The sequence below is a fragment of the Saccostrea cucullata genome, unplaced genomic scaffold, assembly GCF_032062105.1.
Source record: "Saccostrea cucullata isolate Sc308-1 unplaced genomic scaffold, CSIRO_AGI_Scuc_v1 ctg221, whole genome shotgun sequence".
In the NCBI taxonomy this organism is placed as follows: domain Eukaryota; kingdom Metazoa; phylum Mollusca; class Bivalvia; order Ostreida; family Ostreidae; genus Saccostrea; species Saccostrea cuccullata.
The window spans coordinates 346,183-490,361 of NW_026931943.1; the positions used below are offsets into that span (position 1 = coordinate 346,183).

The 144,179-nt window shown below is 33.0% G+C and overlaps 8 protein-coding genes and 1 long non-coding RNA gene across 13 annotated transcripts; 4 read left to right on the forward strand and 5 right to left on the reverse strand.

The window, feature by feature from the left end:
* Window positions 1-4,372: 4,372 nt before the first annotated feature.
* Window positions 4,373-18,615, forward strand: LOC134234076 (NFX1-type zinc finger-containing protein 1-like). The gene is made up of 6 exons (XM_062716142.1): window positions 4,373-4,421; window positions 9,923-12,190; window positions 12,750-12,754; window positions 13,381-17,344; window positions 17,447-17,812; window positions 18,148-18,615. Exons 2-6 carry the CDS (start codon window positions 9,988-9,990, stop codon window positions 18,237-18,239), a joined length of 6,630 nt encoding a protein of 2,209 aa, XP_062572126.1. The 5' UTR covers window positions 4,373-4,421; window positions 9,923-9,987; the 3' UTR covers window positions 18,240-18,615.
* A 3,367-nt stretch (window positions 18,616-21,982) lies between these two features.
* On the forward strand, window positions 21,983-33,270 carry LOC134234068 (uncharacterized). 3 transcript variants are annotated; one of them, XM_062716133.1, is made up of 9 exons: window positions 21,994-22,205; window positions 22,707-22,940; window positions 23,085-23,360; window positions 23,623-23,970; window positions 24,259-24,369; window positions 24,447-24,468; window positions 24,566-24,642; window positions 32,559-32,613; window positions 32,722-33,270. In XM_062716133.1, the coding sequence occupies exons 1-9, from the start codon at window positions 22,136-22,138 to the stop codon at window positions 32,756-32,758; spliced, it is 1,230 nt and encodes a 409-aa protein (XP_062572117.1). In that variant the 5' UTR covers window positions 21,994-22,135; the 3' UTR covers window positions 32,759-33,270. The 3 variants fall into 3 exon arrangements, with proteins under 3 accessions (XP_062572119.1, XP_062572118.1, XP_062572117.1); XM_062716134.1 differs by lacking the exon at window positions 24,447-24,468 and having other exon boundaries at window positions 21,990-22,205; window positions 24,259-24,391; XM_062716135.1 differs by lacking the exons at window positions 24,447-24,468; window positions 24,566-24,642; window positions 32,559-32,613; window positions 32,722-33,270 and having other exon boundaries at window positions 21,983-22,205; window positions 23,623-23,983.
* Window positions 33,005-64,594, reverse strand: LOC134234067 (amyloid-beta precursor-like protein). The gene is made up of 11 exons (XM_062716132.1): window positions 64,437-64,594; window positions 57,652-57,819; window positions 54,554-54,671; window positions 53,503-53,715; window positions 38,360-38,556; window positions 37,969-38,064; window positions 37,412-37,570; window positions 36,535-36,763; window positions 35,422-35,517; window positions 34,969-35,159; window positions 33,005-34,646 (listed from the first exon to the last, which is right to left on the reverse strand). Exons 1-11 carry the CDS (start codon window positions 64,488-64,490, stop codon window positions 34,386-34,388), a joined length of 1,782 nt encoding a protein of 593 aa, XP_062572116.1. The 5' UTR covers window positions 64,491-64,594; the 3' UTR covers window positions 33,005-34,385.
* Window positions 45,092-50,143, reverse strand: LOC134234069 (uncharacterized). Of its 3 annotated transcripts, none has more exons than XR_009985112.1 (4): window positions 49,794-50,039; window positions 46,435-46,626; window positions 46,085-46,301; window positions 45,092-45,853 (listed from the first exon to the last, which is right to left on the reverse strand). It is a non-coding gene; the product is annotated as an uncharacterized LOC134234069 (long non-coding RNA). The 3 variants fall into 3 exon arrangements; XR_009985111.1 differs by lacking the exon at window positions 45,092-45,853 and adding an exon at window positions 50,127-50,143 and having other exon boundaries at window positions 45,877-46,301; window positions 49,794-49,922; XR_009985110.1 differs by lacking the exon at window positions 45,092-45,853 and having other exon boundaries at window positions 45,877-46,301.
* Window positions 64,595-64,775: 181 nt separating the features above from the next.
* On the forward strand, window positions 64,776-88,914 carry LOC134234070 (sialin-like). Its single transcript, XM_062716136.1, has 13 exons — window positions 64,776-64,954; window positions 66,592-66,767; window positions 67,620-67,705; window positions 67,998-68,091; window positions 68,309-68,454; window positions 68,751-68,838; window positions 68,946-69,035; window positions 69,824-69,957; window positions 72,372-72,521; window positions 77,994-78,126; window positions 79,326-79,471; window positions 79,869-79,961; window positions 87,766-88,914. Exons 1-13 carry the CDS (start codon window positions 64,833-64,835, stop codon window positions 87,928-87,930), a joined length of 1,623 nt encoding a protein of 540 aa, XP_062572120.1. The 5' UTR covers window positions 64,776-64,832; the 3' UTR covers window positions 87,931-88,914.
* A 5,477-nt stretch (window positions 88,915-94,391) lies between these two features.
* On the reverse strand, window positions 94,392-97,525 carry LOC134234071 (uncharacterized). The gene is made up of 2 exons (XM_062716137.1): window positions 97,414-97,525; window positions 94,392-95,249 (listed from the first exon to the last, which is right to left on the reverse strand). Exons 1-2 carry the CDS (start codon window positions 97,427-97,429, stop codon window positions 94,525-94,527), a joined length of 741 nt encoding a protein of 246 aa, XP_062572121.1. The 5' UTR covers window positions 97,430-97,525; the 3' UTR covers window positions 94,392-94,524.
* A 5,753-nt stretch (window positions 97,526-103,278) lies between these two features.
* LOC134234084 (uncharacterized) lies at window positions 103,279-115,523 on the reverse strand. Its single transcript, XM_062716148.1, has 8 exons — window positions 115,409-115,523; window positions 112,370-112,403; window positions 111,147-111,234; window positions 110,818-110,978; window positions 106,979-107,069; window positions 106,441-106,609; window positions 106,247-106,340; window positions 103,279-103,725 (listed from the first exon to the last, which is right to left on the reverse strand). Exons 1-8 carry the CDS (start codon window positions 115,418-115,420, stop codon window positions 103,637-103,639), a joined length of 738 nt encoding a protein of 245 aa, XP_062572132.1. The 5' UTR covers window positions 115,421-115,523; the 3' UTR covers window positions 103,279-103,636.
* A 536-nt stretch (window positions 115,524-116,059) lies between these two features.
* Window positions 116,060-119,731, forward strand: LOC134234085 (uncharacterized). The gene is made up of 2 exons (XM_062716149.1): window positions 116,060-117,558; window positions 119,289-119,731. Exon 1 carries the CDS (start codon window positions 116,378-116,380, stop codon window positions 117,545-117,547), a length of 1,170 nt encoding a protein of 389 aa, XP_062572133.1. The 5' UTR covers window positions 116,060-116,377; the 3' UTR covers window positions 117,548-117,558; window positions 119,289-119,731.
* Window positions 119,732-135,233: 15,502 nt separating this feature from the next.
* On the reverse strand, window positions 135,234-142,751 carry LOC134234073 (uncharacterized). The gene is made up of 8 exons (XM_062716138.1): window positions 142,712-142,751; window positions 142,599-142,617; window positions 140,656-140,729; window positions 140,529-140,544; window positions 139,833-139,906; window positions 139,705-139,720; window positions 139,515-139,582; window positions 135,234-136,653 (listed from the first exon to the last, which is right to left on the reverse strand). The coding sequence occupies exons 1-8, from the start codon at window positions 142,743-142,745 to the stop codon at window positions 136,571-136,573; spliced, it is 384 nt and encodes a 127-aa protein (XP_062572122.1). The 5' UTR covers window positions 142,746-142,751; the 3' UTR covers window positions 135,234-136,570.
* Window positions 142,752-144,179: the final 1,428 nt, after the last annotated feature.

A 144,179-nucleotide genomic window follows, 5' to 3' on the forward strand; every position in this document is an offset into this window, starting at 1 on the left:
AGTTTCTAATTCATTTTGTTAATATTTAAATGAGAAGTAAAAAAGGGCTTTTTCGATCTTTTAGTCGAACTTGCTATTTATTTTCTTAACGAATAGAATTTTTATAATTTAAAAATACTTGTTATTCCCCCCCCTCCCTGAAAACAGGAGGATTTGTTGATGCGGATTTCCGTCGGTCCATACGTGACGCTTTGGGAGACCCATCTCTTATCCTCAACTCCTCTTATACCACTGAATGAAATTTAATGAGACTTTCAATGATTCTTTTTTGCCTATTGCCATTGTTGCCTCCTATTTTAGTTTTTTTTATATGACACATATTTTGGGTTTCCTTTAGCAAAACACAGAAATTGTTCTTCATTCTATTATATTGAAGGGTAGCAATATTTAATCCACCCACAATTTCTCCTATACTACTAAATAAATTCAATGATACGTTTGCAAATTCTTTATTACATAGACCAATATACCATTTCAATCTGAACTTTATTTCTGATCTGTCATAGCAAAACATGGACTGCAAATGTCATTATACGACTCGTAATCACATTGGGGGGTCATTTTGTGAGCTCATTGCTTACAGTACATCCAGAATCCTTGAAAAAATGGGCAACATCTGCAGCAAGTTTAAGTTTTACTAACATGTATTTCAAACCAATAGTTATCTTTCTTTCTTCATGTTTTAATGGGATATATACGTATATGGAAAAAGCTCCAATTGGCAGACATACAAGAGTTATTTTATCTTCGAATTCAAAATAATTTCAACCTGTTAAACTGGTTTTCATTTCAATATTTTACTTTCTAATAGTAAGTAAAATATCTATATATTTTTGATTTATAGTTATGAAGCTCTGCCGGATTTATATTGTATGTTGAGCTATTTTGGAAAAAAGATACGTGATATCTGTAGTGTATTTGTAGTTTGCTTTTAATTTTAGTCTTTTGGATTTGTTCAGTAATAATTCTAAAAAAATAATCAGTAGATTACGGCGTAAATCAAGATATGTTTATAAGAGCTGTACATACACTTAGTTTCTTCCTTTATTCGAACGCAAATGTATAGCAAATGCTAAGAACTACATTGTATTTAAGGTCAAGATCTCGAAAATGAAAATTACCTAGAGCTATTTCAAAATTTGAGACACAAATTCTTTTGATAATTTGTTTCAATTAACTTACTGAATTAAGCCTTAATTTTTTTAGATATTTCTACGTTATACACTTTAATATTAATATCGTCGCCCACGTGGCGCAGTGCTTAGAGCATCTGCTCTAGAGTTAGGAAGTAAGGGGTTGACCTTTACGTCGCGGGTTCGAATCCCATTGTAAGACGGGACCTTCGAATGAGACGTTTAAACCATCTCATATCGCTTTAGCTGTCACTATAAAGATCCTTGATTGCTCAATGACCATTAATGCCCAGTATTTGAAAGTGACGATAAACATTACAAACAAATCGATAATCGCAGATATAGAAAAGCATGGCAAATGTAAATATTGCATTCAGTATATTGTATTGATTAAATCGAATTCTTTCAATTTTTTATGATCATAAACCTCAACATTTTAGATTTTTATCATGAAATGCTTAACTTTTTTCTTTTTTGCACACCGCATAGCGTTAAATCGATATAATGTCTGTTTGTTCTGCATCGGTAATCCTTCGTTTTCATGTATAGTATGTTGGGATTATTGAGTCTGCAGATTTTATTTTTTAGCTGTTTTTTCCGTAATTTAGTATCTTTTTGCAAAATTAATTTTTCATCAACATCTAATTAACCGTTTTCCATAGCGATCCTACGAAAGCCCAGAAGGCTCATTCGAGATTCGAGTTTCCAAATACGAGATTCGAAATTCGAGATTCAAAATTCGAAATTCGAGATTCAAAATTCGAGTTTCGAGATTCAAGATCCAAACGAACCAATCAAAAGCGGGTTCAACATTTGATTATTTCCCTTTATTATGTTTTTACTATCAAGAAATAGTTCAATATAATTATATCAAATGGGCCATTTGATTAAATTACAATGCAAGAAAAAGTGTTATATATATTAGAGGGAAATTTAAATAATTAATGGAATTTTGATCAGCAAAAAATATTTTTATTTATATTATAGATTCTTAAATATTAAATAGATTTCATATATCAGGAGTATATATATTTTTGAATTGTCTACTAATCTTAAATTTTATGCATTTCCTGTGTTAGGAAAACCACAGGTACTCGTGAAAGGTACCACCCCCCCCCCCCCCCTCGATATTCAACCCTAGGGCTTATTGGAAATTTTTTTCACAAGTTTTATTTATTAAACTTATTCATCATGTATACAATAACAAAAAATTGTAAAATCAGCAGAATAATCGCTCAACACCCCCCCCCCAAACTCCAGTCTGTTTACGTTGTACCCCCACTGGTGTTAAATGCATTTATTTTGTTTTAACTTTATATGTCGATTCACTGTTTCTACATATACAATGTATTTCCAGGGGCGGATCCAGGAATTGAAGTTAGGGGGGCGCCAGATTCAGGCAGGGGGTCTGGGGGCCGCCTTGAGGCCCCCAGTGGGTCCAGGGCAAAGCCCTGGTGGGGGCCAAGGGGGCGAAGGTTCCGGAAGCTCTTGGATTCTAGAGGTTTTGTAGGGTAAAAATGAGGTCTTCCGAGTAGACATTTAAAACATTTTCTCGACAAACTATGTTTTATGCTAACTTGGACAATTTTAAGGGGGCGCCCCCCCCCCTTATATCTGCCACTGATTTCTGTCTTAGTCCATGCTATCGGACTGACTCTGCATCACGTAATAATCCCATATTTTTTCCGTAAACAGCTTTCTTTCTTGTAAAGTGGGGTAATAAATAGTGTTTTTTTGTTTTGTTTTTTTGGTTGAGCGATTATTCTGGGGGTTTTACGCCAGCGATTTTTTTCGTATTGTAAGGCTACACATAACAGAGAAATAAGCCCCGGAGTTCAATATCAAGGGGGGGGGGGGTCTTGTCCACACGTACCTGTGTTTTTCTAAAAATTAAGACAAGAAACATGTATTGACGTAAGCGTCAAAAATCGGCCGCGAACCAATTAATGTTCCTTCTATGAAGCAACTAAAGACTATGGTGGTCTGTTTTTAAAATATCTTATATTTATCTTTTAATATATATCCTCGTGATATTAAAAGCTTGTGCTCTACATTGCATGATTTTCTTAATTATATAATGCATGTTCAGTATTAACCCCTGGTACTCTGCGTCAACAACTTTTGAACTGTGGGCCTGTATGGCATTTACATTAAAAGTTTAAAACTAAAATTAAATGTAATCTACAAGTAGATATGCAGTGTAGTTTAATTTAATAAAAATGCAGCAAATATGTTGGTATCCTTGCTCTCTCTTAGAGGAAAAAACTAAACTCCCTCTAGATCCGCCACTTCATTTCTTCTCTATGAGTTGTAGCGGGAAAATTCTTGGCACATTGTAAAACGTGCATTATCCTCGTCTGCTAAGGGCCAAATCTTGTAATATTTTGTAGCCTGCTAAGTCTTTTAATGAATTTACATTTAACCATATTTTTCAAAATGTTTATATGTGTACATATGTACACGTCATTTTAAAATAAATACGTACAACAAATCCCGTTTGAATAGAGAAAGTAAAATTGTGTAATATACATAACGCGGTTTTGATTTAGACTACGCCCAGCACATGTCTTAATTTTCTCCGCACTTCAAACATATCTAAATTTCTAAGTCAGTATTGGATGAATTATTTACCTCATTCTTCATAAGAATTTTTAATTTTATGTTTATTGTGCGTTTTTCTTTAACCTTAAGACCGTCTTTTTAATATACTATTATATTAATGTTAAATAATTTTTATTTAAATTGTTTTAACTCCGCAGAAACGCACAGCGACTTCGAACTTTCATATCATATATCCGACCATCTCCTGGCGGCCGGTAATTTGTCATCAATACAAAAATATAATTATATACTCCTGATATATGTAATCTATTTAATATTTAAGAATCTATAATATAAATTGAAATATTCATTGCGGATCAAAAATCCATTAATTATTTAAATTTCCCTTAAATATATATAACACTTTTTCTTGCATTGAAATTTAATGAAATGACCCATTTGATATAATTATATTGAATTATTTCTTGATAGTAAAAACATAATAAAGGGAAATAATCAAATGTTGAACCCGCTTTTGATTGGTTCGTTTGGATCTTTCTCGAAACTCGAATTTTGAATCTCGAATTTCGAATCTCGTATTTGGAAACTCGAATCTCGAATGAGCCTTCTGGGCTTTCGTACGATCCCTATCTTCAGTGACTCTAAAAAACGACACTGCGCAGGTGTCTAGTGCGCAGGTAGGAACTCAGGAAGGTAGATCGATTAGGAAGATCATCATAATAACTTGTGAGCATATATTTCTATAATGTTATACTAAAAATAATTTGTTGATATTAATGGTATTTCGATAAAAGTGGACTATTTAAATTTATCTCTTATGAAAATGGCTTTTGCAGAAACACTAGAAAGGTTCAATATATTCATTAAATTCCTCTCTATCTCTTTTCTTCGAATCAATATTGAAAGTTATTTCTTTCATTTTTGATTTCTTATTAGAAATATAAAAGCATTTCAAAAGATTTTTTCATTGATAATAAGTCTTTTTATAGCAGTGTTTTATTTTAGTAAACAACAATAGACTGTATTTTAAGTGTATGAATTTATTTTAAATTAAATATGATATGTAAAAAAAGCTTTGTCTGGCATGTTGCCAGATTAACAAAAGACATTTGATAGCATACCAATATCAATGTACAAAAACGGTAGGCTTTTGAAATGGTCTCTCTCAAGGTCGCTCAAAAGATAAAATTACACAAAAGAAAAGTTAGTGATAAATTACTAGTAAATAAATTAGCGTTTGGAAATTTCATTGATGCATCTGTAAGAATAATTATTCAAATAAAGAATTTATATTAAAATTAAGACCTCGACTCAAGCTTCATAACGGGATCTTTTTTAGCACATTTTAAAGCGTACCGACCCTCTGATAAGAGAGATAATTAACTTTTAAAGTACAATTGAATATATTAAAAATACCATGAAGAACCTTAAAAACAAGTTTTGGATTGATGTCTTTGAGGCTTGGATTGAATTAAACAATAAACACTATAATGTATGTAAGGTTGCAGGAGACATACCAATTTTTTATAATCCTAAAATTGTCATTGGTGGGAAAGTCATTTATAACAAACATATGTATGACTTGAATATTAGGTTTATTAATGATCTTATAGATGAAAATGGTTCCTGTTATAGTTATAAAGAATTTTGTGGCATATATCCAAATGTAAGGCTTGAATTTGCAGGTATAATACATGCTGTAAAGGCATGAATGAAAGCAACATACACTAATGATATAATTGCAAAATTACCTAACCCATTAATTTTGTCAAACACTCATATTCTTTCAAAGTGTAAAAAAGCAAAACAGTTTTATGAAATAATTAATGTAAATGATATTGAACCCACTGGAAAAACAAGATGGAATGATATCTTTAATTTAGGAGAAAGTGAATGGAAAAGGTTTTTTAAACTTCCATTTAAAATTACAAAAAATAGTAAACTTCAATGGTTTCAATACAGAATTTTAAATAAAATATCAGGTACAAACTCATATCTATGTAAAATTAGGAAAAGAGATGATAAATTATGTTCTTTCTGTAATATGGAAGAAGAAACTACATATTTTATGGGAGTGTGACAATGTACAGACCTTCCTCAATAGTTTTGAAAGACATTGTGAACAAAGGACAGGGTTGTAACTTTCATTTACAAAGCAAAGATTTATTTTGGGATTTCTAGTAAAAAAAAAAGATATTCATAACTTGCTGGCCCTATGGATAAAATATTATATACATACAATGAGGTGTTTAGAAAAAAAATTAGATGTCAGACTTGCGACTTAACATATTAAACATTTTTATGAATCTCAAAAATATTTAGCATATAAGAATGGTGACAGAGAGATGTTTGACACCAACTGGAATATGTGGAATCAAATGTTTTCATAAAATGTTATTAAATGGAAAAGTCTTATTTATGTAAAGGAATTTTTAAACATGCCAACGCTCCTTCCCTCCCTCTCTCTCTCTCTCTCTATAAAAAAAACAATCTGTAATATATTAAATTTTGTATTATAGATTGTGAAACAGATTGTGTAAAATAAATAAATAATTAAAAAAAACTTTCAAAGTACAAAGTATATATCTTTGTTTTCGTGATCAGAGTTTCCTAATTAAGACCTCATAAATGAAACATATGATGGAAACATTATTTTCTATTTCTATTGCGATTTTTTCCCAAGTTGTTTTATTATATTAAAAAAAATAATTAAAAACAATATTTAAACCCAATCTCATATAAGCCTTATTAATTGAACTAGTTTCATGTACCAAAAACATAATTTTTATTAGAACAAACTTTTTTTTCAAATGGAGAAAAAATTAGAAGAAAGATAATTCCTCCTCAAATATGTAGTTTTATAACGTATATCATTCCGATTTTCTGATTTATCAAGCAGAGCTTTTTGATATTTTCTTACATGATTTTAATGGGTATGATGGATATGATTCTAAGTATTATGTTCATCTACACCTGCTATTTTCAATTTATTGTTGTGATGATAAATTATTATTCTTTTTTTCTTTGTATTAAAATATCTTCATATCATGATCTGACATAAAAATCATTTCTGATAAGATACTTCAGACTTTTTTATGTGGTTCTAATGTTATTGTTATTCATGAAAATCAATGTTAGGAATTTAGAAAATTTTCTCAGTGAAATTTGTAGCAGAGGTTCGGGACCCATTTATTAATTTGCTTAACCTTTGTCGTTGTCTCTGTCATCGTATCAATCGTCTTCTCCAGAACCACTTGACCAATTTCATCTGAAAAAAAAAACAGTCAAGTTCTCTTTCAAATGAATGACAAATTACTCCTCCAAGAAGAGATAAAAAAGTGACAATTAGTAGGGGTTCGCAAGTGAGTTAAGGCTATATATGGAGGTTTCTATGCAAAATATCTAATAAAATTCCATAATTGTTCTACCTACCGCACAGAAAATGTTAAAACTTGTTTTCTAATACATTCTCGGTACCCACGACATGCGATATCCAGTAAACATTATGACGTCATATTATGACGTCATCGACCAATACTACACAAGTTTATAAGAAACATTAACAAAGTTGCTTTGGCGCAAGGGCATACCTCAATTTGTTATACAGATACAGGGTATTAAAAGACGCAGGATATTCCAAGGATTTAAGATATTGCTGCACAAATGTCGGCACTGCAAGTGTTTAGTTACCATTCGTGCAGTTCTAAGTTTAAACAGGGTAAAAATTCACAGTCCAGTGTAAATTTCCTAAATTTTTTTCGATTGAGAAAGTGCATAGGATTTTTGCAGCAATTTTATTATTTTTAAGAATATTCTCCTTAAATATTATACATTGTTTTTTTTTTTTTAAATTAGATAGGATATGCCCTTACGCCGACGTGATTTTGTTGATGTGATTATTTACCTTGAATGAGAGAGAACAATGAAGTCATAATATGACGTCATAAGGTGCACTTGCATTAATAAACTGTGGGTACTAAGTATGTATAAGAAAATCAAGTTGAACTTTCTCTGTACATAAAATATACAACTTATGAATTGTTATTAGCTCATTTGCATAGAAATATCCATATTTAGCCTTAACTCACTTGCGTTATTTAAGGACGTTCGATCCTGAGATTTTGAGCATATTTTGGTAAGGTCTTTTATTTATAAAATTCTGCATCATTTTTAAGTTCTAACATTAAATCTGAATTCTACTATGCAAATTTAAGTATATTCAATGAAAAAACAGCGATTAAATTCCCTTCAAGTAGAATTAAGCCAGGGACTATATTTTGTGGCGGAAGGTTTTTTAGACGAAAATGATCAGTTTTTCCATTTTGAACTAAAACAGTACTGTTAATTTTAGATTCCTATTTTCCCATCCTGGTTGCACACAAAGCTGTTTTTTTTGCAGTGAAATGTGTTATACTAGTTCTGAAATATCTGTTAAGTTATTTCTTATGAATTCTATCAACAAAGTGTGACAAATATAGTAAATATATGCTGAAAATCCGGGGGAAAATTGAGCCAATTTTAACGTAAAATTGACACTTTTTTAGTAATATCTAAAAATTTACAATCATATACCCCAACGTTTGATGTTCTTTTCTAAATATTCAAGATAAATTTGACCTATTTACCTAAAATCAGAAAAAGTTTCAGACTTTAAAATAATTTTCTTGCTTATAAAATTTTCAATACCAGAAAAAATCACATTTTATTAGTGCAGAAAGGTCAAATAATTAATTGTGCGAAGCAATTTGAAACTTTTTCTTAGTCACAATTTTTAAGTGTCTTTTTTAAAACAAACTTAGAGTTCATTTTGTTTCATGCTTTAAATGGATAAAAATATTGGAGGGAAAACGTCAAAAAAGTAATTTTTATTTAAGACACAAATTTCAGTGCAAAAAGGTCATATTAAATGTATTGTAGCACCAAAAGAAGCGTATTGACCCCCAATTTTTGATTTGCATTTTAATTAAGCTATGTATGCAGAAACTAAAAATATACTTGACAAAAAAAGTTTAAGACTTTAAATATCAGGATCGAACGTCGTTAAACATCTTCTTAGTCATCAATGGGCCTGAACAGATAACACTAATATGAAGACTTACTAACATAAGTAATTAAGTATAGATTCATTTTTTTAAATCATGAACCGTTGGGAATAGGGTTAGGCACCTAAGCACGATTAGAGTTTAACAGAATATAAAAAAATCTCCAAAAAATCTTTCTAGAACAACAATGTAATGTTCATTCATATTGATGTGGAAACATGCTCAGGGAGTGTAGATTTATGTTTGTTGAGTTCCAGACCCCGACTGAGCCTTAACACACCCCCCCCCAACAAAAAATAAAAAAAAAATTCAAAATTTAGACAAAAAGATCATTTTATAAAAAAAATCTACTGGATCCATGATGGTGTAGCGTGAAATTTGTTTTAATAAATTTTCAGGTGGGTTAGGACTATGTTTATAGTGTAACTTTGTAATACTAATCAAAAATTTTATTGCCTCCTGTTTACAAACTGATATGACGACTAATCTTTCGGGTTTTTTTTTCGATCAACGTTTTTCTCTACCCTTTTTCTGTTTTTTATTTTGCGGGCACAATCAGGTTTCGACGGACGAAATCTAAAAAAATCAAAAATGGCTTTAAAATTATATAATGAAAGTGGGCTAAAAATTTGCCTTCCTTAGAATGCGTGCGATTTAAACACCAATACTGACACAAAACCAAAATAAAAGATTGTTGGAAGACATTGAAGTCAATAAAGTCTCCCACCAGACTCTATGGATATAAAAGGCTTTTATACAATGTAAATATATTTCAATGTTTTGAAAGGGGTTGTCATGGATGATTAATGCATGCATTATACATGGCAAGTTGTTTCTTTTAGATGTTAACGGGTACGCAGAAAGGCATAGTTAAGAAAAAAAACTAAAAGACGTTATAATTAATCTTACATGTTTTGAATGTATAGAGGCAGGTTTTTGACAATAAGCACATTATATTAATACAATTTTATACAAATTATATCACATGGCAAAAATATAAACTTAATTGTTAGTAACAACTCAAATGGTAACAACTTATATTTATTTCCATTTTTAATCATGCTACAAAAAAATTACGCAAGACACAACGAATCTTGTTACTGAAAAAATTCGTCGTTGATTTCAGTTAAGGATCTATAGGAAAACACTATTAATTCAAATCTTTTGTAATTGATATTCTTTCAGAATGTGAAAAGACAACAATGTACTACACATGCATGGAACTGTGATGAAAGTTTAAAAAGATAGTTATGGCTGCAAAGTATGTTGCAAGCAACGATAGCGACGTGGAAGAATTAGACATTGGTCAGCAAAATGAAAAGTCAGAGGAGAAAGAAAGATACCCCTTGCATATTTACTCTGAGGAGGATTTTGTAGATTCATCACAATTTATGGAATCTGGTGTACCGAGCAAAATCTCGGATGAAGAATATAATTATGTTCATAGTCATCGAGGTTACAGATGTACAGAATCAAGGGGACGGCCAGGTATGCACAGGTCATCAAGAAGAGGTTATAAATCAGTAGGTCATGCACAATCAACTCACGGTCGATATGAGAAAGAACTTCATAACCACCGTGGACTTAATGATCGGGGTCGAGGGCGTTCTCAGGGGCGGAGAAATTTCAGGAGATTCCCATTTTACAATCAAGACGAAGAGAAATGGACAGACAACGAAAATGCTGATGAAAATTTAAATGAGGGAAAGACGCACAATCAAGTACAAATCCGTAGAATGGGCTACAAAAGACTGAAAGACTTAGACAGTTCATCAAGGAATGCTGACGAAATTCTTGTAGCTTTAGTTACAAAGAGAAATGGATTTAGTTCTCTTTTAAGTCAGAAATTAAAACCAGATTGGATGATATTGGTAATTTCACTTCTTGTGAAATCGTTCCGATCCGAAAAACATCAAACAAAGCTGGAACTTGTGGCTCTATTAGATACATCGAATTTCATAATGGTTAATCTTCTCCTTTTCCTTGGAGAGATAGAACTTGAGCAAATAAAGTTACAAGACATTGAATTTTCTTCTTTAATGGAAAACGTCTGTTCGTTGACCCAAACATTAATTCAACGAATGCAAAGCCATGTATCTCAGTGGAGCATTTTAATAGAATATTTAGATAGAGTAGTGGACAAAAATTCTGACAGAATCCTTCATTACAAACCCGAGGTCATTACAAATATGAAAGAATTTAAAGCTGTAAAAGATGGGATTCAAAAAGGCGATTATAAAAAGACGATAACAATACCAGATGATGATAGTGAATCACTAAAACCACCTGAAGACTTCAGAGAACTCTCCGTCCTTCCCGAAATGAAAGATTTTGATTTCAATGAAAAGCCCTTTCTAAGGGCTAACAAAATAAAAGGTGGATATGAAAATTTGGACCATTACTTGGATATTCAGTTTAGATTGCTTCGAGAAGATTTTTTACGGCCATTGCGAGATGGAATAAAGGAATACAAAAAGCAATCAGTGTCCAAAAATCTTCGCAAAAAAGTTGGAGATGTGAGAATTTATACTAACGTTCAGATAGTGCGCCCAGTGTGTAGAGATGAGGGCATCGCACATTTGATACGTTTAGATATGACAAAGCTTAGAAATGTACGGTGGGAATCTTCAAGAAGATTAATGTATGGGGCACTACTGTGTTTGTCTCAAGATGGTTTCCAAAATATTCTTTTTGCAAGTGTTACAGATCGTAATGAGAGAATGTTGGAAAATGGCGAAATAGAAGTCAAGTTTCAAGAAAAAGATCTAAGCAATGTTGAAAAAGCAACAGCAAATAACTTGTTTGTTGTGGCTGAAACCACTGCATACTTCGAAGCTTACAGACATGTACTGGAGGGCATGAAAGAAATAACACAAGAAATGCCATTTCAAAAGTATATTGTACATTGTCAAGCAAACGCAAAGCCTCCCAAATATCTTTTGTCTTCAGGCGTTTTGCTTTATGACTTTTCAACTCTCCTTCAAAGAGAAGACGCTGATAAGATACCTGTAGACATTTCTTGTTCCGAAATTAAAAGCAGAGATCGATTTGAGATTCCAATACTCAGTACATCAAAATGGCCTTCCGCAGAGACATTACATTTGGATCATTCGCAACATAAAGCTCTTCAGTTAGCTTTAACTAAAGAAATCGCATTGATCCAAGGTCCCCCAGGGACCGGAAAGACTTTCCTTGGAATGAAAATTGCACAAATGTTATTATTTAATAGAGATATTTGGGCTGAAAAGGAAAAACAAGAGCCAATTTTGGTAGTTTGTTATACTAATCATGCACTAGACCAGTTTCTTCTTGGCATAAAAAAATATACCAAAAAGCTTGTTCGAATTGGTTCTCGATCAAAAGTTCCGGAACTTGAAGAGTACACTTTAACTTCGTACAGAAAAAAGGCAAAATATGCGCGAATTTTATCACAGGCCGTCTATGACAGAAAAAGTACGTAAGGGTTGCCCGCAACCCTGTGTCTCGCCTGCTGTCGCTGTGGTTAGTAAGAAATGATTGTCTGATAAACTGAAGCATTTATTGACATTTCAGAAGGAATAACTCAAAAATACAATAATAAAGAAATGGAACAGCTGACTTAATATCTAATCCCTTGGCGATTATATTGGCATTTATATATATATACATATACCCTGTAAATTCACAAATTATTGTGATGTTTTTATTATTGCGAATATTGCAACGTGTTATGAGTCGCAATAATTTGAACTTGCATTTTGAAATCAAATCCACTGTATATGTATCAAGTCATTCATGCAGAAAATGTAGGTGAAGATTACCTAATTATGGTACTGATATTGTTGGTTACCCCATGATGTGTAGACTGACAAATTATCATGCCACTATAAGTTATAGTTGCTGAGATATGGACCTCCACCATAAATTTATGCAAAGTCACTCATGCGGAAAAATGTAGGTCAAGATGACCTAATTCTGGTACAGGCGTTTGTGGTTTGATGTATCCACTGACAAATTATCATGCCACTATAAGTTATAGTTTGAGATTGGACCTCCACCATAAATTTATGCAAAGTCACTCAGAAAAAAGGTCAAGATGACCTAATTCTGGTACAGGCGTTTGTGGTTACCCATGATGTATCCACTGACTAACTATCATGCCACTATAAGTTATAGTTGCTGAAATATGAACCTCCATTATCAATTTAACCAAAGTCATTCATGCAGAAAAATGTAGGTCAAAATGACCTAATTCTGGTACTGATGTTGTTGGTTACTTATTAGCTGTACAATGACAAATCATCATGCCATTATAAGTTATAGATGCTGAGATATGGACCTCCACCAAAAATTTAACCAAAGTCACTCATGCAGAAAAATGTAGGTCAAGATGACCTAATTCTGGTACTGACGTTTGTGGTTACCCATGATGTATCCACTGACTAATTATCATATCCCTATAACTTATAGTTGCTGGAATATAGGTCTTCACCATAAATTATCATGAAAAAACTAAGTCCAACTTAAGGAAAAAATACGGAAAAATTTGAATTTTTTTTTTCAAAATCATACTTGGGATATAAATTTTTATCCATACTGAATATTGTGTCCAAATTTCAAGAAGACTGAATAAAATTTGAGAAAGTTATTGCAGTTTATAAAACTTTGACATTTGGGTTAACCAAAAGTTGGACGCCGACGACGACGACGACGACGGAATCTATGGTCGCTATGTCTCGCTTCGCGACATTCGTCGCAGGCGAGACAAAAACGACTGTTATCACGATATGGAAGACCACCGGAAAGCCATTGAAAGTGTAAGCAGAAAAATCAAAAGTGTAAAACTAGGCATTCTTTCCATCGAAGAATTGGAAGCTGTTGTTTCCAAAAAACATTTTGCAGAATTAAAAAAAGAAAACGGCACTTCCATTGATGAATGGTTAGAAATTGATAGAGAGATGTCCCTCCTCAAGAGCTTTGGTAAAGGAACTGAAGAAGAAAAAGCTCTGAGGAAGAAATATGACATACTGATACAGTGGGAACAGGAACTAATCAGAGGCAAGAAAATCAACCCCATACCATTGAAACTACTCAACCGTTATCAAAATCCTTGGCGATTAAATTTAAGACAAAGGGGGAGTCTTTTCAAAGCTTTATTATCAGAATTTAGGGCGGGGGTGAAAAGGCATTTGGACATAATTCTCAAACAATACAACAATGCACTTAATCATCATCGCATGCCGTTTGCACAAGTTGAAATGACCAGGTGTGTTCAAGAAATCAATTATTCAATAGCCATTTTACACGCGAGTGAAAAAGAAATTATAGACGAAGAAGTCATGAAATCATTTGTCCATCCTTTTCTGGGTAAACTGATTACGGAGATACAGAGGTATGCACAGTCTTCAAAGGCTTTCTTTTTGTGGCTATGTTTTGATGGATCAACAGAGAGCTGCAATCGTATCGCTGAAATATTTGAGGGGAAAATAATTGAAGACAGTGAAAGCGATGACGAGGATTTTGATGACCGCATTATTGATGAAGACAACCCACACAGAAGTAACACTGACTGGAGGACAAATGAAATTGAATCTCCAATGACGACTATTCTTTCAAAAGCATCTGTAGAAATTCTCTCAGATAATTTAAACCTTTCTGAAAGGTCTACATGGATGGAACATATTTTCAAACAACATATTCGAATAAAACTCAAAAAGGTTTTGACCTGCAGTGATGCGATGACAAAAAACGAAAGTGAAGACATTGAAGACGTTTGGGATCTATCTTTAGACGACAGAAGAAGATTATATAGATATTGGGTTGATCAGTACATAATTGCAAAGAAACAATCAATAAAAGAAACTGAACAAGAGTACAACGAAAAATGTAAAGCTTACAAAGAAGCTCTAGATTTGGAAAGTGTTGAAATAATGGCAGGAGCCGACGTTCTTGGTTTGACAACAACCGGGGCCGCGAAATTTCGGAGTATTCTGCAGTCCATTAAACCCAAAATCATTATTGTTGAAGAGGCAGCAGAAGTGCTGGAGTCACATATTGTTACCACTATCAACTCTGAATGTCAACACATGATTCTTATTGGGGACCACAAACAACTGAGACCTACACCTACTGTTTATAAATTAGCAAAACAATACAACCTTGAAATATCATTATTTGAAAGAATGGTTACTAATGAGTTGAATTTTGTCACTCTGAATTTACAACACAGAATGCGCCCAGAAATTTCTGTTCTTATGAAACACATATATCCAGAATTAAAGGATCATCCGTGTGTTCTTAATTATGATAGAGTACGTGGAATTACATCAAATTTGTTTTTTATTGACCATGATGAACCCGAGGAGAAAAACCTCGAAACAAAAAGTCGGTCAAACTTGCATGAAGCTAAATTTGCGAAAAGATTATGCAGATATTTACTAGATCAAGATTATCAACCAGAGGATATTGTTATTCTCACACCATATACAGGTCAGGTGTTAGTTTTGAAGCAAGAAATACCTAAACATGAATCTGGAGGGGTAAAAATTACATCAGTGGACAATTTTCAAGGAGAAGAAAGTGATATCATCATTCTATCTTTGGTGAGAAGCAATGAAGAACATAAAGCTGGATTCTTAAAGATAGACAACAGGATATGCGTTGCTCTCTCAAGGGCTCGAAAAGGCTTATTTGTCATTGGCAATTTTAGTGTTTTTGAAGAAGAAAGTGAATTGTGGCAGAAAATTATTGGTATGGTCAAAAGTGAAGATAAGTTTGGAAAAGCATTGAAGCTGAGATGTGAAAATCATTCGGATTTCATCTGCTGTGTTCAAAGTGATACAGATTTTGACAAAATGCCTTTAGGTGGCTGTGGAAAGCCTTGCAATATATACCTACAATGTGGCCACCAGTGCTTGCAAAATTGTCACAATAAAGATCCAGAACATAAGACGTATAAATGCACACAGCCATGTAATAAAACAATTTGCCAGCTGGGGCATATATGCAAAAAACAATGTTTTAAGGACTGTGGAAAATGCATGGAACTTACCAGGAAACCAATGAAAACTTGTCAGCACGAAAATATAATGCCTTGTTCCGAAGATGTTTCTGATTTCAAATGTATGCAACTTTGTAATCAAATGCTTCCCTGTCAGCATACTTGTCAAGGAAAATGTGGGGAATGCAATCAAATGAAAGAACATCGTCCATGTGAAGAAATATGCAGAACAGTACTTATTTGTGGACATACCATGGAAGGTCCGTGTTTCCAAATCAGAGCTCGCCCATTGTGCACAGAGAAATGCAATGTGATTCTTTTGTGTGGCCATGCTTGTTCGGGGGCGTGTGGGGAGTGCATGGAAGGTCGGCTACACATACAATGCCAACAAACCTGTGGAAAAACACTTATATGTGGACACATTTGCAAGCAAAAGTGTGTGGAAGGATGTCCATCATGCAAGAAAAAATGCGAGTTTTCATGCCGCCATACAAATTGCACCAAAATTTGTGGGGATATTTGCGATCCATGTGAAAGACGATGTGCAAGGGGATGCAAGCATGCCAAATGCATTAAGCATTGCAACGAAAAATGCAGTATCCTTCCATGTACATTTCCTTGTGTAAAGGTCAGAGAATGTGGTCATCAATGCCCTGGACTTTGTGGAGAAAAATGTCCCCCTTACTGTAAAATTTGCGACAACGTATGCGTCATGCAATCGACAGGACAACAATGTTGCCTTGAAGAACACGAACAAATAATTACGTTAGACAGTTGTGGGCATACGTTTGAAGCACAAACTTTAGATAACTACATATTCAATAAAGAAAAGAGGCCATATAGCATTCTTGATGTTAAAACATGCCCTTCATGTGAAAAACCGGTAAATGGAACAGACAGGTATAAAAGTGTTTACGAGGAGAGTAGGAAAAATATTGTAGAAATAACCAAATATTTAAATGAAAAACTTGCTTACAGTAATTTCAAAGGTGAACATCAGAGAGTACTGAAAATGTCCAAGTCCTTAGGAGAAACTGACGAAACTGTTAAAAGAATTATTTTACCATTAGTAAAAGAAAAAACATATGTCCCAGGGTCTCACCAAATACAGCTTGCCTTGATACAAATTGAAATTTTATCAGCTGTACATAAAATTCTTCAGCTCATGTCTGGTTCTGTCATTGAAGGAACCAAAGAAGAGAAACACGTGGCAACAAAACTTTATGTTATTCGGGATTGGCTGTTGAAAAGCGTAGAAACACGATATGAAAAAGGACAGAAACATCACATTGTTGTTGACAGATCTTGCTTTACCAAACAAGAAATACAAAATGTCTCCTCTATTCTAAAAGAACTTGTCTATTTGGTAGAGTTTTTATTGTTATCAAATTCCGAATCCTTGTCTGGAGAAAACATTTACATGATTACATATGGATCAAAAATACGTCCATTTCTGGCTGGAAAGTCGCCATTAGATGACGAGTTAAAAAAGATTTTAAATCTTATAGCTATAAAGAGTGGAAACGAAATTGTGTGGGGTGAAACCATAACAAAGAATATAGAGAGCAGCTTCGCCAATTCTTTTAAAGCTACATGGGAAAAGGGTGTTTGGTTCAAATGTAAATATGGTAAGTGCTTATGTTTGCTAATATTTAGTAATTTCAGAATTAAATGTTATTCATTCAGTTATGATGAAGTATAAACATGTATTTTTCTCAACTTTATTTTAGGACACATTTCGCATTTACCAAACGGCAAAGGTAAGTGTGGTTCCTGCAATATAAAAATTACTACGGTTGTAAGTCTTAAAGGACCCAATACTGTGCCGACCTTGTCTATCGCTGGAGAAATTGGAAAAATCTGGAAACCTTCAGCGCAGAGTTACAGGGATGATCAAAACCGTAAGGATAAAAAAGGATTCAAAGGACAATCAAAACAAATGAACAGAGACTCCCACAGAGGTGTTCAAGACAGGCAACAAGCAAAGCGATTAAATTACAGGGAAGCAAAGGAAAGTGATGCGACCCAAGATACGCTGAAAGAAAAAAATATTGAACTGAAAATGGACCCAGCTATCATTAAAAGATGTGATAAAGGTATGTTATCGGCGTACACTTTTGCAGATAGAACTAAATTTTCTACATGCAAATGAAATAGTATCCTTGTAGCTTGTAGAATGCTAGTAATTAAAAAAACGTTTTTCTTGTTCAGTGAATTGAACTGCCATGCAAATTCTTTTCTTTATTCTCATTTTCTTTATTAGGCAGTAACTTTTTCCCTATTTTTTTTTTTTTTTTTTTTTTTACATTTTTTACTCTATTGTCTTCAGTGAATTTAACTGCCATGCAAATTATTTTCTGTATTCTAAATTTCTTTATTAGGCATTAACTATTTCACTATTTTTTTAAAAAAAAAACTGTTTTTGATATAGGTCATATTATGCGGACAGATGAATCAACCTGCACATACTGCAACCCTCAAAGATCCAAAGCATGGGCAGAACAATACAAGTCTTGGAGTTGAATTAACAGTTAAATTAACGGTATAGAATGAAAAAGATAGTGACTTTGATGACGAACTGTTGTTGACAATAAGCAAAATATTTAATATATTGTTTTTAGTTTTAAATCTTCAATGATTATTGATTTTAAAAGAACCTTTAGCATTTTGTATAAGTAATTTTGAGCTTGAATACTGTTCGATATCTCCATGCCATATTTAGTTTTTACTCTAGAATTGCGGCACAAAAGTTCCTCCTTACGACGCGATTTCCAATCTACCATGCGACGTAGAGACTGAAAGACTTTAGTTATGATTTTTGAAAATATGTTATAAAAGCACTTACAATTGTTTAAAAAGTTTTGTGATTGCTTTGATTTATTTATACTCTGATATCTGAAATTTTCACTTCTTGGGTGGAAAAAGGTTTTAGAGTACTGAAAAACATTGTGAGATTATATATATATTTTAATGCTGTTAAAATTATAGTTGGTACTTATAATTTTTTGAAATATTTTAATTTTGTATTGGGAGGATCATAAAGAGTCAAAAGTCAATAACATAAAATTTCCAGCATAAAATTATAAAAAAAATTTGGCACCGTAGTCCAAAAAAAGATGCTTAGAACTTTCATTGTACAACTAAATTGTAAAGTAGATGGACAATGTTGATTTATTAGAATATATATTATTATATTCGATTCGCATTTCTATACATAATTTTTTATTTTGGGATAGGTATGGCACGCCAAATCCACAAAAATGAGATAATCATAGTTTCATAATCGATAAACTAGGTTTATCGGTTGTAAACTATAGTTTACGGACTGTAAACTATAGTTAACAACGTTAATCTATATTTCACATCTGTAAACTATAGTAAACGCGATAATCTATGTTTCACAACCGTAAACTATACTTAACACCGAAAACAATCTTTGCGATTGCAAAACATAGATTATCTGATAAATATAGTTTCACGATTTGTGAACTATAGTTTACAAACAGTTAACTATAGTTAACGATCTGATAAATATAGTTTCACGATTTGTGAAACTATGATTAACAACTCTTAACTATAGTTTACGATTGTAAACTATAGTTTACAAACGTGAATCTATGTTTATCAACAAAATCTATTGTAAACGCTTTATTCAGACAGATAAACTTAGATTATCATTCGTAAACTATAGTTAACAACCGTTAAATATAGTTTTACAGATGAAAACTATACTTAACGAATCGTTAACTATAGTTTACGGTTTGTAAACTATAGTTTACAGTCGATAAAACTAGTTTATCAATTGTGAAACTAGGTTTCTCTCATTTTTGTGAATTTGGCGTGCCATAGATAGGTTCACAATATGTTTTTGTTTGTGTGATGATGTGTATGTAAATACGTGCTTTTTGATCTTATGTTTGCAAATATAAAAAAAAAACGTTTTTTTTTCAAAAATAAAAAAGAGAAAAAAACTACATTATGTAATTTGTATTCATCATTTTCACGATATTTTAAAAAGACGTCAGTACGCTAATGAAAATGAACAACTACTGTAGAGAACTAAATTTTTGCTTCACCAAATATTCGCAAGACAGTTATTCAATAATTATGAGCCATACAAAAGACGGTTTTACTTAAGAAATAAGGTATCATTTTTTTAGTATTATTGGGATGTGAAACGGGTTGGCACATGATCAAATCTTCCATAAATCCCTTTGGGATTTGATCACGTGACCAACCCGTTTTACATCCCAATAAAACTCAAAAAATGGTACCTTATTACTTATATTTACATTTGTGACTTTTTCATAATTTAAATTTGCCTGATTGTGACTTTTAACGTGTGAAATGCATTATTTTTAAACCCAACGGCATGTATGTAATTATTTAACTTTGCAACGTCATCTGACGTCACAAACGGCTCTTACGTCTATTAACCACGTCAGTTTTAAAGGGCGCTAAATTCCATAAAACATTAACGAAATCAGTAATTATGAAGCAGGAAAATTAGAGAATGTAAATATAAGCATTGAATTCATATTTTTGGCATTTATAATTTACATTAACTTAAGTGCACATGCAAAGTTTGGGGAAAATCTACCGCCCAGGTATTTTTAAGGGACCTTCTCAAAATACAGGTACATTTACTATAGGATTATATAGGAAAGTGCCAATTTTTCGCACTTTAAAGCAATTTATACAAATACTACAATAGGCTTTTTGCTCAAACTATAATATATGATGGGTAATACTATATTGTACTTTATATGTAAGAACCATAAAATTCTACCGCCCTGTTTCCTGAGGGGGTGTCTCAAAATGCCAAAAAAATAACGAATTTCCTTGTTTTTATAGAGTACTGTAAAATATGACCCTTGCAAGGGATTTATTAAAAAAAATTATAAATATGACGGAGAGATTAACGAATTCCTATGTTTTAAAATTCAAGAACATATGTTTATTACTTTTTCTTTTATAACATTTTATTATTCGAGTTCTGACCAGCTGATGGTCTTGCGTTATTGCATAAAAATATGGCTACTGCGAATCAAAAGGAGTAACATTTTATTTATTTAATAATTACATTCTTGGCATACTTTGTACTTGTAAGACTTTAAACACTCTAAACAACTATTCGCCGCGATAAATTAAAGTCCATTTTATATATAAAACAAACAAACTCATAATAGATAGAATTCTTATTGTACATACATGTATATATAGTCTGTAGTTGATATTAAAAGCATGCTTAAATTCCTATTTTACAACATCTTTGTAGTTTTTTGGAATCAAGACTTTCAGCAATCCTTCGGAATTACGATGGGCACACACTGCGCCCAGATATAAGAGGGCATATATTAGTACATGTAGTTCATATGAAACAATATTCACTCAAACTTTTCTACATAAACTTCTACATTGTTATGGCTTCAAATCAACATTTTGACAAATGGTTATTGTTGTAATGTTTTAATGTTTTATCTATTGAAAATATTCATTTTCTACATTGATTCGATTTCCCCCTTGAACTCGAAATAAAAGAAACCACGCAGAATTTGTTGCATCTCAGTGTTTTACATTTGGATATTTAACTAGAAAAAGGCGGTAAGGGTTACGTAACGACAAAACTTTATGATAGTGGTAAACTAATGATTTCAACCTCTCTATCGTCTACTACCTTTATCTATATACATACCATAATCACTTGCCTATGGCGTTTTGTCTCCCAGTTGATATGATATACATACTCTATGTACGAACAATTTCTTAAACAAGGCAAGCTAATGCCCAACAACTCATATAAACAAAGATATCAACAGTTTCCTTAAAAGACAACATTTTGCAATTCTTATGAATGATGCAATTGTCTTATCAGCAATTGCAATATATTATAGATCGAATGTTAAACTGAATTTTTTCATACAAATTGTTAGGCCATTACTCTCACACGGACTTATCTACGGATTTTCCTGTTAATCCAATAATGACAAGGACCACACGCGGTGTTACAGTTGACAGGGGGATGCTTACTTTTTCGTGACATCTGATCGCTCATCTCTGATGTTTTGAGAGGTCCTAGTTTGTTCTGCTACCTAAGCTTAATTTTTGTTATCTATATATTTGATATATTTAGGTGCATCTACTCAGATTGAAATAATTATCATTTCAAATATACTTAGTAGTATTAAGCCTGCTAGCTTTTAAAACAATCCAACGTCCCTGTTTGATTCCTTCAAAAATTACGTATGTACATATTATAATAATAATGGTATGTTATACTTAGCCATATAGTTTTATTTACACTATCTTGCAAAAGGAACTAGTACCTCGCAGTGTGATTTATTTCCCGGTCATGACAAACAGATGTATATCCTTCCTTTTATGTACGTGCAATTAATTTGAAAATACCAAAATTAAAAATGTATTTTTTTCTGCTGATGTATATACTTTGTATCACACGGATTTCAGCGTTCAGTGCACCATTCACAGGTAAACCCCACATTCTCAATATTTGTCTTTTCACTTTGTTGTCTTTTATTGAGATTTTTCGACGGTGGATCTAGGTTTTTGCAAATTGTAGATGTAATGAGTGCCAAATGTACATTCTGCGCATCCGCTTACAACAAAATCATGACAATACATTTACAAATATTTCGATTATAATGAAAATATTTTTATGGTGTTAAACTAAGTTTGTACTGAAACTATAGTTAAATTTTCAAGAGCTGTCTCCGTCTCCGGAATACTCAGTATAATATAGATGTTAATATTCATCAACAATAACAGTTAGTTTTCAGCAATGTAAATGACTATATCAGACATTCATGTTATACACATTGAATTCATTTTCGCTTGTAACCTACTGATAAAATCGAAGAATACTTTCTCTTATCCTTTCCTTAAATCTGTTCTATTTTTACTAACTCAAAATAAAGCTGTGCAATATTTTGACTAAATGTATTTGAATTTCTAACTTTTAACTATGTGAAGCCTACATTGAGAGCTGTGTATTGCACGTGACCTGGTCGTCCTCTGTTGTCACGTGTTCTACAACCATCTACAAAGAGAACAACGAGTCCCTAGCATTAACAGTCTCCTTGAACAACACTCGAGTCAATTTTTCTCTGGATTCTGACAGTACCTTTAAGGCAGAGAGTGGCGATTGTAATGGAGACCAAATTATGCCCGATGACATGGCAATAAGAAATATATCTACAGTGCCAGGTTTAATGTTTTTTTTTAAATTTCGAATTCAAATCAGCATTTGAATCTGTTGCATGCATATTTACAAATCATATGATTTGCCTCACCATAGAAATAGATACAACTTTTATTGTTCAAATTCCAAAAGAGACTCGTACTTGATAGAATTGGACGAATGGCCTAACGTTACTGTCGTGAACATATCGGGCAGTACTGAACTAAACTGCACAGCAAGAGGAGCCATGAAGGACGTCCACACAAGCTGGCAGATACGTGGTTCTGAAAAAACTCTCAGCAACACAACTACTCTCCTCCTTAAAAGCGTCTCCTATGCGGACACAGGAAGTTATGTTTGTACCATCCACTATCAGTCGTGTGGTACTAATACGACCCAGAACGGAAGGAAGAATCTGACAAGGACAGTTTATGTAGACGTCCAAGGTGAGATCAACACACAAGTCTGTATTTGTGATTCAATCTAAAAATTAATCTAAAAAATATTGATTGATGCGACTGATATATGTTTTATTTTTAATTTTATTTATATAGAACGTTGTTGTATGTAAACAGTAAAGTATAATTGCATTACTAGTATATGATTATATGGTATACATATATATTATATTTCCATAATGTTTTGCCCAGTGCTTTACAACTAATATGTCAACAAGAACAACGATTTTTTTTTAAATTCAAACTGCAGGTGCGCCAATTTTAATTTTACCTGATAAAAGGAAATCATTCCATGTCGCCAAAAGACAACCAATTCTGTTCAGTATTACAGTAGCTAGTTCTCCTCCTCCCAGTCTAAATCTTACCATCGTGAAGACTAACGACGGAAGCCTACTTCAAACTGGCGTTGATTTCAACAGGACAGATAAGTCGTTTTCTAAGGATATAGGCATCTCTAGAGAAACTCCTGTGTACACAGCAAACATACGTCTCGACAACATAACGTCTAATTGGACAGGAGAATATATTCTGTACATTAACAACTCTCATGGATACACTTCCTACATGTTCTCCATAAAAGTCTTTAGGGCCGAGAAAGGTACTTTCTTTCGGTAAATATTCACTCGTATTTCTTGCAAAGACCTTTTTAATAGATCAACTAATGCATATGATGTAAATACCTAGTGCCACTTTTATAACTTACTTTATCATGCTTAAATCCTCACATTTCAAATTTAAGCAGATCTCGATGGGTTAAATCCAATTTAAAGACAAAGAATACCAAATTTCATATAAGTTCTACATGTATATAGTTTCAATAAGGTAGACATCTTTTTGGATATAAATAAAGGCAGAGAACACAAATTCACACATACTTTGTATGTAGTTCCAGTGTGGCAGTCCATACTATTGGAGATTGTAATAGGTGGTATAGGAGGGCTCATACTTCTGGCAATAGTAGTGGGGATCATCTTCATGTGCAGAACCAGATTTAAGCGTATGTATTCACTAATAGTAAGGTCTGTTTTAGCCGTATTCGAAGGAAATAGGCATTTATCTTAATTTTAATTTCAGAAAAAGCCCTACAAGAAAAAATGTAAGTAGCTTTATCACATCAACACATTAAATTGAAGAACATTTTGTTGTTGTTACATTAAATTAAATTAAAAACTCGATTTGGTGTAATCATACAGGATGGAATTAGTTGAAGCTGAGAAGAAAGGAAGCATGGAAAGTTTGGAAGTTTTGGGTCTTGGTAAAACAACTAATGGTAATTATATTTAGCTCTCTGAAATCATCGTTTCACTATGTCAATCCTCTTGATCTTGTCCCAGTATCTTGTTACCATAAAAGATAATCCGATACTTTTTAATATATACATACAAGTATATATCCGTTTAGCATGATTTTTGACGGTTTCTGTATTCATCGGATTTGAAACTACGAGGTATACCATTCAGTTTTGGCGAATATAATTTTGGTTATCCTTTTCCGTCTGTTCATGTTGTTTGAAAACTTTTTTATTCACGCTTGCACGAACAGTTGTATAGCTGAAAGTATTTCAATTTAGCGAATTATTATTTTGGTGAATTTAGAATATGATATTTATGACTTCATCGGTATTCTTAATAATACGTTTCTGTACGTATCTTGTGTGTAGTTCTCTTTTTGCTCAAGATCAATAAATTATCTAATAAAATGAATTTCGTTTTTCTCTGTTTCTTTTAGGCAGATTATATTAAAAAGTTACTTCTTTCCTTTTTCTTGGATTTTCAGACAAAGTTGTTTTTTCCAGGTTAAATGTTTTGTTGCAAAGTAATAGTTTTGTTTTTCCTTTTTGCTTCCTCTATGAAACTTTGCTACCAGTACAAAACTACCGCATGCCTAGCTTCAAATCTAAGTTTCAATGGCACCTGATCCCTCCTCCAATGTTTTGGAGGTCCATGTTTGCTCTGCTCCTTTTTTATTGTTTACTGGACTTTTGATCTTGAATACTGTTCGTTATCTCCACATGTTTCATCTAGAACTGTTAACAGACTAACTGTTTCTTTGTTTAATCTTCATAATACTAGCAAAGCTTTGTCCAAAAGCGAACGATGTTCCACAAAATCTAGGTTGACTATATTCCATCCAAACTGATATATATGCTCATCTTTCATTCTTTATTATTACTAGTAATATTTTTTTATCAAGTTGTTGATTTTACTGTATTCTCTAGTAATGTTTTTGCATACTTTTGTTGTCTCTTCTATATAACTCTAATTGTTTTCAAGTCAGTTTTCTTATACCTAAGATATTCAATTTCATGTCACATTCTTGTAGTCATAAATATTAATCAAATAAAAGTTGTACTGGTGGATGAAACATCATTCATGCCGTGTATATGTAGACCTCTTCCTGTCCAATCATAAGCTGTCATTCTGACAATTTGAATTTTATTAGTAAAGGATATGGAGATAACGAACAGTATTCAATACCAAAGTCCATAAAATAATACAAAATAGGAGCAGAGCAAACACGGATCAGGTGCCATGGGGGAGTGAGCATCCCCTGCCGATCAGTCACACCCGCCGTGTGCTCCTTGTCATGATCGGGAAATAACGAAAAATCCGTCGTCAAATCAGTGTTTAAATAATGGACTAACAATTAGCATGAAAAACGTAAGTCAGCATTTGAATCGATGATAAATTGTATTTACTGACAAGGTCATTTTATCGACCATAGAACTTTCGAACTGATGACTTTAAATGAGACTGCTGATTTTCTTGATTCGTTAACTTGTTTGTCAATAATTTACCTTGTTTTAGGAATTGTTCATACGTAGAGCATGCTCATGCGTCACAGGCACTTGTTTTTGTAATTTTTGACCCATAGTAGTGTTATTATTATACTATGGGTTAAAAAATTATTTCCGAAACAAGTGCCCGTGTCTTATAAACTCCGTATGCAGGTGATGAAGGTATATTGCTGCATAAGTAAGGGAAGCTGACGATAGAAAAGTTAAAGTCATCACGTTTATCATAGAACTTGGTTGTTAGATTACCATAACCGTCTTTTTCAAGTAATACATCCCAGCAGACTCTGTGGTATCTTTTATCTCAAGCTCACCAGGATATATCGTATCGACATAGAAATGGAAATTACCATTGTTAATTGACAATACGTCATCGATATATGTAAATGAGGAGTTGAAAGCCACGGCAAGTGTTTTCTTCTTTTCGCACATAAGATTATGCATAAATTACATGGGAATTCCAATAGATTGTAGGAAGACCTGGTCTCCAAAAACTACATAGATATTGTCAATCAGAAACTCAAGCATCTTTTTTATGTCAACTTCAGAGTACTTGTGTGTGCAATCAGAATGCTTTTTAAAGTCCAGGCTTTTCGATGTAATTGACAGTTGCTTTTTCAATACAAATGGAACTCGTAAGTTTACTTAACAAAATGATTTTGCAAATGACAAGGTAGGTAAACTTACAAGTTCCATTTGTATTGAAAAAGCACCTGTCAATGATATCGAAAAGACTGGACTTTATGTTATCATGGGGAATGATTGTGTGTGATGTTGAAAAATCGTAAGTTTTTAAGCTGTTGAATTTGGTAAAATCTTGTGATTTCAAATTGTCCAAAAGTACCTTGGAATTTTAAAGTATCCACATCTGATTTACACCACTTCTTGAATATTTTGTTGCACAGTACTCTTGAAGTTTCTCCTTCACTATTGTTACTCTGTTAATACTTAGTGAGGAGTAAACAAAGAGGCTTGGTTGAACATTTACTGGAATCGCTATACATCTTTGTTTATAAGGATCCTTATGAAGTTTCGGAACCCAATATAAATATATGGCAGTTCAAAATCATTTTGGTTCCTTTGGATATGAAAAATATTCAAAACTAACATATGATTTTGAAGAATTTCCTCCATAGAATGGGAACTATGGGCATAAGTTGGATTACCAATTGTAGAATTAAATCCAAGTTCTTCTAAAATACAATTTATATAATGATCAATATAACAAACAAAGACAATGTTGTCAGCAGGGAGCAGTGTTGCAACCACTATTGAAATAACGACCACTATTGAAATAATTATATCAATAGTGGTTAAGGGTGCATTTCAATAGCAAACATAGTCAGTAACCACTATTGAAATACGACCACTATTGAAATAATTATATCAATAGTGGTTAAGGGTGCATTTCAGTAGCAAACATAGTCATTAACCACTATTGAAATACGACCACTATTGAAATAATTATTCTATATAATAATCAAAGGTTCCAACCATTATTGAAATACGAGCACTAGTGAAATAATTATTCAGTAGTGGGTGAGAGTGCATTTCTATATAATAACCATAGGTTTCAACCACTGTTGAAATACGAGCACTACTGAAATAATTATTTAATACATGTAGTTGGTGAGAGTGCATTTTCACTATAGTAACCATAGGTTTCAACCACTATTGAAATGCTACCAGTATAGAAAGAAAAGTTTCAATATATAATATTTGCATGTCCACTGCTCTCTTCCACTATGAACATGTAGTCATCAACTGCGTTCATAGCACTCCCGTAACCTCGAGTTATCGTTCTTAGCACGAGTTATCTGTTCCTTATAGCAAGTATCACAAAACTTCCGGTTTAAAAGCAAATGTCGCGGATAACGAAATCAGTGTGAAATGTTAAAATTTTTAGAGAATTAAAGTTAAACTAGCAAGTCTGAAGTTCGTCTCTGGATAAATGTATGATCTGATACAATATGTTCAGTATTAAATTTTAAGATTTGACCGAGACACACAATTAAAAATTACAATCTAGATGCATATACCATATATTGGCCAAGTTTTGACCCCGCAAAATGACGATATTGAAAACAAAATGCGAGACGAAGATGTTGGAATGTCTCTGCGAATTATGTCAAATAATTAAGGCATCTAAGTTCCACAATATTCTTCACATAAAAGATTAGTCTTCGCTGAATATGGAAGAAATTGTCAATTTTAAAAGTTAACATCCCTGCAATTAAATGGGCTGATACAGGTTCCTTATGATGTTGCAAAAAGAAAATATCAATATATATTCAAATGAACTACATCCATATTTGACCGGAAATAGTTTTATTGAAATTTTTGTTTAATATATAATGGATGCATTATAGAGAGACACGAATTACGTACCCCCCTTTTTCTCGGAATAAGTTTAAATTAGTACTGTTAATTTAGTATGAAAATACTCATTTAAATGCCTACATGCTTTTTTGTTGCAGTCTGATGATTCTCTAATGTTCATATATCCGAATAGTTCTCTATTGGAAGCAAACCCGGCCCAAACCGCCCCTCCGCACGAAATAGGCACATTAACAAATAATTACATGTAACTAAGGACGTTAATCATAAGCTAGAGCCAGTTCAGTTTATTCACATTAAAACATGGTTCAAGACTGAAGTACAATTACATATATACAATTACTGGTATATAATATTTGATCAAGCAAGGAGGGATTAGATATAGCTGAAGAGAAAATAGACCAGACTAATTCTTTTGAGAAAATGACATCACAAAGTTCATAGGCGTAGTCACAGGGGGGACAGCGGGGGCACTAGCCCCCCCCCCCCACTTTCAGATCTGCGGGGGCAAGAGTATGTCTGTGCCCCCCACTTTTTTCATGAAGAACAAAATCACAGCTAAAAATTGAAATTGAAAGTAACTTGCCTTTGAAAAAAGTTAACCCCCCCCCCCCCCCCCACGAAATAGGATTTTCGTGTTTGAACTTTTTTTTTTTTTTTTTTTTTTTTTTTTTTTTTTGCTTATCAAAGAATTTCTGGACTTGAGCCCCCCCCCACTTTTAAGTTTGTGACTACGAAGTTTCATGGTTGTTTTATAGAAGTAGACCCAAGAATTTTTCCAGCAAATTACATTAAAAAATATTAATTCTAAAATAAAGTCATGTTATTTCTTGTTTGAGTGTAAAAAATTATTTACCGGTATGTTAATTACTTAAGATGATCCTGTTCATTCAAGTTTGACTACGAAATGAAAATTACTGACATTCCGAAAACATGGTTCCCCGTACTTTATTCTCATATCATACATTACTGTGCACGTCAATCAGGAATATTGTTTAAAAATAAAAAAGAAATTCCCCACACTAATGCATATTATTGAGAAGCCATATATATCTTTATCGTTTTTATATCCAGTTTGCAATTCCATAGTATCCCCCATCCCCCCCCCCCCGAATAACAGGGCATTTGCTGCTTATTAGGTATCGAAGTTCACATTCATAGACAGGTTTGCAGGTCCTCCTTTCCCTCTGCACTATTGTTGGAGTATGGTATTGTACTAGATTTTCTTTTTACGGTTTTATGGAAAACGAGTGAGAACAGAGGACCCCCCCCCCCCGCTCACGAAATATGTTCTTTTTGTAATTGTATTTTGTTTTCCCTAAACTATTTTTAAAAATCATTTTAATTTTTTATTTGCTTGTCATTTTTTAATTTGCCTTTTCAATTTTATTTCGTCACCTTTTCTTTGAAGAGCGATGCTTCGACTACATGCCTGCTATGTAGAATATCTTGAAAATGTGATAGCGCGCATCATGGAATATGCCAGCAGAGCAATTGCTATTCATAACGCCATGTTCACTGAATAACGTTGTTTATTTCTTAATTGGATTCATTGTTCAAAGCACTATTGAAATCAATAATTTTATCCATATTGAAATCTTTATTTCAAAAGTGAACATTATTTCAATAGTGGTTGCCCTATGTTTGTTTGAAATTTACCCACCTTTAATTAAATAAGTGATTTCAATAGTGGTAACTATCTATGTTTGTTATTAAATGCATCTCACACTAATGAAATAATTATTTCAATGTCATATTTCAATAGTGGTTACTATATGTTTGTTATTGAAATGCAAGAACTATTGATATAATTATTTCAATAGTGGTTACTAACTATGTTTGCTATTGAAATGCACTCTCAACCACTATTGATATAATTATTTCAATAGTGGTCGTTATTTCAATAGTGGTTGCAACAGAGCAGTAATACTGATCATGTAATCTATCTAGTTCTTTTTTTTTTCTTCTGGATTATTGAATGCAGAAGGATAGATGATTTTCATATTGCCCCTTGATCTTTTGATATGTGATTTTATTATGGATCGGATATATTTTCAATTCCATTCAGAGAAAGTTTCAACGTCTTCTTTTTCATATCTGGCACATCGTCTGGCGTAATCTTCAACGGAATCCATAATATTTATGAAATTCTGACGCCAGTGGAAGGATCGGGGTTCCCGTTATTTAGGACCTTTAAAAATAAGTGATCTAAGGTCCTCATTATTTTAAACTATATTTATCTCACCTGTAATAACGTGTCCAACGGGACCATAGTTATAGAGTGAAGAAGAACATGAACACTATGGAGGATTATGTTTCAGAAACTATGTATCCAGGTCATGTAAAGTTTTTTTTGTAATTAATTTTTTTTGAAGCAATGGTCTATATATACAAAAGTACTTGAAATGTAATATATATACTTGTAACTCGTATAAGCTTTTGACTATCTGTGTAAGCTTTTGACTATCTGAACTTTTCTCACCTTTGTGGACGTGTCTTACATAGCCACTGTTACTCTGCCGCAATGAAGTCATCAAATTTATCACCTGTATCACAAAGAGAAATAGTAAATTCAATGGCATAAGTCAATGCATTACAAACAAATGCAAATGCGCAAAACTGTGTAATAAAATGCAATCACTAAAACAACTTACACAAGAAATATAAGACAAGTCGTTATATATATACATTGTATATTTATTTCCATTTCTTTTTATTTTCTCTTTGATAACTCGTTGAAAGTTAGTAGAGTTGATTTATTGATAATTCTACAGGAATGTAAATTAGGCAAATCGAAAGGTCAGGAGCTAAGGAGGCCTATTGCGCATGTAAATCTCGTACGCGTTTGTCTGTATGCTAAGGAGGCCAAATATGCATAAATTTGTCAATTGGTGGTGTCACAGATGTGTGTAGGCATATTTCATGAAGCGCGCTAGTACTATTGAAAAATATGCCTAAATGAAGGTCTTTTTAAAAATAAACTTAAAAACATTCCTTATATTTACTAACATTTTGGAAGCAATTAAAATATCTCAATATTTGAATTTCTCGCTGTCCTATATCGCTGCAATTTTATAACGTTCACAACGTCACGAACGCACGTTTCTCCGTGTAGAAATACGAAAATGTCAAATCAATTTCACAGTTGGCTTAGTAGAAAAACACAGCGAATGTAAATATATATGCATAAATCTCGTACGGCTGTCCATGTGTGTTGACGTCAGTGGGCGAGAACTTTTGAAATTGAAATGAGAGGTCTTTAAATCAATTAGTCTACATTTTATTAAAAATCTATATCTACAGTTTTATTTCACAATGAAATAGAAATATAAGGTATCACTATCTAGTTAGTATAGTATGCCACAAACATTAACAATAGTGGGAAACGTCGGATAATTGATTATGCAAATTATTCCATGTTCCCCTCTATCGTTGATGCCCTGGCATACTATACTAACTATAGACAATGATTCCTGAAATAAGATTTCAACTACAAGAATATATTCATCACTATAAATGCAACTTTTGCTTATATGTTGTTCTTTGTAATGTGTACGATTGTGTTCTTACAAGAGTTTTTCTCTCACTCTGAGTTAATAATTGGAATTTAAAGTAGGACCCCTCTATCTGAGGGAAAATCACACTGTAATATTTTTTCTGATGTGGAGACGGGGACTATTTGCACCGTGTTTCTCCTCTATGTTCCTTTTGATAGGAAAGAACTGGGTGTCTCAATCTTCTTCAAATTTACTACACCCAGAACTCAACATAAATACCTACCACTGATGCTTTTATTCTAATCTTACCCTAACTAAATTTATTTTACTATTCTTTTCTCTCTTTTTCTGATTTAGCAGTCGGCTTCTTCAGCCAATTTCTGGATACTTGACTTTCCCAAAGCCTTGCTTTATATACCCTTGGACTAGTCTATGCCAAGGGTAGTCAGGTCATTCCATTATTAGAGGTCTTCTGTGCGTTTATAAAAAATGCCCCTTAACCATTACAGTTCTTGTATAGAGAAATCATTTAATTTTTTTCTCTCCTTTTCTTCACAGGATTTGAAAACTTGACCAATAAGGAGGAACCAGACCACTACCGCCAGCTCCAAAGGTTCAACTTCTTGAAAACTTTCATTATAGTTACATGTATTGACTGAAAATCATTTCGTTTTTAAATCCAAATTATATATTCTTTTACTTAAGACCTTCTTCATTATAGTTTGAATACATTCAACAATCCAGAAGATGCAAACTGATAATGGGATTTTTCCAGTACATCTTTTTGTGCCATCAGATCCTTCCTAAAGGACATTATACAGTATGTACTATTGTTGAAGATAGTCCTGAAAGCATTGAAGTGATTTCAAAGATTGATTACCGGTGCCTAGAAACTTTGCAGATTAAAGTTCATCTGAAACAAGCACTTGTCTGTAAAACTGTCAGGCTAGCTGTTAGATCACGTGTCAACAATATATAACAAAATAAAAAGACTTAATAAGAAATGAGTGTACATTTTTATTTATAAAATGATAAGAGGTCACAGTATTAAACATTACATGAAGTCACAATACAACTCAAGCTACTGGCCAGGAAGTTTTCAAAAACAGATTTTTTGTAGGAGGAGAGAAGTTCAGACTGGTATACAGGAAGGAAAAGACAGAAAAGATGAATTTATTTGATAAAGAAAGCTTGTACACTCATACAAAATCTAGTGATGATTATAATCTCTTCCACACAGTACAGAGATAATTTCTAGAAAAGAAAACAATCTGAATTTTCTCTACAAACTACCTCGATGAGATCACACTATTGTAGAGTGATCAGAGCAGCAGTTTATACTAAAAGAAAGAGACTATAACATCAGTGATAGTTTTTATAGAAATTTGTTTAACTAGTGAATGCCAAAGCAAGCTCGTTTTTATATGGCGAATACATTGTATACTAGGTATGTGACTTGAAGCTACGTCTTTGGTTTTGAATACTAATTCTTTAAAGGAAATTTTTATTTTTCCCTTTACATAATTAAGAAAGTAAAAAAAAAAAATTCATTTGATTAATTTTGGATTCCTTAATTATGCAATGATAAATAAAAAAGAATCTTTTTCTAAAAAATAATCAATGCCTGTTATCAAAGTGTCAAAAAAAAAAAAATTAAAAATTGTAAATATAACAAAAAAAGCATTTCACAACAACTGCACATAAAAATGTTAGACATGTATTATGAAATTCACATCATTTTATGAAGACATTTTTAAAAATATAAAACAATAAAACACCATCAGCTAAAAAGCAGTCTATACACAGTTCCAATACAAACAAGGTTATGAATCAGTGTGCATTCTTAATCCCAACCCTACAATTCTAATTGATGATCACTAGCCTAATTCTTCCTTCCCCACAATTGTTGTTGTCAATTATTGCTTTAGGGGATTTTTGTGAGAATCTCCACATCTTGGTATGGAATGACTTCCGTGTCAGGACAACACAAATGAATACATGGTAAAGTTACAGATACTTACATGGTTTATAAGTAGTGGTACAGTGGCTAGAGTACAGAATCATTCAAATGTTACAAAAAGTTCCATTTACAATGACATTCTACATTATCAATGATTAGGGACACATATAATGCTAAAGTGGTGTTATATACACTGTATAATAAATATTTCTGCACAGTCACTAGCTGTCTCTTTACTTTGTAGATTACAATCTGTTATTTATTTTATGAGTATGTTATCCAAATTTCCTACAATCACAAGCTTATCAATAAAATCACAGTTTTTGTTCACAACAGTTAAGGCTTCACCCTGCAAATAAGAGTTACACTCAGTGGAATGAATTTGTTTATAAATTTGTAAGTTTTTGGAACAGTTTTTGAGGTTTTTATTTCTTGACATTGGTATTCAGTTCAAAGTATTTGTAGGTAGGATTTTCGTAACCATTCATCTGCATTTTAGCCACATGACGTTCTTCTGGGGAGGCTGCAGGATCCATTTCAGCAAATCCATGAGTGACTGCAAGTCTATGGGAGCGCTTCCGCAACATGACAATGGCAACAATAATAATGACAAATACCGCTACACTTCCAATGGCAATTCCGAAAACACTACTTGTGGAGGTTGCGACTTTTGAAGAGTAACTTCCCTAAAAAAAAAAAAAAAAAATACTGGTTACAATGTATTGGCTAAAAATTGAGAGTAATAAGAGGAGGGACTCGCATTTAAATACTCAAAGTAAATTAAGCTAGGAAAATTCGCTTTTGGTAAATACCTGCCTGAGAGACTGAAGCTGACTTCATTGTTTACAAAAGATACCCATTTATATATGTGACAGAAGCCAGCTTGTTTATTTAGAAGACATCTTTCTCAAACAAACCTGGATATTTAAGAGATTTCCACATCCCATAGATGTTCACTTACTTATTAACACTTGCTTAGTTGTTCACAGGAAACAACAATATACTAACCCTGCTGAAACTGGCTTGGTCATTTTCACGATGAGAGATAAAGACTTTGTTTTCCTTGTGCTGGTCAAGCTCAATTCGGGGACTAAGTCCATCATCCTCCACAATGGGGGTCTTCTTGACCTCCTCCAAGTGATCAGCCAGGTCACCATCATCATTCTCATCATCCAAGGTCAACTTGTCACCCCAGGTCACTAATACAGGATAGGAAAATTATATGATACAATGTTTCATTGTCATAGAAAAACAAAATACTGAACAATGTATTTAACATTAATAAGAGACTATACAAGCATGACTTTCCCAACAATATTGTTTCAAGGTTGACATTGGCTATTATAATCACTTATTATCATTATTTATTAAATCAGAGAAATTAAATATTATAATATACTTTAGTTTTCCCCTATTTTGCTCAGAACATTTCATGCTGTACGTGTTCCTTATGAGTCTCACCTTTATTGGTCTCTTTCTTCTCCTGCACAGTAATGGGTCTCATCACAATGTTCTTGGCACTCTCTGCTAAACCACTGTAGTGCTTCATGAATTTATCTAAAATACAAGTTCTTCATATAGAACATAGACTAAAAACTCTGCCATGTCTTTTGTATGAGCTAATGAAGTAAACACTTCATGTACTTCCTTTCATATTAATGACAGTAATCAATCAATGCCATATCAAAACAAGAGATGTTTGTAAAACACTTATGCCCCCCTCCCCCCAAATTGGAATTTTTTTGTAAGTCCAAGGGGCATAACTCTGTCAAAAATGGCATGATTGTACCCAAAACAGAACTTGACCTAGATATTCATCTGATAAATCTGTATATTAAATTTCATCTCAGTATGTGCAACGGGTGCAAAGAAAATGAACAGAAACTGCAAATAATTGGAATTTTTTCAAACTCCAACGGGCATAACTCTGTCAAAAATGGTGCGACTGTACCCAAAACAAAACTTGGCCTAGATATTAATGTGATATATCTGTATACCAAATTTAATTTCAGTATGTGCAACGGTTGCAAAGAAAATGAGCAAAAATTGCAAATAATTGAAATTTTTATAAGTCCAAGGGGCATAACTCTGTCAAAAATGGTGCGATCGTACTCAAAACAGAACTTGGCCTAGATATTAATGTGAAATATCTGTATACCGAATTTGATTTCAGTATGTGCAATGGTTGCAAAGAAAATGAGCGGAAAATGCAAATAATTGAAATTTTTCTAAGTCCAAGGGGCATAACTCTGTCAAAAATGGTGCGATCATATCCAGAACAGAACTTGACCTAGATATTCACTTGATAAAACTGTATACCAAATTTCATTTCAGTATGTGCAAAGGTTGCGAAGAAAATAAACGGAAACTAAGTGGACTGACAGACCGACCGACGGACCGACAGACAGCAGCAAAGCAATATGCCCTCCCTTCTTCGAAGGGGGGCATAAAAAAAGAAACGACAAAAAAACAAAAACCTCTTGCATCAAAACCAAATCACACAAATCAACCAAGATTTTACTTAGTAGACTTCTTTACAAGCTTTTCCTCAGAACACAGTCTTCTTTCTCTTACCTATTTGTGGCTTCAGTTTGCTCTCCACCCTGGGGAAGTGATGAAGCATGTCCAGACTCTGCTTGATGCGCTCATCAATGACCTTCATGTGTTCAATGACCTGTGACTGGATAAGCTTGGCTTCCTCAGGGTTTGTCTTTTTAACATGAGTGAAATGATTCAGTGAGTGTAGACGGTCCTTCTCTTCCACACGGATATAGTGTTCTAAATGCTTCATTACAGCTCCAGACTAAGGAATTATAGAAAGTTAACCATTAAGACAATCATACAATAAAATCTATGAAATTTTTAAGTTGAATCTTAATCAAAGGCTCTCCCATTTTTGTCCCCTGCTGAAAGTGGGGGATATTAATTTTGGTCTATCTGCCTGTCTGTAGTTCTGTCTGTCTGTAACACTTTCATTTCTGCGATATCCCGAGAAGCCTTTGAGCTTTTGCAGTAAAATTTTACACAAATCCCTAAGGTCTAAGAATACTCCTATTGATTTTGAGGTCATAGGTCAAGATTGTTACTTCATTTATATTTCATTTGTCAAGGTCGTAAAATTCGTACATTCTGTATGTGTGTAAAACTTTCACTTTTACTTAAGCAGGAGACACAGGTTCTCTGAATTAGCTTATTACTATTCTGTCCCTATTCATAAGACTAATAGGTCAACTTGATTCAAATTGTGTTTCCGATTGTAAAAACAAATCACAGAAAGTATATTCGCCATAAGGATAGGGATGATTTGCTGTTCAGAGTATTTGCAGTGAATGCAAAACACATTTTTAAAGCAATAATGGATATTTGAAAATAGAATTATGATATTGGTTGGGGTGTAAGGTCATGTATTGGAATTTATATCTAAATCATCATCTGTCTTCAATCACCCTACCTTGACATGGCTTTTCTGGAGTTCCCCCATGTAGGCCTCTAACTCCTTCCTCTTTTTACTGTTGAGTTCTCCCTGTCTGTGTTGGAGATGGAGAGCCACTAACTGCTTCTTCTCTGCAGCGTCTGACTGCTGGTAACTGTTGTACAACTTCTGGAATCGCTGACAACAAAGACAACAACAAAAATATAACAACATTGTATATAACAAATGTTATCCTATGAATGAAATCACAAGAATTTATGTTTGCTTCTCCAGAATTATCTCGGCACAGTTTTCATATTTGTTTTTGAGAGATACTTCTGATTCATTTTAACATACTGTTTCAGCTTTGTTTAAACATCTGCTAAACTCATGGAATTTAATGTGTTGTAAAAGATACCCATACAATGGTATGAACAAATCTAATATAAAACAAACACTTTAGAAAGACATATGTATAAACATAACTACAATGTATTTTATTTCTGCTAAATATTGACTACACTTCAATGTCTCATTTTCCCCTTTGCTACATAACACACAAGGAGTGAAGAATACAAAGATAACCCTCTAGAGACCTGTAGGATGTTCTTGTTCAGTTTGTCAGCAGCCTTGGGATTTGTCTTCTTCATGTTGTTGACATGTTTCCTGGCTGTCTGCCATTCTTTCATCATCTAGAATTCAAATCAATAACTAATTACTGTTAAGAGAACCTTGGAATAATTTTACTTCACAGGCCTTTCTCAGTCAAATCTATTAATGGCATGGTAACATGTCTGGAAAATTAATCTGCCAAGGTAACCTTCCATGACCTGCCTATGTTAATAGGTTTTTGAATAATAAGAGCTTTAAGCTTTTATGTTCTCAAATCAATAAATGTTTACAAGATATTCATTTATGCTATACTCTTCAAGACAGCACATGCCGAAAAAAAGTAAAGCTAATGAAAATTAAGTGAAAATAAATCACCTTGGTAATTCTTCCATGGTGACGCATGTTCATAGCCTTCATAGCAGCTAAAAACTTGCTGTGTTCATTGCCGAACTTCTTGAGATATTTCTCATCACCTCTGAGATATGCAATATACGCATCATATGTGTCATCTATTGTAATGTGCTCTGTTTGTTCTTTTACTGGTTTTAATGTGACTGCCTCATCAATGGCTTCAAAAAAAATTCAATAATGATGCATAAACATAACACAAAATTAGTGCAACTTATAACATAATCAGCTGAAACTCATTAAATCTTCAGTGTATCTGTGATTATGTCTTAGATTTTATGTCTTAGGTATCAATTTGTGTTTGTAAGGTGAATTCCTTTCATTAAATTCCCTTTGATTAAGAAAGAATACAATTTAGCTGACTTGATTCAAGTGATTGTTAAAACATCCTTCTCTTAGGTTTCAATCATGCCAGCTTTTGAATCTTACAACTTTATCTTCAGTCAAATTTCTTATCAAAGGTATTATGTAAATTATGGATAAAAAATCACAAGAAATGTTCCAAGGAACAATTGCATTAAGATAAAGGCCATTATCTATTTCCTTTTTAGACGGAGGCTTAGCCTCCGCTCTATTGGTACCGCTCATCTGAGGCGGAAGGGAATTTGCGATCGCCATCCAGCGGCAAATCACGTTAACTTTGATTAGCCTGGTCCCCAGGCTCATACTTTCCAAGGCAGGAGTACACGAAGCAAAACAGGGACAGGGAACCAGGCTAAATTTTGATAAACTGGCTTGCCTGTCTGATATCAGATATGCGCTGTATACAGACAGGTGATCAGTGATGTACAGAGTCTGCTGCTGACACGCTCATTGGCTGATAAAAACTCTCGCTGACACAGAATTTAAATTGTCGGGGAAACCAAAACAGATCACCGAGTGCAGTTCTCTGCATCTGATTTTGATGCAATTAATCTAATTCGGTCACAATATTTTCCAAAAACAATACATAATTCTTTTTTTTTCCTCATGAACCTATAATTATCTGACCTCGCCTGAGGGCTTTTAAATTAGTTTGCGAAGGTCCTATCACATTAATACCCTACATTACCTAGGTAAAAGAAATCTGCATCATTGTTTAATTGAAACTGACATATTTTAAATGTTCACTCACTGACTCAGCAGAGAGCTGCGTCTTATCTGTTTATAGCACAGGTACAGAATCTCTGCTGCATCTATTTTTAGAATTCCTTATCACATATTTCAGAAGATTTTGCAAACTATTTAGATGGGACAAACTGACCCACATGTTTCTATGTTTACTTGACCAAAACAGTGGCTTGAATCTTACTTTGTGGTGTAAATTAATTAAGTAATATTATGGCTAATCTGTGCAAAAAAAGGATGTATTAAAACACTGTTGTCATGGAATCTGCAATAGTGACTCAAAGTATGCCCACAAAAAATATATGCAAGGAGTTAAATTTGTTAGGTTTCCCAAACCTTGGAGAGATGTTGAAAAAGTGTCAAAGATGGGTGAATGCTTGTAAGCGGTTCATTGGTGGATCCAAAAGAGGGTAGGTTCCGGGGTTGGAAGCCCCCTTTATTTTTTGTCAAGTGGAGAGAGAGAGAGAGAAAGAGAGAGAAAAAACATTTTCCGAGAATAAATTAAAATACATGTATTTGTACGTCTAACTTATGTATTAAATAGATAGATTCTCACACATTAAGTTTCTTCCACTCACTATTCCCTTTTATATGAAAGAATACAGAGTATACAGTACAACCCTGGAACTCCCCTTTCAAAAATGGCTGGATCCACCTCTGAAACGGGAAGGATTTTCCACGAAATTGGGTATTATCCGTAAAATCACATATAATACTGGATATAAGGGTATCGTTGAATCCATGAGATCTAGTATTAAGGCGTTGTAATCACTTTATTAAACTTAAACAATGGGATGGCACATTTTGCGGTACGTGTCAACTTTCACCTGGATGCAAATATTTCTTAAGGTATCACCTGTCAAGTACCCGGTATAAGAATTTGGAAGTCAGGATTAATGCACACTGGAAAATAAAAGCTATAGAGCTTGGTACATTTCATGATCTGCACCAAACAGGCGTTTGTTCTGCTTAATATTTTTCATAATGTTTGAAATATTTGCATCCTCCTCATGTTCATTACCCAACACAACAGAATTGTTAATCAAAAGTTGAATGTGCATGTTTAGATCTATGCATTGATATATCTGAATGCTTGTATCTCAGCTCCTTTTAGTCCTGAAGAGTTAGATATACTAAAGTACTTTTGGTTTTCTCACATTCAGGAAGCTCTAACCATGAGTCACTAAAGAATTCAAATTAATATAGTTTATTGCAATTAGAGTAGTTTGTCCTTTTGATGAAAAATGGGAATTCAGTAAATTACATAATTAAACATTAGACCACGATAAATAAATGAAGAAGATGTATTTGTGAAACACTCTGGCCCCCCGTGTGGCAATATAGCGAAGATGCAAATTTAATATATTGGTACCAAAAGTATGGTATTCTTACTGGAAATACAATTGTGAAATATGAAAGTAGGCTAAGGCTAAAGTTAATCCATAAGTACGGAAATCTCCAAGTAAAGGTCAAAAGGTCATGATTGTTGGTATGCTATGAAAGGTCTTCCCACAAAGAATACATATGTGAAGTATGAAGCCCTAACCCTTCAAAAGTTATGAAAAATATTTTTTTTTAAAGTAGGCCAAACTCCAAAGTCAAATGTCTTGCTATAAAATGAAAGGTCTTGTCATAAGGATTAAATATATAAAGTATGAAAGCACTAACCCAAAACCTTTTCAAGTTATGGTCATGATTTGCTTTATAAAAGTAGGTCAAACTCCAAGGTCAAAAGGTCAAAGTTCTGGGTCTTCTTACAAGGATTACATATGTACGTATAAAAAGCACTATTTATCCCTTACCATTCAAAACTTATGGCCAAGGTTAAAGTTGTTTTTTCATAAGTATGGAATCTCGTAGGTCAAGGTCAAAAGGTCAAGCTTGTTAATATCTAATGAAAGGTCTTTCCACAAAAATACAAATATGAAGTATAAATGTCCTGGTATCTAATGTTCAAAAGATATGGCCAACTACCTTTAGGCAAATGTTGGGGTCAGAATATGAATAAACCAGAAGTCTCTGTCGAGACTGTAGCTCTACTGGTATGTACTTATCAAAAACCATTGCACTATTTTATGTATCTTTGTGTAGTCTACTTGTGTGCCAACTTATTTTGAAATCAAACTAGAACTGTAGAAGGAGTAGCGTTTTAAAGGAATTTCACAGAAAATTCTATTTTTAGTAACCATGGCAACACCGTTCATCGAAATTAGAAACCGATGCACTATTCTATGTATCTTAGGGTAGTCTACTTGTGTGCCAAGTTATACTGAAATCAGACCAAAACTGTAGAAGGAATAGCGTTTTTAAAGAATTTCACAGAAAATTCTATTTTTAGTAACCATGGCAACATCCTTCATCGAAATTAGAAACCGATGCACTATTCTATGTATCTTAGTATAGTCTACTTGTGTGCCAAGTTATATTGAAATCAGACCAAAACTGTAGAAGAAGTAGCGTTTTTAAGGAATTTCACAGAAAATTCTATTTTTAGTAACCATGGCAACATCCTTCATCGAAATTAAAAACCGATGCACTATTCTATGTATCTTAGTGTAGTCTACTTGTGTGCCAAGTTATATTGAAATCAAACTAGAACTGTAGAAGGAGTAGCGTTTTTAAGGAATTTCACAGAAAATTCTATTTATAGTAACCATGGCAACACCGTTCATCGAAATTAAAAACCGATGCACTATTCTATGTATCTAAGTGTAGCCTACTTGTGTGCCAAGTTATATTGAAATCAGACCAAAACTGTAGAAGGAGTAGCGTTTTAAAGGAATTTCACAGAAAATTCTATTTTTAGTAACCATGGCAACACCGTTCATCGAAATCAAAAACCGATGCACTATTTTATGTATCTTAGTGTAGTCTACTTGTGTGCCAAGTTATATTGAAATCAGACCAAAACTGTGGAAGGAGTAGCGTTTTAAAGGAATTTCACAAAAAATTCTATTTTTAGTAACCATGGCAACACCGTTCATCAAAATTAAAAACCCATGCACTATTCTATGTATCTTAGTGTAGTCTACTTGTGTGCCAAGTTATATTGAAATCAGACTAAAATTGTAGGAGGAGTAGCGTTTTGAAAAATTGTTTACAGACAGACGGACAGACAGACGGACAGCTATACAGTTGAGAGGTACATTGTGCATTTTACGGAAGGTGCGGGGTTATAATTTTGCTTTGTGGGGTTATTAATAGTACAGTGGTGACTTGAGAGGTATCATTAGGAATTCAAACAAATGGTATATTGTGGGGTTAAAGGTCTATATTTGTGGGGTTAAAGGTCTATATTTGTGGGGTTAAAGCTCTATATTTGTGGGGTTAAAAATAAATTATTTAATATCAAGTCAACTTTACGGGCAACTAATTATAAGTACTTAAAATTGTTACTGTTTATCTGAAGAACTTAGAACGGATATTGCAATAACTTTTTTTCAACTACTGCCTAGCAGTAACAATGCAAAAAAATGTTTTTATTTGAGGATAACTGTTGCATCAAAGTAAATTAACCCATCATGTTTTCACATAAAGATGATAGACAAGAATATTCCAGAGAGTGTTAAACAAACAACCCCACTATGCTATATAGAAATAACAGACAACACTAACCCCATAAATTATAAGACAAACAACCCCAGTGTGTACTCTTATAAAGATAATAGACAACACTAACCCCATTAAGTGTTTGGACAACAACCCCACTATGTATTCTTATAAAGATAATAGACAACACTAACCCCATAAAGTGTTTGGACAGCAACCCCACTGTGTACTCTCATAAAGATAATAGACAACACTAACCCCATAAAGTGTTTGGACAGCAACCCCACTATGTACTATCATAAAGATAATAGACAACACTAACCCCATAAAGAGTTCGGACAACCACCCCACTATGTACTCGCATAAAGATAATAGACAACACTAACCCCATAAAGTGTTTGGACAGCAACCCACTATGTTCTTATAAAGATAATAGACAACACTAACCCCATAAAGTGTTTGGACAGCAACCCCACTATGTACACTCATAAAGATAATAGACAACACTAACCCCATAAAGTGTTTGGACAACAACCCCACTATGTACTCTCATAAAGATAATAGACAACACTAACCCCATAAAGTGTTTGGACAGCAACCCCACTATGTACTCTCATAAAGATAATAGACAACACTAACCCCATAAAGTGTTTGAACAGCAACCCCACTATGTACTCTCATAAAGATAATAGACAACACTAACCCCATAAAGTGTTTGGACAGCAACCCCACTATGTACTCTCATAAAGATAATACACAACACTAACCCCATAAAGTGTTTGGACAGCAACCCCACTATGTACTTTCATAAAGATAATTGACAACACTAACCCCATAAAGTGTTTGGACAGCAACCCCACTATGTATTTTTATAAAGATAATAGACAACACTAACCCCATAAAGTGTTTGGACAGCAACCCCACTATGTACTTTCATAAAGATAATAGACAACATAAACCCCAAAAAGTGTTTGGACAGCAACCCCACTATGTACTTTCATAAAGATAATAGACAACACTAACCCCATAAAGTGTTTGGTCAGCAATCCCACTATGTACTGTTATTAAGATAAAAGACAACACTAACCCCATAAAGTGTTTGGACAGCAACCCCACTATGTACTCTCATAAAGATAATAGACAACACTAACCCCATAAAGTGTAACAACCCCATTATGTTCTTATATAAATAAAAGATAACATTAACCCCACAAAGTGTTAGACAAGAACCACAATATGTTCTGATAGAAAATATTAGACATCTTAGTAACCTCAGAGTGTTAAACAAACAACCCCGCTGTATTCTCATGTAACAGATACCAGTAACCATATGAATTTAAGTGTTTGAAAACCCCAGTATGTTCTAATATCAAAAAACTCTACCAGGGACTGGTAATAAAAGAACAAGAACCCCCACTATGTTCAATCGCATCTTCTCGAGCCTTTCTGACTAGCTGACAAATGACCTCGAATGTATTAGTTAGACGCCATGGCAACAACCCCCCCTTTTCATGATCTTCGAAATAAATGCATGAAGACCTTTTATCTGTGGAATATGGAGTTTAATTTTATTCAATGCTATGATATTACATAAAACTTACTATAAAAGGGACTTCTTACTTCCTCTATCCTATATTTGAAAAAAAAACAAAAAAAGCATAACCTTTAACATCAGGTGATGTTAATACATTCGAGGTTGTTTTTCCGAACTCTGACGTAAAGACCCTGAGTGAGATGATGCAATTGCCAGTACGTCATATCCTCTTTTTTTTTACTATTAAAAATACCAAACTATATTCATAATACTTTTTCCTATTTTGATAACATACTTGAAAATTTGTTTTAAACATTTTTCAAACTATTTTTAATTGGATAATCTCTTTATCTTAACTGCTTATTTCTAATGAGAATTTTTCCTTTGAATCTGCTGGTGCATGAATTTGAAGTGTACATTATGCATCAAAAGCATACATAATTTCATTGTAAATTAATAATAATAAATAAAAGAGATGATCCTGATTTTTTAAAAAAAATTTAATCAAACTTTTCATTTACTCGACAAGATGAACACAGATAAGAAACATGTCAATAAATGTAGAACACAGAAAAAAACCCTCAAAATTTGAGACAATCTTCATAAATGTAAAAAAAAAAAAACAAGTATATAGTGAGTTGTCAAATAACTCTAAAACTTGCATGGTGTTGCTACTTATTTTAAACAAAATATATTAATTTAAATGAAGTTTTAAGAAAAAATGTGTAGTCTAATATCTCATCATTTTGCATTTTAAAATTGATATTTAAACAAAAATAACGATGTACATCCTTTTGGAAAATATACTCAAACTTACAGCTGCACCCCCACTCCTATCCCCTAAAATAAAATGAAAAAAAAAAAACAACAACATGCAATTGATTTACAATTTTCAAAAAAATAAAAATCAAACAACATAAATGTACATTTCAGTTTAATAATTATTTCTCACATTTAAAATGAGATCGCTAATTAAAAAAGACGAAAACTATGACTGTTACTTAATGTATAGAAATTCACCATGACGAATGCAATGTTCATAAAAGATCCTTTTGTCTTAAAGCTGAACACTACTCATAAACATAAGTAATCAGAGATTACATAGCTCAATTCAAAAAATGATTACTTCAAGTAAGAAACGGTCTCACATTTAACTAATAATCAAGAAGTTAATTTAAGGTTTGCAGTAACTTGAGAATAGACATCCAAATACTTGAAACTAGTTGCCCATCAAGAAAATCACTCTCTACCATCGGCTCATACATTCACCTCTGTCGTTGGTTCGCGTATACACAGTTTTAAACACGAGAAATAGTGCGTTTGTTTTAATTCATTACAATTCAATTTCTATGTTTATGTCTGAATTTTTAGATAGATATTTACTAAATCAATCCAGAACTATTGATTTGAATTGAAACAATTCTTCAAATATCAAGTTTTATACGTTATGTCAAAAATCTTGACGTGAGCCCATTGCAGAGGTGTCTGAGAGAGGAACGAACGACAACTCTGCATGGGAGATTGCAAGAAAATGTCATTCAATCCACGACCCCTGAAAATGTTATCTTTTTAAGATCAACTATCAAAAATCGATTCATCTTCTTTTTCTGAAAAGTAAGTCAGGTCCTAAATGTCACCGTCTGGAGAAGACAATGGCAAGAATGAATCGGGATTGTGCTTGTTCTTCTGAAAAGTCTTTCATTCATACTTCATGTATACCTGTCAAAAAAAAATACAGTAAAATATATTTATAAATGATAATGTTCAATTTTTTTTTAACAGGTTATGTTTTAATTTATTGTAAAATAATATTGTTGTCTTGATTTTATGGGCACTTATAACATGTACTAACCATCAATCTGGATGTCTTTGATAGTTGCTTTCCTTAAATTTGTGAACTATATTCAGATCACAAATTGTGTGTTCAAGTCATAGGTTTGTTCTTTCAACTTTATGAATGTCCGACGCATGATGGTGTTGCTGCAAAAATAGAGCGGCCTAGATCATCAAAGTTCCACTGATGTTCACTTTCAGTATCTGAACTCTACAAAGGAATACAGAAGCAAATGTTTATTTATATCACATACAAAAATTCCGAGTTACTAATTAAAATTCATCGAAATTTATTTAAAGCATAGTTGTCATGTACTGTGAACTACTTTCTTATATTGGTTAAAGGTGAAAAAGTACAGTCAAACTTGTTTTAAGCTTTGGGAAGTCCAGAAACTAGCCACTTAAGACAGGTGGCCTCTTATTCCAGTTTGCCCAAGAAGTAGCCAGTCAGTCAATAAATAAACAGCAATAACCACTACAGTTGATTTATCTAAACATGTCAATTTCACAAAACCTTTGTATGTGTGTATATATATATTAATCCATGCCTATTTAAAAAATATGAAATTAAAGAATTCCAAATTAAATTTTTAAGGTTTTGTTCATAAGTGTTCAGAGTTCCAGAAACGCACCGGTCCACCGGGGATCCCCGGTGAACTTTGAATGGGACCGGTAAAATCTTAATTTTATTGGTCAAAATGTCCGATGGTTTTGTTTTTTTTACAGACTGTATAACCTTTACATATAATCTTAACAAAATCATTTAATTCAATTGTCCTGACAATAAACAAATGCAAAACTAAAGGAATGAAAAAAAAAAACGTCAGGGCATCGCCAGATCTTGTTTAAATAAAATGTAGACGTTGATTGTCTACTATAAAAAGCTACATATTAAAATAATAATTTCCATAAGTCTGGGAGGAAAAACAGTTTTAAAAACCCTGTCAACAAATATTTTCCATGATAAATATATGCACTCTGTAGTTCTGACAGTAAAAAAAAAATGTGACAATCTACTTTCGTTTTGAAGGACGAATTTGCAGGGTTGCAAGAGTGCCTGCTATTTCTGCTTGATTACAGACAATTTGTTACCATTTATTATTTTCTCTATAATTTAATCTATTAGCATGATAATATTACACCAACTTCTGGATTTTTTCTAATGTATTTGATAGCATTTAAAATACAAGCGCGTTTTCCCCCTTTTCTAAAAATAGCGGATTGACTTGAATGTAGTAAAACGACAACAAATTCACTTAAAATCATCATTTTCATGATAAATTTGCATATCTTTATATCATTAGTACATATTTTTAACTGTATGGAGGTTGTATAATAAATTTTAACTAGTCAGAAATATCGGACGTTTTACCAGGCTTTTTAAAACGAGTTTGATATTTTACGTAATATTTTTCCTGGCACATAAAATACAAAAATCCAAAAGAAAAAAGCCTGGAAAACAACATATTTTCCAAACAATCAACCAAGAGTTGTCATGTTGCAGATTTTATTTTTAAAAACATTTTAAAAATCTGTCAGAAAGGACATAATAAATTTATACATGAATTAAGCGTTGGTCATCACACGCCTTCGGCAACGTCAAATCCTGCATACAAAGGCCATATACAAAATATTTCAATAATTTTTTTTTTTAATCTGCCATCTTTTTATTTACACATATCATTTATTATATCGTTACAATTTCCAATCCTATAATATGTTAAATTTACATACAAAAAATTAATGTCCGGTAAATTTTACAACTGTCCGGTGAATTTTGAATATTTACAAGACAATTGTCCGACATATTTTTGACTAGTTTCGGGAACTCTTAGTGTTCTTTTGTAACATTCAAATCATTCAAGAAGAAATACATGTGCCTTACTACTATCTATTTTTTAATAAGAAAAAATATAAAAGCTTTAATTAAAAGACAGTTTAATGGTGAATTAAATAAAGTATAAAAATTTATTTCAGTAAGTGTCAATAAAATTCATTTAAAAACTTCACTATAATATGTTCAGGTAATGATCAGCAGTGTAACACCCCCCCCCCCCTTTCAATTAATCTTCGATCAACTACTTTGCTGAAGTTTTTAAAGTCTGGTAAATTTTTAATATTATTTTTATAAAGCTGTCAGAATTTCTATCTAACATACAGACACACACAAAAAATTATTCAATTGACCAAAGATTTGTATTAACGCAGTTTAAAATCATTCTACTACAACACAGGTGTCAAGTGCACCAGAGCGTAACTAATCCCTATCGATCGTCTCCTGATGGTGAAATTCACGAGATAATCATGCTATACAAATAATTTGTTTTGACAAGAGTTGCAATTAGAGCTTCTACACGGAATCAAAATCTAACAGGTGTGAAAATACTGATAGACCTGTATTAGCTAAGTTACATACTCTCACTGTAAATATTCAAAGTAATGATGAATTAATATTGTAAATTACAAAATGAAGCTTTAAGCTTGAATTTCTTTAAGTTTAGCTATAGAAAAACTATTAATTGTGATTTAATTCTTTTAAATTTTCAATGGTCGATCTTGAAAAATAAGTACAAATTGATCTTACAGGACAATTATATTTTTTCCATTAACACAAAGACAGTTATATATACGTATCTAAAGGTAATTTGTTTAATTTCTTTAATAGGTGAATTTTTTTATCCGGCACATAATTACACAAGCGACTGTGTAAGCAATGTAACATATTGGGTATTTTAACAACTGATTAAAATGTCCTACACTCATTTATAAACATTGATTGTCATTTATCAAATTGATATACCACTAAATTTTACAACCTAATTATACAACCCCATGTTGATTCCTACTTGCTGCGAAAATTTATTGCAGTGACATTAATTCCATTTTTCCATTCTGATTTTTTCTCTATAGATTAAGGTACGATGACAAGTACATGTAAACAAATGTGTGAAGAGTAGATAAACAATTGGTACGTATCTAGAATGACTGGAGAGAGAGAGAGAGAGAGAGAGAGAGAGAGCAATTATACTACGAAACAGGATAAAATTAAAGCCAAAAATATTCAATTTGAAAAAAATTTAAACACGGATGATTTAAAAATTAATCGGAAGGGGCGGAAGAGGCGTGAAAAATCCAGAGATTTTGTCTCCCATCGGAAGAATCACATGTATTTATGTTATGAGATATCTGCATGTAATTACCATAGATATAGAGAAAATTCGAATTAAGAAAAAAACACGATCGTTTTTTGAAGTAAATAAGCCAAGTAGTACTCCAACACGGATTAAATTATGGAGATTTATTGACAGTTGGAGCATGTTATATGGAAAATTTAAATGGTTTGGATTTTTGTTGCAAAAAACGAGTGAAAATACGTACCAGGTGTGCTTTGCATGTATTGCACGTGTATAAATAATATTATCTTTTTTTACTGGCCAACGGGGCGACCCTCTTGCAGAAAACCACTAGCCCGACCCCCGGGTATCGGTCGATTTTCATTGCAGACCTCTGATTAAAAAAAGAACTATCAGTGCATTCATTATAATTTTTTTCACAAAAGCCCGTTTTCAATCGGTATGTGTTTATGTGGACTACAAGTGTCCTTTCCTTGACTTTAAATAAATTCTACAACTGCATAATGTACATATGAATCATATCAAACAACTTACAAAGCTTTTTTTCAATGTGGTGCAACAAAATAGTAAGACTTACTGCATTTGCTTTTTGTGTTCCGAATTTCCTCACTGCTAATACAAAATGTCCAAACACAGCTACTTCCGTATTCTGCGCATGCGCAGTTAGTTTTAAATATATGCGCATGCTCAGGTATTCGGAACTCCTCGATTCAATTACCGAACTCCTCTAAACAGCAGATTTCTGAATGTCTGAGCGTTTTGGGCTAAGGACATGTCCAAAATTTGGACAAAGTCTTTGTGAGGTTAAATCTAATTTTAGGTTTTTCGACCTCGTAGAGTAATTTTGAACGTAATTAGACCTCTTCATTATGGGGTTAACCCCACAGTACCCAAAAAACCCCACACTGCTGGAAAATACGTTAATTTTACCCCACAATGTACCTCTCGTAAGAACAGACAGACAGACAGACAGACAGACGGACGGACGCCGGACGCATTACTATCGCATAAGCTCTTCTGGTCTCTGACCAGTAGAGCTAAAAATTCCCAAAGAGACAACAAATCATGTTCATTCCAAGCCTCCGTCTATCAGTACTTTCAGTACTTTGATTCCAATTAATGTGACTTACACTGTCTGCTAGATAGATTTTGTACATTAAATGCCTACAGGAAACTGATCTCCCTACTTCTTATACTTTTCTTAGGATCCTGGGGCCTGTTTTACAAAAGAATGTACGCCTTAATTGCTAGTATTGAAATATCTTGTTTAACGATTGTAACAATTTCAAACTAATGTAAAATAAAAAGTTATGATCAAAATATTTTTTTTGTCTCAGTTGTCTTTGTAAAACAGGCCCCTGAGTCTTAAATCTACATTGTATTTTAAGCTGTGCTATTTCTAGAGAATGGTATTAACAAAAAGCCGGGTGTTTCTACTGATAAGAAACAAAAGAATAGAGAGTATTAGACCCTGCCTTGTGTTAATCAGACTGATGTAAATATCTGGTCATGAGATGACATTGGGCAGACCATGGGCTTACCCTAGAATTAGTGTTCATTATACATACAGTTGCCTTCATTAATACTCATATCTATTGATTTAAATGCAGCAAGGTTCTTTTTGACATAAGAACATGACAGAAAACTAATGGAAATATAACCATAAAAAGACCTGTCTGCTTGACATACTACAGTTAATTCCCCATTACAAGAATTTGCCTCATTTTGTATTCAATTTGCATAACTTATATCCTCTGCACTGCATATTGATCCTTTCCTTTGGTAAAGTAATTGCTGGAAACAGAATGTCTATTAGAGACAATGCTCTGTTCTGGAATTGCTGCATAATCCATCCTTTTTTTCCTACTGGAGCTGGGATGAATCAATACACACACACACAGCTCTGGGTTTATTCACTATTTATTAACAGAGGAACAATGCTAAATTAAATCAATTGTTTTTTGGGTATTAACAAAAGTAACATGAAAAGAAGTACTGAATGTTCATCGATCTCGTCTTGAAGTCTGCTATTCTGTTCATTCATCCCAGTCCATTTGATGATGTTGGACTAACATTATAGGGTAGAATCATTGGATGAGTAATACTCCCGATGATTCATTTCTCTACAGACCATGTAGACTATTACTTGCTGCAGTAACAGTGATTCAGCACACAGGCCAATAGTCTGACCCTATCTACGGTACATGTACTGGTACTTCATCTTTGCACACTAAACACAATTGCAATGGTAAGTATACTGCTCTAACTTACAACAGGTACAAAGGATGACCTTGAAAAATGTATGAATCTTTAATTTGAAAGTCTAAGATATTGAGTTGGGCTTAAAAAGCTTTTGTATAAATACAACACAATCATACTAATTCCGACACCTTCATCTTCCTGGGCTAACATTTTTACACAATACACCAAATTGTTTTAGTATCTGACATCTCTGCCCCTTTTCACTCAAGAAATGGGAATGCTCTCTGACCGACTGATAACCAAGAAACAATTTTCAGAGTGCTAAATAAATCAGATATTCACACAAGTTCTAAAGCACTAGCTTTCTGGTGAATTTGCTTTGTGGAATAATTTTTTGATGCTTAATTTTCCGGCTGTTATAAAATCAATATTTTTATAACTCTACATAGAGACAGCATCAAAGAGGGCTGGCTACATGCCAAGGCATCAACTGTTTCACACAGTCTGTTTCAGACAGAATTCTTGTAGGCTATCATTTATTTACCTATCTCTGATACAATTTCCATAATGACTTTTATCAGCAAGAAAAATCAAGAAATAAAAAACAAATTATCATGCAAGATTATTTACGTATGGATATTACCCTAGTACCGTACTTTCTGCAATCACATATATTGATATAAAGCTACAGAAAATGTAAAAATATAATTAAGCTATTATAAATTCAATAATTTTAATCAATTCGTAATGAGTTAAACTGTAATCAATACTCTAGGGGGCTCAAAACAATAGTCAGGAGTTTAGTTTCCACCCATACTTCAAGAGACAATAGAAATAATTCTGACTATTTGTACTCAGCATGTACAAGCATCACATTATCCATTGATTTTTTTTACCAATCTGAGGGTTCTGAAGCTCTACAAATTATCGACTGACTGCTATAATGGTGAATTCTGAGTAAATAGAAACTCTCATCCATAAAGATAAAGAATCCATTAATGAACCTTAGTTGATCAAAAATGACTTGCAGATTAACATTTCTGTTTACCGCAAAAAGACTGCTAAAAGGTTAAAACATCAAGAAGAAGGTCTATATATAAAACTTAATATTCAGTATAAGAAACCATATAGAAGGGATGTCAGTACCATGATTATCTATTTTCTGAATTTTGTATTTATTTATAAATCGTTATTGTCAAAACATCCTAAACAGCTGCTTTTCCACAATTATATCCAACATAGTTGAGTTTTTAAATGACTTCCTCTCCGACCTACACTCTGCTGATTCCCTAGGCTAATTACGTACGCATGAAAAATCATTATCAACATGAATTGTCAAACATTACAAGGAAACGGATTCAACAAATCTGGTAATTATTGAAGTAAGCCTCACATGTAGAGTTTTGAAAATTACTGAAATTAGGCCTCAAACTATAAATAATGCTGACAATGCACAGTTGAATTTCTCCAGTATCTACCATTTATTTAAGGTTTTTATTATGAGCTGTTTCCCTTGTTAAAGGATCTGCTTTATTTTTCATTTTATTACAATTTGAGATTTATGAACAATATTCCATAATGTCGCACATAAATGACATATTTAGTTTTCTGCAATTGAGACCCAAAAGAAGGATCCTCTGTATTGGAGAAATAAAGAGCACTGCAAAGTTAACTTTCACTGTCACATCATTATCACCTGAGCCCAGGTGATCACTGCAGATGTCTGACAGGTGTGGTGATTGATGACTTACTTTTCTCCTTGGGACAGCAGACATACTCCACCCCGGCGAACCTGTCGATGTCACAGTCCAGCAGCATGGAGAAGCTATCGATCCTCATCCCCTTACCCTTGCAGTCTGACGTGGCCCAGTCACCCCACTTCTTGTATGTGTCACACTGATTGTGTTCATGATAGAAGTGGCAATGTTGAGGGACTAAGAGAGCATCACTCTCAAATGGACCCACTATCAATGTCAAAAGAAAATTACAATACTTACTCACTGTGCTATATGAAATAGTGGTCACTGAATGGATTTACACAACATCTGTGATAATGTTCAATACATAACAATTAAAATTCTAAAGCCAACCTTGATATTTCAATCTTATTAATTTCAGGTTTACAAGCAAGCAAATAATTCATTTCTCTACTATGTAAAAGTTTGCAGTGTGCGCGAAAAACTTTTTTCAGCACTAGCCCAATATGGCCAGTAATGAAGAACAATTACTAGCCCGAATCAGATTTTGCTAGCCCACATACTTTACAATATGAATTTGTTGTCTCGCTTAAACCAGTCGAAATTCATATTTATAGACATAACCCAGCCATAACCGGAAGTAAATGCTGATGTGTATTTTAAAAACCGATTGCGGAAAGTTCTCGACATGCTTAAACAAAAGAAACCCACGCACATGTAAAACGAAAGGAAACAATCAGAATTCTTATACTTATTTTATTACTTTTAAAGATTTATCAACAAATAAATGTAAAATGCATGCAACTTTTCACTAGACCGATTGGGCTAGTGCTGACCTACATTCTACTAGCCCGATTGAATTTTTACTAGTGTTCGGGCATCGGGCTAGTCCTTTTGGCGCACACTGAGTTTGGTGTGGGCTGGGACTAAACTTTCTCTTTCCATGTCATATAAGTTCTATACATTAATTGATAAGACCAAAAATTTCAAGTATCCATATTATGTCTTAATTTTAGCTTGCAGAGCTACTGTCTACACTGATTGCAACTTAATATCAATCAAAGTTATTTTTTTATGATAAAAATAAGTATACAGTAATACATACCGACACATCTGTATGGCTGTACTTTGTGGTTTTGCTGGCGACCATGTAAATCTGGCCAGTTTTTGATGTTCACTTTATGGTCCTCAACAATGTTTGTAATGGTCATATTTGGGTACAGCTGTAAAGACAATAAGACAAATGATCAAAATTTGCATAAAAAATTGTACAGTTATTTGAATACATTTTACAGATTTTACCTGAAAAAAAGTTATCTTTGACTATCCTTTCCCACCCCCAAAAGGCACACTTTTCCAAATAATTATTTGGTGAGATGTTTTGGACCATAAATGGGAGAGAGGGCTTGAACATTTTGATTTAAGTTCTCAAAAAAGGGTGGAAAGCAGGGCATGCCCCTTGAAACCCCCCTAACCCCCCCCCCCCCCCCCCCCAAACAAAGATTCTTAGCACCTTCAAAGTAAAGTTGAAGAATCAAAAAATATCTGTATCAATTTGAAATTTTCTAATCTATTTTTAGTTTAATAAGAAGAAATATAAATAGAGGATATTCAATGTTTTGTGGTTAAATATGGAATTTATTTCACAAGTGGGACAGGTTTTTTTTATCTTTCACCATGTTCACTCGTGCTTTGCACTCGTGAAGATATCAAAAAATCCTGTCTCATGAGTGAAATAAATTCCATATTCAACTACAAAACATTGAATTTTTTTGTTTATTACAGTTTTCAAAATTTTTGATTTTTCCTTTGCCTCTGTCTTTTTGTAATACAGTGATAGGCTACATGACGTCATAGTTGAGCAGCTGAGACGTCATAGCTAAGTGAGGTAAAAACATTGTAAACTTGATTTAGCAACATATTTTTGGTAATTTTGGAAGTTTTCTTCTCTGTCAGAATAGTTGATTTATTTCTATTTATCTTATATCAGGTCAAGGAAGATTTTTCACAACACTATATATCCTTTATGGGAAGGAAAATTGAGAGTTTTGCTGCACTTCTGATATTTGTCACACTGTGAAAGGATATCATTTTTATTCAATGATTAAATTACAGTATTTCACAGGTAAAAATGTAATAAATCATCATATTCTCCTGGAAGGCCATGTGCAGGTTTAATACAATGTAGTACTAGGTACAGTGTATATTTTTTTCTCTGATATTTGGAGCTTGGCTATTTGAGAGAGAGGGGAAGTATTCAATCATATAAAACAGATTATCAGGTCTGAGTTTGGATGACAACCTTATTGATGCTTTGTAATGTCTCCCTACTAAAAAGTCCATAATTGTATTTTGTTGAATGGAAGATTTGTTTTTTAAAAAATAGCCATAAGCAAGTTGGTCAGTTATATGCATTTTCCAAATGTTTTTAATCACACTTTCTGTTAGCCATACTTTCTGTAATGTACTATGATTTACATGTTAATTCATTTCATTAATGAATTCTTGTCATTCAATTTGCAACCCAACTCTCTCTCTTTTTTTTTTAAATCTCGGTCAATTTAAACTGCCTTTTAACTCACTCCATTATGTGTGATGCATACCTGAGAAATGTCCAGGTGTAGGTGTTTGTTTTTTTTTTTCTTCAGATTAATCAGTATTCATTAATCCTTACAATCTGACAACAGCCATATTTAATTCCTTACAAATTAAACATGTTAACATCAATCCTTTGTGAAGTCTTCTTTACCTGTATAAAATTTTCTTTGTAATTTGATCAGCCAATTACAGGACACCTTTTATCCAGCATTACTGGGGATAAGACATTGAAAAGTTTCCTAAAAAATTAAGATGAACTTTTTCCCATCACATTTGTGTTTCTTATCTGTTAAATCCACCATGAGCAAATTTTTATTAAATGTATGACATTAGGCTCTTGGTAATCTCCGCTTTTTATAAAGGGTTTCTGTGTCAAAGGACTGAATATTAAAGAACCAAGAATGACTGGCGAAATTGGTTTTTATAAAAATAGTGATATTGAGATATTGAAATCATCTGATACACTGATAGAGTGAAAGTCATCTCAGACTAGACAAGACAGAAGTACACTGATATACCCCCCCCCCCCTGCAATGCCGTAATAAATTCAATTTATGCTCTAAAACACACACATAATGAGGTACAGATAAATTGAAGGGCATGGCTTGTTATATGATACCGGGTTATTCCTATTCATAAAATATACTTTATTCATGTACACCTGAGCAGCAGTATATACCGTAGTCCCATTGCACTCGGGATAGCAAAATCAATACGATCAGTGATCATGTGGAGGCAGTGCTAGTCAGCTAAGACTGGTCCCCAAATGTCAGATCAGGCATAATGTAATAGGTATCTAATGTCTTTTATGGTACTGAAGAAGTATCTGATCACTTCTGGTCTCCTTAGAGTAATATGGAGCATGTACTAATTACTGCTACATAAACTTGTATCTCTGTGTTCACGGACTCCATGAACCAAAATCTGATTGTAAATGCCAGAGGAACACAAGTTACAAGCACCTCAGAACATTACTTGTTCATTGGTTTGAATCCAGTTTGAACTGGCCAATCAATTAATTGACTATTAATCAATTTTATGTGTCTAGACAAATAGAAAATTCGCAATAGCTAAACAAGCATGCAGATAAAACCACTATAATTATTTAATATTTATTTTGAAGTTTTCACTTAAATTCTGACAGAAAAACTATCAATTAACATAATAATGTAAATAAATTACGCAAATCTAATCACACAAGAGTGACAAAATAGAATACATTAGTCACATTCCCTCTTACTCCTCTGTTTGTTCCCCCTACTTCATTTGGTGCCCAGCAAATACCACAAGACTGATTAAATCTGCGCACCTGGGAATGCACCTTCATAAGGTATGCATAATGCTCCTAGTTACAAAAATGTTGTATGTTAAATCCATCCCTTCCATTTTATAAAACCTAACTTCAAAATACATGCATTGCATTCATTATAAACAAGCCTGTTATTGACTTCTCAAATTCATAAACACAAATACAAATTGTTTTGAACTTAGTTGAGGAACTGAAGGATCTAAGAACATGGTTCAGACTCAGAGAGAATTAGGGTAAGAGGAGCTGGACAGTAACTGGACAGTTAATATAGTATTTTTTGCCATACATGTATTTACCTTTTGACAGTATTGAAGAATCTCCTTTGGATCATGAAGACAGTCTTGCTTGGCGTCAGCCTGCCAGCCCATAGGAGAGGTGTGCATGGTGGGTTTGTTACACATAAAGGCGACCATTGGTACAAACTTATAATCATGATGCTGGAAGTCTGTGTTTGCTGCCAGGGACTGAAGAAATAAAAAAATTTTAAATTTTTAGATTAAGAGATCTATATAAAGATAACCAATAAATCAACATATCTATACATACAAAATAAAATATTCAAGCAAACAGCCTGTCTTGGTCACCTGTCACAATCACATTCAATATAAAGAATTAATATGTAAAAGTTGATTGTTAACATGTAACTACCCCTTCCAAAAAAAATAAAGTTTAACCAGTATGTGAAAGTACTTTCATTGTACACAAACACAAAGAGCACTCCTGATGGTGAGGACAAGATACCTTTGGTCTATTCACCAGAATAACTAGGGTATGAAAACCTCTTTATAATGTGACATAGTGGATATATAAATCTTATGAGACCCGCATTCCTCACAATAAACTGCTTCATTCCACATCAATGTCCTTCATAGACTTCCCTTACAGGTTATTTTACCAATTGGTTACCATGAAAAAACTCTCTGAAATAGACTTGTCAACAGTGCAGTGTAAATTCTATACGAGTATGAACAGCAAAGAATGAATTTTAAAATGTATTCATTCAACAAGATTGCATTTTGTTTTAGATATATAAGGCCTTGAAAATATAAAGCCTTGAAAATCTCCATCTCATTTTACCCAACTGAAATCATAATTGTACATGTAATGCCCAAAATTTAATGTTTTTAAGTATTAAAATTGCTTCCACAAAGTACTCCCTACTTTGAAAAAAAAGGGAATTATCAAAGCTATTTCAATGAACAGTAAATGTAATATACCTTTCCCCTTTATAAAAAAGATAAACTTTCCCATAAAGTTACAGAAATTCTTCCAATTAAACATACAAGTAACCATAAAAATATGTTAATCAGTGGCGGATTTAAGGGGGGGCGCACCCGGCGCGCGCCCCCCTAAAATTGTCAAAGTTAGTGTAAATCAAATATGTCTACTTGGTAGACCTCATTTTCACCCTTCAAAATCTCTAGAATCCAGGAGCTTCCGGGGGCTTCGCCCCCTGGGCCCCCACCAGGGCTTTGGTAGACCTCATTTTAACCCTTCAAAATCTCTAGAATCCAGGAGCTTCGCCCCCTGGACCCCCACCAAGGCTTTGCCCTGGACCCACTGGGGGCCTCAAGGCGGCCCCCAGACCCCTTGCCTAATTTTGGCGCCCCCCCTAACTCCAAATCCTGGATCCGCACCTGTTAATTATCAATCATAATTCTAGAAATGACCACCCTATTTGATCTCAAAACGCAAATACTAGGAACATTGGAGTCTCAAAATTTTCAGGGAAATGTGCAGATTCCAAAGTAAATTCACTTATTCAAGCATTGATGTCATAGGGTATGAAGTCATATCCTTTATGCATAAAGGGTAGTCAAACAAAATAGATGATCAATTCCTGTCAAAGTACTTTGTTATTAATTGTTTTGAAATCCCAGATAATTGATACATGGAAAGTACAAGAGACTCTGTTTTACAATACATGCATCATTCGCCATTCTTTAACATAACAGGGGACACCTATTGCAGTCGATAATTTCAAGATTCATTTACCGGCATATGATCATGATGATAAAAAAAAAAGAAGATAAAATGAACTTAATTTCTTATTAGCAATTTTACTTTCAAATTAATTTATACAATCCAAACCAAAACAATTATTTTTTATTGATCACATGTCTAGAAATAACAGTTTTTTTGATACTGTAAGTGGTGGGTCTATGACAGGTGACCGAAAGACAACTCACCGAACGACAACTCGCCGACACTTTTTTCACCGACACTATAAAACTCGCCGATAAGACAAGTCACCGAAAGACAGGTCACCGACAGACAAGTCATGGACAGAATATAATACACCGACACTCACCGACATCATTTATAAAATTAAGAAAAAATCAAGTATGTGAATGTACGTTTCTTTATTCATTTTTTTTACATATTAAATTTGATAATTGAAGTTGTGTGCCAACCCCTCTAAGTACGGAATAAAGGAATCCTTTGTCCTTTCAACACAATCCTTTACTACAGTCAAAATTCTAGCATTCCTTTTTGCATCTTTTTTTTTCATCAAATCGCAAACTTCACCCATAATAACCGACCTTTTCACCATTTCAGTCCGCTTTTGTTCCGATTTAAGAGACGCAATGAATTTGAATATATCGGGATGTGCTACGCCAACAATACTGGCGAATCGTCTGTGCCAACCTTCGAAGAAATTATTAGTTCGTGGGTCTTGATTTAGAATTCTCTCATAGATACTCTAAGTCTGAGGGGGAAATTTTCCCGTTTTTTGCCATGGTGAATAATCAAAGGCCTGAAGGGCCTGCGAGTTGACTTGCTCGAGTCAATTGCACTTTTTCAAACATCTGGGCACTATACCTTAATATATTCAGTTTATTTTGCATCTTAAGAGATTGAATATTATATGTCTGATCCATGTTCGGTTCATAAAAAAAGTGTATATTGCTTTTCCTTTACATATACACGTTGGCACTAATGGGCTTCCGTATTATTTTGACTGGATTCTATAATGAATTTCAGCACATTAGCTGAAGTGGTCAGTGTTATGGAATAATTAGGTTAAAGATTCCCACAGCAAATCTGGATTCTAAAAATAGATTTTCAACAACAACTAGCTGCAGCTAATGAGATCAGCAGGTGTTTGTGTTAGGGGGTATTCTAGGTCAATTATAAATAAACTTCAGATGAGAAGATTAGATCCGCCTAACATACTTGAACATATATATATTCATACGCAGTAATTGTACATCAGTAATTGTACATTGTACAGGTATTTAGTCAAAAATTTCTTTAAAAGCATGAAGGCACAAATACTGTTACAGTATGAAATTTTATACAGTTTTTACCTCTTAAGTTTATACAATCACTCAAACCAAAGCATTTTTTGCTAGAACTATTATATTTGGCGTATGGATCACCTTGATGAATGCGTGAAAAATTTTACAGCTCTGAAACGGCTATGTCAACAGGGAGTAGCTCGCTACGCGAGCCAACTCAAAAAATAACACAGAAAACATTGCTTTTTATATAACTTTAATTATCTGAACACTTAACACACATCAACATACAGGTAAAAACCATTGTCGGTGAATTGTCCATTCGGTGAATTTGTACGCGTCGGTGACTTTCACTTTTGTCGGTCACCTGTCTGTCGGTGAGTTGTCCAGCACCGGTAAGTGGTGGTATATGTGAAGCACAAGTGAACTGTTTTTTCTTTTTCTTTTTCATGAAAACAGGTGTGTCAACCATGTCAAATCAAGTAACACTACACATTCTTCATCACTAAGTCAAGTTTTTAATAGTTACCCTTTATCTCCCATTAACTAATCATTTACAGGATAATAGAGTGATAACAGCTGTTTATGGGGCTTTCCAAGAAGTAAATCACTGTTATGATCAACCATTACACTGAGGGCTGACCAGGCAAACTCATTTGTCTACCATATTAATGTACACTTTTCTGTCCTACAGTTACAAGCACAATAAGTAATGGTTCTCACACAGTGTTTTACAAAAAAAAAAATGTTAACAAAAGTAAGGAAAATAGTGCAATGACTAAAGCAATATACCTTTGTTAGGACTAAATAGGTTATTTACATTGTTTGTTTTCCTCAATTTTATTCAGATTAATTAAGAACTCAAGGTTTTAAGAATGTTCTTTTTATTGCATAAGAATTTGAGTTATTGTGGAAATAATAATTTCCCATGAAATAAGCAGTTAAATTGATTAGTTCAATTTTATAAGCTTAAATCAAAGGCCTGAAGGGCCTGCGAGTTGACTCGCTCCAGTTAATTGAGCTTTTTTCATACATCTGGACACCATACCTTATATTCAGTTTATTTTGCATCTTAAGAGATTGAATATTATATGTCTCCATTTTCGGTTCAAAAATAAAGTGTACTGTAAATCACTTTTTATTCGCGAGAACTTTATTTTCGCGTAATTACGCGAGACAGTGTGCTCGCGAAAATTTAAATTCTCGCATATAATAGCGTTTCTTAAGATTATATAGAGCAAGAACTACAATTCGTGAAAATTTTGTCTCGCTAATCAAGAGTCAATGACTATCTCGCGAAAATAAGGTGTCGCGAAAATTTAGTGATCTACAGTATTACTATATTGCTTTTCCTTTGTGTGTACAGGTTGGCACTAATGGGCTTCCGTACATATTATTGTAATAAGCAGCACTGCAAACCTTGGATTCCATAATGTATTATTTAAGCACACTAGCTGCAGTGGTCAGTGTTATTGGGTAATTAGTTTAAAGATTCCCACAGCAAATCTGGATTCTAAAAATAGATTTTTCAAGCACACTAGCTGCAATTAATGAGAGCAGCAGGTGTTTGTGTTAGGGGGTATTCTAGGTCAATTATAAACAAACTTCAGATGAGAAGATTAGATCCGCCTATAATGCTTGAACATATTTTCATACGCAGTAATTATACATCTTACAGATATTTAAACAAAAATCTCTTTAAAAGCATGAAGACATAAATAATGTAACAGTCTGATATCTTATGCAGTGTTTACCTCCTAATTTTATACAATCACTCAAACAAGAGCATTTTTTGCTAGAACTATCATATTTGGCGTATGGATCACCTTGATGAATGTGTGAAAAATTTTACAGCTCTGAAATGGCTATGCCAACAGGGAGTAAGCTTGCTACGCAAGCCAACTCAAAAATCAGTTTTGAAATTCTTGATGACAGTGGTATTTTAAAAAACTTTTTTGATGCCTGTAAATCTCTATTCATTTAAACTTTTCTGTCACTTGTCCATTGTTAATTCAAACTGGAGGTTATTCAAAAATTAATCAGGTCTCTTTTTCATTAAAAGATTCAACACATTCTAATTTCCAAAGAAAATGGCTTTCTTTTTTAAACATTCATATGTCTTTACAAGTGTGGCAGTCAGACGAGTTTGATGGCCTGTTGCCAGATAGCTCAGTTGGTAGTGCATCGGATCAGAGATTCAGGAGGCCCGGTTTGAATCCTGGCCATGGTGCGCTGCATTTTTCTCCTCTCAGTCCTCTTACACATGATTCCTATCACTAACACTAACAGATTGTAACTGGAAAGGACAAAATCTAAGACTGAACGGTCTTGGACCCTGCATCTGTAATGGTTTGGGCCGTGAATATCGGCTTGGATAGCTCAGTTGGTAGAGCACCTGATTCAAGAAACAAAAAAAATGTTTTAATTCCAGCTATACATTTTCTCCCTCCTGTTACACATCACTGGACTTACACACCACAGAGCTATCCTGTTCAACAACTATAGTTCAAACAACTACATTCCTCCCTTCTGCAGCAACTACTGAGTTGTCTAGGCCAATGTCCATGCATGTTAAATTGTGGCCAAACCTTTACACTTTTGATGAATTTTATACAACGGCTTAAATAGTTCACAGGCACCTGACATTTTTTGTAGTCACTAAATAAAGCCATATATTAACATTTTATATATAAATACACAAGGTGTGCAACGCCATTGACCCCCTCCTCGATACAGACAGAAAACACAAAATTGGATATGCCTACCGGTTTCCGTAAAAGCCCTTGAGTTTATTCTATCATACACACAGATCCAATCCTTTAGACTATCTCACAAATAAACTTAAAATTCACAGGTTATAATGTTAACAACTAAAATTCAAGCAAACTTCGAATTTTTTTACCGGTCCTTCGCCACCGGTTACATGAAGAAAATTACACCAAATTTAATATATAAACTTTTTAATACAGCAATTATAGATTTATTTCATTGACAAACAAAAATAGGAAATAATAAAATATCAAAGGATTATATTGTTTGTTATCCTTGTTTTACTTAACATATGGTTGATTAATTTATGTATTAGAGCATTTGGTGTAAAGATTAAATTTGGTAGAGCACCTGACTGAAGATACTGGGGTCCCAGGTTCGCTTCACGGTCCAGCTATACATTTTCTCCCCTCCTGTTACACATCACTGGACTTACACACCACAGAGCTATCCTGTTCAACAACTGTAGTTCAAACAACTACATTCCTCCCTTCTGCAGCAACAACTGAGTTGTCTAGGCCAATGTCCATGCATGTTAAATTGTGGCCAAACCTTTACACTTTTGATGATTTTAGACAACAGCTTCAAATAGTTTCATCTTAAGAAATTACATTCCCTTTATTCTTGTACATAATCAATATCTGTCCCAACATTCGATTTTTTCTGATAAAGAATTGTATAATTTTCTATCTGAACAGTTCTGGTTAACTGCTGAGAATAGAATCTTCTACACATCCACAATACCTCTTACCCCCCCCCCCCCCACCCCCTTTTCACCATAAAGAGACTACTGGTACCTTTGATTTAACAAAGATGAATGTAGTTATGTATTCAAACTCAAATCTCATCACATTGATCTTTGTTTTGTTCTTTGTTACGTTGGTGATAACAGTCTACTATATCTAACATTAAAGACTGATTGGTGACATTACATGGTGATGACAGTCTATAAATATATTCAACATGGACGACACATTCCTGGGTCTTAGACCCATTCAATGCAAAGAAAAAAACTTGGTAGGAATTCGTTAAAACTCGATAATATTCACCTCTATATAGCCAACACTGACCTGGACAAACACACAAACGCAGGCTAGCACCGATGGAAGCGTGAGCTGCCCCATCCTGGAAACAAAACGAGAATTGTCCGCTTATTATTCCTTTCTCAGTGGAAGTCACAGATTACTGAGCCCGACGAAGTGATGTCATGAGAAATATCGGAACTTTTGATTGGCTGATTCTTCTCATAAAATATGATAATATTTATCATAATTAACTTATAGAAAGATCAATTATTTACAATCTTAAAGTGATTTTTAGAAGTAAATTGTTGAAATTTTATGATATTTCAATTTTGATCCATATTAATATCAAAAGATTATTTTCTAATAGAAAAGTTAGACAATGAGCTGCGGTTTATGCATACAAATCAACCAATGAAAAGTCTCGTTCTATTTGCCTATTGAATGAAAAAACGTAAACAAAGATGGAGGGAAGGGAGACATGTGCGACCACATGGTGCATCAAAACAAGTGATTTTTGTTCATTTCTGTCTCGGGAATGATAATATTTTAATTGCATGTAAGCAGTATGTTTATTTGTGCTTATTTCAATCTTTCTTTATGAAAATTTAATTTTAAACGACTTTATATATATGATAGTGACTGTGGCTTATTGATGATGCATTGCTATGTTGGTTTTGACAGCTTTCTGATATTACAGATATCTCATGGATATAACTAATTTTGGAAGTCTTTGTGTTATCTTTATGTTAGTATCACTAGCTTACCTGCTGCGGCATTCACTTTAAAAAAAGTTATCACGTTTCTAATGAAAATCTTGTTTCATTTATGCAAACAGGTATAGCTGCAATAAAGTAGTCCTCCTATTTCTTTAAATGTGATATTTTCTGGAGAGCCCCCCCCCCCCCCAAGGGAGAGGTCTACATTATTGCAGCTAAAACTAGCTGCAGATCTGTAGCTCTCCGAAAACATTATATTGATAGACTGGAGAGCTACAGTGCCACCCATTGAAAAAACTGTATATTTATTGCGCACAAAAAAGTGCGCTCAGTTCTTAATTAATTCTTCCAAATTCTTCCCTCAATTGCAAATAAGGAAAGATTTCTAAAAATTCCTTTATCTTCTATCAAGTACTCTCGTAGTTGACATCTGAACGAAGCATATTGGACCGAATTATCTTTGAAACCAAAATGGCAGTATAAATAAGCAAAATGTTCAATGCTGTGATTACAATATCAGGGTCAGGAGGACTATTAACAACAATTATGAGGAATGTTTGGTTGTGGAAACAGCGAAAGAATATGTTAGGAACACACGGTTAGTAATATTTTGAGATTACAGTTTTAAAAACATGGAGAAATAAATCGAGAACCGAGCACACTTTTTTGTGCGCAATAAATATACAGTTTTTTTCAATGGGTGGCACTGTAGCTCTCCGGTCTATCAATATATTTTTTTTGGAGAGCTACAGATCTGCAGCTAAACTAAAACATGTTTATCTAGTGCATATTTATAGGTAGCTCTTTAATATGCTGGTCTGAAAAAATTAGGATGGACAGTCACAGTCAGTGCCACCTATTGCAAAAAATGTATAAATACTATAAAAAGTGCACTGTTATCACCTCATCCCCCCCCCCCCCCCAAAATGTGTTTGTAACTTATAACATATTCTTTTATTACATGTACTTCTACAATAAAAATGCCATCTTTGCTAGCTTAGAGTCTGATTCATTTACCCTTATCTTAGAAATTAGGGTAAACAAATTGGACACTTTACTAGTGAGTACAAGTCATGCACAAAGTGCATTAGACCAATTATCTTGCCACTTGATATAGAAGTTTAAATAGGTGAAATTTTTGATGATCTCAATTTCAGGCCCATGAGGGCCATTAACAATATTTTTTGGAAATGTTTTGTTGTGGATAATTTAAAGGCGAGGAACATACGATTAGTTTAATTTTGATTTGGTAGCATAAATAAACAGAGAAATATATCAAGGAAAGAGCACAGCACACTTGTTGTGCTCAATAATTAAACACATTTTCAATAGGTGGCACTATAGCTCTTTGGTCAGCCATCCCAATAATTTTCAGACTAGTGAGCTAGAAATCTGCAGCTAGTATATATGTCTTTTGAATAAATTATTTACATTTTAAAGATTTTGAAGAGTCATAACCATTGATATGTACATTTATTTTACAGAGCATTATCCACACCTAAAATTACAATCATGACAGGAAGTTTGGGAGAGAGACAGCCAATTGCTGAATCCTTTCATTCAGCAGAGGAACATCATGATATATGCAGCAGAAAGCTATCACTGCTGGGTAGATTCCCAAAACGATACATAGTGGGCATCATGGCATTTTTTGGATTCTGTAAGCTAGTTTGAACAAAACTGATGTATTCTAATTTTATGATAAACTCTTTTATTATATACCTAAAGTGTATCACTCAGTTTTACTGTAGATTTAGTGCAATCACGTGACGTCATGATCCGACTTTCCGGATCACCACACTGTGGTTTTCTGAATCCATATATCACCACTCTCTCAAACTGATGACGTAGTACGCAAAAATATGATGTTATTTTTCTTGTGCGTTAAAGAGTCCCTTGTTTTTATGCTTTGTTTTATGGATAAATATTATACAATTGATCTCTATAGTTTTATTTTGCTATATTTAGCTAGTTGTAAGGGGGTATATAATAAATTTATCATTATAATAGTAACTTGATCCGAAGAGCCGTATCACGTCTCATTGACAGGCGCGGATTATCAGATCAAACGAGACGCAAAGCGTCTCGTTTGATCTGATAATCCGCCCCTGTCAACTCGACGTGATACGACCCTTTGGATCAAGTTACTGTTATAATAATATATATATATATACTAATGTTATACTTGATAGCCATTTACTTGTAGGTATTAACAATTTTGTTTTAGAACACACAGAATAAAAATTCAATAAACCAAAATTTGATTTTTTTCCCAAATACATTGTATATGATAAGAGGATAAAGTAGATTATTTGAATACAATGGTAACTGGTATTTTTCTGAAAAAAAAATTGCTTCCTGATCTTGAAATAAGGCCTTCTGGTTTTTTTCTTCAAATATAGCAGAACTGGCTTTGAAAAATAGATAGATCGTATGTTGAGGAATTAAATAATTGTGCTGGCTTATTTGTTTTTTTTTTTCATTTTGCTTACAATGCAGCAATATTTTTCAGGTAATATTTATGCATTAAGAGCAAACCTGAGTATAGCTATTGTTGGTATGGTGGCGAAATACAATGTGACAAATGAGTCTACCATAGTAAGTAAAAATAAATAAATAAATAAACAGTATAAATGCACCTGGAATAAACTATGATAAAAATTTAATATGTTAATTAATACAATAGAAAATAAGAAACCATTAATTATTGACAGAAGATCTGACGAGTTATTTACAGAGGAAACAAAATTAATTTTGCCTTCTGAAAAGTTGAGTTATATTTTTAATTAGACTTGCTCGAGTTTGACAGATTTTTCTTGACATGATGAGTGACTCTTGAGTAATTGTTTTGTTGTTGACAAGTCGAGTGATTCTTGAGTAATTGTTTCAGCTGATTGAGCCTGGCTTCGACTGGAGCAGTAAACAGCAGGGACTCATTCTAGGAGCTTTCTTTTATGGTTATATCTTCACCCAGCTGCCAGGAGGTATAACAAATAAATTTCATAACTGCAGGTTTTATAGCTTTAATTGTTTTCTAGATTTAACATATATAGATTGAACATATTTTCATCATTAGACCAAGCTACAGAAAAGATTTCTAAAACATATCAATTATAATTATTTCTGCAAATAGACAGGCTAACCAAAATAAAAATTAAATTGTTTTGTAATTTTTTTCCATATTGGCATATATTTTTGCAGGTTTTCTTGCCAATCGATTTGGAGGGAAGTTTTTGTTTGGTGGAGGGATATTTATCACTGCAGTGTTAACAATCCTTACTCCTTTCTGTGCACAACAGAACATTGCTCTCCTGGTCACAGTGCGTGTTCTGGAGGGTTTCTGTGAGGTCAGGCCTGTCAGTATACATCTTTAAGTATATCTGTTAGCAGAAGTCCACTTCACAAAATGATAGTACTTGTAGGTTCTTAGAATCATAAGGAGTGATTGAATCACAGTGTTGGCTGGCAATTAATATGTCCAATGTGTAAAAATATACTGCAGACTTTTTTTTAGTTGATCTTGTTTACCTGTGTTTGAAAAATTGAAGTCAGTATTTCATGTACCTGAAGAGCAGAAATGCACTTTTTTTTAACCTAAAAATTCCTAAATAAGCCTTCTATAATTGACATATTATTTTTAAAGGGAGTAACTTATCCCTCCATCCATGCTATTTGGGCCAAATGGGCACCTCCTCTAGAGAAGACCAGACTGGTAGCTTTTGCATTTTCAGGTTTGATTTCAATTTTATGTTAATGGAAGAATGTTTTACTAATGAAGAATAATGATTTTTAAAAAACCCTGATATGTACAAGCACTATAAATCTGTTTCTTTTATAGGTTCCTACATTGGCACTGTCTTTGCTATGCTGATATCTGGGGGGCTATTTTCTGCTGGATATCAATGGCAGTCTATCTTCTACTTGTTTGGTAGGTTTACACCATATCTGCTCTGTATAACAGGTTTATGTGCAATTGTTATCTTTATGTTGCTTTTTATGGTAAATGTGGACTAAGCATTAAGGACATACACAATGTAATTTGAATTTTATTGTCTTTTTTAATGGATTTGAAGAGTTCCAATAGCTAAAGGAACTGTGTGCTACATTTTAATGTATACAAATGCTGTTGTACACTTCTTCTAAAACAAGTTTAGATAAAAAAAATCACCTAGAAGATATGTTTACTAATTTTAATGTATTTTTCTTTGAATTAGGCAAGACTTTTGGTTAATTGATATCTTTTCAAAACAACCTGGTAATGCATGCTGATTTTTTGCCTATTAACATCTGATGGCACTATGATCATGATAATGTTAAATTAGGAATCTCTTGAAAAATTATCAGTATGTGAGGTATGTTGCATATGCCATTAAAATGATACATTTTCATTACATGGGAAAACATTGGTTACAAAGGAAATTTGAATAAATTATGAGATTAGATTCATCAGAGTTCAAAATCTAAAATTTTCCCATTAATTTCATGTAGCACAAAATGTAGACTTCATTTTCACTTTACAACATAAAAGCAATAGATTTTGAGGCCATTTAAATGTACTCAATGCAATGTGAAAACTCAAGGTCATTGATTAATGCATGTTAATGCCTTATACACACAGGTGCTTGAGGTCATAACTATCATTTTCTGTCTTTGTCTCTGACTTGGGTGTTATATTTTTCACAATTTTTTAAGAATTCCTGATTTTATTACTTGTAGGTAGCCTTGCTATACTGTGGTTCGTATGCTGGTGTTTTTTCATTGCTGAAAGTCCAGCTAAACATTCCACCATTACAGACACAGAGCTGGACTATATACAGTCCAGTATAGGGTACACAGAAGAACAAACAGAGGTAAATATACACAGCATGTAATATATACAGTCCAGTATAGGGTACACAGAAGAGCAAACAGAGGTAAATATACACAGCATGTAATATATACAGTCCAGTATAGGTTACACAGAGGAGCAAAAAGAGGTAAATATACAGAGCATGTAATATATACAGTCCAGTATAGGTTACACAGAAGAACAAACAGAGGTTAATATACAGTTAATTCTCGATAAACCGCCACCTTTTGTAATTTAGAAATCATGGCGGTATAACGAATTTGGCGATGAATTGAATTTTCCATCTTTTAGGAAATAAGACGTAGAGTTATCGTTCCTAGAAATACCATTTAGCGTTTCTATTCTTATTATCACATGTACATGTATAATATATAAACATATTTCTAAATTTGAAAATACTTCAAGTAACTTTTTATGTACAATTTCGCTAAAACAAAGTATTCAGTTATGAAATTAAGACAAGTATATGTGTATGTATGTAAATTTGCACGTCATATATTGAAAAAAAAATGCTGGGTCGATCGTCGTGATATATTGCCTAAAGTACGTAAAATAAGTTCTTGAATAAATTCATTGTTTATGAAATCATTGTTAATGAAACGTTCACAATTTCTGACTTATAATTATTTTTTAAACAAACCTTGCATTGTTTTTAAAAGCAGAGATCATCAAAATAATATCGTTATCGGCGTACTTTACAACGACCGCTTTCGTGGCGAAGCCTTGACTAAATGATTTTATTAAACAGAAAACAAAATTATTCTAACAGTTCATGTTAAAATCATTGTTTACTTAATTGCATGTACCTTAACTGGCTTTGCATGCTTTACAAAGGGATAGCGTCAACCAATTAGACGCGCTTCACTGATCACATACACCTGTGGCGGTATTATCGAGATAATTGACACTTAAAAATGGACGTTTGTTGTGAAAACAGGGTGGCGGATGGCGGTATGCGAATTTGGCGTTATAAAGAGAATTTTATATAGCAAGAAAAACGTTCTTGGGAAATCATGGCGGTATTGCGAAAATGGCGATGAATCGAATGGCGATAATTCGAGAATTGACTGTACACAGTATGTAATATATACAGTCCAGTATAGGGTACACAGAAGAGCAAACAGAGGTAAATATACACAGCATGTAATATATACAGTCCAGTATAGGTTACACGGTGGAGCAAACAGAGGTAAATATACACAGCATGTAATATATACAGTCCAGTATAGGTTACACGGAGGAGCAAACAGAGGTAAATATACACAGCATGTAATATATACAGTCCAGTATAGGTTACACAGAAGAACAAACAGAGGTTAATATACACAGTATGTAATATATACAGTCCAGTATAGGGTACACAGAAGAACAAAAAGAGGTAAATATACACAGCATGTAATATATACAGTCCAGTATAGGTTACACAGAGGAGCAAAAAGAGGTAAATATACACAGCATGTAATATATACAGTCCAGTATAGGTTACACAGAGGAGCAAAAAGAGGTAAATATACAGAGCATGTAATATATACAGTCCAGTATAGGTTACACAGAAGAACAAACAGAGGTTAATATACACAGTATGTAATATATACAGTCCAGTATAGGGTACACAGAAGAACAAAAAGAGGTAAATATACACAGCATGTAATATATACAGTCCAGTATAGGTTACACAGAAGAACAAACAGAGGTTAATATACACAGTATGTAATATATACAGTCCAGTATAGGTTACACAGAAGAACAAACAGAGGTTAATATACACAGCATGTAATATATACAGTCCAGTATAGGTTACACAGAGGAGCAAAAAGAGGTAAATATACACAGCATGTAATATATACAGTCCAGTATAGGTTACACAGAAGAACAAACAGAGGTTAATATACACAGTATGTAATATATACAGTCCAGTATAGGGTACACAGAAGAACAAAAAGAGGTAAATATACAGAGCATGTAATATATACAGTCCAGTATAGGGTACACAGAAGAACAAACAGAGGTAAATATACACAGCATGTAATATATACAGTCCAGTATAGGTTACACAGAGGAGCAAACAGAGGTAAATATACACAGCATGTAATATATACAGTCCAGTATAGGTTACACAGAGGAGCAAACAGAGGTAAATATACACAGCATGTAATATATACAGTCCAGTATAGGTTACACGGAGGAGCAAACAGAGGTAAATATACACAGCATGTAATATATACAGTCCAGTATAGGGTACACAGAAGAGCAAAAAGAGGTAAATATACACAGCATGTAATATATACAGTCCAGCATAGGGTACACAGAGGAGCAAACACTTACAGAGGTAAAAAAAAATGTTTAGCTGGACATCTTTAGATCCCCTGTTATGTGGGTTATTGTGACTATGATGTTTATTTTGTTTTTGTTCAGAACTTACTTCCACCCTGGCTGGACATCTTTAGATCCCCTGCGGTGTGGGCTATTGTTGCTGCTCATTTTGCTGAGAACTGGGGATTCTACACTTGGCTCACAGAGCTTCCCAGCTTCATGAAGTATGCTCTGAATTTTGACATACAAAATGTAAGTTTATTTAAATTTAATGATATATTTAATATGCATGTTTCTTTTGTAAGCTCACCCGAACCAATTACAGACTCAAGTGAGTTTTACTGATTGAAAAGTGTCCATCTGTCTATCTGTAATATTTTGTTTTGTCTGTACACTTTTCAAGAGCCACTGGATGAAACAGAAAGATGTGAAAGCTTCATTACATAGAGTAGACACAAGTTTGTTCAAATCATAACACAGGACTGTTGAAGACACAAGTTTATGTAAATCAGTGTTAGGGTGGGACTGCAAAAAAGCGTAAAAATTTAACATAGAAATAGGAAGGATGTTTTGAAAATCCTTTTTTAGCATAGCTCATATTAAAGGTCAAATTCAAAGGAAATAGATATGCTTGTAACTGATTTATGTTGTAAATAAAAGTTAAAAAGAGGGAATTACAATATTCGTTTAATTTTAAACCTCGTTGTTTTCTGTATTTACCTGTACAAATATCACTAAAAATAACGCTCATTAATAGAGTTACTTCCCGTTTTTGTGACGTCATTCGAGACACTCGTCGGAATCTAGTTATATAAGTATAGTATATAACTACTCTTGATTATCTAAAAGAATGGTAAATTTTAGGGAACATAAATGTTGATATACCAGGGTTACGTGTAGATCTTTCAATTAAGAATAGCTAGGCTTTGTATGAAATCATACAAAGTTCTGACCAAGTATCATCGCAGAACCTAGCGAATGTACACTTGTGATATTTGATCGTTTTTACTCAATCACTTAATATTACCGCAGAGATATTTACAAAAAATGATTTTAAATATATTGTTCCTTATTCATCATACATAGATGGGACCAAGACTTTCACTCGTGAAAAATTATAGAATTCTTTTCTTTACATTTCATGGCTGTTTGAACAGGGGATACATGTACACCGGATTTTTAAATGTAAATTATACTTTAATAAACAATGAACAGATCAACAGAATTTACTGCATCATCGGATATGAATTTATCATCCGAGGGAATCCGAAGATCTTGCTATCACACTGGTGCTTTTTTTTTTGGGGGGGGGGGGGGGGTCGTTCCCCAAGGATTCTTTGACATTTTAAGAATTAAATATTTTTTGATGACATATCACAAAGGATTACAAATGAACAATCCAAATTTTAGCTTAACCTAGCATTTTACATACAAATATTCATACACTCTGATAATAAAACAGAACGTCCCGTTTCAGTATCAGAGGGTATGAATTTTCCCCGCCGTCCCCAAGCACCCGTGATAACGATACGTATGTCTGGAATCTTCATGCGTAACAATGAAATTTTTATTTGTCCGCCCCTCTCAATCTCCCGAAATGACATTTTCTTTGTTTTGCCCCCAAATGGAAATTACTTCCTACAGACATGCATTGCGTAAAATCTTTGTCATAAGGCCCTTTTATTAAAAAAAATATTTTAATATGAATTTCTTCATCCTAATTTATATGCTCTTTTGGTAACTATGACAAGATGCCGGTCAAAGAGAAAAATACTGCAGAAAAACAAATGAAGTGGACAGTAAAATATGAAGGAACAATCACTTGCGTGCATGAACACTGAAGTTTTTGATAATATTATAATAGAAAAAAGTGCATTTGCATGAAGTAAATAAAAGCATTCTTGAGAAAATATTATCGGAGACGGAAATTAAACTTTACATTTATATATACTGACAAGAAATGAAATCACCAACTCTGTACAAGTATATTATCCGAGGAAAATTGCCTTACAGGCACGAGCTATAGGCGAGGGGGGGGGTGCTTCCTGACCTTTTCATATTCATATTTTTAAAATTTTAATTTAAAACGAAATTTTGATGAAAGGTTAGTAACAACCCCTTTCCCGTTTTGTCACAGTAAGGTCATTTTCCTGCATCTCATTATACTAGTATTTCTTATATATAAGAAAAAGACTACCCCCTTCCATTTTTTTTTTGGGGGGGGGGGACATTTTTAATCAAGAATCTTTTTGGCTTGTCTATTACCCCCCCTCTTTCATATTCTGTCTGCTTCCCTTGCTCACCATATGCTTAACATTTATTTAGTTTGTTTAAAAGAATATAACATTTATATACACGATAAAAACATACAGATAGTTTTTTCTCTACCATTTTCTACCCTACGTACATTTATTGTACATCTCTCTTATCGCAGATTTCTCGGATGGGTATATAACAGCCTCGGTAACTTTCCGTCTTGTGCGCAGGCACCCGAAAAATGGTTGATGTACATCCACCACCCCCACCGAGACATTTTTGGACACGATAATTTCGATTTCCTCTTCAAGTGATAATTTCGATTTCTCTTTTCAAAAAAAATTCCTTGTCTATATCGTACCAATACTTTGATATTTGATACAGTCCTTCGGATGAGACCGTATAAACCGAGGTCCCGTGTCGCTGTAGGTGCTGCCAAAAAAAAAGATCCCTCCGTGCTCAATGGCCTTAAGTGCCGATCACAGGACAAAATTTTCAGCTTTCCGCCGGCAAATGATAGCGTCTTCATATGAGTGAAAAATAAATAAATAAATAAAAAGACTCAATAAATCGATATTTGATTATCATCTTCCGTTTTCTGTCAAGTTTTAGAAATTGTTCTTTTACGGTTTATGAAAACTACAAGTACTTTTTATGGCTTTGACAGCATGCTAGAGGTACTTTACGGCAAGATACATGTTCTTTTGACTTGGCGCCGCGTAATACATGTATGTAAATATACCAAGCACATATTGTAAAGGGACAATCTCTGTAACTTGACAAAAACGAAAAATATCAAGGTTTTCATGGTATTGGTATGTAGACGAGGAATTCATGTATATTGTCTTAGTTAAATTTTTAATAGGAGAGAGAGGGCAAAATTTCACGTGCCTCTCATCTTGTCTAGTACAGTACTGTTACTAAAATAATTCAAATAAAAATTTTAAAACCTTTCCCTTCAAACTGTATAGGGGCTTTAAAACCTATAAACTGAGAAACTAAAATACGACTTTAATTTTGAAATAAAAAAAAAAAGAAATCCGTCAGACATTTTATATTTAATTAAACTTTAGGCTAAACCAGCTACGTAATGCATCGTTTTTGAAAGGGGGACAGCCAGAGAAAACTTTTAAAAGTTGACAAGCAACAAAAAGGGGGGGGGGATTGCCCAAACTCGAAATCCTAGTAAGCGTAATGTTTGTGAAAAAATGGGGAGGTTCCCTCTGCATCCCCTCCCCTGTGGCTTCGTGCCTGTAAACTGAAAATTATTGGTCATATTTATAGCTTTGTATGTCACGTTTATTGGACTCAAAACCATTTTTCTTAGACGCTCAATTTAATATGAATACTAGTATTCTCCTCAATTTCAGGTTCGTAAACAATAAATAAATACATGTATACCCATATCTTGTCTCGAATTATTATTAAAGTTAAAAGCGCACATGAAAGCATTTAGAGAACAATAATTTTCCAAACCCGTCAATATAGTATGCACTTCCTATTTCATATTGTCTCTAATGACGTCATGCAACAAGGGAGATAAGCGATTTACAATAAATGATCCACTTGTCACTCAGGTAAGTTTAAACGACATTTATTGATGGAAATTGGTGACAAAAACTTAAACAGACCTCAGAATGTTATTAATATAATTCTAGAGGCTGATAATAATGAATAATTATGAATTTTCACATAAATATTATATTTGACCTTTAAACATGTTAGTACAAAGCATGAACAGGTAGTGCAGAATCAAGTTTGTACAAATCATGTTTTGAAACTTTTGATTATTAAACTAATTCTGCTTTTTTTCCCAGCAGTTGCCAAAGTATGCATGTGAGCCATATGTCCCTTAGGCATCATTCTTGTGAGTAAGATCAAAGTCATGAATTCCTTCAGTCACCTAGAAATTCTTGATTTGGCATAACTTTGAAGTGAATATACACAAGTAGTTTGCACTAGAAACAAAGTGTGCATTGAAGTGTGATAGGTAAAATATTAATCTGATATTTTTAGGATGGATATTTAGCAGCATTGTCCTATGCTGTGATGGGTCTGATATTTTTAGGATGGATTTCAAGCAACCCTGCACTATGCTGTGATTTGTCTGATATTTTATACGTAAACTGGATATATCTAGGTTGGATATTTAGCAGCATTGTCCTATGCTGTGATGGGTCTGATATTTTTAGGTTGGATATCTAGCAGCCCTGTCGTATGCTGTGATAGGTCTGATATTTTTAGGCTGGATATCTAGCAGCATTGTCCTATGCTGTGATGGGTCTGATATTTTTAGGTTGGATATCTAGCAGCCCTGTATTATTCTGATATTGGTTTGATATTTCTAGACGTGATATCTAGTGTCCCTGCACTATGCTGATATTGGTCTGATAATTTTAGGTTGGATATCTAGCAGCCCTGCCCTATGGTTTGATTTGTATTTTTTAGTTTCCTACTTGTGAAAGTAGAGGGGACTATAGGTTTCCTCGGCGTCTGCCTGTCAGTCTGTCTAGCTGTCCATCCTTTTGTCTGTCCCCGTCAGTTGTCCTACTTGGTTTTACGCACTTTTTTCTAGGCACTTGCAGATATTTAGCTGAATTTTGGTATGTGAGTGTATCTTGATGAGTTACAGATCAAGTTTGAAAGTCATTTCGCTTTTTTGATTTTTGACAAAATCATGGCATTTTAAATTTGTAATAAATTATTAAGGTTTAAGATCGGATTTCATGCTGTGCTAAATTCCAATGGTAAATATAAAGCGAGAAAAAGAAATTGAATAAATGAGTTAAATTTTCTTCTTTATGTGGATTATTTTGTAAGATTAAAGGCATTCACAACCTCAAAATCAAGCAGTTTTACCTTGGACATAAATTTTGAATATTATGAAATGACATCCTAAAGAAAAAGTGGAACCCAGTAGGGGACATGTATTGCTTATGCAATACTCTCAGAATGCTTGTTAGCTTGGATATCTAGCAGCCTAGTCTACTTTGCTAATATTGGTTTGATTGTTTAGCTTGATATCTAGCAGCCCTACACTATGCTGATATTGCTGTGATATTTCTAGGCTGGATATCTAGCAGCCCTACACTATGCTGATATTGCTGTGATATTTCTAGGGTGGAGTTTAGCAGCTCTGCCCTATGCTGTGATGGGTCTAATATTTTTAGGCTGGATATTTAGTACCCCTTCCCTACGCTGTAATTGGTCTGATAATCATATTTTTAGGCTGGATATTTAGCAGTCCTTTCCTATGCCATGATTGGTTTGATATTTTTATTTTTATGCTGGATATCTAGCAGCATTGCCTATGCTGTGATTGGTTTTATAACTTCATTTTAGGCTGGATGTTTAGCAGCCCTGCACTATGCTGTTATTGGTCTGATATTTTTAGGCTCAGGGATTTCTAGGCTGGATATCTAGCAGCCCTGCCCTATGCTGTGATTGATTTAATATTTTTATTTTTAGGCTGGATATCTAGCAGCTCTGCCCTATGCTGTGATGGGTCTGGTGGTGATGACCTGTGGTTTCCTAGCAGACTCCCTTTTGGCACACTGCCAGCTATCAGTTGTTGCTGTCAGGAAAATGTTTACATGTGGAGGTAAGAATGTACTTGTTCAACTGACAACATCTTTTGGAGAGTCATAGTCATCTATTTGTTTTGCATTATTCAGTGCTTTATTTCAAGTCTTAGTTATGTCTTTTGTACTTGACACAAACTTGCTTTCAGATTGGATATATTGTGTGTATTTATTAAAGATTATAGATAAGACTCACAGACCTTTTGACAAATCAAACTGGGACCAAGGACCTCTTTTAATGCCAATCTATGTCATAATGTATTATGGTATGATGATAATGTTTCTGTATACTATATACTAGTATTGTGTACTGTAATATACTAATGTATACTAATCCACACAGTTTCCCTAATTTTAGCTCAGGTGAAAGCTCAAGTGAGCTATTGCTAGAACAGGCAATTAAACTTTTACTTAAGTTATGATCATTGTATTTTGAAAGATAAACTATGTAGCATCATAACTGCAATGGTGTGTGGAAACAAATTGAGTAATGCGCTTCATGAAAATTTGTTTGCACACTCTGTTGCAGGTTATATCTATAAAAATAACAATTCATAGCTTATATATACATTCTTAAAATTTCGGCCTTAATTTACGGCAAATGTTGTATTTCAAAATCCATGTATTATCCTTCGTGTAAGGTACTGTTTTAAAAAGGAAGAGCTAATGTAACAGGTTCTAGTCAATGTCATGATGATTTTTGATTTTCCCTAAATATGACGAACTTCTTTTGCCATTGTTATTTGTGATATCAGAATAAAATGCATGCTTTAAGGGTCCTCCACACACCTGAGCTTATGTTCTCATATTACTGAGCATTACTAATAACAAACATATCCACCTTTAAAAACTGGCCTGGAATTAAAACATAATTTATATAGATTTTTTAAAATAATGATTTCACAAGTTTCAAGATATTTTTCCCATGGCGTTTTAATACCAAGCACCACAAATTTTGTCTTAACCTTTCGCATATTTTTAAGCTCACAGAATAACCATAAAAAAGCAATTTTATTGATAAAAGCAATTTTATTGATCAACATATTTTTTGTATAGAAATTTATTTAATTTATGAAAAATAGATAAAAACTCATTTTCTCTAAAATACATCTAGAGAAAAATGTATGAAGACTCCTTTTGTATAGAAAAAACATCAATGAATTAGATTACATAAAAAAATTTAATTAAAATTATCTTTAAACATGACTTATAATTTTAGCCTTCCTGAGCCAGCTGGTGTTTATGGTAGCAGCTGGATATCTGATGACCCCGGTAGCGGCCGTTGTTTGTGTGACCATTGCTGTGGGGCTGGGGGGCTTTGCCTGGGGAGGATTCAGTGTCAACCATCTAGATATTGCTCCACAGGTAACTGAAATATTTCTTAACTTTGGTTCACAAGGAACTACTTTGTCTGTTTGCTATACACTTTGGGGTATGGTGTTGCTAGAACAGTTATGATTTTAATGTTGCCTCATCCTTTCATAAAAATGGTGTACATTTGCTTGGTAAAAAGGCTGACAAACATATATATACACAATGTCATCAAATGTTACAATCAAAATATACATATCTTTAAAAACTGAAAATATTGTTTGGCATTAAGTTGCAAATAGAAAAAATGAGATAAGCACAAATTTGGTGACTAACTGAGCTTTTGGTCTTGAAGCCTTTACTAGAGTATTTATATTTTGAACAGATTCCGATACATAACTGATGGAGGATAAAAATGAATGTTCTGATTGCTTTTAATTCATAATTGCAGTATGCCAGTATTTTAATGGGAATATCGAACACATTTGCCACGATTCCTGGAATAGTCAGCCCTGGACTAACTGGTGTGATAGTCAGCAATCAGGTAATCTAAATTTTCCAAGTCATCAAATTCCTGCAATAGTTTAGACACTGGACACATATTGTACATGTTAACATATGCATTGAATATTGAACTTGATTGGATTTTCACCTCAAACATTTAAGGAATGACTCTAATTCTTGTCCAGATTATTCAATACAACCTGGTTTGGGTCAGTTTAGGCTTTATAATCCGCGAAGTGGATTATAAAAGAGCGTAAACTGACCCAAACCAGGTTATACTCGAATACTTTGGCCAAGAATTAGAGTAATTCCTTATAATTCAATTTTAAAATAATTAAACAACTGTGGATGTAAAATTGTGTTGCTTTTTATGAGTTCAAATTTGCCGCTCAGTAATACAAATGTAGTATAGTAACGGAAGTGATGGGAAACAAGAGGAGGTATAACTGATACACAGATCTAGTAGCCATGATGTTTGTTTAAACAAGATAAAATTGAGCTACTGTTTGAAGTTAAAGGTATATTTATTAAATCTGGAATTTTCCATGAATCCCGATGACTGGAAATGAGGGGATTGCATGGATACAGATGATTCAGCTGGTTGTCAAGGGGGTGTGTCCCCATACCAAACCAGATAATACAGAATAATCTGCATTCCTTTTTGCAATTTGGAAATCAACCAATGAGAGGCTAGAATACAAACAAAATTAAATTATTTGAGCTTGTTTGCATACATGCATTGCTAGATAAAGAGCCACAAAAATGCATAGTGATTATCTTGCATGATATGATACAAATAATATTTGACGTTTTTTCAGGCTTTTTTTTTACTATCTTGATATTTTATGTGCCAGGAAAACGCTAGAACTGGTGCCAGTACGAAAACTGGAAATTTCGCCATCTCCAATATGTCCAATTGCACTTAATTTTCGATACTTACAAACCAATTGTAATGCCGAATTCACAATTTATCAATAGCACAATTCTTCTAGTACTCACCAGTATGGAAAAAAACAAAACATCACTCCACATTTCAATACAGGACTTGCAAGATTTTGAAATGCACAAAATGAAAACAAATCTGGACAGTGTAATAAAATGTTTTCATCGAATTGTACATTTCATAAAAATATCATGAAAATGATGATGGTGAGATAAAAGATAGATAAGATAATATTTGTTTAAAGTCGGGTACATCAACAAACAAGAGGCCCACGGGCCTTATAGGTCACCTGAGTATCATGTAACAACTTTCCAGCGATTGTATTTGGTTCATGTTTTAAGCCAAAAGTTATGAAATTCACAAATTTTGAAAGAGGCACCATTGCTTGTCAAAGGGCAGATTTCAAAGCATTAATTTATTTTATCAGCAGCCCTGAAATTATCTATTTTGAAAGAGGCCCCTTTCTTCATTATAAGGCCAGCATTTTTTTTTATGTTTAGGTTTAGTTATGAACATGAGAATAAAAAAGTCCCGAAGGAGAAGGAAATAAATTTTTTTTTTGATAAATCAATTATTAACATTTGTACATTCTTTTTTTATGCTATCCTAATAGGCTCCTTACCACTGGACACATAATGCTTACAAATAGGAAAGTAGAACATTTAATTGCTTATTTCATCATCTGTCAGTTTGGGCCAGTTATATAAATTTTGTGATGTTGATCAAAATATATTTTAAACTAGAGCCGAGCTCATTGCAAAGCAACAAGTAGGTCTTCTGTTGGAGCTATGGACAGGAAGTACTGACCTTGGGTCAAGGTCACTGCACTTTCTTATGTGAACAACCTTTCTTCTCAGTATGAGCCTCCAGTGAATTTTAATTACAAAGTTATGCTTAAACATTTTTTTCTCTGTCAGTGACCTAGATTTGCTAGAAAGACCTTTGATCAGGGTCATGACACAACCTCCAATCATAAGTAATCTATGTTTCAAGTAAGAGCATCCAATGATTTTCATTTACTACTTCATAGCATGGGAAAGAAAATATTTTTTTCTGTCAGTGACCTTGATCTTAACAGAATTGGCTCTGTGTCAAGACAAAGCTTCAATCTGAAACAACTTTTAGTGATTCAAAATTCATAACTCTGACAGGAATTTTACAATTTTTTTGTCATTGGCCCTGAATTTGTTAAAATGGCCTTATTTTAAGTCATCTGAAACCGGCAGACTATAAACAATTTTTATCAAGTATGAACTTAAACAAAAATTGTTCAAATTGAAATGATACTATTTTCGGAGTCACAATCATAGAAAAATCCTTTTGTCACAAGCAATCTCTGTATCAAGTATTAGCAAAAAAATATTCTCGATTACTTATAAATGACTGCGACAAAACATTTATTCTTTCTCCAGTGACCTTCAATTTGCCGTAATATTGCCTTGATTCATGACACATCCTAGGATCATTATAGCCTGGCCTTCTGGGAAAAACTTTGAGGGACAGACAGACATCTGGACAGTTAAGCAGACAATTTAATTCCCAACCCATCCACCCTACCCCCTAAAATACTCAATCACTTTGTGGGGGAAACTCTGGTCATGATTTGAAAAGAAAGTAATCTTTTTTATATCAGGAAGCTTTCATAAGTATAGTTTCTCATTCTTGCAGGTTCATAAGAATAATATTTCAAAACGACCCCTTCTTATTTTACTAACCGTTTTCTTCATTATCATCATTTTATATCATCCAAGGTCGCCTGCATAGCGCACTGATTAGAGCGTCTGCTCTATAGTCGCGAAGTAAGGAGTTTATCCTTACATCGTGGGTTCGAATCCCACTGTGGGACGTGGAGGCCTGTTCTTCGGATAAAACCGTATAAAACAAGGCCCCGTGTCGCTTAAGGTGCTGGCACGAAAAAGATCCCCCTTCCCCCGGTCAAAGGCCTTAAGTGCCTATTATAGGATATTTGAAGCTGTCCACTGGCAAGTGCATGATGGCATCTCTATATTAATGAAATATTCTTGAGAGGGACATTAAAACATATCAATCATACCCCCCCCCCCCCCCCCAAAAAAAAAATGATTAAGAATTTTGCCTATGAAATATTTCGGAGGGTTGTTGAAAGTTTAGGCTACATACAACTATCAGTCCATTGAATAAGAATATTTATTTCAAACTTTGGGGAAAGGGGGTGGGGTGCATGGGGGAGTTATGGTGTATACGTAATACATTCGAGATTATTATTATTCCGTTAGACAGAAAGGCCCAAGGAGTTGTGATTTGCTGATCATGATCTAAAACACATTGACAAACCCAAACCACATGGTTTTATACACGTCTTTCCATTAATTTATTCATAATTATTTTCCTTGAAGGAGAAATGCATGGATAAAAGATAAAAGAAAATTACTGATGTACAATAGCATCCATGCATGGACTTTTAGTACTTACATATTGTGCTTGAAGTTGAATAAAATCAACAAATAAATTTAATTTAAATAAGAAAGGGGGGTTATGTTTAATAAAATAAATTAGACAATAATTGATACAGGGAGACTTTCTGTTAAATACATGAATGTACATGAACAAAATGCCTCTCTCTTGCCTTCTTTCGTACATTTATTTTTTTAAACCAGGAAAAGTAATGTGTGTTAGATATAAGTTCGTAATTTTAAAGAAAATACTGAGTTATATATGATAAACGATACAAATGGTTTGACTATGGTGCCGGATATTATTTTAATTGTTTAAATTAGGTTGTAAAGGTGTTTAATTACATAAGTTTTTGATATTCAGTAGCTGCAGATTGTTATATAAGTTCTTAAATTTTCAATTCTGGACATAGGATGCGAGTTTATTACTACTTACGTGTACATTGTATAACTTGGTACCAATATTTAATCACGGAACAAAATTACAATGTTAACACACTACCGGGTATACTAATCATTTACGGGATTTGAATAAATTATTTTACAAATTAAGTTCATTGCTTTCAAATCTTGAATTATTTTTTCAACTTTACTAGTATCGAACCTGTAATATACGTATGCATTGTGCAGCACAGAAGCCACTTATGAAGTTTACAAGTGCCGGAGTTAACTATCGATGTTTAATCCATTTCATTGACTATAATTCTATCCTTATGATTCGGAAGATTCTCTTTAAAAGTTTAAAATTGGTATAGACATGGTAAAAATCTGTGATGGAAAAAAAGTGTGTTTGGGAAAATTTGTGTTGAAAACGGATTTATTTGTGTGTGAAAAGGGCAAAGCTTATGCATTTAAATCAATATTGGTTGAAGTAAAGTAACCACAGATCGCTATAGTCCTTACGCAATGAATCGTCAAAATAAAAAGTAAAATTACACATGGAGCTAACGAACATTTAAAAACTGAAGACTGATGAATATGATTAATGTACTGAGTACATGTAAAGTAAATGTCCCAGGGTTTTGTGCTGAAGTCAAACGTAAGACAATTTAATAAGATTTTTTTTAAAGATTCGATTTACTTAAGCAAAATAATATTTTCCCGTAAGTTTGTAAATTAGACACGTCTACCTCCCGGCGAAATTAATGTCAACAAGCGATGGAAAGAATGGTTTGTCGCGTAATTGTAAACAAACACAAAACCTAGATAGCTGTTTTAGTTAAAATATGTATCACGTTCAAATTTAAAACAAAGTTAAGCCAACATATTAATCTCAAATATTCGACAATAAGAATTTTTTATTAATTGTCGTGTTGTAGAAAGGTTTTAATATATCAATTATTTTGCCTTCGACTGCAGGGTCAATGGATCACCATGGAGTGTCGCTTTAGATTTCTCGGCCGCGTGTAATCGACAGATAGATAACGTAATGGTAAACACACTTAGAATCTGTGTTCCAGGTGAATGTGAGAATCGAGCAATAAATAATGGCGTATTATTTGACTCTTTAAAAAGTTTCTATGAGATCTGGGTGTATATTGTTTTCATTTAAATTGTTTGTGTTCATTTTAAACAAAGAAAAGATACTCGTACTTCTATCACTCTCTCTTTCTCTTGGAAAGATCTTTATTAATAAAAAGAAAAAGTTGCCATCGAATACTCTGTACGGGAACCAAAAAACATGTTTAAAACCTAATCAAAAAAAAATATGATCAGCGTTGTAAAATATTTATTACTTATGGCATGTTTATTTCAATTATACGCATAAAAAGTTCTCCTTCAATAGCAAAATCAGAACGGTGCCATGTTTACGGATCTACCTTTCTTTCTTACCATACGTAAGACTCGAATAAAATATAATATTTTTATAGGATAGAAATAATATAAAGGAACAATTTATAATGGACAACCATATCAAAATATTTACCGTTTTTGAGTTATAATGCAAAAAAATTTCAAGGCCCCTAGATCCCTAATTTTAGGGGCCAGCCCCTTTTCAATGATATCAAATGAAAGCTCTTGCAATTATGCACAAATTTTATTCAATATGTCTTAACAAAATATTTTTAGTTTTCAAGATAAAAGGTAAAATATGTGTAATTTTTCGCTCTTTTATGCGTTCTAATTTTTGACCCCTAAATAGCGCCATTTTGAATAAAGAAATCGAAAAACAAAAACTGGCATGCACAACTTCAATCCTTCTGTTATCTAAAATCAGTAAAATTTCTGCTCCAGCTTTTGTGGTCTCTGAGCCTTTATCTGGAAATGAAAGCCTATAAATTTTCATTTAAAGGGAAATAACTCTAAAGCGGGAGTACATTTTTGAAATATTAGACAGCATTCTGATAGAGTGTATCGATGTGTATAATATCTAAAAATTTGAGCAAAATCCGTTGAGAAATGAGTGAAATATGAGGCCTCCAAGTTGGCGTCTAGGAAAAGGAAAAAAAAAAAAGAATAATAAGAATAATCTTAATCATCAGAATCAGTAGAAGGTCTTCCGTTGGAAACGGAAGACCTTAAAAATCAATTCTTTAAAAGTCTTTCAATGTATCTTCATTTTTTTAATATGTGTTAGGTGAATGTGTAGACATTGTTCTAAAATTTACTTGATGCCTAAAATTATAATTCCTATCATAAAACAGACAGGGAGTATTGGGGAGTAGGGTCAACATTTTTTCAATTAAGTGTAAAATGATTTTTTTGGCTGATACAAATGATACTACATGCCTGTATATATATTTGTATATTCTTGCCTTTTAATAGTTGAATTTTTTTTTATTTCTTCAGGTTATTGTTTATTTCTTCCTCAAATGGACTTCACTTCTCCAATAGTTTTATTCATTACATCTGATGCATAAGCAACCCTTTTCTGAAGAAATGTTGCTTAGACTGTAAGCTATAACAGAGACCTAAACAATGTCCCTGGCAATATGCAATAGCTACCACGGGCAGTTTAAAACCTGGGGGAGGAAAATAATTTACAGTTACTTTTGAAACGAATACATAATTATCTCACCAGCATGTCATTGTGCAACAAAGTCGTCAGCATTTTATTTGTCCTCTGAACGGGTGAAACGTTTTGAATGGCACTCGTATCAATGAATTTTACACTAAACCAAGCTATCTTCTCAGATCTAGCTTTATTTACCCGCCATTTCATCGTAAAACCGGAAGTGCGCGTTCGTAAATTTGAAATCTCGATCCCGACTCAAATTTGACAAAAATGTTTTATTTTTTTCTGAAAATTCAAAACCTTGAGCGAAAGGTTTGTAAAACTGAAAATAAAATAAATCCTGGCCTTAAATATGTAATTAGATCATTAGCATATTAACCAGGAGCAAAGGATAAGATGTTCAAAGAAATCATGCATTTCACTATATAATCATTAGAGCCCCGCCCTAACACCAGAACCCCTGACCCTGGGGCCATAAAATTCACAATTTTGGTAGAGGCACTCTTGCTCATCATAACTATGTACTTAGTTGGTTAATTTAATACCCAGAAGCAGAGAAGAAGATTTTCAAAGAATTCATGTATTTTCCCTATATAATCAATAGAGCCCCGCCCTAACACCAGAACCCCTGACCCTGGGGCCATAAAATTCACAATTTTGGTAGAGGCACTCTTGCTCATCATAACTATGTACTTAGTTGGTTTATTTAATACCCAGGAGCAGAGAAGAAGATTTTCAAAGAAATAATGCATTTTCACTAACTTCTTATTTAGCCCTGCCCTAGCACTAGAACCCCTGACCCCAGGGCCATGAATTTCACAATTTTGGTAGAAGACTCATTGCTGATTACAATCATGCAAACAGTTTGACTGCTTGATGTCCAGGAGTAAAGAAGAAGATTTTTAAAGATTGCATTGATTTTAGTGGTTTTGGCCCCACCCCTCAGGCCCCAGGGGGGCAGGGATCATGAAATTCACAATTTTTGTTCCCCTTCACCCATAGATGCTTTGTGCCAAATTTGGTTGAAATTGGTTCAGTGGTTGCAGAGAAGAAGCTGAAAATGTTCAAATGTTAACGCACGACAAACGGCGCACGACGCACAATGCACGACGAACGACGCACGACGACGGACGAAAACAGAGAGCAATAGGTCACCTGAGTTTACTCAGGTGACCTAAAAACATTAGCTCTGAAGAGCTATTTTCCGACTGAGTACTAAAATATTGTACCATTGATAAGTTGTGAGTTTGACTTTAATTCGGTTTGCAAGTATCGAAAATCAACCTGAGAATGCCAGGTAGCAATTTCCCTGTTTTTGTAATGGTGCCAGTTTTGACGTTTTTCTGGCACGTAAAATATTACAATTGTGAAAAAAGCCTGGAAAACATGAACTTGGACTAGAAGAGGAAATGCTCTTTTAATAGGAAATTATATGAATTAAAAACTTGACCAAATACCAATGAAAAGCAAGAAATAGCCCCATCTTTAATGCAACACTTTATATACCTTTCAGCATGACAAGAGTGAATGGCAGATTGTGTTTTACCTAGCGGCAGGAATCTACATAGCAGGGGGTGTTATATACGGACTGCTGGCCTCGGGCCACAGACAAGAGTGGGCGGAGGTTCCCACGGGGTACATGTCACAAGTGGACGAAAATATCAAAGATGATCTATGATGAGAGAATAAATATATAAAATAAATCACCAGAGGGGAGGAGAAAGGACGCCAAAGAGGAGGGGAATGGGTGTTCAGTGTTTACCTCAGGATCTCTGAAATTATGTCTAAAAACTTAATAAGTGTGCAATAGATTTAGCTTTAGTGAGAAAGTAATTTATCTGTTGTGGATCTGTATTTTAATTTATATGGTAGTAAATGTTTGGTAAACTTTTTTCTCAGCTAGTTTTATAAAAGAAAAACTTCCTGCTTAATTGATATCATAGTTCTAGTAATCAATACAATAATTATATGTACTTTTTAAAAAGTGTGTTTGATAAGTAAGATATTAGATATAACTCTATTTTTCTTTTTATACGCCCGTCTTAAGACGGGACGTATTATGTTATAGGCTTCCTGTCCATCCATCTGTCCGTCTGTCTGTTAGCTCTTTCGTTTCTGGCTCATAACTTTAATACTATTAGGCCTAGGATTATCAAACTTTGTCATCTGATGCATCTTGGGTGGAAGGTGTGTCGCGCACAAAAAGTAGGTCGCTCTGACTTTTTATTAAAAAGTTATAGCCAAATATGGAAAAATCATTTCCGGCCCATAACTAGAAAATTATAAGACTTACAATCATCAAACTTGGCCAGTTTATGCATCTTAGGTAGAAGGTGTGTCGCGACCTATTTTAAGGTCACTGTGACCTTTAATTTAAGTGAAATTTTAAAAAAAATGTTTCTTTTTACTATTCATTTAAGCATCCCAAATAATGTAAGAGTATTGCACTGTCCTTACTAAAAAAGTGTTAAATCAAGAAAATACTTAATTTTTAAGCATATACTTGACAGCAATCTATAACAAATATAATGTATGTTAGAGAAATCCTACCTCTCCCTTGAGAGTAATTATCAAGCACTGGCCAAGAAGAATTTTGATAACAGAAATTTGCATGTCAAATTAGAGAGAAATTAATGAGTTTTGAGTGTGAGGATTTAACTGATAGAGCATCGTGTTATCTATATCCCTTGGGTATTGGGCAGATTGGTAAGCCTGTTGGATTAAAAATAGCTCTTGTTGGCTAGCCTAAGTTTTAAAATGAATTTGATGAAAAGTAATTAAAACTAATTTGATATTGCATAATAGACTAATCTGATATGTATAGGTTACATCATAGAAGCCGAGTAGTATTGATTATATCGTTTCCATGGGGCGTGGAAATCGAGGGCGCGGAGCGCCCGAGATTTCCACGCCCCATGAAAACGATATAACCAATAGTACGAGGCATCTATGATGTAAGCAACTTGTCGCATGTCTGATGACGTAAATTTCAGTGAGAGTGTCAAAATTAAGAAAAAAAATATTAAGAATGATAAACTTAAAATTCATTTCAAGCTAGCTCTCCAACATGTCGGACGTTCTTAGTGAATTTGTCTTTGACTTTTTAACTGAGTTTGAAGATTTTGACAATTTATTTTTTAGGTTAGCACTCGACAAATGTGAAATCACAGAAGCAAATATCAAGGAGTTTAACGATATAAAGTTTGGAGATTTTTCCGTATCTTTCAAAATTTCAAAATGGATTAATCTTTTGAACGACTGGGAACTTTCAACCGAGTTAAATACATGTGTTTTAATTTAGTTAAAGGCTAAGAAATAGCTTAACATCTTCATTTTTCTGTAGTTATGAACTTGTGAAATAAAATTAGTTTTTTTTCTCATGACCTGATTTCTGCCTCCTGCAGTGATATATGAAGGGGCGTGGAAAGTATTATCGCATATGTGATATGGGATATATCACCACACAAAGATCAAAGAAAATCACCGCAGATATGCGACAATATATAATATTATTAATTTAAAAACTAATTCTTAAATATAGGGTGGGTGGAATCAGCATGTCCATATGAATTAAATATTAAAACCTGTCGGACATTAAATCTCAACTAAAAAATATCTTTGAATATTTTATATGTTTAAAAAAAAATTATGGTATATAGTGCAGACCCATTCATCTCTTGGTAGTAATGAGTAGACAAGCATCCAGTTAAAGATTAATTAATGAGTTCAATGTAGGAAGGCCATCTGATGAAGCAGTCTTATCTGTATCCTTTGGGGATTAGACAGAAGAAGTGCTGGTCAGTTTATAGCATATGTCATTTGATGGCCAGCTTTTCTTTTCAAAATTAATTTGGTATAGATTAAGGTGTTATGACTGATTTGACATTGTTAAATATGATTGGCATTTGACAAGGTCTAACACAACCAGCATAGAATGATGTAATATTTATTATAGTTAATGCCTATATCACAGGGAATGGATAAATATTTGAAGGAATGGAAAAATCATGGAAATCTTAGAATCAAGGTTGACATGATTTTCTTGCATGCTAAACTGTTCAAGAAAATTGTATTTTTTTGACGGGCGTATCATGCTGTGGCGCGGCGCTTTATTATTTTAAGTGAAAATAGAATATTTTACATACTCAGTATTCCATAATGGTATGATAGAAATTTCTGATTAAATAACCAGGAATTAGTATGATATTAAATCATTTTTGTGTCTTTAACATTAAAATACTGATTTGATACTAAAAATTTTGAGTGACATTTTCTTAGAATGTAAGAATTCATGAAACATGATCTATATATTTTTTTTATAGTCTTGCAGCATAGATAGACTTGTTATGTCTGGATGAGCTGGTTTATTGGTTTATATATGATAATGAAAGATTTTTACATAGGTACAGCTGATAGATAGTTATGATTAATTGCAGAGAAACAGAGACAGTGAAGGTTATATTAGTTATGCTATATTGTTTCTTAAGTTGATTGAGCATATTAATTACATTCCTATCCTTTTACTTTTAAAAGACATCATTCCTTTAGTATAAAGACAATCGTAATAGATTTTTTAAAAATTACTGAACTATCTGTATATTATATACTGCCCGTCAATGGAAACGCAACAACTATGTACCAATCAAGTTAGGACATCTTTTACTTTACCAAATCAGTTATTTAATGGTTGAATGGTTTTCATTCCATTACCGAAAGTTGATTTTTTTAGCCCTCTTAACAGCTAACATTTAAAAAAAAAACACCCCCCTTCTGACCATTTAATCAAAACATGCTAGTCCGCCATGTACAACATACAGTGTACGCAGTCCGATTTCTACCTTGCATTAGGTTTATCAATGTCTTTATCTGAGCAAAATAAATATTCTTGCACATTTTTAATTGCCTGTTTTTCAGATACTGATGTCGAATTTTCTCTAACTAGGCGCAGTGTATTAACCCTTAGACTTCCGGTCAATGAACTGTCATTCATGCTTTTGAAACACATGAGTTAGAAAATCGTTATGTAGCGTATATTTGCATCTGTAGCTCTACGTTTTCTTTATTTTGAGAATTTCCAGCATTAGCAATGAAATCCGTGCTTTCGGTAATTTTGAGGAAATACAGGAAATCACATCCGGAAAAGAAAGAAATATTTTTTCCCGGCATTTTAGTACAATACTTATGATAAACAGGTACAAAACCTTAAAAACCAAAATATTGTCAAATATTTTATCAAAATTGCTAATATTTGATTTCTGTTAAAAATCAACTTCCGGTAATGGAATGAAAATCATTCACCCGTCAAAAAACTGATTTGGCAAAGTTAAAGATGTCTATACTTTTTTTGGTACATAGTTATATCCTGTCCATTATTTTCACCCTAAATTTAAGGTGTTGTGTTTCTATTGACGGTGAGTATACATCTTCCATTAGTTACCTGTAAATTTGAGTCTTACCTTTCAGGTTATCTAGAATATGTAATAAGAGTGTATCAATAAAGGTTAATATGACCTGGAAGTACATGTACGTGAAACATGGCATATATGTACATTTTTAGTGAAAGCTAATTTGAGAGAGAGAGAGAGATGTTCTTATTATCATTGCCGGTATACGATCATACTGAAAAAATGTACTTATTACACTAAGACTTTTTCTCCAGGAACTTGACAGTGATATATTAATAGTTATTTTCATATGCTTCCTATATTTAAATTTTTGTTTTTCTCAAATATAGTAAAGTTGTCACATAAAGATACGAAATGATACAAGATTGTATACTAAGAGAGAGAAAAATACTTTTTACAGAATTTGGGCTCAAATCTGAACTAAGATTGGAAATTTTAAAAGCTAATACTGTTTTATTTTGTTTGAAAAAATCATATTTATTTAATATAGTTTGAAACTTTAGTCCCTTATTATTAATTAAAATTACATTTGAAAATTTCTTCAAAGTCTTTGATCATGATTGTGTAAGAATTATACCTAAATACATTGTTCTATAATAATTTTGAGAAGTAGAAAAGAAGATATATTTTCATATGCTGCCATTCCGCCAAAAATGTAGTCCCTGCTATTCTTCAATAGCAGTTGACCATTTCTATTTAAAGTTGTATAATATGTTGAGAAAAGAAAAATATGGTCTTTACAATCTCTTACACCAAAATATATAAGGCATAAAAGCAAATATACTTTTAAATTTATCTAGTCAGAAACCAGTGAGGAATAAAACAAAAATGAATTAGATCTGTTTTACTTTTTTAATTCAGAGTATTAGAATTTGGAAGACGCTGTGCCATCACAAGGTTTTTCATTTAATGAGCTGAAACATGCTACTACCTTTATGTCTATTAATATGGCATTACATTTTACTAATTGCCATGCGATATTCTGTGATTTCATTTATTACTTTTTTATTCAAATATTTTATCAGGTAAAATACAAATAATTCAGATCTATATAATTGTTTGACCTCTTGTTATTACATGTTGTTATTGTTATCTTTTATTGTTGATGTTGTAGAATTTTTTTTATTTTTTGAATAATTTATTTTCACACATGCAATATGTATAATGAAATTGTAAAAGTTATTTTTCATGATGATCAGGTGGAGGATTGATGATTTTGTAAAACTGTATATGAAACTGGTACACCAAATATTCTAAGGAAATGCTTGAAAAAGGAAACAGGTATTTTTGATCAATATTTTGTGAAATGCTTGCTTTAAGCAGTGTAATTAATAACAATATTATGATGTTGTTCATGATCTCAGTATTTTGCCTAAAGATTTTTGATGATTTTGTGGAGTCTGTAAATTAAATGTTGTTAAAAGCTCACAATGTTTTTGATTATCATTAATAAATCTATTTCTAGAAGTTGGACACATTTATAAAGCCGAATACCGAGAGTTATTTTCCTATGATTTCCTTCTAGTTCTCTAATTCTTCGTACCAAGAATTACCATAGCATGTTATTAATTTGCTTCATCCAAAATATTTTTTATTATATTCAAGAAAAAAAAAAACTATTGAAGATGTAATTTAAAAAATAAATAAACCTTTGATAAAAAATGGTCATCTGATACAGTAGAAAGCTGAAACGATTGATAATTATTTTTTATCCTAAAGTGAATTTATTTTTAATTATATATTTTTAAAACCCGTTTATGTTGAAAAAAAAATGTAGAAATTGATTCTTTTACATCACAATTTACTGTCTCACTCATACATGGACACATAGGCCTACCCCTAGAGATTTCTGAAGCAGGAATAATGTTAACTCCTGCCGTCCACAATACTTAGTCTCTAAATGGACACAAAGTCCTAGAGCTAAAAATAACGTTTCCTAAAGCAGGACACTAAACAATAGTCACTACGCTGCCACCAATTTTGTAACATGAAGCGGTCACCCGTCTGAAGGCTTTACACGCTCGCCTTTGCTAAACTTGCCAGAAATAGAAAAAGACTCTACAGTATTATTTATTGTATCTAAATTTTATCGATTTTCAGTAAATGTAAGAAAATAACTGTAAAAATATATACGTGTACATTATTTATTTACTTTTTTAATTGGTCAAATCGGTGCATGCTCCGACGATTTTTTTTTTAAGTTTCAAAATCATGAATATTATTAATCTGCAGGTGAACTAATAACTTATTTTGACTTAAGCGCCAGGCGATTCTAAACTTTCTTTGGTTACATTAGCATACATTTGTTTTTATGTTGAGGTGAAGTAAATTTATTGCGTCTGACAGAAGATGACGCGATAAAAGTATGGTTCTTCGCCTCAAAGACAGAAAAGTAGGGAACCTCAGTAGATGAAACTGTGATGAGCAGATGCCCTTGATAATACACATAAAGTTAGTGACGTTTTACCATGAACTTTACTGTGTTAAGTGCATTTCCTTTTGAGAATCTGCAAGAAATATAATCTTGTTTGGTTAAAAATACTTTAATTATTGGGAAATACCGGTATCTGGAAACAGCTCATCTATGACAGTTAAAGTTGTTAATTATAGTAAAGTCGAAAAAGTTATAAAATTTTTAGCTTTACTGTATGAAGCATTGCGACTGCAACTATGGTCTAGCATATTGGTCTTTTCATGCTTTTGAATTTACTCATTTTAAATTAAAACACGATGCTTACATTTATAATATTCTTTATTCTTTTATTCGTGTAATGAAAGCATAAATACCGTCACAGTTGCTTTTAAATGAACATTCAGATTAAAACTATACAAGGTCAAAGGATGTTACAGTTCTCATGATTCTCATCTCAGAAGTTTCTGTACTGGCTTTGGTGTTTTGCCCTTAAGATATCACGCTTAAAATGGGTAAGATTTTTCGAAATTTGCGCTTGTTTTCTATCGAGCCTTTGTAGCTCACTTAGAGCAAAATCCCTTTTCGAACGCACCTCAGATCTTCCTTTGTTAGCATACGATGAACGCAAGGCAGTATCGATGTCTCGTCTCAAAAGTCCCCTATTCAAAGCGTCTGATTTCAAATCAAGATTAACAGCAAATTCATCTTCTTTAGCAGAAGCAAAAGGTACCCAGCTTGTCCTGCTATCAAACCTTAACTGCCTGGCGTATTTACCGACATACGGGGATTTCCGGTGAACAGGAATAGAAGCAACCGGAGGTGGGATGTATTCCGGAACTCTGACGGGAACATAATCCCTGACAACGGAACGTGCACGTCTTCGGACGGGGGATGCAAATCTAGGTCGTGGAGTGTATTCCGAAACGGGTATGTAATCCCGAACAGACGAGCGCGCGCGGCGTCTCCTAGGTGAGGCGTCCCTGGGAAGCGGGGTGTAGGACCAGTCATCATCAGGACTCCAGTCATCAATGGCATAACGACGTTTACGAATTTCATAGATGCTATCGTCGTAGTTGTAGTTGTATGGATGTTCTCGTGGGTTTACGTAGAAACCTAGGGGTTCGTCGTCATAGCTGTATGGTGGTACATAGACATAAGTCCAGGCAGGATCATCGTATTCTACAAAACAACACAGTATTGCATATAAAATCTCACAACAGACCTAACATTCTCCAGAAGCAGGTAACATACCTAAACGTATGAACATATCTGCAATCTACGATATGTCATCTTGAATGAATATAAGCAAATAACAAGATTGCAAGATAACAGATGTGTAAAAGTAAAAGTGTCTGGTGCAAGGACGCTGACTTCGGCAGAAATGATTTGCCAACTAAAGTGTTTTACGAATATTTATGCAACAATCCTACCTATTTGTCTAAAGAAAATGTCATTAGATTTTATCAAACGTATCGACATACGCAGCGCACATTTACAGAAATCCTACAATGATTAGGCCTACCACTGATAATATTTTTAAAGATATCCTCAACTATGAATCATAGTAACGCAAGATGTTCATACATAAAAAATAAGCAAAACTATCCAGGAGTTTTGACCATACATAAAATGATGAAAATGTTAGTACTGTGCATTTTTTCATGAAAAATTAACGTACATATGGTTTTTAGCTGGTATTTTGTAAATATTGAATTTAAAAGACCCCGTGTGTAGAGCTTTAACAGGCAACATAAAACTGCAAAAAGGTCCTTCAAAAATTGGAAGTTTTAAATTAAACAGGAAATAAGAAATTTAAGTTCAAAACTACAAGGCGTATGTCCATAACACAGGCACTTGTTTCTGTAATAAATTTTTGACCCATAGTATAATAACAACACCCTTGTATTATTATTATACTATGGGTAAAAAATTTATTACAGAAACAAGTGCCTGTGGTCCATAAGGTATGAGATAATATGATGACACCACTGAAATCAAGCCTTCGTAATGTACGGAACTGGTCAGATTCGACAGAAACCTGCAACTGTACTCACGCTCGGACACGTGTTGTGGATTAGGAGAACAGTGGTTCACCTGCTATGAGAAGCCTGCTTTCTAACAGATGAGTCGTTTCTGTCTAGAGCAATTGATATCGTAAATCTGGGGCTGATAAAGGAGCTAGAATAGTTTTCACTCTTACTAGTAAATTAAGATATAAAGAAAATATCTACCTGTAACTCACCGTGTTTTAAGTGTGTTCTTACGTGATGAAAGTTAACTTCACCCCCATCCAACCCCATAAAAAACTGATAATGCTAAAAGCATGGATGATTTGGAATTATCAACTGTTGTATTAATTTTGAAGAAAAAAAACAGATCATGTACAATTTCCATTCAGTCTTTAGAACGATATCTAAATAATAAACTGTGGTGTGATGTGCATCGGAACAATTTCAGAAACAAGCACTTCTGTGTGACTTGACCTAACTATATCTTATTACTGTGACATGCATAAGTAAGATGTACTCCACATATCGCGAAGAAAAGTTGAAAATTGTACCTAGTTACTTTTATGAAACATTTTGTGCAACCAAGTCTCAAGAACTTTCCCCATGCTTGTCGAAAAGAATGTGATTTTATCTGGGTATCTATAACAACGCTTATACAAGTAACAACAAATGGTTGACAATGACTTATTAAGGTTTGCAGAACATGGAAAGCTCAAGTCAGAACAATTATCTACAGAACTGCATGACGACAGAGTAAACTAATGCGCCGACTGGAATGAGGAAGTTAGAAAGTCATCTCTCAAGAATTTGCTTCGCTATGCTATACCAGTGCAAAACACAATATAAAAGAAATAAATAGATGAAAAAATACTTATATTATTTTAAATTGCACACACTATTTACAACCATAAATAAATGGTTTTAGGAGCTGTTTAATTGGGTTTTACAAATGAAATAAAAACGACTTCGGTAGAGCAGAAGTATTTCAATTATATCTTGAAAAAATCTTCTGCACAAATATTACTTAGATGTAGCATATTGCACGTTCGTTTGCTTTTGTTACACAAACAGCAGGTGTTTGTATTGCATTTACTGTACAAAATAACTTAATTTAGAATCATTTTTTAAAGAGTTATTTTTACAAGAAATGATACCGGCGTATCAATGATCGAAAACCAATCAGATTTAACGAAAAATGATGTTTTATATAAAATTATTAATATTTCTTACTTCTCATATTTTCTAACTCTGAATCTATATCTAAACATCCTGAAAATAAGAAAATATGATATACAGATTTTTTAAAAATAATAAAGATACTATAATTGTCTTACCTACGTAGTATGCCATTGTGTTCACCCCGCTCCCGTGCCTCTCACAGCTGGTAAAAATTAGTGGCGTCTCCGAGCAACTTACAGAGGTGATATACACTCACTGCAGTGTAGGCGTATACCTGCATGTCTAGTACTCTCTCTCTCTCTCTCTCTCTCTCTCTCTCAAGTTGGTTATTAGCCTATAAAAATAAAATGTAAACCCAGTTTAACATTTTGTTAACAATTTTCTCTCTCTTTATATTTGAATAATTTTCTCTCAATTAATTAAAAAAAAATATATAAAATCTGGCCCTAAATGACTGCCTGTGTACACTCTCGTAAAACATGCACGTGTTTATATTTTATAACGTTTTAGCACGACTGAAAAGTTGAATATCAATATAAAAAAGAAATGATACTAGGGCTGTTCAATAAATAGTGTCCTGAACTGTATGACATACAATACATATATCATATGACATTAAGCTTGTATTTCTCTCATTATTGAATCTTTAATGAACTTGTGACCACTTTTCATCATATACGAGTAGTTTCATTGTGAGAAGCTGGAAAACAAGGGCTATTCGAGACGCTGCATTATAATTAGAGTGAAAACTAGAGCAAAGCTCGTTGCAAAGCAACGAGGAGGTCTTCCGTCCTGTTTGACCGGAAGTAACTTTTATTATTACAAAAATGAGTAATAACGTCCTAAAATTGTTTAAATCCCCTAAATCTATGTTATTTAATGCAAAAATCAGCCATTTTTTGCTACTTCCGGTTTGACCGGAAGTGACGACGACGGACGGAAAATTTATTTTTATGCTCCCAGTGACAGATGTTACCCAAAAACTTGTCAAGAATGGCAAAATATGCGTTTTCCGACTACTTCCGGTTTGGCCGGAAGTGACGTCGCCGGACGTACTTTGACGACCTTAATAGATTAAACTTGACATTTTAAACAACTTTGCTTCTTTGACGTATTACAAATTCTCAATACTTTTTGAGATATAAAGGAAAAACTTTTGGCCCCTCTTGACCCTTAATTTTAGGGACCAGCCCTTTTTCCGAGATATCATTTGAAAGATCTTCTAATTCTGCACAAATTATGTTCTATATAGTTTAACAAAATGTTTTTAGTTTAGAAGATAAAAAGCAAAATATGAGTAATTTTTGGCTCTTTTAAGCGTTCTAATTTTTGACCCCTATATAGCGCCATTTTGAATAGAGAAATCGAAAAACAAAAACCGATGTGCACAACTTCAATCCCTCTATTATCTAAAATCAGTAGAATTTCTTCTCCAGCTTTAGCCGTCTCCGAGCCTTTGTCTGGAAACGAAAGCCTATAAATTTTTGTTTAAAGGGAAATAATTCAAAACCGGAAGTGACTTTTTGAAATTTTCGACAGCATTCTGATAGAGTTTAGTAACTTCTAGTATCTTTGAAAATTTGAGCGAAATCAATTAAGAAATGAGTGAGATATGAGCTTTCAAAGCTAGCGTCTAGGAAGTAGAAGAAAAAAAAAGAATAATAATCTTTACCAACAGAATCAGTAGAAGGTCTTCCGTTGGAAACGGAAGACCTTAATAACAGCTTCTTTTAAGCTGCTGTAAAACTTGTTAAAAATCCAAAATAAATTTCACTGAAATATGTAACATTTACAGCAACCAATGTTTGTTTTATAGACAAATGAGCAGGTGGGTTTCAATGATAAAAAATACATAATGGGTACCGTCCTTGCCAACAAAAAATATGACAACTTATGGACTGTTTGTCAAATTTCAACAAATAATATTTGATGATTGACTTTAAGACACAGAGCAAATTTGACACCATTTCGGGAGTACTTTACAGTTTTAAAGAAATTTTTGACGTTAAAAATGCTTCGTACTCAAAGGTCACCCTATATTTTGAAAATGAATGTAAACGACAGCGTGTACGAATGTCTTAACAATTATTTTAAAATATCAGTAATCGTAGTTATCCACGTCTGATTGAAATTCAGACAGATAATGAAACTTGAATCTATTGCTTAAAACACTCAAAACAAAATTTACTATAAGATGCACTTGACAGAAACAGTGCATGAAGGTCTGACAGGAGCACAAAGACAGATTTATATGCAATTTTCTTAAATATTAGTGGTATTGTTGTTCAAATTCGTATTAGGGGAAACAGTTTAATTTTTGGAGGAGACTAGAAAGCATTCTTATGCTAAAAAAATCGAAAGGTATATTATAGAAAGGGCCCAGAAGCATTAAATATATCATATATCATATAGCATCAACTACATTAAATATCTTCATGACAGCGTCCATACCCGCACGCCCTGAAGAGTAAAGGGGTTTTGGGGATAAACAGAAAGTTAATGTTTTTTCACATCAACAACATTCGGAAGATCTATTACCTTTTGACTTGAATAAAAACACCTTACAGAAGGAAGAAACAAGTCCAGGAAATCATAGGATCTACCATGTTCCAGTATACTAAGGGTCATACCCAAAACTGAGTTCTAAAAATAATCAGAAATTGGATAAAAATTGTTACGGATGTGTTTTAATTACAAGAGAATATTAAGTTAAATCATTAAGACTAAGTCATTGATAAGCGTCTTTTGCTTCTTTCCATGGACCGAGGACATTATTTATTGAACAGACCTCGTATATGCAGTTTTTGTAGCAAAGAAAAGGAAACACTAGAACATCTTTTTAATGAATGTGTAGAATTAAATACATTTTTAACAAATGTTTATGTTTGGTTTTATGACTTTTTTTCATTTAATATTGTAATCGATTAAAAAAAAAATGTTTGGTTTTGCTGAAAGTGAAATGATTAATTTAATAAACTGTCAATTGAAATATAATATTTATCTGTTCCAGATATAAAGAAAATCCTGTATAATTAAACAACTTTAAAACTATATGGACCAATTTGTATAAAATTGAAAAACAGAGAGCATTAAAAAACAAATGTACTAGTTTATTTGATGAGAAATGGAATCTTTTCACAAAACTGAATGAATACAGAGAGCATTAAAAAGAAATGTACTAGTGCATTTAAACATATTTTATTGAACGCAATCAATGGGATTGGACACAAGTTATGTCAACTTAGATTGTCCTCTCCAACACAAACAAAAATAACATATATATATATATATATATATATATATATATATATATATATATCCAAAATTTAAATAATGTCTCAGTAATCGGATAACAATATTTAAAAAAAGGTAAAAAAGAAAACACAAAAATCCTCAGTTAAGCTTTAGCGCTTTCATTTTTCAATCTTCAGAAGCTTCTGAAGATTGAAAAATGAAAGCGCTAAAGCTTAACTGAGGATTTTTGTGTTTTCTTTTTTACCTTTTTTTTATATATATATATATATATATATATATATATATATATATATATATATATATATATATATATATATATATATATATATATATATATATATATATATATATATATATATATAAATGTACTAGTATTTGATGAGAAATGGAATCTTTTCACAAAACTAGATGAATAAGTCTGTATATCTATGAATAGTGTGAAATATTGTTTAAAAAATATATTTATATCTTTGCATTTGTTCTTGATTCAAATGTTTGGCAATAACACGAAGAAATGTGTATATGGAAATTTATATGTCAATGTATGCATGATTGATTTTTTTTAAGTTGTTAGATTTAAATTTTATTTTTTGTTAGCAAATACCCAAACATAAATAGATAGAATCACATTTAAATAGAAATATGTCTATTTTTCAAAAACAAAAAATGTAACTATAGTTCAACTAATATAAATGGTTTGTATAAAAACAGCAAGAGTTACCTTTCTTTTTCTCCGTCTCCTCTCTTCTGTTTTTAGAGTGAATGTCTATTTGTATGGGTGAGTGACTGTGATTTAAATTATAAAGGAGTTTTCCACTTAAGTATAGCAGCGTGGTCCCTTTTTTTGCCCTTATTTTACAGAATATACATGAGGATACGGTATTATTTTTAGCTTCATTGTGTATAACAAAGTATTTCTAATTAACATTTTGTACAATCATTATTAATAACTTTGAATTTCAAGAAATACAAGCTGATTTCCAACACCTACTGAACACATAAATTCCGGAACATTTTCTTTCGAACAGAGTACGGTTCCTCTATTACATACAAATGGGCGGAGACATTTAAATTAGGTATTATATAAAGGAAGACACCGATGAATTTTAGCGTGAGATAAGAAATAATAAACAATATAAGATGGGTAATAATAATCTTCAATACGTTTGAATTTTATTTTGCATCATTCGTATTCTTCTGAACTTGGGGTGGGTAGGAGTCTTTTTTAGTTCTTGAGGTATTTTTGTTGGGGTTTTGAAAATCCCCCTAATCACAATAATTTTTTTTTAAATCTATCATTGTTGAATAAAATGTCAAGATATTTTACCCACTACAATAATTTTCTTTTATATGATTGTTTGAAAAGCACAAGCGGTTGCATAATAATTAACGGTAAATACACACAGACATACACTCCCATTCAGGGGGAGGCTTAGAAAAGAAAACAAGAAACATGAATTTGATAAAGCAAAAGAAAAAGATCGAGGAAATCATTCTCCAAACTTGAAAACGATTAATGTAGAATTAGGATTTTAAAAAAAATACTAATTTTTTTTATTTGAAAAATTAAACATTAACATTGATGTGTATTTATTCATATTGTAACAGCAAGCGTGAAGGCGTATGAAAAATTTTTTTTGGGGGGGTGTGTGTGTGTGTGAAGAACTCAAGATTTATCCCTGAAAAGAATGGGTCAAACCTCCCCCAAATACTACCTGCCTGACATGTATATATATCTCTTAACTTTGCTGTAAATTCTGTAAATAAATGTGTATTTATATACATCTACGCTTGTGCTTTTCGCAATGAACAGGGATATTGCGATTACGTGCATGAGAATTAAAAAAATGTTCCAGAAAATCGTCAGAGTTTAACATAAGTGATATTCATCGAAGTCTATAGAGAACCTTTTGTTTATTTAAAAAAAAATAAAAGCTGGTGTCTGCACTTTTCAAATACGAGCTACATGTGTCGCTTCCTACAGAAAACACGCTTTCCAAAGTTATTCACCTGTGGCGGAATGGAATCACGTGACACATTATCTATTCTTAGCAGGTCAACAAGAGGTTAATCCTATGTAAATGTACTCACCGAACAGATCCAAAATCATGATACTTTTAAGTAAAAGACATAGAGCGCAATGTTGTTCAACAAAGATATTTTTACACAATCTGTATAAATATAATATACACATTATATTTTGATGTCGACTTTGAACAAAGCTGCGCTCGATGTTTACGAAAGCCGTGAAGTGGGTACCTATCACAAATTTCTTTTGATATTCATGAAAATCAAAGGACCCCACCTTCAAAACACAGCTTTGCGTGTTCTTTTTTGCAATTATTTGAAATTTTTAAACGTTGGAGCATATACTACAGACATAAGAGAACAATGTAATTTACTTTTTAAGCTTTTTAATGAAAGTTTAAAATTTGACAAGTAACCGGGGACCACAGATAATGGCTTATTGAGACTTCTTCTTTCCACATCCCATAGTCAGGATGGGTTGTAAGGGTAATGTAAAATCCTGGATTATACGTATTTGAATAAATGTGAGAAAATTAGGGAAAAAAACGAATATCAATACTTTATCTTAATTTTAGGAAAGATAAAATTCTCGACGAGTTTCGTATGTTTATTCTTGGTTTTGTATTAAAAGATGTTGAATGGTACTGTAAATCACATAAAGAGGTTGTATATCACACTGTAAGTTTCATCATAAAATAAGTAAAGAAAAAATATTATTGTAAAAATGTTTTAAAGACTATTATATTTATCATAATGAACAGAACAATATGTTAACTTTGATAAATGTACATGGAATGGTCACTTGAGATGTGTGCATCTTATGTCTCTTTTGCGATCTTCAGCTTTTAATGGCATTGGGATTTACATCATAGTGTATATACACGCAAAGCCTTACACTTGAACGTTCATGCATCTTATTTTTGTGGATTCCTGCTTGAAATCAAGTGTACTAAAACTAAAAATGCTTATTGTTTGATATTTGTTTTATTGTCTTTCAGATTAATAGCCTGGATTTTTATTCTACCACCACAAAGTATTTCGTGATTATTATAAGGAAGTTAAAGCAGTGATTACTTAATGAAATACATGTATATTTTATATATATGGAGTCTTGATAAAAAGGGCCAGTACAAACATGCAGCACAGTGTGAATCGATGAAGTACGGGAATTGTTTCAGCTCCCCCTACAAACACAAAAAAGAATATTATTTCATAGTTGGTGGTATATTTACTATATAACATCTTACAATCTAAAAAAAATATGTAAAACAAACAATACAAGGCTGTGGACAAGATTGAAAAATGAAACAAGTCAAAGGTTGATAGATCTGCAACATGGCGAATATTGTTGGTGTGACAAAACATTATCTTTCTATCCCCCAAACTACTTTACTCTTCACGGCTCATGAGTTTGGACGCTGTCATGAAGAAATTCAAGGTAGGAGATTCCTGATTCTAGTTCCATCATAAACCTTTGGATTTTATTTCGCAAAAATTTGCGTTCTAAACTCTAATAGAAATTGAACTGCCTCCTTGAATAAGAACTTGAACAACAAGACTACTAAGCATGTACTACTGTTTTATGATTTTGCAATTCTTTGCTCTTCCCTTGCAATTGGCTGTTTTTGTAAAGTTCGTCTTATTGTAAATTTGTTAATAGGGTTTAAAGCAATGCATTCAAGTTTAACTACCTGTTTGAATTTCAGACAAACGTGGTTAACGTCAATTATTGATTAAAAAAATTAATTGTTTAGATGTTCTTATATGCTGTCGTTTTCACTCATTTTTCAAAACAAAATTTGGCCAAGGGGTATTAGGTTTTTTTTACTGTCTTTTTTACTGTCAAATGTTTCTTTAATCCAGTGTAAACTACATACCCCTAAAATGATGCGTATCAATTTTGCTACGTGTCTTAAAGTCAATCAACTTTGAAGCGCCAATGTCTTTTCTTGAAGTTCCAAATTATAAAAGTTTTTTTCCATATTATTTTTTACAGTTAAACCGTTTCTTCTCAAATTAGCCTCATCGACACAGAGTCTCTGTCACTTATATACTGCCTGTACTATTTGTACATACATGCGCAACTCGTTGGTGGCATATTTTTTAATTACTTCAACATTTCTAGAGTTTATTCAAGATTTTTCCCTGAGTAAAACACAAAATTGTATCGTTATCTGCTGCTCCTTGACGTTCTAAAACGTCGTCGTTTTCAATAATGAGTATGTAATAATCTTCTCAAATTGATTTCTTTTCAACGGAGCAAAATTTTAAACCATAATCTGAAATACGAATCGAAGTAACAATTTTTTATTTGAATTTCTAGGTTGATTTCAGTTTTTACTCTATTTTACATCTAGAAAATGACTACAGGATTTTTTAGTGTGTTTAGTATACCTTATCACCTGGATACGGAGTATATATATATATATCTCAGTTGATTCGATACGCAAGAGCATGCTCTACGTATGAACAATTTCTAAAACGAGGTAAATTATTGACAAGCAAGTTAATGAAACAAGAATATCAGCAGTCTCGTTTAAAGTCATCATTTCGTAAGTTCTGTGGTCGATACAATGACCTTGTCAGCAAATACAATTTATCATTGGGTCATATGCTGACTGACGTTTTTCATACCAATTGTTAGTCCATTATTTATACACTGAATTGACGACGGATTTTTGACGTTATTTCCTGATCATGACAAGGAGCACACGGCGGGTGTGACCGGTCGGCAGGGGATGCTAACTCCTCCATGGCACCTGATCCACCCCTGATATTTCGAGGGTCTGCGTTTGTTCTGCTCTTGTTTTGTATTATTTTTTGGACTTTGAGACTGAATACTATTCGTTATCTCCATATCCTTTTTGCACCTTACTCAGTTTCGACATGCTCCGCGATCCAATTTCTGCATTTTTAAAATCTGGATAAGTTTTTAATATATCGTGATATTTTTTCAAAAATTATACAAAGCACATGAATTCTCTGCTTAAATATTTCTGTAGATATTTTAAAAAAGAAAAGGAAAACAATAAAATCTATTCATATTAGCATTAACATAATGAAAAAAAAGTGTACGAACTACGAAGAGTCCAATTGTTTTGTTGATACACAATTGTAAAAAATAAGAAAATAAAATCCGCCCACCCGCCCCCATTTTTTAGCAAATTAAGATGAGAATCTAAAGATTAATTTTATCTGGCCTTATACCATGTTTACCCCTTCATCCTGTGGATACACAATATAGCTCATGTGATATTGTTTTCGTATCCGACAGTTGTGACGTCACAGTGGGTTTTGTGTTCGTGTAATTGAAGAAAAATAAAGTGAAGTCTTACATAAAAACAGTGTAAAACACTGATTGTGGTGAACAATGAATATAGGACCTCCCATGATTTGTAGTTGGATATGATTTTAATCCAACGAGTTGTATGATTTTTATCCCCGAGACATGGTACAACAACAAATCATGGGAGATTCTTTTTATCCCATGTTAAATACTTTACAAACGATGTTTTACACTATTTTTATATGAGACTCTATTTTTACTTCATCACGCTAACGCAAAAACCATTGTGATGTCATAACTGCACTAAGGATATCCCATGAGCTATATCAACGGGATTAGGGGGTAAATATGGGATAAAAAAAAGATGTAATAGAAATCCACGAACTTTTCGAAAACACTTGTATATATAAAATTCTTACCGTGGATTCTATTCTCATTCAAAACTTTGAAAAAGGACGAGCCAAGAGCTGATGGGTCTTTCCTGCGACGTCTTTTTCTACTTTGATTACAAATCTAAAATGACATAATTATTTTTAAAAAATCATATTCATCAAATAATTAGCTGTCACTTTTCTTTTTCAACAATGGAGTTAGTCTACTTTTTCTAGTCTACCTTTTCATTGGCACAGGTTGTATTATGTCTACAGATACGAACTGTACATTCTATGGTAACATATGGACTTGAAATAAAATGGAATCCATACAATGAAGCTCGTAAAAGTTGAGGCGATGTCTGATTGAAATTATCCATTAAGACGCTGTTCTTTTTCGAGTTACAGAGACTAAAATAGAAGTTATGCCAATGATTATAATCTTTGTTTATCAATTCAATATTTCTTTATTCCAATGTAAATATGGACACAAAAGAATGGATATCATTGAGGGAATAATATTCTGAGGCTAAAAACATGTGAAGTCTCACTTTATTTCTTTATTCCAATGTAAATATGGACACAAAAGAATGGATATCATTGAGGGAATAATATTCTGAGGCTAAAACATGTGAAGTCTCACTTTATGGGGAATTTACACAAAAAGTAAATGAAGTTTCAAATTAATTTGCCTCAAAAGTTTGAATCTATTCTTAAATGCAATGACTTATGAACAATTTCCATTACCGAGAAATAAAATCCTTAAATAAAATCAGTCACCGTTTATTCCAAAGAGTCACGTTTTCTGATCCTTCCTTTACTACTGTGCCACAGAAGGCCTTGCATTCTACTGGTCTGATGACATGGTGTTCTTAAAGAAAAATTAAAAGGTTTCCGATATATGTGACTGTTTGATCTCAATGTGAATCTTTTCATTTTTACAAGTATCGAAATGAGAATTGAACAATGCATACATGTACACCAGATACAAAATATGCTCGATTTTGAGAAGGAGCACAAAGACCTTTATACATATAAGCAAAACATATAGACACATATACATGTACACGGTGAGTTTCTTAAAATTTTTGTCCTTTTTACAAAAGTACAAAGTTTACTTGTAACAGTGAAAGTTGTTTTGTAAAAAGGAAAAGAAAAAAAAAAGAAAAAAAAGAGGGGGGGGGAGGTCAGCAGTAAAATGCATTCAAATAATGTAAATCCTTAGAGTTAGCACATAATTACTTTTCATCCTAAAAATAGGTCTTTTTTTTTTAAAGTAGTACATCACAGATTTTTTGCTAGTGACTTTCATATTCCATATATCTACAACTTTGTAATAACAAGGCCTTTTCTATAAAAATTCTGTATATTATCCTCTTTAATAGAATATCGATATTTAATTTTGGAACAGTTTTATATTTACTAGCAAAAATAAATTGTTTTACAATAAGTATTATCAAGTTTTGTAATTTGCATATATTCCTGTTCTCATATTTACCAAAAAGTATTACTTGTTTGTCAAAACTGCAATGAATCTCAAATTTTTCCAAAACCCATTCTTCAATCCTACACCATAACTCTTTTATTTTAAAACATTCAACAAACAAGTGGTCAATTGTTTCCAAGTCACTTAAACAAAATGTACAAGATGGTGAATCAATTAACTTCAATCTAAAAAGATAATAATTTGTTGGAATAATTCTGTGCAATATTTGAAATTGGAGCCAATGAAATTTGGATTCCTGAGTAACTTTGAAAGGAAGTTCAAATATTTTATTCCAATCTGCTTCATCAAAGAAAACATTATTTTCATTCCATTTTAAAACAGAACTGATTGGCTCTCTCTTATTATTAATAAATATATTATACATATCTTTACACCCTTTATTACATTTATAAGATATGATAATTGAATTTGGAATATTTGGTCCAATAATCTTTAATCTTTTAATTTCCTCTACCCTTGCAGACTTCAGTCTTTTTAATATAGCCCTCTTAAGTCCATTATATTCGACAAAATTTGTTTTCACCTTTGAGTTTATTATTGTGTCAAAGCTTAAAAAGTTGCCATCATTATCAAAAAGGTCATTTAAAAAGACAAAGCCTTCATCAAAGTAGCTTTTCCAGAAAAAAGATTTTCTGTTAATCATTATGTGTGGATTATTCCATATATGTTCTGATAACACATATCTGTTTTCTTGGTTTATATTTATAAGTCGTACCCAGGAATTAAGGACCTCTTTCCAAAATTTGCTTGTTAAATTATTTATTAAATTTAGAATGTAATCTGAGCCCCTTATCCACAAGCTTTCAATGTCTGTTTTTAGTTCAGCTTTAAACAACTTTACCCATTTTGCATCTGAATGAATGAGTCTTCTAACCCAATTTGATTTAAGCGCCGAAATGAATTCTGTGTAATCTACCATTTTCAATCCTCCATATTTATAGTCCTGAATTATAACATTTTTCTTTATCTTATGTATTTTACTATTCCATAAAAAGTAAAACTCTGTCTCAAACATTTTTAGAAATTCGGGTTTAGGATTTGGTAGTGTAAGAATCAGATGATTTAGTTTTGGTATAATAAGAGTTTTAATTACTGTTAATCTGCCTATTGGGGTAAGTTTCCTCATACTCCAACTGCATACCAGTTTTTTGATATCATTTAATTTTGACATGTAATTTAATTTAAGCATCTCCTCCAAATCAACAGAGAATTTTATTCCTAGCTAATCAAAATTTGAATTATCCCAATCCAGCTTCCACCGAGAATGGTGAAAAACTTCCTTTGAAAATTTCTTACTTCCAATCCAAACCATTTTTGTTTTTAAGAAGTTAATTTTTAACCCTGAAATATTTGCAAAATAATCTAGTTCTCGAAGGATACCATCCATAGATGTAGGTGAACCATCTGAAATAAGAGATGTGTCATCAACATATTGTGAAAGTTTATATTCTTCCCTTCGATTATTATGCCTTTAATGTCTTTATTATTCCGAATTAGAATTCCAAGTATTTCTGCACATAGCAAAAAGAGGTATGGTGAAATTGGGTCGACTTGTCTACAGCCTCTTTGAGGAAATATATAGTCTGAAATAACACCACTTGTATTACACATGATTTAATATCACTGTAGAAAGTTTCAATCCATTTTTTAATGGAGAGTCCAAAGTTGAAAAAGTCCAATGTTTGATTTATAAATTTCCATGAGATTGTATCAAATGCTTTATCAAAGTCTATAAGCATTAGTAAACCAGGTACTTGATTCAGTTCTGTATAATGCATCAAATCATATATTTATCTTATATTCTCCCCTATAAATCTGCCTTTTATAAATCCAGTTTGGTCTCTGTTAATTAATTTATCTAATTTTGTTTTCATTCGTTCAGCAATACAACCTGAAGCTATTTTATAAATTACATTTAAAAGACTAATCGGCCGCCAGTTTTTTAAAAACTGTTTTGGTTTTATAATTCCAAGTTTATTTGACTCGGTAAAATGTGATAGATCATATGAATTGTTTATTTCTCTTGTTATAAAAGAGCCTATATCTTTCCAGAAAAATTTGAAAAACTCGCGCCATCGGGGCCTGGACTTTATCATTTTTCATTTGCTTTAGGAAATTTAGAACTTCAAAACTTTTCACTGGTCCTTCAAGGCTGTTTGATTCTTCTTTACTTAACTTAGGAATATCTTTGTAATTTTTTAGTTTTTCACGAATATTTTTTGATTCTACATTTTTTCTTTTTTTTATATAAAATTTCATTAAAAACTTTGTTTCCTCTAAAATATCTTTTTTAAAGTAAAAGCAAATGATCCATCATCTCTTTCTATTTTTGGAATTTGATTACTGACATAGTTTCTTGATTCTAAACTGATAAAATATTTTGATGGTTTTTCTCCTTCCTCAATCCACTTAATCTTTGACCTGATACATTGCCCTTTGAACCTTATTTTTCTTATTTCTTCTATCTCTGTTTTTCTGAAAGTTCATTTATTGACTGCTCTGTTAAATTTCGTTCCAATTCAAATATTTCTTTTTCTAATTGTTTTTCTCTTTCATTTGTTTCCTTCTTTTTGTAAGTGGAATAGGAGATTGACTTTCCTCTTATTTCCATTAGTAGAATATCAAGAAAAAGTTGATCATTAATAGTAAATTGAATATCATCATTATCTAAACAGCTTAGTTTTTTCCATATTGTAAACAGGGCAGACATACTGAACTTTGACCTATTCAATCTTACATTTTATTTTTTTTAACAAATTCTTCATCAGTTAGTAAAGAGTTATCAAATTTCCAGAATCCTCTTCCTTTAATAAATTCATTCAGTTTACAACTTAACACAACTGGTGAGTGATCGGAACGATAACTATTCTCGTAAGTTACACTTGGGTTATAGTGAACACAGATTCTGATATTAAGAAAAAGTCAAGCTTAGCTTGTTTAATTGGGTTTTTTCGTCTCCATGTAAATCTTTTTAAATCTGGGTTATTTTCACGATATACATCACTTGTTTATACTGATTAGAAAGAATAATGATCAACATAAAAAACGTGAAAAGCCAGAATGAAAAATACAGAAAAGTAAATAAATGAAAACTTGAAGATAAACTACTTACCACCTGTGTATGAAATGAACATATAGAAGCGGTCTCCCAGATACACATCAAAGACTGAAGGAGAGGAAATGTCCGGTCCTTCCCGAAAGGATATGTCTACCCTTGATATCTCCCTATGTTCAGGCTGTAGTAGTTCAACTCCTTCAGTTGATGTGAGGGAACTCAAAACAAAATACGTCGCTATTTCACATGTGACCATAACAAAGATGATAACAAAAAAATCATCTATTTTCATTGGTTAAATTATAATGGACTTTGCAAAAAGAGGAGAAAAAATGAAAGCAATTCTCGATATTAAGCATTTCGTAACAATATGATAATAAGCTTACTAATCTGAAGTTGTCGGTGCAGGTGTTGAAGACGATGAGCCGCTCGTTGGTGTAGTTATTTTATCAGTGGTAGATGTTGAAGATAAAGCTGTTTTAATGTTATTCAATTCCGTTATATAAAGTTTAAATAAAAACCATTTTCATATGTATATTGAGTCTGTTATAACACTTAGTTCGAAATATCTGACGTTTTCCAGACTTTAAAAATTACTTTTTTGAAATTATGACCGCCAGGGTTACGTCAAAACCGTCGCCAATTGGAAAAGCTGTCTCCAACCGGAGGTGATTTTCGATACTTGCGAACCGAACTAAATACCAAAATCGGAATCAATCGATGGCAAGGTGCTTCTACTTCTCAAGGACTTGCAGGCAAGATTTTAAAATGCAAGAAATGAAAACAAATAAAATATGTTCATCGGATTATATATTTTATGAGGGAACCGTAAAACGGCGTTGGTAATACTAAAGTCTTTGTACTGTTGCTATAATGTGAGTTAATTTGATATTTAATTCAATTCGATTCGTAAGTATTCAAAATCAACTATAGAATGCCAGCTCCGGTTGGAGGCGGCAAGTACCCGATAATTGCGAACCGAACTAAATACCGAATTTATTGATAGAAGAATGCCTCGATCTATTATTCATAAATATCCATGAAAAGAAAACATCACTCTTCATTTGACACAGGACTTGCACGATTTTAAAATGCTCGAACTGAAAACAAATCTTGACAGTCTGATAAAATATTTTCATTGGATTATATATTTTATGAATTTGTTAACTTGTGAGTTAATTTGACATTTAATTTATTTTGGTTCGTGAGTATCTTAAACCAACTTTATAGAATGCCGCCTCCGGTTGCCATTTCTTTGGCATGTGAAATATCACAATCGTAAAAAAAAACATGGAAAACGTAAGATATTTTGGACCATTAATTATAGCACTATGAATGAAATACTTGTATTTTTAGATAACGAACATTTATTATGTAAGACAATTGATCCATGTTATAGCTGCATCTGATATATTAACTATTCCTGTAATCAATAATTTTTCACCATGGTTTAACAGGTGAATTATTATTATGAGACTCTTAAATATACAATAAACCTAATTCAGTATCTGCTTCATCTCATATCAAATCATAGTTGATTTCTCATGAGTTAAAAACATTAAATTAACATCATCTAACCTTTACCAAATATGAAGCAAAAAATACATACTCAAGGAAGTGGAATAAACAAGAATGAAAACAACCTGAAATAAAATTGAAATCAATAATGAATAAATGTACATTATTTCGGAGCATTGATTGTTGAAACTATTTGGACAATTATTCTTTTACTCGAATACTCGATGACAGCCTTTCATTATAATAAATCAAAATATGTATTTTGACACTGTAAAATAATTGTGTCCTATTATGAACTATAATTAGTATGACAAAGAACGTTACCGTTTAGTGTACTTGAATATGATAAATATAAAATATCATCAAATAAAATTACTCAAAATAAATGAATGAATACTTTTACTAAATATATCAGATTTAAATCATATATGGGTATATATTGTATCTATTAGTAAATTAAAGTATTTGTTTTTTATACATGTACTATAATAAATCATAGATACCAATCAGAAGTAAACTCAGAGCTAATGAAGAATAAATGATTAGGTTCCAGGTTTTAAAAAAAATATGTGAAAGTTGATTGGTTACATGTACCAAGCTTTTTTTGTTTTGTGAAGTCTTTTTAATATATCTTAATGATTTTCTGTAAACAGTAGTGACCTAAAACTCAACTATTATTGCACTGCCATACATATTGTACAGGGCCAGCTGCATTACTTACATGTACCTATATTTCCATTTTACGATACCTGAGACCCTCATGTGACCTATTGCTATCCTTTTGCTATCCGTTTTCGTCCGTCGTCGTGTGTCGACTGTTAACATTTCAATATTTTTAGCACCTCTCTGAAACTGCTAAACAATGCAATATCAGCAAATGGTATTTAAATATCGATAAGGGGGAACAAAAATTGTGAGTTTCATAGCCCCTGTCCCCTGGGGCCTGACGGTTGGGACCAAAACCACTAAAATTAATGCAATCTTCAAAAATCTTCTTCTGTATTACTGGACGTCAAGGAGTCAAACATTTGGCATGATTGTAATTAGCATTTCTCGAGAGTCCTGTACCAAATTGTGAAATTCATGGCCCCAGGGTCAGGGATTCTAGTACTAGGGCAGGGTTAATAGAGTATATGGTGAAAGTGCGTTATTTCTTTGAAAATTTTCTTCTCTGTTCCTGGGAACCTCCATGAAAAGGGTATTAGACAAACTCACTACATACATACAGGAGTTATGATGAGCAAGGACCCTTCTTCCGAATTTGTGAATCTATTGTCCCAGGGTCAGGGGTTCTAGTGCTAGGGCGAGGCTATTTGGATTGTGTAGTGAAAGTGCATCATTTCTTTGAAATCTTCTCTCCTCCTGGATATTAAACAAACTCACCACATACATACAGTAGCTCTGATGAGCAAGGATCCCTGAGTCAGGGATTCTTGTGTTAGGAGGGGGTCTGATGATTATATAGTAAAAATGCAATAAATCTTTGTACATCTCTCTGCTGCTTGAAACGATATTAAACCAATGAACCATGTACATGGTTATACTGAAGAAGGCTGCCTCCTCCAAAATTTTGAATTGATGATCCCTGGGTCAGTGGTTCTAGATTTAGGGTGGGACTCTTTTGACTTTATTTATTGAAAATGCATTGGTTCTTTGAAAGCATCTCCTGCACCTGGGTATAAATCCAGTGAAATAGATACGGAGTTATAATATTATCATGATTAGCAAGGAGGTATGTTTCTTCGAAAATTGTGAATTTGGAGACAAGGGCGTCTAGGGTACCATGAGGGGATGGGGATTTAATGATTATGAACTGAAAATCAATTTATGCTTCGAAATCCCCTCGGTATTAAACAAAACTTTATTATGAGTTTATTAGCAAAAAACTGTGAGAGGTTCTGATGTTAGGGATGGAGTACTGCCGATTACATGTATATACTGAAGTGGAAATATATTTTCTCTTCATTCCTCTGCTCTGCCTCTGGGCATTAAGTATTCAAACTCAGCATACTAAATGTTTAGTTATGATTAGAAAAGCTGTCACTTTTAAAATTCATTGTGAAATCATTGCATTTAGTTTAAAAAACAAATGATCCAAATTCAATTGTTGGAAAGTTGTTACACGATACTCAGGTAACGTATTAGGCCCGTTGGCCTCTTGTTAAAATATAAGTTAGTGTGGAAACTGATTATTTATCCTAGCAATGCCAGTGGTCCTGTTGCCGTTGGACGCCTGGTATATTTCACTAGATATTTTAGGGCTTGCTGAGAAGCGCCAATTGCAATCAAATCAAAGGTTTCATTAACAGTAAGATTAGGATTCATTTGACATCTCAAATACTCGTGCTACAAGTTTGTTTATCAAAGAGTGGCTTAAATTAGTTGGGAAATAAGAAAAACAATCAAGATTTGTAATTTTTCCTATTTAGATGTCGCTCCAGTCAGCCCACGAATATTGAATGGACTATTTCAGGGGTCCAATGATAACGTGTTGACTCAGTACCTCTGGTAAAGCGAGAATATGCTGATTATCATGCAGTTTAATTAAATTACTCTATCATGAGCTCAATTTTCAAATGAAATTGATTGACAGTGTAGACTGATCCCGATTGATTTCATAGCCCTTAAATATAAGTTTTTGTGGTAATTAAATATTGTGCAGTATTATGAGCTCAAAAAGATGTATCGATGCTAATAATCAAGACCCTGCCTCTCAAAATTCAAAAGGCATAAGTTTAATTAAACTACTAAATCTGATATTGTCTGGCGTTATCCATGCATATACAAATGTAGGTAAATATTACTTAAAGCAACATTTTGCTTGTTAAAATTAAACAAGCACAAAAAATTACTTTATAATAATGCTTTTATTAAACCTACACAGTATTTGCCTATATGTTAAATCTCAATAGTTCAAAGTAACATCAGCATTGAAAAAAATGTACATAAACATTGCTTATCATATCATACACGAATGACAGAAATCACAAACAGAAAGTACACGTAAACCAAAATCAATGACCTGGATACGCGAGGCATTCGGTCTAGTCTTATTCTGAAGTTAAATTTTTACTATTGAAACATGTAAAGATTGAAAAATACAGAGAGGGCGCAAAGAATAAAATAATACCTTAATATTCATTTTGGCTCGGTCTCAATCTACCATTTTTACTGTGTACCTTACTGTGTACTTTCGTGATAAAATTCAGTATCCAGCTGATAGCTTATCACATCTTACATGTAGGTCAAAACGAAAAACAAGTTCACAAAGTAGATAAAAAAATATGCATATCTTGCTAGATCACTCAACTCAGTTTCAAGTGGGAATTGGGAGCTGAATGTATTCGCTTATATATTTGTGCTAAATCGCATAGGCATTGCGTTTATTGCGATTAAGCAAAAAACCAATGGGTTTAATGGCAACATTTTTGCGTTTAAACGCAAAAATATTGCTTTTCATCACGTAACCATTGAATTTGATGACAATCTTTTGCGTTTATGATTGATTGACAGATATATTGTTTTACGTCCCATTCGAGAATTTTTTACTCATACAGAGACGTCACCGTATGCCGGTGAAGGGCTTCAAATTTAGACCTTAGCACTCAGGGTCATTGAGCAGTGAGGTTTCTTCATGGCGCCAACGCCTACCGTGACACGGGACCTACGTTGAACGCAATGACAAATGCGATTTTTCCCCATTGTGAGCCTCAGTCTCAAATGAGATGAAGTTCAAGGTCACGTAATCATAGAAGTTTATGTCTTTTCATAGTTCAGACGCGAGTGATGTTAGCCGTAATTCTTTTCGGATTTTATTAATCATTTTATTTAAAATTCTACTGGTTTTGTAGCCAGTGGTTTGTAGCAATTTTGCTACTACAGAACACATGTTCTTTGCACTTTTCCCATGTGGGAATCTGTAGCATTTAGCGTTGCATTTCTTTCAACATGTGTTGATCAAAACGTGCAACATTTGATTCAGTGACGTCACTGATGCAGGGGCTGTAGCTCCGTACGCCATTTTGCTTTTACACGCCATGTGGTGTGGAGTAAGCGTTTGAGAGAATCTTAGAATCTCATCGCATTCTTTCTTGGCGGCATGGCTAATGAGCCGAGACCATCATCGCAAATGCGAGAATCCAGCAGCTATGATCTAGTAGATCAAGTTGATGAGGATGCTGTTCGTGACGATAACACGATGCATTCGAAGCAGCACACTGAAAATATGAGTGGTATGTTTGACATTTTCATGCGTAAATTTGCAGATATGTCTAAGACCATGACTTCAGTTCAAAAGGAACTTATTGCTTTGAAGTCTGACCGGTCTTCAACGGATACAATTCCGGACGTTTCGAGGAAACGCGGACAGAATAAGAGTAGTTCGCTACCTCGCAAGATAACGAAAATGTCTCAAGCATGCATTCGTCCATCCCATAAACTTAGTGATAATGACTCTGATGTAGAAAATTCAGACAAATCGGATGCCGATGAAGCACTTAATTCCCTTATTGAGGGAGATGATAGTATTCATGATTCGTCAGATGATGATGAGGTTTCTGCTCTTAATGAACTGTCCGAATTTTTCGGTGATGAAGACAAGACGAGCGAACCGTTAAGTTCTGAACTGGCAAAGATTATGGAGAAAATGTTCATGACGAAAACTAACTCGGAGAAAATTAAAGAAATCTCCAACAAGTATGATAGGCCGAAAAACATTTGCAATGTTTCTGCGCCAAAAGTCAACAAAGTAATTTGGGAAAACATGTCATCCAAAAACAGATCAAGCGATATTAAATTGCAGACTACCCAGAATCTCATAGGAAAAGCCATGATTCCGACATTGAGATATTTTGACATGCTTATTAATTGCAACTCGAAGAAAGGATTGGTTGAAGTAAAGAAGGCAAAACAGCCGTGTGGTGACATCCTGAAGTTTCAGAAATGTGTTTTCCACAATTTGTCCTACAAGAGGCGGGAACAAATTATCCAGCCAGAGAAAAACAAACAATTTGTAAATTTGTGTTCTGCAGAGAGCTCTTCAGAAAATTTATTCGGAGACGACTTGGGCAGTCAAGATAAGAATGTGCTAGAGACAAAGAAACTGGCTCAAAAGATAGGAAATAAAGATTTTGGTGGAAAATACAGAATTCCCAATGTGTCTCATAGCTACGGGAAGAAGCCAAGGTACGGGACCGGAAAAGGAAATTATTTTTTGGCCAAACAGTTCAGCTTCAACAAGAAAAAGAAGAAAGGAGAGTCAAATCAGTAGATACACATGATGTTAGTATGTCTAATGATTGTACAATTGTAGATCAATTTGTATTGAAAAACACGCCTGAAAATTTTACTGCAGGCAAAATCAACAATTTTTTACATAATTAGTGTACATTAACTCATGATAGTTGGATTCTTGATGCTGTTAAAGGTTACAAGATAGAATTCAAATATGAACCTTTTCAATTTCACAAACCAAATTCGCTAAAATTTTCTGAAATTGAATATGAAGCATCTCAAAGAGAAGTAGAAAAAATTTTAAAGAAAGGAATTGTAGAGAGTGTTCATGAAAATGAAAATTTATTTGAAAACTCTTTTTATTCAAATATTTTTCTGCGTCCCAAAAAAGATGGGTCTTTTAGAATTATTCTGAATTTAAAGAATTTAAATGAGATTGTTGACAGCCATCATTTCAAGATGGAGACATTGAGGTCAGCATTATCTTTAATAAAACCAAATTGTTGGTTTAGCTCACTTAATATCAAAGATGCTTATTATTCTGTGAAAATTCATGAATGTAGTAGACAATTTTTAAGATTCAGGTGGGAAAATAAAACATATCAGTTCACCTGTCTACCTATGGGATAAGCCATTGCCCCACATATTTTTACTAAAATCATGAAGCCTGTTTTTGCTGAACTTAGGAAATTTGGTCATTTGAATGTTATTTACATAGTTGATGTTTTGTTATTGGGCAATACGAAAGATGAGTGTGAAGTAAATTTAAGAGACACTGTTAGGTCTTTAGATAGTCTTGGATTTACTATTCACCTTGATAAAACTCAGTTTTATGCAAGCCAGAAGGTTGTCTTTCTGGGATTTTTATTAGTTTTGGATACAATGACAGTTAGACTTACACAAGAGAAAGCTCAATCTATTAAAGAATTTTGTGATATGGTTTTGAATCAAAATGAAGTGACAATTAAACAGGTTGCACAGCTTGTAGGAATGTTTGTAGCTTCTGAACCAGGGGTGGAATATGCTAGACTTTATGATAAGACCTTAGAAATTGAAAAAGACTTGGCTATAAAGCTTAATCGAGGTAATTTTGAAGCTCATATGACAATTTCTCATCAGAGTAGGATATTGCTAAACTGGTGGTCTCTTAATGTGTGTAAATCCTTTAAACCATTAACTAGAACCCCCCACCCCCACCCACCCCCCCAAATTCATTTTCAAAAGTGATAGTTCAAAGTTTGGATGGGGTGGAGTGAATGAAGATTCAGGTGAAGCAATAAGTGGATTATGGGACAAAAATATTTGTGAGGCACACATGAACTATTTAGAGCTTTTAGCTTGGTTTTACACATTGAAAGGATTCGGTGAAAATATTTCAGACTCCCATGTTAGATTATGTATGGACAATTCAGTTGCTGTGTCATTTGTTAATAAGCATGGGGACAAGATTTCAACATTGAATGAACTAGCTCGTGAATTATGGACTTGGTGCATAGATAGAAATATCTGGCTGATTGCAGAACATGTCCAGGGTGCAACAAACATTATAGCCGATTCCTTATCTCGCAAAAATGTAGATATGGATGGAAGTTAGATGAAGTGGTTTTTGATAAACTTACAAATTTGTGTAGAAAATGTGATATAGATTTATTTGCATCAAAGGACAATCATCAGTTATATAAATATTATTCATATACACCAGACCCAAATGCATTAGCAGTTGATGCCTTTGCACATTCTTGGAGAAATATTGACTGTTATTTATTTCCTCCTTTTAGTGTCATAAGCAGTGTCTTGAAGAAGATCGAGGAGGAGGAAGTGCAGTTTGCTCTGTTGATAGCTCCAGTGTGGAAGACGCAGCCATGGTTTCCGCAGCTGATGCATCAAGTTGCAGGTCCATGTTACCTTCTTCCGAAAACGGAGATTCTCTTGAAACTGCCAAAAGATCCAAAGCGACGGCATCCCTTGACAAAGATGAAGATGGCTGCGTTCAGTTTGTCCGGCAATGCTTGTACAGTAGAGAATTATCAGAAGAAACTGTCAATATTATCTGCAGATCATGGCGGGAATCCACAAAAAGACAATATAGGGGTTATCAGCAAAAATGGTTGCAGTTTTGTTGTGAAAAACAGAGTGGTCCATTTAAAACAGATGTTAATTTAGTTTTAGAATTTCTTACAAATTTGTATAAGAAAAATCTTGGTTACAGTGATTTGAACATTGCAAGAAGCTCGTTAAGTTTATTTTTGTCTCTTTCTGATCACTCGAGTGAGAAAATAGGTGATCATATATTAGTTAAACGTTTTATTAATGGTGTATTTTTGTCAAGACCAACTTTACCCAAATATCATTTTACATGGGATGTAAATAAGGTTTTAGGATATCTTAAGACATTGTCTCCTGTGCAGGATTTGTCTTTGTTTCAGTTGTCAAAGAAATTGGCAATGTTGTTAGCTTTATTATCTGGACAGCGATAACAAGGTTTACATCTTCTAGATGTTAGAAATGTTTCTTTGAGAGATGTTATGTTAATCATTAAATATGGTGACTTGTTAAAGCAAACAAGACCAGGGCATCATTTAGATGAAATTCTATTGCTGCTTATCCAAACGATATAGATTTATGTATTGTACATGTGTACAGGGAATATATTCATAGAACTAAAAAATTGAGGGGCTCAGAATGTAAATTGTTTATAAGTACCCGAAAGCCTCATAATCCAATTTCTGTGGATACCATTGGTCGCTGGATCAAATCAGTTATGACAAATGCTGGAATAGACATGAACTGTTTTTCACCGCATAGTACACGATCAGCAGCAACCAGTGCTGCAGCTAAAGCTAAGGTGTCTGTTGCCACAATTCTGAGAACAGCAGGTTGGACTACTGACAATACCTTTAGAAAATGTTATAACAAACAAGTTAAACTGTCTAGTGAATTCAGCAATGCTTTGTTGGACAATTTTCAAAATGACAACTTGTAGAATATTATATACAGAAATATGTTCATGAATCTGAGTTGGAGTTAATAAAGTTAGTTAAAACTTGTTTGCACTCTTTTGATGATGAACTTTGTGATCTATTTTTATTGGGTCATCAACTCTGAAGTCTCGTTTGAGACTGAGGCTCTCAATGGGGAAAAATTATAAAGTTAAACGATACTTACCTGGAAGGTGAAGTTTGACTGTAATTTTTCCTCCATTGAGAGACGTAGGGATCAAATGCCCAACCCTATGAATTTTCCGAGTCCCACCCTATTATTTTGTGTTTAACTTGATGCCCCAATATTTACTACTACTCCTCTGAATTATGATTACGTGACCTTGAACTTTATCTCATTTGATCCCTACGTCTCTCAATGGAGGAAAAATTACAGTCAAACCTCACCTTCCAGGTAAGTCTCATTAAACTTTATAATTTATCGCAATGTTTTCAATTTTATTTTATATTTATTTTTATTTTCATATTTTCATATTCATATGAAGCAGAATTTGTGCAAAATCTTATGCGTGAAAAGAAGAAAACACTTGCTGTAGCCATCAACTCTACATTTAGATATATCGACGACGCATATATATTGTCAATTAACAATGGTAATTTCCATTGCTACGTCGATACGATACATCCTGGTGAGCTTGAGATAAAAGATACAACAGAGTCTGACACGTCTGTTTCATACATGGATATTTTAATTGAAAAAGACGTTAATGGTAATCTAACAACCAAGCTCTATGATAAACGTGATGACTTTAACTTTTCTATCGTCAACTTCCCTTACTTATGCAGCAATATACCTTCATCATCTGCATACGGAGTGTATATATCTCAGTTGATTCGATACGCAAGAGCTTGTTCTACGTATGAACAATTTCGAAACGAGGTAAATTATTGACAAGCAAGTTGATGAAACAAGAATATCAGCTTGCTCGTTTAAAGTCATCATTTCGTTAGTTCTATGGTCGATACAATGACCTTGTCAGCAAATACAATTTGTCATTGAGTCAAATGCTGAATGACGTTTTTCATATTAATTGTTAGTCCATTATTTATACAATGAATTGACGACGGGGTTTTCCGTTATTTCCTGATCATGACAAGGAACAAACGGCGGGTATGACCGGTGATCAGGGGATGCTCACTCCTCCATGGCACCTGATCCCACCTCTGATGTTTCGGAAGACCGTGTTTGCTCTGCTTTTATTTTGAATTGTTTTATGGGCTTTGAGATTAAATTTATATTGTTATATTGTTATCTCCATACCCTTCTTGCAATTAAAATCGCATTTAAGGGGTGTTAAATTTCGGTGGGCGGCGAACAAGAATTTTTTTTACCTTGACAAATAGCACTGTCAATGAAGCCTCCTTTGCTATCAAGCTACATGAAATTTTAATGTAACATAATTTAACCATTTGGTCTGATTTTATTTTTAATCACCAACTTGGAACATAATTTACACATACTGATTGATAGGATTTTAAAATGCTCTTTAATAATAAATCATGAAGCTCCCAAATGGCTTTTCATGGTTCTCGCCAAATCTACAGTCGTCTTTGTATCCGTTCTTTTTAAAGCATTGTTTTGTTTGTTTTGAACATATTTTATCGATATCAATCAAAAGGATTGGAAACAAGTTCTAAATAACTTAGTGAATTCCTCTCCTTATATAATACAATATGTCATGCAAAAAGAAAAAAAAGATACATCAATAATTGTATATACGATATAATGTAATACATCATTTAGAGAATCTACATGTTTCGTCAATAAATTTATGAACAGCAGCAAAAATTCTGTTTTTTTATCTGCAAAGGCAAATTAATATCACCACATAATAATATATTAATATTAATAAAAACCAAATCAAGCATTAACAAATGATTAAAAGGAGTACTTCTAGCATTAGAATAATTTGTGCATGCAAAAGAGAAATGATACACATCTTCATTTTTTCCATATAAACATAATGGACTACTTACAATATTTCGTTTATATAGATCATGGTTAAGTATACAGTAATGTCTTAACTTTGTATGAATGATATTTGTGTATCGTTTGCCAAAAGAAAAATATGGTGGTGGAATATCAATTTTTGTTGTCAAGTTTTTTCGAAATGTTTTGACTGAAACGGCTTCTCTCGTATCTGTTTTTAATAAATTCCATTGTTTTGTAGCGTCAGGTACGAATGAGTTTCTAAATACATGTAGTTCTAACCTACACCTAGGAACAATAAAATCTTGTTTGTTACGCGTATTATATGTGGATACATGTTCACGCTTATTTATTTTATTATTCAAATATTCCGGTGCTCATCCCGTGTGAATTTTGTACAAAGTAGTCAGTTTAGTAATATATCGTCTGTTTTTTAAAGTTTCCCACCCAGTTTCAGAATAAAGAGCATCTCTAGACACAAATATAGGAAGTCCGCTTAAATTTCTAGCGGCGGTTAATTGTACTTTTTCAAGTTTTTCTGCATCATACGAGGGGCGTTCAATAAATAGTGTTATCGGGCCTCGGAAAGAAACAAAAAACGCTTTTCAATGATTTTGTCTCCATGATTTAACTAAATTATTCTCTTTTAATTAAAACACATGTCCGTAACATTTTTATTCAATTTCTAATTGTTTTTAGAACACAGTTTTGAGTATGACCCTTCGCATACTGGAAAATGGCAGATCCTATAATTTGCTGTACTTGTTTTTTCCTAAGTTTGGGAAATGAAGCAAGTCAAAGGTTGAAAGATCTGGCGAATATTGTTGATGTGACAAAACATTAACTTTCTGTTCATCCCAAAACAACTTTACTCTTCATGGCCTGTGGGTTTGGACGCTGTCATGAAGAAATTTAATGTAGTGAATTCCTCATTCTGTTTCCTTTCTCTTATAAACCTTTCAATTTTTGGGCGAATATTTTGCTTACTAGACTCCTCCAGAAATTGAACTGCCTCCCTATATATGACTTTGAACAAAAAGACCGATAATATTTAAGAAAATAGCGTATAAAACTGTTTGTGTGTTCTTGCAAATTTTTGCTCTTCTCGGGCCTTTGCAGTTTTGTCAAGTACATCTTATTCTAAATTTGTTTTGAGGGGTTAACGCAAAATGGATTCAAGTTTCATGATCTTTTTGAATTTCAGAAATACGAGGATTAGAACAATTTTTGTTTTTTTTAATAATAATTGTTTAGATTTTCTACACGCTCTCGTTTTTACTCATTTTTAAAAATATAGGGTGACCTTTGAGTATTTAACTTTTTTACCATGAAATGTATCTTTAAAACAGTGTGAACATCCCCTAAATGATGTCTATCAAATTTGCTATGTATCTTCAAGTCAATAAAACATAATCAGTGATAATTTGTTGAATTATCGCTCATATAAACTGTTTGTTGTATGTCCTTGTTGACAAGAACGGTACCCATTTTTGATGCCCATTATTTTAATTTTTGTTAATTGAAATCTACCTGTTCGTGTGTGTATGAAACAGACATAAGTTGCTGCAAATTTTACATATTTCAGTTAATATATATTTGGTAAATTAACAAGTTTTACAGCACCTTTAATGACGCGTTCAATTTTGCTCTAGTTTGCTGATTCTTGACCATTCATTTTTAATGCAGTGTCTCGAGTAGCCCTTGTTTTCCAGCTTCCCAAAATGAAATTATGCGATGAAAAGTGGTCACATAAACTGTTATAAATTCATTAAAGATTCAATAATTAGAGAAAGTCAAGCTTAATGTCATATGATTTCTATGCTGGATGTCATCGAGCTGTTACATTATTTATTGAACGCCCCTCGTATTTCGAGCAGCCATCCCAAACGATCGAAGCATATTCAAGCATAGGTCTGATGAATGTAATATACAATTTTATCAATTTTTTTCTACCCATTTTGAACTTTAACTTCTTTAGAATGCCTAGTTTTTTACTGGCAGTGTTTACAACTCCATCAATATATTCAGACCAACTAAGATTTTGCGACAATAGCAAACCCAAATGGCGATGGACTGGAACACACTCAAGTCTATCGCCTTTAAAAAATAACTTTGGCATAGCAGAAATATTTTTCTTGTTGAAATAAACTACCTTAGTTTTAGATGGATTGAATTTGAGTAGCCACTTATTTGACCAAATTTCCAATATGTGTAAATCATGATTCAATTTGTATTCAATAACTAATATATTGTATGATGATTGTTGGAGGAAGTTATCATCCGCAAACAATCTACACATTGAAATCATATTTTCAGCTACATCGTTTATATAAATGAGAAATTACACAGAACCCTGAGGTACACCTGCAAACATATCTTGTTTTGATGATAACAAATCCTTGTACATAACTTTTTGAGACCTTTGACTTAGATAACCATTGGAGAATATGACCAGATATACCATAAGTTTGCAATTTAAATAGAAGCCATTTGTGCCAAACTCTATCAAAAGCCTGTGAAAGATCACAAAAAACCAACAACATGATTTACCTTCATCTATGCTTTGAACAATACTATGATATGTTTCTTGTAATTGATATACAGTTGAATGACCAGGTAAAATCCTGCTTGGTATCGATAAAATAAATAATTGATATGGAAATAATTGTACGTGTTTAAAAATAATTCTCTCCATAATTTTGCTTACACAGGATAGTAACGATACAGGTCTGTAGTTGGAAACCACAGAGGGGTCATCCTTTTTGAAAAGAGGAATTACATAGGCTAATTTCCAAAAAGATGGGAAAACTTTTTCTGATAACGACCTATTAAATAACATAGTTAATGGTTTAACAACAGTACAAATAGTTGATTTTAGCATTTTATGGCTAATACAATGTGGGCCAATAGCTTTATTCACGGGAAGTATTGAAATTATGTCTAATACACCCTGTTCGTCGATTTTGATGTTGCATAGTGTGTCATTACATGTAAAATACATTTGTGGTAGTATTTCATTAGAATCATCAATAGATGAAATCGAAGAAAAAAAAAGAATTTAATGCTTTGACAATCTTGTCTAGGTCGGAATAAACTACTTGTCTTAAATCGTTATCATTCAATACATGTATTTGTATCGGTGGTATTTCGTTAGAAAATTTTATATTAAATGACTCTATCATCAACTTCCAATATGTAACTTATTGTTATTTTTACTAGAATCTTCCAAATAGGTTTCTATATTATCGTAGTAGTTTGAAATGGCGTGTTTTTTTTCTATTGTTGACTGAATCACGAACTTTTCTATAAGCAGCCTTATCAGATTATTTTTTTTTAGTTTTTTTTAGCTTTCTTATGAAGACGGTTTCTTTTTCTTATTGTTTTACGTAACAATGAATCCATCCATGGTTTGTCACGAGGGCAAATGGTTATAGTTTTTTCAGGTATGCATTAATGACCACAGGAAAGTAATTCCGATGTAAAATTTTCCACAGCAATTTCTACAGATTTAGCTTCGTTGCAATTTTCGATAAGAGAGTTTAGTTTCATGAAATCGGCATTTTTATAAACCCATACTTTCTGCATATATGAACGATTATAATTTATAAAGCATTCCTTTGGCTTGATTAGACACAAACCAGTGCCGCTCATGTAACTTCTCTATTTTCTGTGCATTGATAGGACTCTAAAGCGCAAGATGATAACTGTTTCTCAGCTGTTCGACTGCTTTTCATGTTAATAAGCTGGCATTCTTTCAGGGTTACTCTCTAATATCTTTCATCATGAAAAGATAATCCAACCGCAAAATTTTCAAAGTTTCAGACCCTAAATGTAAACTAATTTTCTTTTCAATTGTAATAATTTGCCATTTTTAAAGATAAACCATTCTTTATTATCCTATCTTTTGGCATGTTTTCTTTTTACAACATTGTCATTTTTCGGCGATTAATTTCGAACTAAGACGAGTACGGAAAATGTGCAAAGTACCTAGAAAAATACGTATTCATCTAGAATAGTCAGTGTCTATATGAATAATATCAAAGAAAGCTATAGATTTATTAGTCCCCTACCAGTGAAACCAGAGGGGACTATAGGTTTCCTCTGCGTCTGTCCGTCCGTCTGTCTAGCTGTCCCCTCTGTCTGTCAGTCTGTCCTACTTGGTTTTCCGCACTTTTTTTCTAAACGCTTGCAGATATTGAGCTGCATTTTGGTATGTGAGTGTATCTTGATGAGTTACAGATCAAGTTTAAATTTCGATTTGCTTTATTGAATTTTGGCAGAATTAAGGCATTTTGAATTTTTCATTATGGTTCAATTACTGGTTTAATCGGGATTGTGCTGCGCTAAATGGTAAGTATGAAGAAAAAGAATGAGTTGAATTTTCGTCTTCATGTGGATTATTTTATCAGGTTAAAGACATTCAGAACCTCAAAATCAAGAAGTTTTACCTTGGACATAACTTTTGCATATTATAAAATGACATTCTGAAGAAAAATTGGAGCCCGATAGGGGACATGTATTGCTCGTGCAATACTCTCGGAATGATTGTTTAAAGTGGAATGGACACATTTTCCACATTTGAACATGATTTGTTTTTTAACAAACGAGATAGAGAACTTAAAGTTTATGTAAACATAAAGAAGACACGGGCCTTGTTTATGTTTACATATAGAAAATATCATTTTTATTATAAAATGAAATTCGGCAAATCACCAGAAACTGATAAATTGAATTTAGAATTACTAGTAACTTTTTTATTAAAATTATCTATTTGAACGAACATATATTTAATTTTGTATATAAATAATATATAAACAAAACATGACATCGACCATGTTTACATAATAAATGTTTGGAGCTTAAAATCTGTCTTGTATTTCGACAACCGAAGTTCAAATCTTTTATGATCATTATTAAGACTAGTTAGTAAATTGATAAAATTTAAAAAAGAATGAGCTTAAACTGTGTCCATGCCACTTTAATTTGTAAATACCAATTGTAGAATTCTATAGATTTAAGGGGGATGTACAAGCCATATTGGATCCAGTCTGGTGTAAAATAAGAAATACCAAGAATGCGCTTAATACTCTACTAAACTAGCCCAAAGTTACTCAAAGTGCTAATGCACTAATTACCTACTATAAGAGACCAAAATCAGTTAATTATTAAGTTTATTTTGTTTTAATTAGGAGGAAATTAATCATGTTAGAACTGCGCAGCTACAGCATTCACGAGATGAAAAATGCATTGAATATAGTGTTAGTTTGATTCATTGATAATATGGCTAAAATCATTTGTTTCGCGTTTTTCTTGTCATTATCCTTAATTCTTGAAAATTTGATTTTTCATATGGGTGTCTCCCTGAGGCCATGTGTTTATTTCGTCCGCCATTCCTCTGTCACACAGAGTTCGAATAGCATTGGTTTTAGAATAAATGCGACCATAATAACATCCAGACAAGAAATTACTAAGTAATAATCATTAGGTTATATTACTTACTACTTTTATTTGTTGCATTGCATCGTCTGATTAATGAAAAAAAAGCGATTTTAACCCCACTCCAGCAAATCGGGAAAAACTGTTCTGTTTCCAGCTCGAGTTTCCTCGATAATATCATTCCACTGAGCACGTGGTTGGCATGTGCATATATCTGCTGTGGATAGATGCGTTTATTACCATGATTATATTTAATTTTTCATGGAACAAGTCTTGATGATTTGTTGGTTTCATTAAAACTCAAGAAAAAAGATAAAACATGTCCTAAACATATGTGATTACGGCGGGTCTTTTTTCTGTGGCGATAGAAGTTATTTTCAAATGGGGCACTGCAAGGAGGATGCTTAGCATTTAATTTGAAAATGTTAAACAATATGCGGTGCATGAAAAACAAATTGTAATTACATGTCTTACATTCGAAAAGTTGGTACATGTGTCTATTTTGTTTAGCACTTAGATAGAAAAAATAGGCAGTTATAGGATTTCCTTCAGGCACCTCACATAAATAGCTGGATTGTTTGCAATGAACCACACATTGTATGGAGTAATGTTTGGACATAAAAACGCATCATGTCTCATTATGTTGACAACATTGTAAGCTCTCGCTCATTGAACATACGAAGCTTGATAAAATATATTGAGTTGTTTCTTTGAAATTTAGAAGCAAGCACAAGAAAAGTCCATTGCATATGCTATGTCTCTCACGCAAAAAAAATGAGAGGCTACCCCCCCCCCCCCCAAAAAAAAATCCTATGTTTGTTTTTCAAAATAGTGCCAAAGATTAAAAAATTTTGTATTACTAAGTATGTGATGGAACATGTACTAGCCTTATAAGACAATTTGTTATAAAAATATTTGGTTGCCCTCTCTCCCGATCTACTGCCTAGAAATGGCCCGACTCATTTTTTTTTTTTACATCCCATTACATGTTTTTTTTTCTTCCGTCAACGAATGTGTTTAAAATTTTAGGAATTTTTTTCTCACCTATAAATACGGACCCAATAATTTTTCCCTGAGTTGGGAGGACCACCAAACGTCATTTTAAAGATGGTATAAAATATTTATTAATGTTGATTTTTTTCTTTACTCTGTAAAATTGTAACTTTGACAAAAAGGGCAAATAGAAAAAGTTTTTATATTCATTAAATCTCCTAACCCACTCTGAATGATTTCATTCCTTTTCAAATGTTGCTCCGCTAAAATCAAAATTGCAAATGTTTATTTGACAGAGTATACGAGGGTAGATCAAAAAGTAAACGATATATCTTATGTATTTGATAGTTATATTATTGTTGAAATATTCAAGTATTTTTCAAAGTGTAAATTGGAGGTCTTTGATAGCATATTTCTTAATTAAAAACACATCCCTTTTCAAACTTGCTAATATATCACTGGGCAATATAACAAGTATCATATTTAACCATCTGCCTTCCTTCACTATTTACGATCTATCCAATCATTGATTGAATTTGTAGGAAGTCATTTGTCTTAATAAACTATGAACAAATTCTTATATGCTACTTCAAAGGCATTTTTAAGATATACCATAAATATTTTAGTCGTTTGTTAAACGAGTTCCACTGAGGCAACCATTTTTCGTCACAAGTACCTGCATAATGACGTCATTATGAGCAAAACTTTATTCAGCATATGCTATTTTATAGAACTTGTGTTTGGCTATGTGTGCACCAAATTTGTTTCTAATCTGAATTGTGATTTTGTAGATATAGGGATAGTTCGCGAACTTTTTGATCACCCCTCGTACAAGTAGACCTGTACTAAATCAAGGTCATTCATATCGATTTTATGTGTTTAATTTCTTTGTGTTTCATTGGTGATAATTAAAATTTTGATATATATTATATGTTATCTGTGGCAAACTTACAAACTCTTAATTCTTAACTTTGATGGTGCTCATTTTTCCTTACCTGGAATCAAGAGTTTAAGATTTTTTTCTTTGATGTCAATAAGTACATTATTTAACAACTGTTCAATAATAATACTAAATAAATTACTTCAAGCCATACTATAACACATTTCCTCTTTTAAAAGTGTTCATACTATTTGAAATATTTTGCAACTGTAATTCTCTTCTACATTTAAAGATTGTTATGTCCCTCCATATTAAGAAGAGGTCTGGAAAACAAAATTCTGTGCTAAAAATAGACCACGTGCTGCTATGCATGAACTACTTTCATGGTTCTTTAAACTCTTTTTGAAGACAACGATACCTTGTTTTGAACTTGAAATTATCATTTAAAAGTGCAAAATTTAGACATTTTCTCAACAAATGGTTGTAAAGAGAACATTGATGCACAGTTTGCATATTTTTTTGGATTTTTTAAGGCTCTGCTGAATTCTGTAGCTGCGCAGTTCTAAGGAGCATATCAAAAGCATTTTTCTGCAAAAGTATAGATTATATATGCACAACATGCATTCAGTTATGCATATTTATTGTATCTTTATCATAAGGACTTAAAATTTGATCAAAATATGATGTATTTTAGCCATTTGAAGAAATGTTTACATTTTGTTCTCACAGCACTAAGGGTGGCCGTACATCCCCCTTAACATCATACCATTTATTACTAAGGTTCCCTTTAAAACATCGACGTTGAAAAAGTAAGATAATGATTCTTAAGAATATATATCTTTGACATTAGAAATTTACTACATGTTAAATAAGGGTTATGTCTTGTGCTGAAGTTCGAATATATGAAGTTTTATTTAAAAATTAATGTGACCTTAATTGTGCGAAAAACCATGTGAGTTTAAAACGTGCGTTGAGCTGCATAGTGATAACTTTGACACTTTGATTTACTGAAGTGATAACTATAAAACTTTGATTTACCATAGCGATCACAATGAAAACTTTAATTTATTAGGGTAAAATTTTGATGTACTATAGTGATAATTGTGGCACTATAGTGGTCAATTTGAAACTTTGATTTACTATCATGATAACTTTGACTTAATATTGTATTTTTGTAAGGGATGTACATATATACTCGTTCAATGATTTAAGGGGTACTTATGGAATCCGGATAGGGCCACACAGTTCACTATCGTATCATCGCACCTTCGAGGTTTCGTTCGATGATGCAAATGCACGATAATTGAATGACGATGAAGCGATAGTGTGATAGCGCAAAGAGGATGATATAAAGGCGCGACAATGCGATGTTGATGGTGCGATAGCACAATGAAGCAATAGTGCAAAAGTGATGACACGATGGTGCGATGACGATGGCGCAATATTCCACATCGCGCTATTGCACCATCGTTAATAACATTGTCGTACCATCGCATTACCGTCATCGCGCCATAGCTCAATCGTCATTGCAGAATCGCTTCATCGTTATCACATCATCGATCTATTAGTCTATGCTCTATGAAGCTATAGTGAACTGCATGCATGGTCCTTTCTGGAGTCCATAGAGAATGGTCACATAAACAACATGCCTTTGATTGCAGCCCGGAGGACAGGGCTGCTCTATACATGTACATACAAGTTAAAGTGTTGGTGTATGGGGGCTGAGGTGGGAGAAGTTATTAAAGGTTTTCTAAACATTAAAAAGATTGTTAATCAGAATGTTTCCTTCTATAAATTATGAGAAACACAATATATTTACTTCCATAAAGTGAATCTGTAAAAATATATATGTTTTTCATATTTAATATATAAAGTTGCTAATCATTTACTATCGATAAAAGACATGTCCCTTCTTTTAGAACAAAGAATTTTACTTATCGCTTAAAAACGTACTTTACATAGTTCGTGTTTTATATTAGTAAAGTGAAATACATTTTTGAAAATAGGTGATGCATGTGTCTGGTTACAATTTATATTTTATGCAGCCAACATTTACTTAGGGAATTGATAAAAATTAAAAGGGTATCTTTTTTTCGATTTTCATCCGACTATGTTTTCAAAATATTCTCGACTATCATCTCCATCATGTAGACGCATGTCTTTTTCGCACATATCGAAGCGTTTGATGATCAAGACTCATTTTCATTGTTAACTTTATTCATTTCCCGGGAGACAATTGATAGTTATATCATTGTTTTCTTGTTTTATTTAGATATTGAGAAATGATTTAATCTAATGGATATTTTGCAAAAACAAGTAAAAATCAAAGGAAAGTAATGATTTATTTGTCTGGTAATCATAAAGAAAAAATACAATAAACTAAAAGATATACATACAGTAAAACCAGCAGAATTCCTGGTCTATTAGCCTCTAAGAATTTTTCTTCGAATCATACATGTGCATGATGTATAATTATAAGTTATTATATCAATTCACTTTTATTTGTCTATTATTTTCTTTATATGAGCATTGAAAACAACAAAATCACTATCTGTAAAATACATTCAACATTCATTTAAACACATATACAGAATTAGTTTACCTTTCAATTATACATTTTTACAATAATAGAAAAAATTCATGTGAATAACAAAGAGGGAGTAAAATAAAGATTTCCCTAAATATTTAGTACATTAATGCATAGCCTTGAACTAGTGTCATGAATTTCACAAATCTATAAAAACTTCTTTGCTCAATACAACTTTGTACACTAATATATACCCGAGGGTAGAGAAGATTTTTAAGGGAATGATGCATAATCACTTTAAATGATCATTTTAACCAATACAAAAATCTTTGACACATGGACGTGAATTTCACAGTCTTTGTTCATCATAACCTTCTCGAGCATGCATGTTGAGTAACATCTATCATTCATTTTAAAAATAAATTCTCGCTGATGAAACCCGATGATAAATTAATAACCCTAAGTATCTGATGAGATTGTAGCTCTACTGTCTACATATAACAAAAGAATCAGGCAGTATTAAAAAGAACTAGAACTGTCCAAAAGGAAATATCCCCCCCTGGGTTTTTTAGAGAAGGTGTCGAATAAAGAATATTTATGGACCTAAGAGAAGAAAGAAATGCTAAAACATTTTTTGTGCAAATATAATTGCTTATTATATTTTTATGAATGAAACGAAGGTACAGCCTAAAAATAATAAATACTAAGGATACAGACCAGACACGAATTATGAACTTTTTCTGTCAGTGACCTTGAACTTGCATTAATGACCTTGGTTCAGAGGCACACCCTTAGGTCATAAGCAATCTTTGTGTAAAATGGGAATTCTCATTTATCCATAAGAAATACATAGAGCAGGCATGAATTATATTTTTGTCAGCGTCATTGAACTTATTCAAATGACCTTGGGTCAAAGTCATGACACACACTCAGGTCATAAGCAATCTTTGTTTGAAACAAAAACCCTCCATGTTTATCCATAAGAAAGATATGGACCAGGCACAAACTATGAACTTTTTTCTTTCAGTAACCTTTAACTTCCACAAATGACCTTGGGTCAAAGACATGTCATACCTTCAAGACATTAGCAATCTTTGTGTAAAACAGAAACTTACCAAGTTTGTCCATAAGAAAGACATGGACCGAACATGAATTATGAAATTTTTCTTTCAGTAACTTTGAATTTAAATGACGTTGGCTTAAGATCATAACACATCCTCAGGTCATAAGCCATCTTTGTGTGAAGAAGTAGCTAGGTTTTTCCAGAAGAAAGATATGTACCAATTATGAATTTATGAAATCTTTCTTCCAGTGACCTTGAACTTCCCCATATGACCTAAGGTCAAGGTCTTGACACACCCTTAGATCACGAGCAATCTTTTGTGAAATGGGATCTTACCAAGTTTATCCAGAAGAATGATATGGAGCGGACACGAATTATGGAATTTTTCTTTCAGTGACTTTGAACGTCTCCAAATGACCTTGGATCAAGGCCATGCCACATTCTTAGGTCATGAGCAATCTTTGTGTGAAGCAGTAGATTCTAATGTTCCTCCGTAAGAAAGATATGGACAGGACACGTTTGCACAGACAGACATACAGCTAGACGGAAAAGATGATTCCTATATACCCCCAAACTTCGTTTACGGCGGGTATAGTTATGTACCTAAGTGTATTCTAGTAGTCTGGTGTGACAATTTTTATTGATGTTAATCCAAATGAAGCATTTTGAAAGTATTTCTAAGAAAATTTTAGTAACCATGGTAACAGCATTCATTGGAGCGAAAACCAATGCACTAAATAATGTACATGTACCTCACAAGTTATATTAAAATCAGACCAAAACTGTCGATGGGATAGCATTTTAAAGGAATTTCAAGAAATTTCTAGTTTTAGTAATGATGAAACGGAAAAAAATATCAGCAATGAAGTAACAAATTTTTTTTTTATTGAATAGCAATCAGTAAAACCGATGTAAAGTTAAATCGAAACTTCTAGTGAAAACTGAAATAACGACAATTTTCATCAGTGACTACATGTAAAAATGCTTTTTGACTAAAGTAAATGTTACGATTTTTAGTGATCTTACAACAGATACAATTACGAAACAGGTACTTGAAAGTTCTCTTTTATAAATTATTTCGTGCCTTCCGATCAGAATAAATCTTAGTCGAAACTAGCTCGAGAGAAATGTCCATTGTATATACGAGTCCGAGGTACAGTTGTATATAAGAGAAAGGGACGTTAACGAGACTTTTACTCGTAGCAATAAAAATATGACGTTTTCTAAATTAACAGGAGAATAGAAGATTTCAAAGAATTAATGTATTTTCACTTTATAATAAATAAAGTTATAAGCCAAAATACCGCAACCCCTCATGACCCAGAGGTAATGTTTCAAATTTTGATTGATTAATTGTATAACTTGTTTAACGTCCCTCTCGTTCAAAGTTTGAAAAATGGAATATTGCTGCTCCTCATAACATGCACTTAAGTTTGTCTGCTAAAAACAAAGGAGCAAAGAATTAAAAGAAGAAAATTCATTTTCTTAATATTAACAAGACCCATTCTAAAACCAGAACCCTTCACACTGGACTGATGAATTTACAATTTTGGAAGTATTCTGGCTTATCATATGCAGGGTGTGGGGATTGAGATGAGATTTCAAAAATCTATGCATTTTTTCGATATGATCAATGAATAGAAAGATAGACCAGAGGTCTGTTTTCCAAAAGAACTTACGACCAAGACTAGAAAGTTAAAATGATTATAAGATTTTACAAAATTTAAAATTATTCAGTTTAAAATTGCTAGCGTAAAATACGAGGGTTGTCCCAAAAAGTCGTAGACAATGTTTAGAATTTTTTAGTCATGCAACCAATACTTACCAAATTTTGCAAAGACGTAATGTAGTCAATGTTCTTTAAAATTGTGAATTTATAAATACATATCTTTCATATTAATATGATTAGAAACAGACGATTGGTGTCATGATTTTCATAGTATCGTTGAAATTGAGTTTGATGAAAATGACGTCGTCAAACGCGTAGTCGGCGCACGGAGATGTAATAAATTGTGTTGGATATGGTTAATATACATCGGGGACGGGAAAAAAGAGTACAGAAGTGACATATCACACCAGATTTTAATAAAGAAGTTATTTTTAATTTGCACGATATTCAATGAGAGTTTTTCTTCTGTGCCGAAAATAGTTAATTACGGCATGTAAGAAGTAGAGTACTGTTTGATAAACGCAGACAATTTGGAAAAATCTGGACCGCGAACGACGTCAAACAATTTGTATTCTTTGATGCCTACAATGCAAGGCGATCTTTCGACTAAATTCCGACTGAAATTTGAATCTGCTCAAAAAAAAAACAAAAACAAACAAACAAACAAACAAAAAAAAAAAAACAAACAAACAAACAAGTAAAAAAACAAACGGACAGTTGTGAATTTGAATATGTCCGTTAATGAAGAGTGGTCTATCACTTAAAAAAAAATTATTGAATGTTAATACCCGCTAGTGAAGCAGACAAAGAGATCAAAACGTTATAAGCGACGTTATTTACGCTTGCTTTCGTGCGCCGGTGTACACTTATATTCTTTCTTTGTTGTTTCATAATTTTCTTATGTGATATCATCATGAAACTTGAAGTGCACGATCATAAAATGTTACTCTTTGCTATGACAAGGAAAGAAATTTAATAAGGCAAAGAGAAACAAAACTGTTTTACCTGTCTACGACTTTTTAGGATAACCCTCGTATGTTTCTGTATTTCTTTATTTTTATTTTTTTTTTTAGATCAATAATATTTTTCAATTCAATGGAAATTAAAAAGTTAAGGGCAGAACTTAGTTTGGCCTTAGTCATAAATACTGTGTAAAACAGGCCCCCTGTCCTTATGTATCAACGTCATTCTTTAAAAAAAAATATATATATATATACACTGTATATAAATACTCGTATATATTCTTAACATTCTTAACAAAGTTTAAAGAACAGTTTTTCAAAGTAAGTGTACATCGATTTTCATATATGAATCTTTTTTAGACAAAATGATAAAAAAATATGACTAAACAAAAGCAAAAGTTGTTTATCGCATATACAATATCTCTGCATAAAAAACAAACAATAACAATAAACAAACAAAACTAATTTGTATGGCAATTTAGGCAAGCATGAAATTTTCTATAAACTCTGACTATGGCGATCATAAATATTACTGATTGATTCTTTACTCTTTACAGTAAAAAATATTAGAATTAAAAAAATATTTTAGGTACCATATATTCTAATTGTCTTTAAAGGACGTATTCACATATACATTTCCTTGGGATAGCATCTTCGAATTCGCATATACACTGTCTTTTCCACCTACAAATTGAATAAATTATTTGTGGATCTTTTTGTTCAGGAAAATTAAAAACATTGCATAGATTAAAGAAAATGTTTTTAAAATTTGAAACATTTGGCTCCTAAGCAATAAATTTAAAAAAAATTCATTTTGGAGATCGACAGAATTTTTTTACTATCATAGATAGAAAAAAATTCTTGGACATTGAACTCCCGATGATATGCATTATGCCGAGATTGTAATAATAATAAGAAATAAGATAAATTACGAGGGACGTTCAAAAATTACGCGGACTGTACTATTATTTACTCTTACAGACGTCATATAGTTATGAAATTTCAAAGAAATATGTATCTTAATGATTCCAATACATTTTGGGCAAAATTTCTATATTTAGAAAAAATTCTACGAAAATTATCGGTATGTTGAGATCGCTGATGGAGAGGTACGGAGCACGACAAAAAATCTGAAGCAAAAGCATGCGGAATCAAAAAATTTAACTCATTAATTTTCTATAATTAGCGATATTTTTCGACAATTTTCTCAAATGTATCTTTAAATTGTTCTTTAATTATGTATTTAGATTTCTGTCATGATATTTGAAGTATTAAAAGAAATAGAGTGGTTTTTCTCCGATGCGATTCCCATGAAAACGACTGTGAAAATGACGTCTCCTGAATTGACGACGCACCACATTTTTGTTAAAATATGTGTAATGCTCGAGATATCGCCAACATTGATCCAAAATATGCATAATAAGACGTGTAGTAAACTAGGGTTTTCGTGACATTCGTCCACAAAAAGCAAATGAAATTTTAGACCGTTAGACTTCTGTAAAAATGCTATACGGGAGGACAGGAAGAAGATTATCGACGAAAACTTTACTGTATAGGGGATTAATTTCACGGGTTGTAATTTTCACGGTTTTCTCACATCTGACACGATCGCGGTTTCTTGAATTCGCGGAATTTGGTATGTAATAAAAGTTACTTCCCTTGTCTCCATTTAATCCATACCATAGCTACATGTAAACGACATTAATCAGCGTTATGTCTTTATTTCACGAACAACAGGGCAAGTTATTATAAAATTGTTAAATTTTATAAATAATTAATTAACACAAGTGCAGCTACATGTACTAATAGTCTCTAAACGTTAAATGACTTTCCTATATGCTATTACGATGAGTGCATGTGTACCCCAGATCTTCAATACAACGCAGCGAATAACTACTGGACGGAAATAAAACTTTTTATGTAGTTCTACGAAATAATATGATCCTTCCACACTTCCTTCGTCAGTAAGTTCGATATTTATTTGAATGATTTTTTAAAACCAAAATGTAGATAAAAACTACATGAACTAACATGCATGAGAATGCAGGTAACAAATACACGTGGTAACATTAGTTACGCACGGGAAATCAAAACCCATGGCCTACGTTGTTTTGATTGATGAAACATGTAGCTTTGGCTATTAAAACAGCTTTTGAACAAACACAAATTATTATCTGCCGATTTGAATTAAAGTAAAGCGTGATAATTAAAATTAATTGAATCCCAGTACTACTCGCAATTACTGAAATGACCATGGACTACACGAACACCTATATAAATCTATGGTAGTCTATTCTCAATTTTCCAAATAAAACATGGAGATTATTGAAAATTTATTCACTGTTTCTTGAATTCACGGATTTGTTAACACCGTGAATATAGCGAATATTAACACCGCGAGTTATTTTCCCCCTATACAGTATTCGGACTGTAAAGTACGTGATTGAGTGTCACCAATATCACACTATATTTCATAAATACCTGCAATTTTTGTTTTTGTTTTTTTTTTTTAAAAAAGAATATTCTTGAATTGTTTAATATATTTTAAGCTCGAGAAGAAATGGTGTTTGGATGTTAAGTAGATAAGGTAACTCAAACTATACAGGTACTCTTGGGAAAATGTTTAGAAAATGAAAGCTCAATCACATATTTTTATAATGCCCGTGACGTCGAAGATTTTGCTGCTCCGTGACTCAATGATATGTCCTGATAAATCACTTAAAATTGATACCAATTTACAACATTTTGATATGAAATTTTGAAGACCATATAAGTAAAGATTCTTTTATATTATGTGTGACATTTTGTCCAATTATGTCGTCAAATATTTTTTCTGTGCAACAAGTCCGCGTAATTTTTGAACGGCCCTCGTATATAAATCGCATAATAAGAAAATCGATCCGTAAAAAACGTCAATAGTGCTATGAAATCTTTTTTAAAACTAATTAGTAGGAAAAGTCAACAAAAGTTACCTTGTTGCCTGAATATTTCATTCACATTATTTCTTCTACTTTTTAAAATATTTCAAAAAACATTCAGTAAGTTATTTTTATCTTTTCACAAAACAGATTGATAAAGTATGTATCAGTGTTTTCTTGTCGCTATGGTGGATGATACACCTACTCCAATTGCTAATGATGACATGAAATAGTTAAATTTTTACAGGCCCTTAAAGGAAATTCTGTACGAAGGTCTCTAAAACATGATTTTATTAAACGGAATTTTTTTTTATTATATTGGTTCTGTAATGATAAATACATTTCACTTTATGTTATTCCCCTCATAAATCTAAGATTGTATAACAACAGCTGCAATGATAGAAGAAAAAAAAAATTAGATTTACTCGCAAATGCGGTATATTTTTTTTGGCATTGTTGCAACCATTCTTTTCCATATACTATAACAAAAACACTTTTATTGTTTGATTAAATACTTCTTGCGAAACATATTAGTGTTTTTTTTTTTCAATTTTTAATGAAATTAATAGATTCAAGAGTTTCTGCTTTCATTATTGATTTTCAATATTTTCAGTAAAGATATGGTACCTTTAGGACTTGTAAATTTTTCATACTTGCTTTCTTCTTTCTGGGGTTGCAGATCTTCATATGTTGAACTGTAATGTTCAAAAATGATGTTCCGTCACAAATCATATATTGATATAGTAGACTTCTGATTTTTTTATTGGATTTTCTTTTGGTTTACTTATTATAGACCTTAACTCTGAGAATTACTTACCCGGACATTCTGTTTTCTAAAATGAAATAAGACAATTCAAGTAATACTCTGATAACTGATTAACATGAAATCAAAAGAATTTACAATAGATTCATTTGCAAAGTCTTTAGTGATAGAATTGTACATACTGTTTGGTGTTCGAATAGCATCATAACTGTTTTCCTGTTCACGTCTATTCTGATTTAACTCTTCATACTGGGCGCTGAATAAATTAATTTAACATTTATTTATTAATCTAAATTAACTCAATGACGAGTCAATATCAAAAAGTATCCTACAGTATCAAAATACTGCATAAACATAAAAAAGCAATGGCATTAAAAAATACAGTCTTAAAAAGTAAAAAAAAAAAATTAAATAAAATGTAGCTGTTTTGCATTAAAGCGTACATTAAGTCATTAATGATATTCCCTGCATTTGTGTTAGCCTGCTAGTAAAACTTTTATTTATAGAATATGACGCAGACAGGGATACCTGATGAAAACCTTTCGCATATTTTAAACACATATTTAATCGAAGAAAACAGTAGAAAGTATATTACTATAATTTTTTTGACATGTTCAGATAACTTTGAAAATTTAATTTAGTATTTGTATTGCCTCAATGTGATTGTGCAAACGAACGTACTACATAATAACGCGTAAATTTGATTAAGCGGCATTTCCGGATTATCACCGTATAAGCAAAAGCCGGGCATTGCTCCATGAGCAATGAGTCCGGTTATAATAAATAATAACAAATCATATTTAGACTTCTGATCAATTTTTAATCACGATTTTCATTTGGTTTACTCATTATTGACATTAACTCTGAGAACTACTTACCCGGAAATTCTGTTTTCTAAAATGAAATAAGACAATTCAAATAATATTTTGACAACTGTTAACATGAAATCAAAAGAATTTTGAAAATATTTATTAGCAAAGTCTTTACTGATAGTATTGTACATACTGTTTGGTGTTCGAATAGCATCATAACTGTTTTCCTGTTCACGTCTATTCTGATTTAGCTCTTCATACTGGGCGCTGAATGAATTAATTTAACATCAATTTAAATTTACACAATGACGTGTCTGTCACAAAAATTACCCCACAGTAGCAAAATACTGCATAAACGATGGATATGGAGAGAACGAACAGTTTTCAATATCGAAGTCCATAAAACAATACAAAATAGGAGCAGAGCAAATACGGACCTCGGAAACATCGGAAGTGAGATCAGGTGCCATGGAGGAGAGGAGTGAGCATCTCCTACTGTCCGGTCACACCCACCGTATGCTCCTTGTCATGATCGGGGAAAAAGCAATAACACTAAAATTAAGTTATAACTTAAAAAGGAAAGGGAAGTGACAGAGACAGTCGCGGCATTTTAAGGTTGGTGAAAGAAAACAGAGAGAAATAAATCAGACATTGAAGCCTTATTAAATGAAAATAGAGACTCTGCAATAGCTAAACGGACAGTCCAACGAAATTTGTACAAACAAGGGTATTTTAGAAGAGTTGTTCGAAATCTCATCAGAATTCGCGAAGTGAACAGAAAAGCACGACTCTCCTGGTGTAGAGGAAACAGATACAAAACTATCGATAATTACTTGAACATAGTGATCTTTAGTGATGAATGCAAAGTGGATGTGACTTGGGACTGATAACCGTGTGTTTATATGGAGAAAGGTGGGCGAAGAGTGGATGCCATGTTGTATCTCGCAAACTCCAACACCTAAGTTTAGCTTAATCGGATATGGGGCTGCATCACTTTCAACTGTCTAGGGATTGTGACTGTTGTAGATGGTAACATTAATACATTGATATAATTGAAGGTCAACTTTGGCCAGTTATAGCACGCCATTTTCCTCGAAATAACTATACATTTCAAGACGACAACGCCCCTATTCAAAGAGCCCGAATAGTTCAAGAATATAAATTACAGAATAATATTCATTCAATGGTTTGGCCCGCTCAGAGTCTGGATTTGAACATTATTGAAACTATCTGGTTGAGACTGAAAGGAGAACTGGAAAACGAAAACGAAATATTCCTGTGTAAAAATCAGCTGGAGACAGCCATTCGACGTATCTGAATAAACATCCCGATTTATTATGTTCAGGGCTTATACAGGTCGATCCCAAGAAAGTTCTAAGGTCAAAAGGCTATATAACTAACTATTAAGGTAAGAAAAAACATTTTGTGATTTTATTTCTGTGTTTTATTTTTCCGAAGCGTCTCGTTACTACGGCGGCCATTTTGAATTTGGACGAACACTTATGGCACATCACTGTATCTTTTACCTTGAATTCATTAGATCTATAGTAAGTATTAATTTTTTGTGACCTTCTGAATTGATTATTTTCAAGAGAAAAAGAAAGAATTCCGTGCATTTATAACAATTTAACTGAAAATTCTAACCTTCATGTCGTATGCATCACGTAAGATACTGTCTTGTGTTTAAAATTAAGCTTTTGACAAACATAGTTTTTTGATGAAACTAGGACATCAACAGTCTCGCTGAATGTTATCATTTCGCCTGTTCTATGGCTCTATACAATGACCTAGACAGCAAATAAAACCTATCGTTAACTCGAATGCTAGTTGACGTTTTTCATACTGATTGTAAGGCTATTTTTAATAACTAAATTGTTAATTGGTTTTTCTATTTGCCTGACGGTTAATACACAGCCGATATGACCGGAATTTAAGGAATGTTCCTCCATGGCTATTAATCCCAACTGAGATGATTTGTGCTGTTTACTGGACTTTTGAAATTGATTACTGAGTGTTCGTTATCTTCATATTTAATACAAAGTGTTTTGCCACTTTCAGTAAAAGACAACATACATCTTTCAAGACTTTAAATCTTTTTAATTAACAATACCTTCCGACTTGTAATAGATACACTACCTCATCTCTGCTCCAAGGCCTTAAATCAAAAGAAAAATGAACTAAAAGTCAAGTTGCACACATTTAAAAGTCACATTTAGGAAACAATGTGCATGTAGTAAATTTGTACGTACCTGGTAATCTTGAAAGACTATCTGATGCTTTCATTTTCGCCCCACTGTGATAAAAATATTTCTTATTTTGGCATGTTTCAAACAATCTGCTTTAAAAAATCTTAAAACATATATACAATGAAAGTGTGGTAAAACATGAGATTATATACTTAAAAAAATCCTTTAGTCTATTGTAAAAAGATTGACGGATTGATATTGTGTACTGTGTATCACAATATTTTATCAAAATCCACAGCTTAAAATCTTTAAGTTGACATTAAAAAGATTCTTGAGTTTTTATAAGGCAATAAATATTTTGTTTTTTGAGACCGTGTCTTCAAACAATCTATTGGAATTTCCATGGATACTAGTTGCTCCCCGTTATTAGCATACCTATTTTTGTATTCATATGAAGCAAAATTTGTCCAAAATTTTAATGCGTAATAAGAAAAAAAAACTTCAACTCGACGTTTAGATATAGCGACTACGTATTGTCAATTAACAACAATAATAATATTAGTTACATAGTCTTTTAGTGACAGGGTATGGAATGATACCTGGTTAGTAAATTTTATACCTGGCGAGGCAAAGCCGAGTCAGGTTTGAAATTTACTAACCAGGTATCATCCCATACCCTGTCACTGAAAGACTATGTAACGAATTTACCCCACCGATGAAACATTTACGTTTTATCTGTAGTTCATATATGGTTTTCCCTGCTAAATACTTCATTAGGCTTACACTGTACATATCATGACGTCATGTTTGTGTTTGTGACGTAATACATCGACTGGGTATAGATTTACAACTGACCGGATATAAGTAATCCACCGCCTTCACTTGACAGACTTCAACCAATCGTAAGCAAGGATTTCACGGAAAAATCGACAGAGGTGGGGTAATATCCATTAACCCACCTCTGTTGATCTTTCCGTGAAATCCTGGCTTACGATTGGTTAAAGTCTTTCACGTGAAGGCGGTTGATTACTTATACCCGGTCAGTTGCAAATCCATACCCGGTCAGTTGTAAATCTATACCCGGTCGATGTATTACGTCACAAACACAACGTGACGTCATAATAGGCACAGTATAAGCGTGGTGAAGCATTTAGCAGAGAAAATCATTTATAAACCACAGATAAAACGTAAATGTTTCATCGGTGGGGTAAATTCGTTACATAGTCTTTTAGTGACAGGGTATGGGATAATACCTGGTTAGTAAATTTCATACCTGACTCGGCTCCGCCTCGACAGGTATGAAATTTACTAACCAGGTATCATCCCATACCCTGTCACCAAAAGACTATGTAATATTAGTTACATAGTCTTTTAGTGACAGGGTATGGGATGATACCTGGTTAGTAAATTTCATACCTGGCGAGGCGGAGCCGAGTCAGGTATGAAATTTACTAACCAGGTATCATCCCATACCCTGTCACTAAATGACTATGTAACGAATTTACCCCACCGATGAAACATTTACGTTTTA

Bases quoted from the DNA above. Each gene is read 5' to 3' on its own strand.
- LOC134234085 (XM_062716149.1), top strand. From the start codon at position 116,378: ATGGCTAATGAGCCGAGACCATCATCGCAAATGCGAGAATCCAGCAGC.
- LOC134234084 (XM_062716148.1), bottom strand. The intron at 110,979-111,146 runs GTAAGCTTATTA...TTTTGTTTTGAG, and splicing joins GCACCGACAACTTCAGATTA to TTCCCTCACATCAACTGAAG. The intron at 106,341-106,440 runs GTAGACTAGAAA...ATGTCATTTTAG, and splicing joins CAACCTGTGCCAATGAAAAG to ATTTGTAATCAAAGTAGAAA.
- LOC134234068 (XM_062716134.1), top strand. From the start codon at position 22,136: ATGTATTTTTTTCTGCTGATGTATATACTTTGTATCACACGGATTTCA. The intron at 22,206-22,706 runs GTAAACCCCACA...AACTATGTGAAG, and splicing joins GTTCAGTGCACCATTCACAG to CCTACATTGAGAGCTGTGTA. The intron at 32,614-32,721 runs GTTCAACTTCTT...TCTTCATTATAG, and splicing joins CACTACCGCCAGCTCCAAAG to TTTGAATACATTCAACAATC.
- LOC134234076 (XM_062716142.1), top strand. From the start codon at position 9,988: ATGGCTGCAAAGTATGTTGCAAGCAACGATAGCGACGTGGAAGAATTA. The intron at 17,345-17,446 runs GTAAGTGCTTAT...ACTTTATTTTAG, and splicing joins TTGGTTCAAATGTAAATATG to GACACATTTCGCATTTACCA. The intron at 17,813-18,147 runs GTATGTTATCGG...TTTTTGATATAG, and splicing joins CATTAAAAGATGTGATAAAG to GTCATATTATGCGGACAGAT.
- LOC134234070 (XM_062716136.1), top strand. From the start codon at position 64,833: ATGAAAAAACGTAAACAAAGATGGAGGGAAGGGAGACATGTGCGACCA. The intron at 69,036-69,823 runs GTAGGTTTACAC...TATTACTTGTAG, and splicing joins GTCTATCTTCTACTTGTTTG to GTAGCCTTGCTATACTGTGG. The intron at 79,472-79,868 runs GTAACTGAAATA...TCATAATTGCAG, and splicing joins ATCTAGATATTGCTCCACAG to TATGCCAGTATTTTAATGGG.
- LOC134234073 (XM_062716138.1), bottom strand. From the start codon at position 142,745: ATGAAAGCATCAGATAGTCTTTCAAGATTACCAG. The intron at 136,654-139,514 runs GTACCATATCTT...TTCAATTTGTAG, and splicing joins AAAATTTACAAGTCCTAAAG to GTGGAAAAGACAGTGTATAT.
- LOC134234067 (XM_062716132.1), bottom strand. From the start codon at position 64,490: ATGGGGCAGCTCACGCTTCCATCGGTGCTAGCCTGCGTTTGTGTGTTT. The intron at 38,065-38,359 runs GTGATTTATTTT...TTTGAATTCTAG, and splicing joins ACCATGGAAGAATTACCAAG to ATGATGAAAGAATGGCAGAC. The intron at 35,160-35,421 runs GTGAGACTCATA...ATCCTGTATTAG, and splicing joins GAAGAAAGAGACCAATAAAG to TGACCTGGGGTGACAAGTTG.